At 45.6% G+C, this 144,179-nt stretch overlaps 1 protein-coding gene, 1 long non-coding RNA gene and 1 pseudogene across 8 annotated transcripts; 2 read left to right on the top strand and 1 right to left on the bottom strand.

The window, feature by feature from the left end:
* Positions 1-24,742: 24,742 nt before the first annotated feature.
* Positions 24,743-26,407, bottom strand: LOC122432469. Its single transcript, XR_006266834.1, has 3 exons — positions 26,320-26,407; positions 25,740-25,878; positions 24,743-24,834 (listed from the first exon to the last, which is right to left on the bottom strand). It is a non-coding gene; the product is annotated as an uncharacterized LOC122432469 (long non-coding RNA).
* Positions 26,408-51,511: 25,104 nt separating this feature from the next.
* Positions 51,512-80,103, top strand: LOC122432297 (annotated as a pseudogene).
* ACSL1 (acyl-CoA synthetase long chain family member 1) lies at positions 79,640-143,836 on the top strand. Of its 7 annotated transcripts, none has more exons than XM_043454117.1 (21): positions 79,640-79,774; positions 104,745-104,971; positions 116,630-116,744; positions 117,453-117,517; positions 120,932-121,033; positions 123,234-123,333; positions 123,545-123,723; positions 126,117-126,149; positions 126,306-126,357; positions 126,967-127,040; positions 129,722-129,799; positions 131,873-132,007; positions 133,950-134,084; positions 134,953-135,048; positions 135,885-135,957; positions 137,452-137,540; positions 138,493-138,609; positions 140,110-140,253; positions 141,525-141,626; positions 141,758-141,829; positions 142,193-143,836. In XM_043454117.1, the coding sequence occupies exons 2-21, from the start codon at positions 104,777-104,779 to the stop codon at positions 142,331-142,333; spliced, it is 2,097 nt and encodes a 698-aa protein (XP_043310052.1). In that variant the 5' UTR covers positions 79,640-79,774; positions 104,745-104,776; the 3' UTR covers positions 142,334-143,836. The 7 variants fall into 7 exon arrangements, with proteins under 7 accessions (XP_043310052.1, XP_043310048.1, XP_043310055.1 ...); XM_043454113.1 differs by lacking the exon at positions 129,722-129,799 and adding an exon at positions 129,575-129,652; XM_043454120.1 differs by lacking the exons at positions 79,640-79,774; positions 129,722-129,799 and adding exons at positions 80,189-80,518; positions 129,575-129,652.
* Positions 143,837-144,179: the final 343 nt, after the last annotated feature.

Below are 144,179 nucleotides of genomic sequence, written 5' to 3'. Positions count from 1 at the left end.
TCAGCATAGGAAAAATGCATGGTATTTAAAGCTATTGATTGATGAAATCACCAAGGAAATGAGAATTTAGAGAAGAAAGGAGAACAAAGACCCTTGGGCAGTCAGGCATTGAGAAATTGGGGAAAGGAGGAGGAAACTTGAATTCAGGGTCCCAAATGACCTCACCACACTTGTCAGGAAAAGTATACATGAGAACATTACATACTAAGTGACCATAATCTTTAAAAAATCTTGCTTTTTCATTCTATATCCAATGAACTGCTCTGACTCTTTTGACTTATTTGTATTTCTCAAGTTGGATTCAAGTAGGTTAGTGTTAGTAGTCTTACTATGTAGGGTTTTTTTTTTTTTTTTTCCTAAGTAAAGAAAATAGTTTGCTTGAGGTTTTTTTCAGACCACATTATAGATTCACCTAATTCAAGATTATTTAAGCAGTCTGCTTTGCACATATGCCTCCCTCTCTTTGTGCTGTGTCCATTGTCTACAGTTGTTTACTAGTTTACTCTTTGCAAAATACAGTCTAATCCAGCCTCTACCTAGTAAGTAAACCTCAGGTACTTAATTCCTATGAATCAATCCCTGCATTTTAGTTCCTGATTCTGACATTCAGAGAATGGTAGGTTGTTCAAGATCTAAGAGAATCTCCACCATTTTGTGCTTGGCTTAAGTTGCAAAAATAACTCTGGGAGTTTCTTATTTTGTATTTTACTTGAAAAATTTGGTTAACATCATTTTTTTTGTTTTGTTTTTTCATTTATTTTTATTAGTTGGAGGCTAATTACTTTACAATATTGTAGTGGTTTTTGTCATACATTGACATGAATCAGCCATGGATTTACAGGTTAACATCATTTTTAAAGTGAACAATCTTAAAGGTTTGTTTTCTTAAAAAAAAAAAAATCTGTAGAATGCATCCAATATCACAAAGGACTCGTGAAGCTTGTAACAATTCCCATCTTATTGTTGATGGATCTGAGCTTCAGATGAGAATGTCAAGCAGTAAGAAGAGGCCTGGTCTCATCCTTAGCTCAGTGCTCTTATCACAATGATACACCTTTTTCTAGAAGCATCATGACAGATTAAGGGCTCAGGCTAACATGCTAGCCAGATTGCTGTCTTAGCAAAGCCTATGTCCTGACTCTTCCAGTTGTTTGCTTTCTTTGACCCCATTTCCAGTAGGACTAATACCCAGAACATTAATTGGACCACCCTATGGTTGGTATAGGGCTTCCCAGATAGCACTATATGGTAAAGAAACTGCCTTCCAATGCAGAGACGCAGGAGACTTGGGTCTGATCCTTGGATCAGGAAGATCCCCTGGAGAAGGAAATGGCAACCCACTCCAGTATTCTTGCCTGGAAAATTCCATGGGCAGAGGACTCTAGTGGGCTACAGTCCATGGGGCCACAGAGTCTGACACAACTGAGTGACTGAGCGCACCATGGTTGGTATAGTTGAAGAAACACCCAAATTAAACAGTCCTTTCACAGATATGGGTCTTTGGGCAAGTCAGATGCAAAATGTGATACAGCCTGGGCTCTCTTGAAAACCAGAGCTATTAATCACTTTTAGGGTGCGTAAGCGTGGGCTCTGCCATCCCTCTGTGCCCTATTTATTGACCTAGCCTCTAGGCTATTACTTAGTTTGCAAGGTGGAAATTATCTCTTCAACCTACACCTACTGTGGGCTTATGTAAAAAGACAGATAATAAGCTACAGACACAAATTCAGTATTCACGGGAAAGGCTGGGAACATTTCACAGAGGACTGCTGGTTGCCTTGGCAACCTGACAGCCCCCTAGGACAAGGCTCCAAATAGGAGGCGTGGACACCAAGGCCAAGGTCTGTAGGAAGATGGCTTTGTGTGCTTACGGTCTCTGACAGCGTTTATCTCTGAAACACGAAAGCCCCAAGGCCTGTGCTTAGGAAGGCAGCCTGACAGTCAATAGGAGGTCAAGACTGATCTGATGTGATCTGCCTGAGTAGAAGAACACATCTTGTTTTCCCTTACACGGCTCCACAATTTGGATGACTCCGGAATAAAAAAAGCAAATGGAGGCATAGCTCTTGTCCAGTTAGTTTACTACCATCCTGAAAAGTATGATTTAGAAAATGGAAGGTGATCCTTTTTTAACATTTAAAGAAGTATTTAATTCATTTATTTATTTGACTGTGCTGGGGTTTGGCTGGGGCATGCGGGATCTTCAGTTGTGGCATGTGAACTCTTAATTGCAGCATGTGGGATGTAGTTCCTCGACCAGGGATGGAACCCAGGTCCCCCGCATTGGGAACACAGTCTTAGCCCCTGAACCACCAGGGATGTCCCAGGAGATGACCTTTTTAACAAACACATAAGAATTTACCTATCCATATGATGACTTTCCTTCAATAGGGGAGAGCAAGGACACGACTGTTGCCTAAAATATTAGTGGTGCTGAATATGTTCCTTTTTAGAAAGTACCTTTGTGGACATTTGCTAAATATACAAGACAAGATCAATGTGATTAGCTTTGGGGAGGGGTCACACTTCAAGTCTGTTAGTTCTTGACTGGGAAATGAACTGTATATTGATATGTCACTCCCTATGAAAGGTTGTTGCTGAACAATAAAACGCCGGGGTTCTTGGCCTCCGGAGGAGACGAATTCAATCCGGGGCCAGAGACGAGGCTGCATCGCTCAGAGCTTTTGTGTAATAAAGTTTTATTAAAGTATAGAGGAGATAGAGAAAGCTTCTGACATCGGCATCAGAAGGGGGCAGAAAGAGTGCCCCCTGCTAGTCTTCAGCTGGATGTTATATAGTCACTAGTAGTCTGTTAGTGAAAAGAAAGGAATGTCTTAAAACTCAGAATGGCACCAGGGCCCTCATCCATAAATTGCATTTTGTGATAATCTTGGCACCAGATGATTCATCCCAGGCCATAAAACGATTGACTTGAATCTTGTAGAAGGGAGGATTATCATACAAATAGTTTTGTTTACATAGATTAGGGAAACAATATCCAAGTATAACATACTGGTTTGTTAAGTAGGTTCTGAGCCATTTGGTGGAACTTGAAGACAGAGTCTGGGGTACATTAATGTAGACAAATATTTCCATAAGAAAAAATATATTGGTTAACTCACGGTTTGAGAATAGTTAGCTTCAGGTGAAACCAGGTGTCATGGCAACACAGCATTTTAAGAGAAACCTCCTTTTAAATTTGTATAGAAAAGGAAAAAATATCGCCAGTTTGTTTCCTCCTGCCACTTAAGAAAGAGAAAAATGTCTGGCACTTGCAACCTAGTTCCTCCATTTGGAGACCCCTGGCCTTCCTGCCTGTTACCCTCTCCCCTATTGCCCAACACATACTGGTGGTGCATGAAATCTTTAATGAGTGTTGTTAATAATCCACCTCCATCACTGGATTGCCCCCAGATCAAATCCATCTTTAAAGACTCACCAGCACCAGTAAGTCAAAAGGACGTTCAGCAGAGTCTAGCTGGGTTTCCAAAAAGGCGCTCCCAGAAAGCTGGGAACTTTGGATTTCCCAGGTGGGTAAAGAATCAGTGGTAAAGAATCCACCTGCCAGTGCAGGAGATATGGGTTCGATCCCTGATCTGGGAAGCTCCCCTGGAGAAGGAAATGGCAACCCAGCCCAGTATTCTTGCCTGAAAAATCCCAAAGGACAGAGGAGCCTGGAGGGCTACAGTCCATGGGGTCACAAAGAGTTGGACGTGACTGAGTGACTAAGAAACAACGACAGAAATCTGTGAGCGAGGATGATAGCCCTGGAGCGTGTAGATGGTATCCTCGTGAGACTCCTTTGAAGGAGGCAGTAATCAGTTGGTGTTCACTTGAACGGGGGCAATAGTCACTGGGTGCAGTGATTTACAATGACGTATTAATTTTGGGTGAACAGCAAAGTGATTCAGTTATACATGTGTGTATGTGTGTGTGTGTGTGTGTGTGTGTGTATACATACACACACATTCTTTTTTATATTTTTTGCATTATGATTTATCATAGCTCCCTGTGCTATACAGTACGACCTTGTTGTTTATCCATTCTATATATGCTAGTTTGCATTGGTGCAGTGGTTTTAAATCATGGCCACATATCCTTTGACACTTTGCCCATGAAAGATGGGGTTTGTGTTCTCTTGAAAGTGAGCAGTTTTATGACTTCTTTGACTAATAGGATTCAAGAAAGTGACACTGTGTGTGTGTGTGTGTGTCTTAATTGCCCAGTCATGTCTAGCTCTTTGCAACCCTATGGAATGTAGTTTTCCAGGCTCCTTTGCCCATGGAATTCTCCAGGCAAGAATACTGGAGTGGATGGCCATTCCCTTCTCCATGGAATCTTCCCAACCCTGGGGTTGAGCCTGGGTCTCCCACATTGAGGGCAGATTCTTTACCATCTGAGCCACCAGGGAAGCCCCAAAAGTGATACTATATGACTGCTAAGGCCAGGTCATAAAAGCTCATGCTGCTTCTGCCTTGTTAGCTGGGTATTCATTTTTAGAGCCTTGAGATGCCGCCTAAGAAAGCATGACTACCTTGATTCCACCCTGTTGTGGGTAAGCTCAATATCCATGGAGAGGTCAAATGTAGATGCACTAGTCAAGAGCCCAGGCTTTGAGGCATTCCAGCTCAGGCGTCAGACATATGAATGAAGACATCTGCAGATGATTCTAGTGCCCAGCTGTTCAAGCTGCTCCCGGCTATTTGAGTCTCCCCAGCTGAGGCCTGAGACATTGTGGAGCAGAGACAGGCAGTCCCCACCACACTCTGTCTAAATTCCAGACCCAGAGAATTTGTGAGCATAACAAAATAGTGTGCTAACTTTAGGATGGCTTGTGTAAAACAGTAGGGAGCTAGAGCACTTGGCTTGACAAAACACTGAACAGCTATAAGTAAGTCATATTATTTTATTTTTTTTTCACATATGATAATTCACATGTTTCAATGCCTTTCTCCCATATCATCCCGCCCTCGCCTACCTTTTAAAATATTATTTTAAAAGCCTACCTCTGCTATCTGTTCTAGATAAACTGAACAAAGATTATAAGAATAGTTTGCTCGCTTTTACCATGATTGTACCAGATCGTGAATCTAAGTTTTAGATCTCATGGTATCGGTGTCTCCTGTTATGCCTGCCACGATTGAGGGGTGGGTCTTTCTGGGCCTTTGTTTCTTCATGTGCAAGGTGAGCAATGGGTAATCTCCAGCGATTTTATGGTTCTGAGGTTTCAGGCATGAACTGAGTGCAAAAAGTATTATTCCCACACCAGTGTTGATAGGAGCATTATTCACACTAACCAAACAAAATAAGAGAAAATGTGATGCAGACATACAACAGAACAGTATTTGGCCTGAAAAAGGAGTCAAGTACTGACATAAGCTACAACGTGGACGAATCTTGAAAACATTACCTTTAGTGAAATAAGCTAGACACAGAAGGAAAACATTATATGACTCCACTTCAATGAGATACCTAGAACAGGCAAATTCACAGACACAGAAAGTATTGGGTTGGTCAAAAGTTGTGTTCAAGGTTTTCATATGATATTACGGAAAAACCTGAACAGACTCTTTGGGCAGCCCAATAGAGTGGAGGTTATTAGGGGCTGAGAGGAGAGGGGACAGGGGAGTTAGTGTTTATTGGGTACGGAGTTTCAACATGGGAGGATGAAACAGTCCTGGACACGGGGAATAGTGGTGGTTGAGCAATACTGAACATGGACTTAACGCCACTGAATCATACATCGAAAAGTGGTTCAAATGCGAATTTCTATGTTGTGTGTATTTCACGACAGTAAAAACATTAAAAAAAAAAATTTATTCCCGTAACCTTTGGTGCTGAAGCCCTAAACCTCTCATCTCTATGAAGAATGAAGATGTGTGCTCCTGCTCACCTTCATATAGTTATCTCGGTGGGTTGGAAATAGTCTCAGCCTTCTTTGTGGTCCCAGGATGCAACCCAGTCCTTCATGTCATCAACAGAGATTTCTGAATGCTAAAAGGAGCCTCCACAATTCGGTGGCCCATCACCCTCATTTGACAAGTGAGGAAGAGGAACTAAACCTCAAGGAACCACCTTCTGTGGGAATAAAAGTAATCCAGCTAGATATCTTCAGTTCAGTTCAGTTCAGTTCAGTGGCTTAGTCGTGTCCGACTCTTTGCGACCCCATGAATCACAGCACGCCAGGCCTCCCTGTCCATAGAGTCATAAATAAACTACATCTGGCCTTCTTCTGTCTAGGATAATAACTCTGCTTTTCTCTAAAAGTCCTATTTTTAACTTGTTTGTCGTTTTTGTATTCATCTCTAGGCCAAGGAGGTTATAGAGCCCAGAACAGGACTCTAGTGAGATTATTCTCTTGAAGCTCTAATTTGAAATCTCCTTCTCAACCTAGTCATCCAAGCAGTCACCACGAATCCACTAGAGTTGCCTTGAAAGATGAAATCTATTTGCTGTTCCTGTTACAATGTGCTTTATGGTGACATGGTGGCAGGGGCACTGAACTTGAAGTCCGATGACCTGAATTTAAATCTAGATTCTGCCGTGACCTAGGGCAGTCATTAAACCTCTCTGTTCTTCAATTTGCTTCATCCATAAACAAAGCAATTGGAGGAGGTAAATGCTAAAATGCCCGTTAGTGTCTGTGACTCTGTAATTACCTGGTTATTCATTTGTTTTTGTTTGTGCTTTGAAAATTAGGAAGTGACCCAAATACTTGAAAGTTATGCATCGATCACTTCTACTATGTTTTCCATGTGAAGATGGAAACTTGCGTGGGTTGGTGGGTAGTCTCACTGTAGTGGATGTTTTACTGCATTCCCCAGTCTTCACTCCAGACGGAAGGGCTTGTTCCACCAGCAGCAGGACTGGTGCCTGCAGACCGCTCTCTGGTGTCAGCCCCTCTCAGGCTCTTGCTCTTGACTGAACCCCACATTGCCTGACGCATCCTGCCTTCCTGGGTGCAGCCTGTACCCAGTGCCTGACTCATGTGCATTACAAAGGCCTCTACCCCAACTCGGGACAACCCGGGAAAGGTTTGACAAGGTTCAGAACTCCTTGCAGGGTTGGCTGAGGCCTTTGAAGAAACTAAATCACAACATGGCATTTCCCTCTGTCCAGACTTTCTTCCTCGTCTTCCCTCACCTGAGTCGAATATATATACAACCGAATCGCTTTGCTGTACACCCAAAACTAACCCAATATAGTAAATCAACTATATATCAATTAAAAATAAATTAATTTTAAAAGCAAAATAAGTTACCCCAGAGTTAGGAACCTAGGGAACAACAGAGCAGTCCTACCTCTGGTGGTGGTGGTTTAGTTGCTCAGTCATGTCTGACTGTTGCAACCCCATGGACTGTAGCCCATCAGAAGGTTGCCATTTCCTTCTCCAGGGGATCTTCCTGACCCAGGAATCAAACCCTGGTCTCCTGCATTGCAGGCAGATTCTTTACCAACTGAGCTAGAAGTGCTACCTCTAGCCCCTGCCCAATTCTGAAGACAGAAACGGGGACAAGACAGGAATCCCGGTGGCCTCCTGCAGGGGGAGAGAACAGGGCAACACCTGTGGCACGAGGCAGACGGGAGAGTTCTCTCTCCACACGCCTGGATTGTCATTTGCATTTCCTTCCTGGGTCAGGAAGATCCTCTGGAGAACAGCATGGCAACCCATTCCAGCATTCTTGCCTGGAGAATTCTGTGGACAAAATAGCCTGGTGGGCTGCAGTCCATGGAGTCGCAAAGAGTCAGACACGACTGAGCAACTAACGCGTGCACGCACACACACACACACACACACACACACACACACCCCAGTGTTGGGGCAGTGCCAAGCCTGGGACCGTGAGCGTTCCCAGTTGAGTCCTGTGCTGCCTGGACACTCTCTCCCACCCTGTCTACCCGTACTGTTGTTCTCTGCCACTCTCAGAGGCCATCAGCTGCAGAGAGGTTTTCTGTTCTGAGAGGGGATACACCTGACGATCCCCACATCCCAGGGGAGCCCATCAGAGTGGCTGTGTGGCCTGACGTCTGGGGTAATGACAGTAGACAAGGTTGTAGCTTCAGCCCCACTCCCGCCACACTCAGCCTCTTAGGGAAACTGCAGACCTCATTTTTTGCCTCCGTTTTCTCATCAGTCTGTTGAGAATGATAACATTTGTCCTTCCTTCATAGAAAGCAGTTGTGAAAAACAAATGTGATCATCATTATAATAGTATTACTTGGAGGTTACAAGTGTACTATCCAAAACCTATTTTTACATCTTCTGGAAGCAGAAATCGAGAATTGAGATTGCTGCTTGTTAGTTCTAAAATTAATTTAAAAAAATTTTTTAATATCTCATATCCTTTCATTTCTTATCACAGATGACTCAGAACTTACCCGTTTTGCTAAATGGCTTCATGTTTTTCTTCCTTGTGTGAGGTTTTGTTGTGGATCTGTATCAGCTTCATAGTTATCTAATCCCCAGTACAAAGATCTCAGATTAAAGGTCAATCAAATATGTTCAGCTTGCAAATAGAATGAATTTTGACTCCCATAATGTTGTGGTTGTTTTTTAAACATGAATTAGCTGACAACACAAATCCAGGTTTCCAGCTTTGTTAAAAAAAAATATCAGAAGATCTGCCTTCTTTTCCACGTTGCAATGATGGCTGGTGCAGAATAGCAGCTGCTCCTTAGACAGGTCATGTGAGCTCTGGTTTGCCACAGTCTCCACCACTCCCTATTGCCAGTCCTGACCAATGCCCCCAAATGCACACTTTATTAGGTGATGTGGATTGGTGGAGACCTTGGTGCTCTTAACTGTTCAGGTTGGTTGAGGAACTGGGATTAGTGAGTCTAGAGGATTGATAGGCTATTTGCAGCTTTTACAGCTCAGATCTTAGACATCCTCAGATACACCTGGATGCATTGGTTGTTTCTGTTGGTTAATGGTGCCCTAACACATTCTTTACAGCCTTCCCCTGAATGTCTCTGAGACCAATTCCATCTTGGGATAATCTTTAAAGTCTTGTTCTGTTTCCTCCTTCCTACTGCTATAATTAACACCTTCATCTCATATTTATATTATAATTATATCACTATAATAATATTTACAGTGATATAAGGTATCTCAGCTTGTAAAGAATCCACCTGCAATGCAGGAGACCCTGGTTCAATTCCTGGGTTGGGAAGATCCCCTGGAGAAGGGATAGACTACCCACTCCAGTATTTTGGGCTTCCCTGGTGGTTCAGACAGTCAAGACTCCACCTGCAGTGCGGGAGACCTGGGTTCAATCCCTGGGTCAGAAAGGTCCCCTGGAGGAGGGCGTGGCATCCCACTCCAGTATTCTGGCCTGGAGAATCCTCATGGATGGAGGAGCCTGCTGGGCTACAGTCCATGGGGTCACAAAGAGTTGGACATGACTGAGCGACTAAGCACAGCATGTCTCACATTTACAATTATATCACCGATCTTTTTGTCTCTTTCTTTCTTCTACAGTCTATTTGCTTTACTGGAACAGTTAATCTTCCAACACAACATATATAATCAGCTCTCTCCTTCGCTTATAAATCCTTACTGGTTCCTGCTTCCTGAAGGATAAAGTCCAAGCTCCTTCAGAAAGACCCTCCCCCGTTGAACCCTAAACCACTGCTCTGCTCCACCCCCCCCCAACACACACTGCACTCCTCCCGTTCTCCGCATGCACCCTGACCTGTCCCCGCAGAACAGCCTCTGCATTATCCGTCTCCTCAACTGGCACTTCGTTACCCGCTCATCTCACATCTTAAAATTTCAAAGACCAGTACACTTTTTTAAAAGTGTGGGTAATGTGTGTTATTTTTATTTGGGTCAAATAAGAGATGCTTGAAGTCATAATGGTACCCTTTGTTACCATCTTGATTTCATAAGAAAAAGAAAAACTGTCATATTTCAAAGATAGAAACAAACCAAAATTTCTTCAAATTGAGTATACCTAGCTTTTGGAAACACTTACCCTTATTTTTCTTATTTTCCTCAGACTGGTGATAAAATGTATCACCAGCATCTGTCCAGGGCTTGCTTTTGCAACCCACTTCCCTACCCATCTTTTTCTTTCTAGAAAATTCCCACCCACCCTTCAAGATCAAGTCTGCAGGCTGCTTCTTAAGTCTTTCCTGACTCCCCAGGTCAGAGGTAGGCCCCGTCCTCTTGTTTATATTCTTTTACGGTGTAAAATACATGGATTTTTAATGGCCACTTCTTTGGCCTGTGGAAGAGGGCTTTAACACCACAAATCACTAACACCCCTTAAAAACCTTCTGAAACATAAACCCCTTCTCCCAAATTTCCATATCCTATGGCAGCTATGCCCCCTCAGTCTCTCTTCCTCTTTTCATAATTTACTAAAAATAATTGTTAATCGCAGTAAATTTGACATCTTACGTTAATTTTAGGTATACAACATAATGACAATATTTATATATATTGTGAAATAACCACCACAATGTTTAATTAACATCCATCGCCATGCACAGGTATACTTTTTTTCCTGTGATGAGAAATTTTAAGATTTACTCTTAGCAGCTTTCAAATGTGCACTGTATATTATTAACTATCATTATCATGCTGCACTTTATATTCCTGTTTTTTATTTTATAACTAGAAGTTTATACTTCTGATCATCTTCATCCCATTTCCCCGCCCCTGCCTCTGGCAACCATCAGTCTGTCTTCTATGAGCTGTTGTTTTTTTCCATAGATATCACATGTAAGTGATATCATATGGATTTGTCCCCTCAAATTCCACTTCACAAAAGCCCTTAAGGTCCATCCTCTGTCCATATTGCTGCAAATGGCAGGATTTCATCCTTTTTCTAATGGGTGACCTCAATCTCTCTTTTAAAACTTCTCCTCCAGCCTCTCTAGGTCCACTCCTCCATCTCTATTACCTAAAGCAGCACTGGAACAGACTTCAGTAAAACCTAAATCTGTCTTCAGCCCAGAGATAAACCACTGTGCCTTAAGCATTCCTTTAATCCAGCTTGCCACTCATCCATGTACTTAAAGTCTTGTGGCCTCAAGTAAACTGGTAAACAGCGCAGAAAGAAGTCACCTTTGCATGCGGTGCCTCATGAGTGCACACACACACGTGCGCACATACATGCACACACATATACACAATTTGAAAAAATAAATCAATGAAAGAATGAGCGAATAAAAGTGCTATAGCCAGTATTGATACAGTAGATGCCACTATTCAGTTCTTAGGGATATCCCTGCCACCTTCTCCCATTTAACACAACATTTTCTGTTCCTATGAATCGTCTCCTTCTCTAGAATGAGGAATAAAGCATTTTAAGACACCAGGACACCAACATCTAGCAATCCAGGTATGATGGGAAGCATGCTGCAATATGGATAAATGCCATGCTGTCTCCTTTGTGCACTCAGTCACTCGGGGTGTCCGACTCTGCGACCCCATGGACTCTTTGCTAGCCCACCAGGCTCCTCTGTCCATGGGATTCTCCAGGCAAGAATACTGGAGTGGATTGCCATTTCCTCCTCCAGGAGATCTTCCTCACCCAGGGATTGAACCCGTATCTCCTGTACTGACAGGCAGATTCTTTACCACTGAGCCACCAGGGAAGCCCTACTCTCGCCCAAGCCCCCTTCAAAGGCAGGGATTTGTAATGGTGGAACAGAATGGATATGAATGTGCTTGTAAATGTGTTCCCCACGCACCAGCTGAAATCAGCTGCATTCAGTACTTGTTCCTGTGACCCCTTTGGCCAACTTCCCGGCCCTGGCTGTCAGTTCAGTTTGAGAAGTCAGAGAGCAGAGGCTCCATGCTGGCATTGGTATGGGGACAAATTAACACAATAACTGTACCCTGGAGTTCTTAGAAACTGCCCGTGGCTCAGCCAGGCCTGTGGGAAGGGTCTCATGCCAGCTACACAGATTGGCTAACAAGCAATGAAATTCTGGGACGAAATCACACCCTCTGTGCTCTTTCTGCTCTTGCAAAACGTGGGTATTGTTGGTTCCCTGGAGGCTCCTTTACTACGTCCCTTATCTGTCTGGGGAGAGGGCTGCCCAAGCCATGCTGGTGGCCCGGTGGCTAGATCAGCTGGGAGAAGAATACGTGTGGCATATCCAAAGGTTTCTGTTCATTTGGTCCTTCCTTGGGTGTCTTGCTGCTTATTGGCAATTCTTACACAGAAGGCAGTCTGTTTTCAAGGTGCTTGAGAAAGGAAGTACATGTGCCCCCTTTTAAGGAATACATTATTTCTCCCCTCGGGCTGTTTGTTCAAATCCATATCATGTCATCATTCAAAAGAAATGACATGATAACCTGATGATGAAAACATGGAGGGCAAATGATGTCTTGTGAAGGTAGCACTCAGGTGGCAGCAACCTGGGTGACAGAAATGAGTATGTTAAAAGAGGCCTTTCTCCCTGCAGCAGAGTCTAGATCAGACCTTTCACGTACCTTATTGCTATTGTTGTGTTTTGCTTTTATTTGTATGTATAAGGGGGCATCCACAGAGCAGAAGGATGTTTATTTAGTTTTTTATCAAGATCACCCAGTTCAAAATTTAGCCCCTGAAAGATGCAGTATCCTTTTTCTAGCTTCTCTGAGAGTAAGAGAAAGGGCTTTACCATCTGGTGGCTCAGACGGTAAAGAATCCACCTGCAATCCCTGGGTTGGGAAGATCTAGAGGAGGGCGTAAGAACCCGCTCCAGTATTCTAGCCTGGAGAATCCCCAGGTGGGCTACAGTCCATGGGGTTGCAAAGGGTAGGTCATGACTGAGCTGCTAAGCATGCACACGCTGAAGATAAGGCAAAGTGTGGTGATAAAGACAGACACAGGCCTTTCACAAATAACCGTGCTGTCCCCCTGTGGCCCTGGTTATCTCGCAGCCCTGAGGTCCCTGGTGAGGCCTGCTTCCTCCTGACTCCTGAGCTGCTCACGTGGTCCAGCCACCCATGACTTCTGGTGACCCTGCGTGTCCGTTCTCCTGTAACCTGCCCTGACTCTGCTGACTTGCTGCTGCTTCAGCCTGTGGGAGGGTCCCTTCCACCTCTCCAGTCTAGCCTTTTTAGCAGGTTCCTTATCCCAGTGACTTGAACTTCCAGGAAAATCGTCCTTTGGTTGTTAATTCTTTACAAGTACTCTCCTTCCTGGGGTGCCTGGGCCCCACTTTCGGGGTGAATCAGGGCACATCACCCACAACCCTGAGAGACTCAGAGCTCCGGGCCCATCCTGCTGCTGACTCTGGCTCTCTCACCCCTCCTTCCTCAGCGGTGGGGGGTTAGTCTTCTGGGGACTCGGTGCTCAAACCTCAGGTCTGTCAAGCCCCATGGAGCCCATCCAACTTTTCTGCACATGCGCTGGGATCCCAGCTTTGGCCAGGATAAAAGTTCCTTCCCATGGAGCTTCTGACAGATCAAGACTGGGGCTGGATGGTCTCTCAAGTGCCCTTTGACATCCCTTGATTTTAAGGAGCTTGGCCTGGCCCCGGCAACTGGACTGTCTCTGCACCTCCCCCATGTCAGGGTATCTGAGTCTTTGCCACAATCAAAACTCTGTTGCCAGAGTTTCTGTGTTCATGTGACAGAAGAAACTGCCACCCTCTCCTTTTACATGAAATGGCTCTGGAGTCCTGAGACCCTCCTAGGGGAGGAGAAAGCAGACGTTACAGGGGAATAAGGTCTTTTGTGATTCCAACAAGAGATTCCTCAGAAGAACATCAGAAACCCAGCTCTTTTCCATTAAGGGATGGAGACCACCAGCTTCAAGAGCAGAGTGAGGGGTTTGTTAATTGAGGAGCTCCTCAGAACGGGTTCAGCTCTGCTGTGTCCAGGAAGAAGAATCACTTGTCTCTGAGAGGTGTATTTGTCTGACTAGATCAGCTAGAAGAACCCCTCCAGGCCTGCGGCCCTCCGGGCGCCCTGAGTGTGGAGAAGCACCCACCAGCGAGGGCGCACCCTGTGGGCAGGAGCGGAGCTGTTCAGAGGATGGGATGAATTTTTTAAACCGAGACAACACAGCAGACACTGGGGGCTGTGTTGGAATGAAGGGAGCATGGGGGTGCAAACTGAGGATGAGACGGCCAGGTTTGCAGGGGAAGGAAGGGCCCTGGGCATCCCCCAGGGGAGACTAGGTCGCTGGGTGGGGCCAGGAGGAGGACTGTCTGTAGGTGGAACCTGAGCCCTCACTCTCTTACATTGTAATTCCTCTTTTTTTTTTTCCCCAAAACTTTTTTTTTGGTAATAAAATATATGTAACATAAAATTTGCCATGTTAACCCTTTTTAAGTATAGGATTCGGTGGCATTAAGTATATTCACGATGCTCTGCAGCCATCACTGCTACCTACTGTCTTTCCAAAGCATTTCATGATCCCAAAGAGAAATTTTGCACCCATTAGACAGCAACTCCCCTTCCCCCAACCCCTGGGAACCACTGTTCTACTGTCTGTCCGTATGAATTTGCCTATTTCAGGGATCTCACACAAACAGAATCATGCAGTATTTCTCCTTTTGTGTCTGGCTTCTTTCTCTTGGGGCTTCCCTAGTAGCTCAATTGGTAAAGAATCTGCCTGCAATACAAGAGACCCGGTTTCAATCCCTGGGTCAGGAAGATCCCCTGTAGAAGGGAATGGCCAACTGCCTCCAGTACTATTGCCTGGAGAATTCCATGGACAGAGGACCTGGTGGGCTACATTCCATGGGGTCGCAAAGAGTCAGACATGACTGTGTGACTAACTTTCCCTTCTCTTCCTTCCCTTAGCGTAATGTCTTCAAGGTTCATGTAGGTTGTAGCCTGTATCAGAACTTCCAATCCTTTCGAAGGCTGAATAATATTCCATTGTGTGTATATGCCACTTTTGTTTACCCATTCATCTGTTGATGGACATCTGTGTTGTTTGCACCTTTGGCTGTTATAAACAGTGCTGCTATGAACATCGGTAAGTCCTTGTAATTCCTTTTTACACTTGCCCCCACCTTGCAGTCTGGCGTGCTACTCTGGGGGAGATGAAAAGGGTCAGGTGGCAAAGGGGAGGCCATAGCCCTCTATCTTCCCCTAGAACTTCTGCCCAGTTTCCTGCAGGAGGGACCACAGCCCGAGTCCCCACTCAGCAACACGGGCAATGGCGGAAGCCGGCGGTGGCAGAGGAGCATCCAGCGGGGACACGTGTGGGACAGAAAGTGTGGCCGATTTCCAATTACTTCTTTATGTAAAGAACACTGCAGAAATAGGCTACACTTTATCTCCCACAAAAGTCCCTGCTAGATGCCACCCGGGGAGGGGATGGCGGCCCATCCCACATCTATTTGGTGACTGCGTTTATAGTACATAATCTGGAAGGATATGAACCAAAATGTTTGCAGTGCTTATTTTGGAGGATGGAGTTATTGGTGATATTTACTTTCATACTAGACAAAAATAGAGCTATGTCTATTTTTAAAAAATGAATGTCACGTTGACTTACTCGGATTAAAAAAAATATCAAAATATTCTATTTTAGGGCTCACTTTCAAAATGCATTGTCAACAGTCCAGTTCAACTGTCACTTCTAGCTCTGTTTAGCAGGAGGTGTTTCTACATTAGAATTGTCACCAATTTTATTGTTTCTTTTAAATGTCTATCTTAAAGACTCAATTTGTGGCATCAGCTGAGCATCCATTGCATGCATAGTGTGCTGTGTTAGGAAACTAAAAATAAGACAGATAAATATTTATACTCTTGAATTGTAATAAATCTGTGTAACATACATAAAAATATAAGATCTAAAATCAAATTTCTACCAGCCTCAATGCATGCATGCATGCTAAGCCACTTCAGTCATGTCCAACTCTATGCGACCCTATGGGCTGTAGCCTGCTAGGCTCCCCTGTCCATGGGATTCTCCAGGCAAGAATACTGGAGTGGGTTGCCATGCCCTCCTCGAGGGGATCTTCCCGACCCAGGGATTGAACTCTTGTCTCTTATGTCTCCTGCTTTGACAGGCGGGTTCTTTGCCACTAGCACTACTTGGGAAGCCCAGTAGAACTGCTTTTATCATATGCTGTATGTATTTGGAAGGTAGAAAGCTTTATGTGCATCCACAGGGCCAGTGTGCTTAGGGTGTAGTTTTAGGGAATCCAGATGGCCCAGCTACTCCTTCTAATCCCTGCAGCCTTGGGGACCACTGCCCCAAAGAGGACAGGAACATGTTGTCACCTCAGATGCTTCCGTGGCAGGAACTTGGGTGGGTAAAGCAGGCGGGGTATAGGTGGTGACGGTGTCATTGATCTTCCAGATACAAACACTCTGAAAGGTGAAGAAGAGAGCTATTAGTAACTGTGCAGAGATGATCGGCATCATCTGGACCATGCAGGCAAATCAGGATATTATGCTCCCCAATGGATAGAAGGCACATGGAATGAGGGACCTCCTGCTCCAGCTAGAGCTGGTCCTTATCTGGAGGCAGGGAGGTACAGCAGTCTTTAAAACAGGCTCAGACCAAACACGCAGTCACTGATTTATGACATCTGAGAGCAGATCCATCCTTAGCAGTCCCCTCGAGGAGCTCAGAGCAGGGGGTCCAGGCACACACCTCCTTTGAGATACGCCACAGCAGCTCAACCAGTGACACACATGCACACCATGCTCCCTTCTGTCACACTCCACCCTGAACACAACTGAAGTGTTCAATAATGTGAACTGATTGGAGAAATCATGGTCCATTCGTATGAGCCTTTACTGATACTGTCCTTAAAGATTTTTTTCAGTAAGATGGACAAAAACCTCATGATTATAATGTTGAATCCAAAAAAGACTACAGGACAACATATATAATATGAGCCCAATTATGTGAGATATATATATGCACATACACACATATATATGTATGTGTATTCGTATATATAACAAAGCAGGAAAGAGATATATAAAAGTGCAATTTGCCCCTGGGAGGTAGGTGAGGTATGATTTTTGTTTTCTAAATTTTCCATGAGTTCTTTTTTCTTTTTTTTAAACAGTAAGTATATATTGCAAAGAACTTCCCAGGTGGCTCAGATAATAAAAAATCTGCCTACAATGCAGAAGACCCAGGTTTGATCCCTAGGTTGGGAAAATCCCCTGAAGAAAAGAATGGCTACTCAGTCCAGTATTCTTGCCTGGAGAATCCCCATGGACGGAGGAACCTGGCGGGCTACAATCCATGGGGTCACAAAAAGTCAGACATGACTGAGAGACTTACATGTCCACATCATATATTGCAAAATTGGGAAAAAGCACTTTATATGTGTGTGTTAAAGCTGAATATATATGTAGGCGGGTGTCTACCGATACTGTTTTCTCATGTGGTCTGTCCAGCACCAGTCCATCTGGCCAGAGAATCCCACATCATCTTCTTACACCCGCCCCTTGATGGTACCCTATGTCAGGATCATGCAGGGCCCATGGGAGAGCCGAAAAGGATCCTCAGAAAATATCTGCTCCCTGAATTTTCTGCCCAACCTGGTGCCAGGAAGGTGGAAGGTAGAATCTTGTTAAATATTAGCAGGAGTGACTGTGTACATATTTGTGGTGAAAATTTTAACCTGTTCTTACACAATCTTTAAAAATGGGCTTTCCTGTGTGCAATCTGTTTTATCAATATCTCCTCTCTGCCCCACACCACCCCACAGAAAGGAAGGTTGTTGTTTGTTGGTGAAGCTGGATTCTACTGCCCGGCCATGAAAGTAGACCTAATCAAGACCCCTGTTCCTTATGTTTCACAGGCAAGGAGGTAGGTCAGAGGGTTGTCAACACACAGTCTAGGAACAGAACCCTACTTTCTCTGTTTTGCTACCAATTCTTCAGATTAAAAAATATCACAGAAGCTGGCAAAGTTGCCGTGTTTTCCTCTTTGGATTCAATAGCAGGATATTGTATCTTCATGTGCAGTTTGTACTTCATTAGAAAGGCTTGGAGATAGCATAACAGCATTTATATTCTTAGGTTAGATTTCATTTATGAGTCTGTATTTATAATTTAGAGTTTATACTTCAATAAAAATTTTCAAATGAAGGAAAGAAATCAGTGAAGTGAAGTGAAAGTAGCTAAGTCATGTCCAACTCTTTGCAAACCCATGGACTATACAGTCCATGGAATTCTCCAGGCCAGAATACTGGAGTGGGTAGCCTTTCCCTTCTCCAGGGGATCTTCCCAACCCAGGAATCAAATCCAGGTCTCCCACATTGCAGGCAGATTCTTTACCAGCTGAGCCACAAGGGAAGCCCAAGAATACTGGGGTGGGTAGCCTATCTCTTCTCCAGGGGATCTTCCTGACCCAGGAATTGAACTGGGGTCTCCTGCATTGCAGATGGATTCTTTACCAACTGAGCTATCAGGGAAGCCCAAGAAATCAGAGCAAAGGGGAAGTAAAAGTAGAGGAGCAGGAGACTGTATGGGAAATTTGTGCGCAGGACACCTATGATGTGGTCATGCTGAATTACAGAGGTTGCGGGGGAGGCTTGTCTGTCAGTCCAGTGGTTAAGACTCAGCCTTCCAATGCAGGGGGCATGGGTTGGATTCCTGGTCAGGGAACTGAGGTCCCACATGCTGCAGAGTGTGGCCAAAAATTAAAAAAAAAAAAAGTTTGGGTGGGACACTCAGCCACTGAGGCCCTAATGGTTAAAAGAGAATCTCAACCCAAGAGTTGCCTTGTAACTGATTCAGTGAAGAGAGGACTGTGGAGCAGTCTTCTTCATGGTTCTGATCGTTTTATAGCACTATCAGCAGGGAGCTGTTACTGTGTGAAATAAGGTGGGAAGGATGGCAGAGCTAAAAGATGGAAAAGAGACTTAAGACCTGAGTCACCTCCTGCAGAAAAGACGTCCACCTACCAGGAATTTATAGTCAACATTTGGGAGTTTGTGTGTTACAACAGTTAACCTGCCCTAACACACCCAAGAGGAGAAAATGTTATCGATTCATGTCATTGCCTTTTTATATGTTTGAGTCCCTTCTCTTAAGCCTTAAGTTCCTTTGGAACCTGCCTGTATTTTTTTTAATTAAAAAAATTTTTTATATTCCCTGAGAGTCTAGCATAGAGCTGTGCACACAATGAGTCTTCAGTACCTGCCGAATGATAGATTCAACAAGCTCCTAATGGGCTGAAACTGAGCCTTTGCGTGTGTTTCCTGTAGTACTTGGGACAGGATTATGTGCTCTTTGTATTCATGCTCAGTTGCTCAGCCCTGTCTGACTCTTTGAAACCCCGTGGACTGTAGCTGCCAGGCTCCTCTGTGCATGGAATTTTCTAGGCAAAAATAGTGGAGCAGGTTGCCATTTCCTCCTCCAGAGGATCTTTCCAACTTAGCGATCGAATCCACGTCTCTTGCATTTCCTGCATTGGTCTTACTGTTAAGAGACTTGAGACCCAATATTCTCATAAAGACTAGAGATCTAGAGGAAAGAGATAAAATGGATATGCCCCAAAATCCATTTGGAATTTCTCTGAGATGTTTATCTTTTTAAACCCTGCAGTTATTGAATGTAATGGAAGCTTCAATAGGACTTTAACAGGCCTGTGAGTCAGGCTTGAAGTCTCTTGGCTCAGCTCCACTACAAACTGTAACCTTCAGTTTCCTTGCCTGTAAGAGGAAAAGTGGTCCCCAAGGGAAATTCTATAGATTAAAGGAACACTGGCTGCCATTCAGTTATACATTTGTGTCTATATGACTATATATTCTCCACAGGATATTGATGCACCATCAGGTGTGTGAACCACTGGACAAGGTGATTTTAACCTATGAGTCTGTCTTTTATAACATGGCAACACAAATTCACATTCCTGACCTAAGGTTGTAGAAGTTAGAACTGCCAAGAGATAAAGGACTGAATTAATCCATCTCTTTGGGGGAAAAGAAATGAACAGTAATAACTGAAATGCACCTTTAGCTAGTCCAAAGATGAAATGGAAAAATAAACATGTTTTAAGATGATATGATAGAAGAAATATTTTCTTTGACAGGATATTAGAGAATTCGTCAAGAATTATTAAACAAGAAAGTCAAAGGTTCCATTGTAGGAACTTAATAAATATTTGTTGATTGACCAGTTGATGTGCTAATTCAAGCAGAGAAGGAATTTTGTTGCTGTTACAAAGCCAGAGTTTCTAATTGCCCATTCAGGGGGAAGATAAAAACCAAAACTCTGTGTTGCCCTTAGCAACCTAAGGGCTTTCCAGGTAGCTCAGAGGTCAAGAATCAGCCTACCAGCGCAGGAGACTCAGGCAACTCTGGTTCGATCTCTGGGTGGAAAAGATCCCCTGGAGGAGGAAATGGCAACCCACTCCAGTATTCTTGCCTGGAGAATCCCATGGACAGAGGAGCCTGGGGGCCTGCAGTCCATGGGGTGGCAAAGAGTCAGACAGGACTGAGCACACAGGCAAGCAATTTAAACTGTCCATGCCATTCATTCCAACAAGCACCAAAGAGGATTTAATGTATCCTTTAGCACAGGAAGCTAGAACTTCCACTCAAGCTTCTCTAAGGTAGATATTCTTAGTTACTTTTAGTTATGAAGAAATGTTAACATGACCTATACCCTGTACTTGCTTCCGTGGTGGCTCAGACAGTAAGGTAAGGAATCCGCCTGCAATGCAGGTAACCTGGGTTCAATCCCTGGGTTGGGAAGATCCCCTGGAGAAGGAAACGGCTACCCACTTCATTATTCTGGCCTGGAGAATTCCATGGGCAGAGGAGCCTGGTGGGCTACAGTCCATGGGATCTTAAAGAGGTGGACATGACTGAGTGACTTTCACACACCCTGTACTTGACAAAGTAGGTTTAAATGCTGAGTTCCCTCCAAGAATCTGAGGCAGAACACCTTACCCTTTAGGGGTAGCTTCATTCCCTGGCCCAGAAGAGAAGCCCAGATGATGAAGGCAGAGCTTTTCAAAACAGAAAGGATCCAAGGTCCTTTCAAAAGTGCAGCAATCAGAAGAACTATTGATTCTGAAATTGAGCAATTTCCAGTGGAACCAAAGAATTGGCATATTATAGTAATTAGAGTATGTCTTCTATTCAACACATTCCAAATTATTTTCCATTCAAATATATTCAAAATGTACTTCATATTCAGCATGTTCCTTCTTCAAACAGTATCCCCCAATTAGCCTGCATCTCCTTTCCCCTCACTAGTTGTTCCCACCTTTATTCTATTTGGAGGGCTTAGCAGTCACTTGAATGCTCTTTGCTCCAAGTTGCTCTCCTTGAAACAATGCACTCAAATTTCATATAAATTTGAATTATGCAAATTTAAAACCATGCTGTGTAAAATAGTACTAAAATATCATGGAATGGGTGCCACTTGAAATCGTGAAAATTCTTTCCAGTTCTTATGACCGATCCAGAATGCCATAACAGATCCAGAGCACCAACTTAGGGAAGTTCACACCAGTCTGGTGGCCACCTCATGATACCAGTAAACAGAAACCCCCATGACCCTTGTCTTTGTGAATCAAGCACAGAGGGTTTTTGTGTGTGATTTTGGTGACTGTAGTGATGTTATTCTATCATTCATTGTTTTGATAGCCTGACATCTTTTCTACCCTGTGATAATGCCATCTAAATTCATATAAAGTACTCTCGGTGAACATGTGCTGTAAATTACTATGTTCAGTTCAATTGCTCAGTTGTGTCCGACTCTTTGCGACCACATGAACTGCAGCACGCCAGGCCTCCCCATCCATCACCAACTCCCGGAGTCCACCCAAACCCATTTCCATTGAGTCAGTGATGCCATCCAACCATCCCATCCTCTGATGTCCCCTTCTCCTCCTGCCTTCAATCTTTCCCAGCATCAGGGTCTTTTCATATGAGTCAGCTCTTCACATCAGGTGGCCAAAGTATTGGAGTTTCAGCTTCAACATCAGTCCTTCCAATGAACACCCAGGACTGATCTCCTTTAGATGGACTATGAAATGAAGTTAAATGCAAGAATTAGGGAAGACATTGGCCATGATCCACAGAGCTGCTAATTTGGGAGAAAGGCTGCAAAATAAAAATGATACTGCCAAAACTTTTTTAAAAGCATCATTAAAGCAAAAATATGTTACTATTTATGTATCTGAGACCATACTCTCCACACCAATTTTGTGATTATAACTATAAGAAAATTATGCTTAAATTAGGCAAGTTTTGAATGATATAGTTCTTCAGGAATGCAGTTGTCTTTAAAACATTTTCCTGTGAATATAGATTATACTCCTCCTAGATTACAACCCTTTAAGAGGAAGCAAAAACCATCTGCTATTTGCATAGTCCATACTCCAACAACATAACAGTAATCATGGTAATGTTGTTTTAGAAGCTGTCTGTTTATAAAGCAAATTGTCTCCATTTGCTCTCATTCAAGGTGAGTTTTCTTATTCTCCCCATTTTACCAGAACCCAGGGGTATAGATTCCTTGATTTGCTCACTCAGCAAGGGATGGTAGGTAAAGGAACTGTCACTTTGGAATGGGACCTTAGGGGCATCCGGATGGACTTCTAACTTTGGCCTCACCTGATTCCTCCCTCTGAACATAGGTGTGTTCTAGCAACATGGAGGGTGAGAACACTCTCTCTGTTGGTTCATAAACTAGACACTGTCCTCAAAGGAGAAGGAGAGGCTGAAGAAAGAGGCAGACACTCCAGACTGGGGGGTGACAGGTTTAACAGGCAAGGGAACTGACATAGGGTTGTCGTGGGCCCCATAAAACAGTAGGTCTCCACACCCACCGCCAGATCTTTGGAGTTTATAGAGAGGCCTTCACTGGGTTCAGCACATATGTCATCCAGGTGGTCTCAACCACATCATCATCTCAAGGCTGTGTCCCTGGGAGCAGGGACGCAAGCTGAATGCTCGTTCTAAGGATGGGGACCTGGTGAGGAGCCTCCAGTCGCCCAGGGCCAGCTCTCGGGTCCACTGGCAGTCATTTTCCGTCTGAGACCTCCTCCCACAGGCCCCTGCGTCCTTCCTGCGTCAGCTGTGACTGTGGGCCTGTTTCCATCCCCTGGAGAACCTCTTTTCAGGCAGTAGTTTTCTCTGGGGTCGGCTTGCCATGTGCATTGCTGTTCAATGTCTGAAGTGTGTCTCTAGGAGGGTGAGGAGGGCTGGGGCTCAAGCACGTCGGAGCAGGACTGTCAGAGCTTCGGGTTCCAGCGAGGGCCATGGAGAGTGACAGGGGACTGTGCTGTTTCCAATCAGAGCTAGTCAGGAGATCTCAGGACGGGCGCTCTCTGGGCCTTGATTTCCTCACATGCGAAATAAGAGTAACACTTGTCCAAACTACTTTCAAGACTGCCGTGGACGAGGTGGGTGTTTTCCTTCTTACATAAGCCACCTAGAGCGTGACAGACCCACGGGCATGTGTCCCCGCAGGTGGGAAGCCTTCCCAATGAGGCAACATGTCCACCTTCTAGCCCTCCACCTGCTCCCTACTGGGCACGGGCCAGATTTTGCTATTTGATTGTTTACTTTGAAAAAATAAACTCAGCTTCTCAAATTCAGAGAACAAGTAGCAGATATGATAGCTGGCCAAAGGAACAGAAATACATGTGTATAAGCAAACCTACATTGTTCATTTATACGGATTCGAAATTATGTCATCTTCTTCTGTCTATAAATGAAAATCTGTAAAATTATTCAGGTGTTCAGAAGTAAAATCAGTTCAAAGTGTTTTATTGTGAAAATGCCCAGAATAGATCACTTCGATGAATTCTTGATGAATCCTCTCTCCTAGAGCTTGGCCACACCAAGGACCTGGGAGAGGACTTGTCTTGATAGATAGAAAGTGTCTTGTGGAGGTCACATGGGGGGCAGGAGGGGCCGGAAAACGCCTGAAGTTCCCAGGTGCACAGCCCAGGGGAGGGCCCTGGACAGAAGAGTCTCTTCTTCCATACCTCCACTGAAAGGTTGCTGCTGAACAATAAGACCCCGGGGTTCTTGGCCTCCGGAGGAGACGAATCCAATCCGGGGCCAGAGACGAGGCTGGATCGCTCAGAGCTTTTGTGTAATAAAGTTTTATTAAAGTATAGAGGAGATAGAGAAAGCTTCTGACATAGGCATCAGAAGGGGGCAGAAAGAGTGCCCCCTGCTAGTCTTCAGCTGGATGTTATATAGTCAGTAGTAGTCTGTTAATGAAAAGAAAGGAATGTCTTAAAACTCAGAATGGCACCAGGGCCCTCATCCATAAATTGCATTTTGTGATAATCTTGGCACCAGATGATTCATCCCAGGCCATAAAACTATTGACTTGAATCTTGTAGAAGGGCAGATTATCATACAAATAGTTTTGTTTACATAGATTAGGGGAACAATATCTGAGTATAACATACTGGTTTGTCAAGTAGGTTCTGAGCCATTTGGTGGAACTTGAAGACAGAGTCTGGGGTACATTAATGTAGCTTAAGACACACATTTCCATAAGAAGAAATGTATTGGTTAACTCAAGGTTTGAGAATAGTTAGCTTCAGGTGAAACCAGGTGTCATGGCAACACAGCATTTTAAGATAAACCTCCTTTTAAATTTGTATAGAGAAGGAAAAAATATCGCCAGTTTGTTTCCTCCTGCCACTTAAGAGAGAGAAAAATGTCTGGCACTTGCAGCCTATTTCCTCCATTTGGAGACCCCTGGCCTTCCTGCCTGTTACCCTCTCACCACCACGCAGGATCTTGCCCTTGGAGGCCAGCCTCTCTTTCCCCAGGCTGTCTCTAGCGTGCACAGATTTTACCTGAGTTCACAGATTTGTGGGGAGTGGTTGCACAGTGGGACTTGCTCCAGGGAAGGAGACCAGTGGGTTCTACTGTGAGAACACTGCATTCTGCCTTGTGACTGACTGATCCAGCTACCTGGAGGGCCAAGTTAAAGATCAACCTTAGTATCATTTTTCTAGATTCCATGTATATATATGCTTATAACTGTTTCATGTTGCACAGAAGAAACCAACACAACATTATAAGCAATTATCCTCCAATTAAAAATAAAAATTAAAAAAAATGAGTCTCAGTCAAGACCTGGGTAGGGCAGAGAGTAATGAGCACCCATCCCTGTAGCTATATCACTTCTCCTGGGCCTCATGCTCCCTTAAGGATGGTCATGGCTGGCAGCCTATGGCAACTGAGCTTCTCTGTTTTATTTTAAACATACCAGAATTGGGCATAAAGCAAGGGTGTTATGTTAGAGTTCTTCATAGAAAAAGAATATATGCATATAGATAGATAAAGAAATTTGTTCAAGAAATTGACTTGTGTGGTTATGGAGGCTGAGAATTACGGGTCAGCTGGTCCAAAGGTCCAAGAATTAGGAGCACCAGTGTCCAAGGGCGGGCAATGATGCCCCTGCTCAATCAGAGACAGCAAATATGCCCTTCCTGGTTTTGGTGGTGGTTGTTCTACTCAGGCCCTCAACAGAGTGGTTAATGCCCGTTAGTGAGGGAAATCATCTTTACTCAGACTACCTAGTCAAATGCTAGTCTTCCCTGGAGACACACTTGCAGAAGACACACACTTCTGTCACACCCAGAAATAGTGTTTTGCCAGCCATCTGGGCATCCCTAAGCCCAGTCAGACTGACGCACAAATTTAACCATCACAGTGTGCATTTGCCCATTGAGAACAAAGGCCTTTCATCTTATTCGTGGTATAAATTAATTGTGCAAATGAGGAATTAGCAAAATCCTCAAATTGCAGAGGATCCAGGGGAGTTCTAAACACTCCCCCCCATGCCTCCCCTATTTTGGCACTTTAATCTTTACCATTCTGAGTTTGAGGAGGGAGCTCTGGGAGACCATGTGATTTGCCTGGGGCTACTTAGCCAATTAGCAGAAGAGCCTGGACTAGAACCCTTTCTCTGAACTCTCCAGTCTTGGGGCACGGCTTGCAGGACCTGGTTACCTGTCGAGGGGGAAAAAGATCAGGATCAGAACCTGGAACTAGTTGTCCCGACCCGAATGGGACAGGCACCTGGAACACACACATGGAGAGGCCTTGGCTAAGAGCAGGGACAGTCTGGGAAACAGAATGAGGTCTCTAAAGGCTGTGGCTACAGAAAGAGGTAGTATAACTAACGGACAGCTGTTGGCGCCCAAGAAGCTGGGAGCAGGTGCTCTTGGGAGACCTTGCAGGCAGGTGGTATTTGGTGCCCTAGTGGCAGGCAGCAGGACCTAGGCATGTTGCCCATTTCCAAGAACAGTTTTCCTGTCCCTGGGAGGGTCTCTGACACTTAGAAACTCAGTCCCATAAGGACTGAAGTGCTTGGCAAGACTCGTACATGGATATTTATACAGCCACTTGGTGCATGGATATTCAAGTTTAAGAAATAGGGTAGGAACCCACCAATCAAGTCCAAAATGGAGTCCACTTTGGGGGGTAAAGTGGGAGCACAGCAGACAGGGGCCAGGAGAAGGTGTTCGGGCCCCTAAACTCTGGACAGGATCGGCCCCGGAGGCCAGACTGAGGCTGAGTCTGCAGATTTAGGACATTTAAAGGGGGTGGTGCAAAGATAAGTTCTGCTGATCAGACAGAACTTGGCACTGACCTTCAGCCCAGTGCCCCTTTGTACTGATTATTTATCTGTTAGGAGTTCTGCAGAGCTGGAGACTTCACCCTTTACCTAAAAAACAAATGAAAGGAAGGGTAAAGGAATATGAAGTTCCAATTAGCTCCTGCCAGTCTGGGGAAAGCAGCTGTATTTATGAAGATTTGGCAGTTGCATATTGGAGAACTCGAGCAAAGGAAAGCCACAGCCCCCCAAGAGTCTCCCATGGCTAGGCTTTGAGTTCTTCATGCTGACAGCTGACAAGTACTCAGTTGTGCCCATCTCTTTGCGACCCCATGGACTGTAACCCTCCAGGCTTCTTTGTCCATGGAATTCTCCAGGGCAAGAATACTGAACTGGATTGCCATTTCCTTCTTCAGGGGATCTTCCCAACCCAGGGGTCGAACCTGGGTGTCTGCTGCATTGGCAGGCAGATTCTTTACCACTAGCACCACAGAAAATGGGCACTTCACCAGTGTAATGTGTCATCCTTTGTAAAAAGCAGGGCATAAAATATGGGATCTGTCAATGAGGTGGGTGGTCACTGATGCTTGTCATGTGGGAAGAAGGGTTGAGGAGGATATCTGTGGCAGGATAGAGGTGCGGCAAGAACACTGGTCTTGGAGTTGGAAAACGTGGGTTCTGAGCAGAGCTCTGCCCTGGCGATTGCTCTGGGCTGTGTCCTCATCTCCAACTCGAGGACTGGATGCCTCGGAGATGGATGAGGAGCACATGCCATCAAGTGCCCTGAAGGAAGTTGCAGAGAATCCTTCTCCTGGAATTTCAGTTCATAGTCCCTTCCGTCTTTCTCCGCCATTCCGATACTCCAGGCTGGGTGAGAATAGAGGACTCCACTTGACGTGGCCTCTGTAGACTGACCTCGGAACTACACCAGTATTCCACAGGAGCTTGGTGGCTGGTCCTCCTAGCAATGACTCCCCTTGTGTGTGATTGCACTCTCTCTGAGAGTAGGAGGGAGAGAGGCTCGAGTCCTCTCACTCTCCACACATCTGAGATGACTGGCATCACGCTCTTTCAAACTCCCGGGGGAACAGGAGGCTGAGGTTCCCAGGGAGGCCACATAACTCCTTCGTGACTCTCCTGTACCAAGCTCCCTTATCCCTCGTTTTCCCGGGGACACATCCATTGTCCATGTCTGTGGGGCAGGTAACTCGTGCTGGACCCACTCCTGAGAGTCTTCCAGACCTTGCCCTCTGGAACTGGCCAAAGTCAGGAGGCAAGGGACTGAACATCCTAGAACTGGCATGGTCAGCCCAGGAATCAGAGAAGGGCCCCATGGGCCCTATCACGGCATATGGCATTCATTTCCTGGGCACACTATGTCTGGCACTGTGCTATCTGTGATCTATACATACCGAAGAGGTTGTCACTGTAGAGGTAAGATGAGGATGATAAAAGTTAAGCGGTTGCTCGCTGTTGAAGCTAGCAGGGGGCAAAGCAGAATCCAAGCCCAGTTGGCTAGAGAGCAAAGCCCTGCTATCTATATAATACCGCAAAAGCTCCTCCTCAGAGAGGTGCGAATTACCTGGGCTCAGGCAGTAGGACTGGGCATGAGCCAGAGAATCAAAGGCTCACAGCGCACAAGAGCAAGCCCAGGGTCCAACAGTGACCACTGAGACCCTTCCCTCCCCTTTGCTTTACCCCTTCCCCTCCTCCCTCCTGTGCCTTTACTGGTGGCAGAGACCCCCAGAGAGGTGGAGGGAGCTTCAGCTGGGTCTAGAGGTACTCCCGGAGACCAAGGCTCTGCAAACCAAACCAGGGAACCAGAGCTGTGAATTCAGTCCCACAAGGACACGTCGAACATGTACCATGGGTGCTGGATACGGACAGCTAGCATCTTCATCAGGGAGCAGGACAGTCAGCCCCGCATTGTTCTTGACGGTCAGGGCTGTGTCTGACTGGAGGCCAGGAGGGTGCCAGGCAGCGAGGGCTCAGTTGGCAGCTGAAAGCAGAGGTGAGCAGTGAGGATGCAGGGAAAGGCTCTCGAGAGACACAGGGCCCCCACCGCAGCCTGTGCAGCGACTGGCTTAGAGGGGTGCTTGTTGAATGAATAAATGAAATGTGAAGGGTGGTTTGAATTCAGACAGGAAGGAATGAATTGATGGCTCAGATGGTAAAGCGTCTGCCTGCAATGTGGGAGACCCAGGTTCGATCCCTGGGTCAGGAAGATTCCCCTGGAGAAGGAAATGGCAACCCACTCCTGTACCCTTGCTTGGAAATTCCCATGGACGGAGGAGCCTGGTGGGCTACAGTCCATGGGGTTGCAAAGAGTCGGACACGACTGAGCGACTTCACTTCTTCACTTCCAAAAATGAGGGAAAACACCGAAGAAGTCTTAGGGGCAGGGATAAGCAGGAAGAGGGAGGAATGAGTGGGGATGAAATTGGGTAGAGGTGTGCGACCGAGGAACTCAGGGCTTCGAAGGCCTCAGAAGAGTCTGTCCCTGCCACAGTCATGGCACACTGGCTACTCATGGGCTACTCATGGGCACACTGGCGTCCCCTCTGGATGGCTCATGGCCTCTCAGACTTTACTTGCTTCAAGCCAAGCTTTTGGTCTTTCTCAGCTACATCTCAGTTTTCACATCTTAGACCTACCCTTCCACTCCCTCAGGCCAAAAATCTCGGAGTCATTCCGGGCCTCTCCCTTGCTCTCACAAATGACAGCTGGTCCACCAGGGAAGCAGACAGGCTCCACCTTCACCATCTTTAGATTCTAGAATGCAGCCCCGTCTCACCGTCCGCTCAGCGCCTCCTGCCGAAGGTCACCACAGTGGCTTCTGGGCTGATCCTCTTCCACCCACCCCTGCTGCCCTAATCTGTCCTCGGTGCAGCTGCCAAAGGCATTCTTTTAAAACTGCAGGTTAGATCATGTCACTCCCTTACCCAAAACCCGTCCCTGGCTGCCATCTGTCTCAGGGTGAAAGGCCAGCATACTTACCGAGTCCGATGAAGCCGATGATCCCATGCACTTCCCGCCACCCTCCACAGCCTCACTTCCTCCTGCCCGGGCCCCCTCACTCACTCTGTTCTGGCCGTGCTGGCTCCTTGCTGGTCCTCCGATGCTCCAACCTCAGGGCCATCATAACTGCTGTTTCTTCTGCCTCTGATGTTCTTCCCCCAGGCATCACCATGGCCTATTTGTACCTTTTCTATGTCTTTTTCCAGTGTCACCTCCTCAGGAAGCTCTTCCCTCATTATCTAACCAAAAATCACATTACTCCTCTGCTTTGGCACTCTTTCTGTAATCTGACATATTTACTTCTATCTACGGCAACTAGAACGAAACTGTGTTACTGAACCCAAGCTTGCTCTGCTCGCCGCAGGATAGTGAATCTGAGAGACGGGGTGTTGAGGCAAGGGAGACACTTTAATGAGGGAGCCAGCAGACGGAGAAGATGGTAGGCTAGTGCCTCAAAATAACCATCGTGTTGGGGGTCTGGATGCCAGGTTCTTTTATAGATTAGAAATGGAGGGAGGTGAGAAAGCAAAGTAAAAAGGCCATTAATCTTGCAAATATCCCCTAGAATGGCAAGCCTCAGGCAGGGGATGTGTTAATTTCTTCCTTCCTGCCATCCACAGGTGGACGTGGTTCTGAACAAAGACACTTTAACAGTCAGGCAGAGGGGCAGGATTCTCTGAGGCAGGCCATTCTGTATGATTATAATAACAAAAGCCAACAGAAAGCAAGTCAAAGAAACAGTTTTAACATGGAGTCAGAATTGGCTTCCTCCCTGCAACCTGAGGATCAGAGTTATTGTCTGTTTTATTTATTGCTATGTAGCCCCTAGAACAGCACCAAGCACATGGTGGAAATTCAATAAATCTATGATGATTCAGTGACTGAGTGATAGAAAACTTGGTCAGGGAGGGTGTTGGAAGCAGATAATAAGAACAACTAATAATAACAGCAAGGCTTTTCAGTTTCAGCTAGTATCTGCTTCTTTGTTTGAGCTCCATCTGGGTTGGTTTCTCTTCCTCCCTTCCCCTACTCTGCACTGCTTGCAGGATCTTAGTTCCCCGACCAGGGATTGGACCCGGCACCCCTGCAGTGGAAGCGCGGAGTCCTAACCACTGGACCACCAGGGAAGTCCTTCCATCTGGGTTTGGAAAGACTCTTTAGGTATCGTTACCTGTCTTCTCCCTGTTCAATCCCATTAGATGGTAGTTTTGTTGCAGGAAGGGGGACCCCTTCCAGGGCCCGAAACTGGGCTCTTGTCTAACACTCGGAAATGAATTGTCCGAGGAGACACATGCTGACAAAGCAAGAGATTTTATTGGGAAAGGGCACCCGGGTGGAGAGCAGTAGATAAAGGAACCCAGGAGAACTGCTCTGCTGAGTGGCTCGCAGTCTTGGGTTTTATGGTGATGGGATTAGTTTCCGGGTGGTCTTTGGCCAATCATTCTAATTCAGAGTCTTTCCTGGTGGCGCACGCATCGCTCAGCCAAGATGGATGCTAGCAAGAGGGATTCTGGGAAGTGGACGGACAGGTAGTGTCTCCTCTCGATCTTTCCCGATCTTTCCCGAACTCTTCCGGCTGGTGGTGGCCTATTAGTTCCGTATTCCTTATCAGGATCTCCTGCCATAAAACAACTCATGCAAATGGTTACTATGGTGCCTGGCCAGGGTGGGCGGTTTCAATCAGTGTGCTTCCCCTAACAGTTTCATAGTTCCGTTGACAGAGAAGAGGGATTAGATGGTATTGTGAGTTAAACTGTATTCCCCTCAAAAGAGATAGAATGTCCTAACCCCCAGGACCTCAGAATGTGACCTTATTTGAAAATAGGTCCTCTACAGAGGCAATCAAGTTAAAATAAGGCATTAGGATGGATCCTATTCCAGTATAACTGATGTCTTTATAGATGTGGCAATTTGGACATGAGACAGACAGGCAGGGAGGGAAGATGACAGGAAGACACACAGTGGGAAGAGGCCTTGTGAAGATGGCAGCCGCTGGAAGCTGGGAGAGCGGCATGGAACAGATTCTCATTGCAGACCCCAGAGGGAAGCAACCCACCACAACGGATCTGTCTTGGACTTCAGCCTCCAGAATTCTGAGACAACACATCTCCGTGGTTTGAAGCTGCCCCATTGGAAGTGCTGGAAAACAAGACGGATGGGATGCTTCCTCTTCACCAGGCAGTCAGCCTGATTTGGGCAGAAAACCCAGGCCTCGTCTCACCCTCATGCTGACAGCTGGGTGTGAAGATGAATGGGGATAATTGCAGACGGCATTGGCCTGAGGGGCTGAAGAACCTCGTAAAGATAGGCTGGGGCACCACAATCCAGGGTTTCGGTTCCCACCTTGGCCATGCCAGGTGCTACCGCAAACCACTCCACCTTCTGGGCCTCCACACCATTACCTGTAAAGTGAGCTTCGGGGAATGAATTCTGTCTACAGCTCCAGCCAGCTCTCCATATTCCACTGTTCTACAGCATTCTCAGGGAAACATCCATGGAAGGCAAAAGGAAGAGAACATTTGATGAAATGGTGACCTTGAAAACATTTTCAAAGTAACTCTTAATTTTCAGCGCATAGTTGAGCAGTTTTAAAAACTTTGTCCATTTCCAGTAGCTGGTTTTTCCTCAGCGTTTATTTCCAGCCTGGCCTGATGTCATTGATAAAATGAACAGGCGAGTCAGTGCCATCATGGTAACTCCTAAATTAAGCTAGCTGTACCTTCTAAAGTTCCATTTCAAAGCAGAAGTGAAAAAAAATCACGGAAAGGAAGAGGCCCAAAGGAAGATCATTTTTGGTCTGTGAGAGAATAGATTTGTACCAAGGGGCCTGAAATACTACATAATTGGCAAGCTTCTTGTCAACTCTGCTACTTTGGTCCCGACAGAATTATATGTCTGTTGTGTATACTGCTATAAATAATTATCAGTTTTGCAAAAATTACATCCAGGCAGAAGAGCGAATGTCATGTGGATCTACATCTCAGAAATATCCAGATTCGGAAACAGGATTAACTGCCTCCGAAACCTGCCACCGCAGCCTGCAATCACTTGAGTATTCCAGCAACACAAGTGCAAGCACTCCCCTCCCCTCTGAAAATGGGTGTTGGGGAGGGGAGACTGTGCCAAGTTGGTCTGGACCAGACACAGCTGCTGTCTAGCCAGAAATGGGGACTTTAAGAGGTTATCTAGGCCACCTCCAATTAAACTCAAACAATTAGAATCCAGTGGGATGAAAAGACTTTTCACTGACTCATTCAACATATCCTTATCCCAGGGGCTAGACCCTAGAGATACAAAACAGACATTGTTTGTGCTTTACAAAACTTATAATTTCACATAAAATATCTGGAAATTATAATAAGATCTGGGAAGGAAACAGAAACTAACAAGGACATTTAACTTCGATAAGTGATCATTGAAAAGGTGAAATTGAGACCTGGCAGAAGGGGAAGAGCTTTTCAGGTGAAGATTGAGAGCAAGGCCACTCGAAGCAGAGGGAACAGTGTGCTCTAAGATCCTGAGATGGGAAAGTTCAGTTCAGTTCAGTTCAGTCGCTCAGTTGTGTCCGACTCTTTGTGACCCCATGAACCGCAGCACGCCAGGCCTCCCTGTCCATCACCAACTCCCAGAGTTTACTCAAACTCATGCCCATCAAGTCGGTGATGCCATCCAGCCATCTCATCCTCTGTCGTCCCCTTCTCCTCCTGCCCCCAATCCCTCCCAGCATCAGGGTCTTTTCCAATGAGTCAACTCTTCACGTGAGTTGGCCAAAGTATTGGAGTTTCAGCTTCAGCATCAGTCCTTCCAATGAACACCCAGGACTGATCTCCTTTAGGATGGACTGGTTGGATCTCCTTGCAGTCCAAGAGACTCTCAAGAGTCTTCTCCAACACCACAGTTCAAAAGCATCAATTTTTCGGTGCTCAGCTTTCTTCACAGTCCAACTCTCACATCCATACATGACCACTGGAAAAACCATAGCCTTGACTAGATGGACTTTGTTGCAAAGTAATGCTCTGCTTTTTAATATGCTATCTAGGTTGGTCATAACTTTCCTTCCAAGGAGTAAGCGTCTTTTAATTTCATGGCTGCAATCACCATCTGCAGTGATTTTGGAGCCCCAAAAAATAAAGTCAGTCACTGTTTCCACTGTTTCCCCATCTATTTCCCATGAAGTGATAGGACCAGATGCCATGATCTTAGTTTTCTGAATGTTAAGCTTTAAGCCAACTTTTTCACTCTCCTCTTTCACTTTCATCAAGAGGCTTTTTAGTTCCTCCACGACCCAGATAATCATGATGCTGTGATCACTCACCTAGAGCCAGACAGCCTGGAATGTGAAGTCAAGTGGGCCTTAGAAAGCATCACTACAAACAAAGCTAGTGGAGGTGATGGAATTCCAATTGAGCTATTTCAAATCCTAAAAGATGATGCTATGAAAGTGTTACACTCAATATGCCAGCAAATTTGGAAAACTCAGCAGTGGCCACAGGAGTGGAAAAGGTCAGTTTTCATTCCAATCCCAAAGAAAGGAAATCCCAAAGAATGCTCAAACTACCGCACAATTGTACTCATCTCACACGCTAATAAAGTAATGCTCAAAATTCTCCAAGCTAGGCTTCAGCAATACCTGAACCGTGAAGTTCCAGATGTTCAAGCTGGTTTTAGAAAAGGCAGAGGAACCAGAGATCAAATTGCCAACATCCGCTGGATCATCAAAAAAGCAAGAGAGTTCCAGAAAAACATCTATTTCTGCTTTATTAACTATGCCAAAGCCTTTGACTGTATGGATCACAATAAACTGTGGGAAATTCTGAAAGAGATGGAAATACCAGACCACCTGAACTGCCTCTTGAGAAACCTATATTCAGGTCGGGAAGCAACAGTTAGAACTGGACATGGAACAACAGACTGGTTCCAAATAGGTAAAGGAGTACGTCAAGGCTGTATATTGTCACCCTGCTTATTTAACTTATATGCAGAGTACATCATGAAAAACGCTGGTCTGGATGAAGCAGAAGCTGAAATCAAGATTGCTGGGAGAAATATCAATAACCTCAGATATGCAGATGACACCACCCTTATGGCAGAAAGTGAAGAAGAACTAAAAAGCCTCTTGATGAAAGTGAAAGAGGAGAGTGAAATGTCTGCTATAGAACTAAAAGGAAATACCGAGATAAAAATCTGCATGTTGGACAGAGAATTATGGATCTAGAAGAACCATAGAGAAAAATTGCCAAACACCATTATTTTATGTTTTCTAAAGTTTAGACCTTCCCTAAAATCTCAGAGGCCAGTGGAAGAGGGGAAGTAAGATCCAGAATTCTGGACTATTCTGTTACCAATTTCTCGTTAGCAAAGTTGAGCAACTGAGTTTGTTTCATTCTCATTCTTCCAAAAATAGCAGTAGCCCAGTATGTCATACAGCAAGTGAATCGCACATATGAACGTGATAGAAGAGGTCATTTTATGTGATTGCATTCATTTATCTGTTCTTTCTTTTTTTTGCCACTCCACACAGCGTGTGGGATCTTGGTTCTCTGACCAGGAATCGAACCCAAATCCCCTGCACTGGAAGTTCAGAGTCAACCCCTGGACCACCAGAGGAATCTCCATTCATCCATTCTTTCTTTCACTCACTTTTAACTGCTCAGTGATGTTCTCAGGGAAACCCATGAACCCACAGCATAGCTACTTTTCTGGCAAGTGTACTTCACCATGCAGTTCTCATCTCCTATGTAATTGTCTAGAGGTCAATGAGAAGGTCAGGATCTATCCCAAGCACCAGAGGCTCCCCATGCTCACTTAGGCCAGCACGTAAAAGTACTCAAGACGATCTGCTGACAGCTGAATGAGTGACTGACTGAATAGATGAACTACTCTCTCTTCTGGAGATTTCACCTGTGAGAACATAGTGCTGTATCCATTCATGCTTCTGTCTTATCTTCAAACACTGCCAATAAGGAGCTGATAGATTATTAAATGCTCATCCATCATTCAGTTCAATTCAGTCACTCAGTCCTGTCTGACTCTTTGAGACCCCCATGAACCGCAGCACGGCAAGCCTCCCTGTCCATCACCAACTCCCAGAATCTACCCAAACGCATGTCCATTGAGTCGGTGATGCCATCCAACCATCTCATCTTCTGTTGTCCCCTTCTCCTCCTGCCCCCAATCCCTCCCAGCATCAGGGTCTTTTCCAATGAGTCAACTCTTTGCATGAGGTGGCCAAAGTACTAGAGTTTCAGCTTCAACATCAGTTCTTCCAATGAACACCCAGGACTGATCTCTTTTAGGATGGACTGGCTGGATCTCCTTGTAGTCCAAGGGACTCTCAAGAGTCTTCTCCAACACCACAGTTCAAAGGCATCAATTCTTTGGTGCTCAGCTTTTTTTATAGTCCAACTCTCACATCCATACATGACCACTGGAAAAACCATAGCCTTGACTAGACGGACCTTTGTTGACAAAGTAATGTTTCTGCATTATAATATGCTGTATAGGTTGGTCATAACTTTCCTTCTAAGGAGTAAAGTCTTTTAATTTCATGGCTGCAATCACCATCTGCAATGATTTTGGAGCCCAAAACGTAGTCAGCCACTGTTTCCACTGTTTCCCCATCTATTTGCCATGAAGTGATGGGACCAGATGCCATGATCTTAGTTTTCTGAATGTTGAGCTTTAAGCCAACTTTTTCACTCTCCTCTTTCACTTTCATCAAGAAACTCTTTAGTTCTTCTTCACTTTCTGCCTTAAGGGTGGTGACATCTGCATATCTGAGGTTATTGATATTTATCCTGGCAATATTGATTCCAGCTTGTGCTTCATCCAGCCCGGCATTTCTCAAGATGTACTCTGCATATAAGTTAAATAAGCAGGGTGACAATATACAGCCTTGACGTACTCATTTTCCTGTTTGGAACCAGTCTGTTGCTCCATGTCCAGTTCTAACTGTTTCTTCCTGATCTGCATACAGGTTTCTCAAGAGGCAGGTCAGGCAGTCTGGTATTTCCATCTCTTTCAGAATTTTCCACAGTATATTGTGATCCACAGAAAGGCTTTGGCATAGTCAATAAAGCAGAAATAGATGTTTTTCTGGAACTCTCTTGCTTTTTTGATGATCCAGCGGATGTTGGCAATTTGATCTCTGGTTCCTCTGCCTTTTCTAAAACCAGCTTGAACATCTGGAACTTCACGGTTCATGTATTGCTGAAGCCTGGCTTGGAGAATTTTGAGCATTACTTTACTAGTGTGTGCTGCTGCTGCTGCTGCTGCTAAATTGCTTCAGTCGTGTCCAACTCTGTGCGACCCCATAGATGGCAGCCCATCAGGCTCCGCCATCCCTGGGATTCTCCAGGCAAGAACAATGGAGTGGGTTGCCATTTCCTTCTCCAGTGAGTGAAAGTGAAGTCGCTCAGTCATGTCCGACTCTTTGCGACCCCATGGACTGCAGCCTACCAGGCTCCTCTGCCCATGGGATTTTCCAGGCAAGAGTACTGGAGTGGATTGCCATTGCCTTCTCCCCCTACTAGCGTGTGAGATGAGTGCAATTGTGTGGTATTTGAGCATTCTTTGGCATTGCCTTTCTTTAGGATTGGAATGAAAACTGACCTTTTCCAGTCCTGTGACCACTGCTGAGTTTTCCAAATTTGCTGGCCTATTGAGTGCAGCACTTTCACAGCATCATCTTTCAGGATTTGAAATAACTCAACTGGAATTTCATCGCCTCCACTAGCTTTGTTCGTAGTGATGCTTCTTAAGTCTCACTTGACTTCACATTCCAGGATGTCTGGCTCTAGGTGAGTGATCACAGCATCATGATTATCTGGGTCATGAAGATCTTTTTGTACAGTTCTTCTGTGTATTCTTGCCACCTCTTCTTAATATCTTATGCATCTGTTAGGTCCATGCCATTTCTGTCCTTTATTGAGCCCATCTTTGTATGATATATTCCCTTGGTATCTCTAATTTTCTTGAAGAGATCTCCAGTCTCTCCCATTCTATTGTTTTCCTCTTTTTCTTTGCACTGATCACTGAGGAAGACTTTCTTATCTCTGTTTGCTTTTCTTTGAAACTCTGCATTCAAATGGGTATATCTTTCCTTTTCTCCTTTGCTTTTCGCTTCTCATCACAGCTATTTGTATGGCTTCCTCAGACAGCCATTTTGCTTTTTGGCATTTCTTTTTCTCGGAGATGGTCTTGATTCCTGTCTCCTGTACAATGTCGTGAACCTCCGTCCATAGTTCATCAGGCACTCTATCAGATCTAGTCCCTTAAATCTATTTCTCACTTCCACTCTATAATCATAAGGGATTTGATTTAGGTCATACCTGAATGGTCTAGTGGTTTTCCCCACTTTCTTCAATTTAAGTCTGAATTTGGCAATAAGGAGTTCATGATCTGAGCCACAGTCAGCTCCTAGTCTTGTTTTTTCTGACTGTATAGAGCTTCTCCATCTTTGGCTGCGAAGAATATAATCAATCTGATTTTGGTGTTGACCATCTGGTGATGTACATGTGTAGAGTCTTCTCTTGTGTTGTTGGAAAAGGGTGTTTGCTATGACCAGTGCGTTCTCTCGGCAGAACTCTATTAGCCTTTGCCCTGCTTCATTCTGTACTCCAAGACCAAATTTGCCTGTTACTCCAGGCATTTCTTGACTTCTTATTTTTGTATTCCAGTCTGCTGTAATGAAAAGAACATCATTTTTGGGAGTTATTTCTAGAAGGTCTTGTAGGTCTTCATAGAACCGTTCAACTTCAGCTTCTTCAGCATTACTGGTTGGGGCATAGGCTTGGATTGCCATGATATTGAATGGTTTGCCTTGGAAACGAACAGAGATCATGCTGTCGTTTTTGAAATTGCATCCAAGTACTGCATTTTGGACTCTTTTGTTGACTATTATGGCTACTCCGTTTCTTCCTCTAAGAGATTCCTGCACACAGTAGTAGATGTAATGGTCATCTGAGTTAAATTCATCCATTCCAGTTCATCTTAGTTCGCTGATTGCTAGAATGTTGATGTTCACTCTTGCCATCTCCTGTTTGACCACTTCCAATTTGCCTTGATTCATGGACCTAACATTCCAGGTTCCTATGCAATATTGCTCTTTCCAGCATCAGGCCTTGCTTCTATCACCAGTCCCAACCACAACTGGGTGTTGTTTTTTCTTCGGCTCCATCCCTTCATTCTTTCTGGAGTTATTTCTCCAATGATCTCCAGTAGCATATTGGGTACCTAGTGACCCGGGGAGTTCACCTCTCAGTGTCCTATCTTTTTGCCTTTTCATACTGTTCATGGGGTTCACAAGGCAAGAATACTGAAGTGGTTTGCCATTCCCTTCTCCAGAGGACCACATTCTGTCAGACCTCTCCACCATGACCCATCAGTCTTGGGTGGCCCCACACAGCATGGCTTGGTTTCATTGAGTTAGACAAGGCTGTGGTCCATGTGATCAGATTGGCTAGTTGTCTGTACTTGTGGTTTCAGTCTGTCTGCCCTCTGATGCCCTCTCTCAGTTCCTACTATCTTGCTTGAGTTTCTCTTACCTTGGACGTGGGGTATCTCTTCACAGCTGCTCCAGCAAAGCGCAGCCGCTGCTCCTTACCTTGGACGTGGGGTAGCTCCTCTCGGCCGCTCCTGTGCCGTCTCAGCCACCATAAAAGATCACTAAAATCCAGTAGCAAAGTTTACCATGATATTCATAAATATTTTCTCAATTACATTTCTTGTTGTTTCTAATAGGTATAATACATGCATGATTTCAAAGTCAAAGCAGTGTAACAAGGTGACTTTGTGAAGTGTCATTCCCACCTGCCCCCAGTTCCCCTGTCCCCCAAGCCCCATTTCCACCCTCTAGGTAGAGACTGATTTGTCTCGGACAGTCCCAAGCTGTACCTATTATCTTGGTGTAAGTGTTCATAGTGACCTCTTTCACCCTCAAAAATATCCCATTTAGGCAGAAAAAATAATTTGGTTACCCTAGCTGTTGTTAATCACTTTCACTACTTCCTTCAAGCTTTTCTTAATGCAAAATCAAACAAATAAGAAATATATGACTTATTTAACCATTCTGCTACTGATGGGCAGGTGACTTATTTCCTGTTGTTTGGTATTACAATCCATGTGGTAAGGCCATATCATTTACATATGTGGAGTTGTGTCTACAGGAAAGTACTTCAAGGCAGGATTGCTGGGTCAAATGGCACATGAATTTGTAATTTTGACAGAAATTGCCAAATTTCCCTCCATTGGGGTTGTGACCATCTGCAATCCTAAAACAAGGTATGAGAAATCCTTTATAGCCTTGCTCTCAAAATCACAGATTATATGACTTGATCCAAAATTAGCAGCTGTGACCTAGAGGGGAACATTATTGGTTAATCCCTTCCCCAGAACCCTGGACCTGCCAAAGAAATACTCAGGTCAGTTCAGTTCAGTCGCTAAGGCGTATCTGACTTTTTGTGACCCCATGGACTGCAGCAGGCCAGGCTTCCCTGTCCATCACCAACTCCCGGAGTTTACTCAAACTCATGTCCATTGAGTCAATGATGCCATCCAACCATCTCATCTTCTGTTGTCCCCTTCTCCTCCTGCCTTCAATCTTTCCCAGTATCAGGGTCTTTTCCAATGAATCAGTTCTTCACATCAGGTGCCCAAAGTATTGGACTTTCAGCTTCAACATCAGTCCTTCCAATGAATATTCAGAACTAATCTCCTTTAGGATGGACTGGTTTGATCTCATTGCAGTCCAAGGGATTCTCAAGAGTCTTCTCTAACACCACAGTTCAAAAGCATCAATTCTTCAGCGCTCAGCCTTCTTTATAGTCCAACTCTCACATCCATACATTACTATTGGAAAAACCAAAGCTTTGATTAGACAGAACTTTGTTGGCAAAGTAATGTCTCTGCTTTTTAATATGTTGTCTAGGTATGTCATAGCTTTTCTTCCAAGGAGCAAGCATCTTTTAATTTCATGGCTGCAGTCACCATCTGCAGTGAATTTGGAACCCCCAAAAATAAAGTCTGTCACATTTCCATTGTTTCCTCATCTATTTGCCATGAAGTGATGGGACCAGATGCCATGATCTTAGTTTTCTGAATGTTGAGTTTTAAGCCAACTTTTTCACTCTCCTCTTTCACTTTCATCAAGAGGCTCTTTAGTTTCTTCATCACTTTCTGCCATAAGGGTGGTGTCATATGCGTATCTGAGGTTATTGATATTTCTCCTGGCAATCTTGATTCCAGCTTGTGCTTCACCCAGCCTGGCATTTCGCATGATACACTCTGCATAGAAATTGAACAAGCAGGATGACAATATGCAGCCTTGACGTACTCCTTTCCTAATTTAGAATCAGTCTGTTGTTCCATGTCCAGTTCTAACTTGCTTCTTGACCTGCATACAGGTTTCTCAAGAGGCAGGTAAGGTGATCTGGTATTCCCATCTCTTAAAGAATTTTTCACAGTTTGTTGTGATCCACACAGTCAAAGGCTTTGGTATAGTCAATAAAGCAGAAGTAGATGTTTTCCTGGAACTCTCTTGCTTTTTCAGTGATCCAAAGAAATGCTAGGATAAATATTTTGTTCCAATAAAGTGATGTAAGTTAAAAAAAAAATCTTTATTTTTTTTAGCCGATGAAAGCCGATCAAAGGCTTTCATCAATACTAGGAACTTTTGGTATTTTCCTATCTTTTATTCCTAATGATTAATAGTTTTTCTCTTAAATCTCCTAACAATATGATTCAAACTGGTGGTTTTCTTAGTCAGATGCATACTGATTTCTAAGAACTATGAAGATTGTCCTGTCAATAAATAGGAATATATTGAGGGTGCATAGTGATTTGGTGCATAGCACTTACACATCATCACAGATTTCAAACCTTTGGACCAATGCAGAAAGTTGAATTAACTGCCTATATCCTACTGTTAGAGTGGCCTTGCTAGAATAAGGAAAATGAACCCAATTGGAAGCTGAAAATCAGGCTCATCAGTGAAGAGTTCCTCAAACTGTGGCCCTTGGGCCACCTACTTCCGAGTCATCTGGAGTGCTTATTCAAAGGGTAGATTCCTAGACTGGCTTTCTCTACTGAGTTTCTCTGTTAGAGGCTTTTCACATCATTGTTCTAATCATTTACACTATTGTTTATAATTATCAACCAAAAGCCGTGTACAGGACACCAGGTCAGTGCTCTGTAGAAATCTCCTAGCTCCCTTCACCCTGATTTTTATCTTATTTATTTATTTTGGCTGCACCACCCAGCTTGCAGGATCTTAGTTCCCTGACTAGGGATCAAATCTGTGGCCCCTGCGGTGGAAACATTGTATTTTAACCACTCCACACTCTGATTTTTAGAGAAACTTTGACTTCTGTTTTTTCCATTGTCTCATGATTTTTAAAAAGTATTTTGTTATGGAAAAATTTCAAATAAGGTGAAAGGTTAGTACACTGACCTTCATGTATCCCTGATCATTTTTAGCAATTATCAACTCATAGCTGATTCTGTTTCATCTCTATCCCTACCAGTGCCCCCCCACCCCCATCTCTAGAAGTCTTTATTGTTGTTCAGTTGCTCAGTCATGTCTGACTCTTTGTGACCCCATGGACTGCAGCACTCGAGGCTTTCCTGTCCTCCACCATCCTGGAGCTGCTCAACTTCATGTCCACTGAGTCACTGATGCCATCCAATCATCTCATCCTCTGTTGTCCCCTTCTCCTCCTGCCTTCAATCTTTCCCAGAATCAGGTCTTTCCCAATGAGTTGACTCTTCGCATCAGATGGCCAAAGTATTGGAGCTTCAGCATCAGTCCTTCCAATGACTATTCAGGGTTGATTTCCTTTAGGATTGACTGGCTGGGTCTCCTTGCAGTACAAGGGACTCTCAAGAGTCTTCTCCAACACCATAGTTCAAAAACATCAGTCTAGTCAAAACTATGATTTTTCCAGTAGTCCTGTACAGATGTGAGAGTTGGACCATAAAGAAGGCTGAGTGCCGAAGAATTGAGTCAAAATCATAGTTTTGACTAGACAGACCTTTGTTGACAAAGTAATGTCTCTGCTTTTTAATACACTGTCTAAGTTTGTCATAGCTTTCTTCCAAGGAGCAAGCATCTTTTAATTTCATGGCTGCAGTCACCATTTGCAGTGATTTTGGAGCCCAGGAAAATAAAATCTGTCACTGTTTCCATTGCTTCCCTATTCATTTGCCAGGAGGTGATGGGACCGGATGCCATGATCTTAGTTTTTTTAATGTTGAGTTTTAAGGCAGCTTTTTCACTCTCCTCTTTCACCTTCATCAAGAGGTTCTTTAGTTCCTCTTTGCTCTCTGCCAGAAGATGCCTAAGATCTGCATATCTTAGGTTATTGATATTTCTCCTGGCATATTTCATCTATGAATATATTTTTGTACATAACAAGAGTTCCTCCTGCTCCCATAGAGGAGCAGCCAATTGGAGAAGGGGCCAGAGAGGCGCCGGGTGTGGGGAGGAAGTGCCCTGGAGAGAGAGTGACCGAGCAGGGTGTCTGGTGGAGTGCCTCTGGGCTGGCTGGTAGCCTGCTATGAGGAGTCTGTCTGAGGTACATTCTGAGGTCCCCAGGCTCTAAAAGGCAGTCCTGTCCTGTCTGCTGAAGGGGCTGTTCCTGCTGGGCTGGTAGGGGTCAGACATGCCGGCACTCACTGAGGCCACGCGCTGGGCTGGGGAGAAGCCATCCTGACATAGACACCACTGAGCATTGATGGCTAAGTGCGTCTTTGCTGTAAGCGAAGTGCTTTGGTGTGGCCTGAATAATATGCCACACCTCTCCCACACTTCAGTAGGCTTGCTTTCTGTATTTCATCAGCATTTTGTCTTCACTCCGTTACCTTGCATTCACTTTCCTGCAGTCCTCAATATCCTATCTGAATTGGAAGTGAATTTTTCTCCCCTTTTAAAGAAAAAAAAATGGCCCTAGGCAATATAATAATTTCTGTTCCTTTAGAGAAAACCCAAGCACTTCATTGACTGTGTGATAGAATGCCATTTTCTGCTTTTGGAGCCATGATCGACTCTCACTTGTAGTCCTCTAAAACCCCAAAGCCTTCATCCCACTGTGCTACTGACCGAGGCAGGGAACCCATAGCCTGCACCTCTCCGGTCAGTAACACAAGCAGCAAAAATGAACCACAAACCCAGACTGCAGGTGCTGCAAAAGAGATCTTTTTATCAATCTCGGAGTCATAACATTTCCTATGAAATCCTGAGAGTGGACATATGAAGACAAGGCTCTTGATTGACCTTTGTCCCCTAAACCAAAGAGCTTCTTGCTGTTGGAACTGCTTTTCACATCCTGCTTTCTACAGGGTTGTTTTTGTAATCCAACACATTCCCAACAGCAAAAACCTTTCATCATTAGATAAACTCTGTTTAAAAGAGAGATATTTCTTCATTCTTAAGACACCATTCTGTAATCTTGTGAAAGGCCGTGATTTTGATGCAAGATGAACACTTGGGACAGTCTCAGGTTTCTCAGCCAAGTCAGCACTTTGCTATGTGAGCACTTCACTGCTCGGGGCACTTAGTAGAAGCTTGGAAGCCTGTTGGGCAGAATCAGCTTCTGTACAAGGCACCCTGGAACAAAGAAAAGGCACTTTATTCCGTTTTCCTTCTTGCATCTTTAATAGCTTGGTAAATAGCACCTTAATAAAAGTCTGAAAAATGTAAGCTAAGAAATGTAGAAATAGAATAGTTAGCTACCTTTCCACCCATATAATTGAAAAATATTTCAAAAAATCATAATGCCCTAAGTTAGGAATAATGTGGAAAAGGAGGTCACTGGTAATGGGAATTTAAGCTGGAATAACTCTTCTGAAGAGTCATTTGGCAATATCTATCAAAACCCCTTTCAGACACATGTCCTTTAAACTACTAATCTCCTTCCCAAGAAAATAATCAAACTGAGTTTGAAACTGTCTGCAACAGATGTTTATGATTGGAGAAAATTTAGTGTCTAAGAACGAGGATTGGGTTGAATTGTTATAAATTTGTAAAATGGAAATCTCTGAATTCCTAAAAACGAGGTAGAGCTGTATTTTTTGGCATGGAACTTTTCCACAGTACATTTTTTCTTTTGCGTATATTTCTGGTGTGTTTTATCCCCTCTCTTTGCAATGGTGGCTGCTACATCAGCAATGTGTGTGTGTGTCTGTGTTAGTTGCTCAGTCGTGTCCAACTCTTTGCAACCCCATGGACTATAGCTCACCAGGTTCCCCTGTCCATGGGATTCTCCAGGCAAGAGTACTGGATTGGGTAGCCACTCCCTTCTCCAGGGGATCTTCCCAACCCTGGGACTGAATCTGGGTCTCCTGCATTGCAGGCAGATTCTTTTCAGTCTGAACCACCAGAGAACCCCACCATCAGCAATAACTAACATCAATAAACAATCAAGTACTCTTCCATTGAAATCTAAATAGACATTAGAATTCTGGAGGGATGTGAGTATTGTTACAGTTTCATTAAAATAGTACAAGGAAACCTGCTGGTTCCTTTAATGAAATCAAGCTCAGAGGTCATCCGAGAGGTCAGACCTTTTGGGAGAAAGTAGCTGAACCGTGTAGTCACAAGTCTTCTCAGATAATCACCTTCCATCATCATCCTTGGAGGAGACCATAGATGGAATATTTTCTTATCCCATACTTTCCTCAAAAAGATCTTGATGGAAAAGTGAAATTAGTGCAGCTGGAAAATTAGACATAAAGTGACAAAATGCTAATTTAATACTGAGGTAGCTAAAAATGAGGCAGGCTTTTATTATTTAAAAGCCTTTAAATCTAAAAGGTATGTTTCTAGACATTAATTTCAAAGGGACCAAAATGGAGAGCAACATCGAGGTGGGTAGAGAAAAATGCTTAACAACAATTAGAAATTTGGTATGAATTCTCCCCAAACAATGCAAAGTTTATTTACAAGTTTACAGATTTATTCATTAAACATTTATCAAGTGCCTATTGTGTGGAAGCTCAGATATACAAAGATGAGCAGGCTCTCTCTTCTCCTCAGATAGCTCCCAGTCAGGCTGCCCTGGATTTGCTAGGGAATTAGACTATGTTCTAGTTCTGTTCTACATGGGCGAGCCCCCTTCTGCATAACCATCAGTGACCCATGCCATTCATGTTTCCCATAGTTAAATAACTAACGGGTTGTTTCAGTGTCACACATATCCCCATACTTTTGGGTGTCCTGGGGTTCAGTCTTGGTCCCTCTTCTTTGTACACATTCTTCTCCTGGGTGATCCCATCTAGTCTCATGGCTTTCAGTGGGTAAAAATCCACCTGCAATGCAGGAGACACAGAAGATGCAGGTTTGATCCTTGGGTCAGGAGGAAATGACAACCAACTCCAGCATCCTTGTCTGGGAAACCCCATGGACAGAGGAGCTCAGTGGGCTACCATCCATGGGGTCACAAATAATCGGACACGACTGAGCATGAGCACAGACAGATATGCTGACTTCAGATTGTCTCTTCAGCCCCTGCCTTTCCTGAGTTCCACAGTCAGATTTGCAGTAGCCTATATGACATCACACTTGGACATCTAACACACATCTCAGATCTCTCTGGGGACAGTGGCTCAGATCCTGTGCGCCCGTTGACCAGCCCAGCTGTAAGCAGGTGCGAAACTCTGCTGATGCTTTTGCTCCTCACAAGAGGAGAAAGGATGAGGGACCCATCTCTCTCTGTTGTTCACTTGCTTCTTTCCTCAGTTACTTCTGTTCCTTGATCCCTTGACTCTGAGTTTGGAATTCTGCCAGGAGCTCTCCTGACCCCAAAGCTACCTTCTGTTTGTGTTCTGGATTAGGGTTTCCTCAGTTAATATGATCCCATCTGCTTTTTTATCATTCATGAATTTCTCAAAGTTTTAAGGTTTCTGGTTGTGCTTATTTTATGTGTCTTTTTAATTCATTCTTTTAATGTTTTAAGGTATTTAAACCTTAAATGTGGGTGATTCGCACAAGGGTAAAACGTACACTCGGTTTTCCATCTCAATCCAATCAGTATCTGTTCTCTCTTTCTTGTAGATTCAGTGTTGTACTGAAGATAAGTCAGTTATTTTTTGAATTATTGTCCTGTGCTCCAGGACTAAAATGCCTTCATGTGTGGTATGTGTGGCATGTGTGTGGCATGTGTGAGGCATGTGTGGCACTACTTTACCCACACACTAAGTGATACTCAGATGTTTGCTGATGACTTGGAGGGCAATCAGAGGTCTGGTGGATATTGTTTGCTTCGGCTATGAATTCTCACTTCCGTCTGTGTCTCTCTATTGTAACCAGTGGTCTTGTGTTTCATACAGTTGCCTCTCCTTTAGACAAAAAAAAAAATATGCATGTGCTTTATAGAAGCTTTTGCTTCTCAATACTGCCATCCCAGGGGGAAGATTTTTGTTTTTGCAATTACATTACATAAGAGAAAGTTCCCCAGATTATTCCTTTATAAATGTGTGATATTCTACTATAATTTTTTAAGCCTTGAAACAAAGTAAAATCAAGTTTAAGCTGAGAGCCTGTGTTTGAAGATAGCAATATATAATTTACTTCTCAAATTGTTCTCTTATCTTCAGAGTATGGGGAGAAAGAAAAATTATGTTAATATCCTCTGATCTTAAAATGTAATATCCTGTACCTCGGTAGTTAGGCAAGAAGGTTGTGATTGTTAATTTCATATGGCAGCTTGACTGGGCCATGATGCCCAAATATTTGGCAGACATTAGTCTGGATGTTTCTGTGAAGATGTTTTTTTGTTTAGATTTACATCTGAATTTGTGGACTTTGTGTAAAGCAAACAGCTCTCCATAAGGCGGGTGTGTCTTATCCAACCAGTTGAAGGTCTTAATTGAACAAATACTAATCTCCCTCAAGTAGGAAGGAATTCTGCTAGCAGATGGATGGCCTTTTGAATTGAACTGCAGTATCAGCTCTTCCAGTGTCTCCAAGTTGCTGACCCATCCTGCAAATTTTGGACTTCCAGTCTCCATAATAGTCTTAACTGATTCTTTAAAGTAAATCTTTTTATACATATATACATGTATATGTATATATATTTTTATATCTTTATACATGTAAATCTTTTTATATGTGTGTACACACACACAGACACACACACACACTTTGAACCCCCTAAATTGACTTGAAGCTGTTATATATCCTCTCACTGGGGGGGGCAGATGGTACAGAAATAAGAGTGAACACTACATATATTCATGTATCTCCTTTGAGACTAGGGGTCAAAATTCCTTCTCCAGAGACCTTTTGGGATCCACTTGCTTATTACTGCCTTTGTATACCCTCCTGGACTATGAACTCTGTTCGTCTACCAAAAAGCATGATGGCAACCTTGCTTCTAATCCACTGAGCATTTTCTGGATGTTGGATTCAGCTCGGTTACCAGAATCACTATACATACCTTCATTCCTTCATTCTTATCTAGAATTTGCACTGCTTCTATCTCCCAGTCTTCTGGACTTCCCAGTCACTAAATTATGCCTTTGTGTTCAGATAAATAACATTTGCTCATCTCATCATCGACTGGACTCTGGGTCCCAGCCAGGCCAGGTATTTGCCCTGCTTCCCAGACAGTAACCACACTGAGCACCACAGAACTTAGACTCTCTTTTCCTGATTGTCATGACAACCTTACAAATTTATATTTATGTGTCCTTTGTTATAATTTCTAATTTAGTTCATGTATTTTAATGTTAGAGTCTATGATATAAAGTTCACCTTGATAAGAAGGTCAAAATTTTACAAATAGGAAAAGAAAGCCACTTTTCAAAAATTCAATGCTAACTATATCATCACAAACTAATGTTGAACTTGGAAAATTGAGACCTGAGAATGCCGATTAAAAAACTAATTGAGCAGTTCTAAGTCCTTTAACAGTACAGAACTAGATGTGCAGATTCTACTTGAATCAGTCCAGTCAAGTCAGGGGTTGACTTGACAGCAGTTATTTTAACAGACAAGTTAATATAAAGCATTATTAACTAGGTAACTACAATAGCTTCCTATTGCTACTGTTAACAAATTACCACAAGTTGAATGGCTTAGGACAACACATTTATTACCTTATAGTTTTGGAGGTCAGAGGTCCAAAATCAGTTTCACTGGACTAAAATCAAGGTGTCAGCAGAATTCTGTTTCTTCTGGAGGCTCTAGGGGACAATGTGTTTCTTTGTCTTTTCCAGCTTTGAGAGATCACCTGCATTTCTTGTCTCACTGGCCTTACATCAATCCAACCTCTGCTTTCTTTGTCATGACTCCTTCTCTGACTCTGACCTTCCTGCCTCTTTCTCGGATCAACCCTTGTGATTATATTACAGATGATAGTCCAGGATAATCTTCCCATCTCAAGGTCCTTAAATTAACTACAAAGTTCTTTTTGTTGAGTAAGGTAACATATTCACAGGTGTTGGGGACTAGGATGTGAATATCTTTGGGGGATCATTATTCTACCCATCAAAGTAACCAACAAGGCAAAAATAGAAGAATAAGGTTTCACACTTCCCAAGACTGAATCAGCAAGTACAGGAAGCAGCAATTCCCCTAGGGCTCCAATGAAGGGACGATTTTAGAATGTTTAAAACTTGGATGCTTAGAAAAGGGGCTACAGAGCAGACATCTGGGCTCTGAGGCCAGATACCTGGCGCCTAGTACTGGTGTGCCTGAAGGGGACCATGAGGCAGGTTCTTGAAATGTTAGGAGAGCTGCAAACTGTTGCATCTGAACAAAACACAGCTGCAGTGGAGAAGCAAGGCTTCTGATGCAGACCAGAACCGGAAGCAAACAGGAAGCCCACCGGAAGCTCCAGAAGGAGTAGATCCTTCTTCCCTCCCACCTGGCTTCCTCTAGGGCTCCTTACTGGCACCAAGAGGGAGCCAGCTGGGAAAAGAAAAATGTGTATGGAGTCCCAGCCCCACTATTATAACACCAAATACAGAAAGTAAGCTGAAACTTGAGAGACAATAGCTTTAACAACTGGCAGAGGACTCAACTTAATGAAGAGCAAAGAGCATAAATCAACCAACTGTTTATATTACTTATCCTGGAATTATGACTTTCCCCCTCAGTTCGTTGGGGTTTTTTGATATGTTACAGCTTCAGACGACCTTGAGACATATGTAAGGAAACTAGTGTTTTTAGATATACTTGAGATAATGCAAAGATTTCCAAAGTTTTTAGAAAGAATACACTCTTGGATTGTTTAGTTTTACAGCATCCCACGGGATCTCCATTAATCCCTTCTGGTATATATTTAGTTTTTGATTAAACAAATCACAAGTGGTAATTCATTTGTTTGGGGATTTCATACCTTTCTTCAAGCCAACTCAAGATAGCTCAACACAAGGAGAGGGTTTCTGGATCAAATCAGTGGATGATTTCATCAAACTGTAGCATCATAATTCACGAAAAGAAACCCATAGAGGAGACACTGAGTCAGAAAGTGAGATTAAGAGAAATATATCCTATTTTGAGAGCGAAGTCTATGCATTTTCACTTACATTTTGGCTTCATATTTTAATGGCTTGTATGAACATTGAAGAGCCTCTTGATGAAAGTGAAAGAGGAGAGTGAAAAAGTTGGCTTAAAACTCAACATTCAGAAAACTAAGATCATGGCATCCGGTCCCATCACTTCATGGCAAATAGATGGGGAAACAATGGAAACCGTGACAGACTTTATTTTCTTGGGCTCCAAAATCCCTGCAAATGGTGACTGCAGCCATGAAATTAAAAGATGCTTGCTCCTTGGAAGAAATCTATGACCAACCTAGACAGCATATTAAAAAGCAGAGACATAACTTTGTCAACAAAGATCTGTCTAGTCAAAGCTATGGTTTTTCCAGTAGTCGTGTATGGATGTGAGAGTTGGACTATAAAGAAAGCTGAGCACTGAAGAATTGATGTTTTTGAACCATGGTGTTGGAGAAGACTCTTGAGAGTCCCTTGGACTGCAAGGAGATCCAACCAGTCAATCCTAAAGGAAATCAGTCCTGAATATTCATTGGAAGGACTGACGCTGAAGCTGAAACTCCAATACTTTAGCCACCTGACATGAAGAACTGACTCATTTGAAAAGACCCTGATGCTGGGAAAGATTGAAGGCAGGAGGAGAAGGGGACGACAGAGGATGAGATGATTGGATGGCATCATTGACTGATGGACATGAGTTTGAGTAAGCTCCGGGAGTTGGTGATGGACAGGAAAGCCTGGCATGCTGCAGTCCATGGGGTTGCAGAGTCAGACACAGTTGAGTGACTGAACTGATGAACACAGTCTTTCTAGACCTGGTTTTCAGTTTTCATATACCAGATTTGTGTTCTGCAGTACTATGTACTTAAAAACTTTGCATGCATTTAGTAACTTAGCCTTAAAATGTATGAGGCAAAAATTAACCTAACTGCTGGAAGAAATAGATAAATCTACAGCCATAGTGTGAAATTTTAACATACCTTTCTCATTAAGGAGAAGAAAAATATAGATTTGAACTGGAAATTAGCAAATTTGACCTAACTGATATGCAAAGGATATTTCCTCTAACACTGCAAATTTAATTTTTTGAAGTGTACTTGAAATATTTATAAAAATTACCAGATGTTGGGTTTTAATAAAGATCTCAACCCATATCAAAGGACCGAAATTACATAAAGTTTCCTGTCTGGCAGAAGTGGAATTACATTAGAAATAAATGCTAAAAAAGAGCATTTGAAGATCCCTCCATGTATAAAAGTTAAGAATTATCCTTTAAATAACATTTTCCATCTTGTTTTCTGAGGCCAGTGTTATATTGATACCAAAACCTGTCAAGAACATTATAAGAAAGGAAAATTACAGGGAATACGACATAATGTTTTATAGAATTGTAAAAAAACAAAATCAACTATTAGCAAAACAAATCTAGTAATGTCTAGTGAATGCAGTATGACTATATTGGACTACTTCAAGAATGCAAGAGTGGTTTAACATTCAGGATGCCCCCGCAGAATGGAGACAGGCCCTCTGGCTGGAACTATATATTACACCCTGATTTACTGTGACCCAGGAAAAGCTGCCAAGGATGGATGTCTTCATCAGAGGATATGGGTTTGCTATAGTTGGATAGATCTGAGAGACAAGTTTTGTAGTGGAGGGGACTTTTATACTTCTGGTCATGCTTACACTGATGCAGGAAAAGCACCAGGAAAGCTAGAAACCAAATATAAGATCAGCAACTATGGGCTTGTGTATGTGTGTGTGCTCAGTCGTGTCTGACTCTTGGCCATCTCGTGTACTATAGCCCACCATGCTCCTTTGTGCGTGGGGTTTTCCCAGCAAGAATTCTGGACTAGGGCTTCCTGAGTGGCTCAGTGCTAAAGAATCCACCTGCCAATGCAAGAGACATGGATTCAATCCCTGATCTGGGAAGATCCCACATGTTGAGGAGCAACTGTGCTCTAGAATGCAGGAGCCACAACTATTGAGTCCATGTGCTGCAGCTACTGAAATCCAGGCACCCTAGAGCCCAGACTCTGCAACAAGGGGAGCTGCTACAATGAGAAGCCCACACACCACGACTAGAGAAAAAGCCCACATAGCAACGAAGACCCAGACAGCCTAAATAAATAAATAAAGTTATGTTTAAAATGTTTGTTAAGAATATTGGAGTGGGGTGCCATTTCCTTCACTAGGGGATCTTTCCAGCCCAGGGGTTGACTGACCCCTCATCTCCTGCATCTCCTGCATTGGCAGGCGCATTCTTTACCACTGAACCACCTGGAAAGCCTACCCATGGGCTTACTGACACTCTAAAATGAAAAATTTCTTGGGACAGAAACTTCTTTATAGAATAAGTTGGCTGAAGGGTTGAAACTGACTCTTGATACTATATTGTTATTGAACACAGGAAAGAAGAGTGAGAATTTGAAGGTCTCCTATCAATGGGATTGTTCTAGTTTTGGCAGTAATGTTGACACAGATTTTTCTGAACCATTTGTAACTTGGCTGTGTTAGTCTTTGAGGGCAGGCTTTCTGACCATTAGATAAATTTCAACACAGTTTTGTCCAAACTGTTGCAGAATACTTTTGCCCTGGATTACAGGCTTCCAGTTACATGAACCATGGCATTGAATTTGGAGATTCTATCCCCCAGAAGGTTAGAGGAAGATTGAAATGTCCCCGAACATCGCTTGGGTGACTGGTGGTTAACAATACCCATTTTGACTGACAAATACAAAGTGATAAATACACTTTATCATCACTGATCAATACAAAGTGACTTATATAAGTTTTTTTATCTGCTAAAATAAGTGTTCCAGGCTGACTGGAATGGGTCATACTCAGACACTTTGCCCAGGAGTCAAATTGACCCGATCTGTTTGAATTGATGGGAGGAACTTCAAGATAGGAAGTCACAAGTTTGGGGTGGGATTTGAATTAAGAAGCTTAATGTGGTTTTGAGTAATGTACCAGCTTTGTCCCTGGGAGTTAAGAGAAATGAACCCCACTGTGTCTTGGCCTTAAAATTCTTTTAGGAGCTTTGAAAAGTGTAAACTTTTTATTCTTCCAAAGAATTGTAATCTTGCCCATACCAAAGTGTAGAGATGGTAAGTCCATCCTAAGGGAGGTGCTTGAAGGCGTACCTGGAAGCTGTCACATTGGTGCCACGTTTTAGTTCTGAAGTCTTATTTTGGGTGTGTTCCTCAGCATCAGTGTAGTGTCAGTGGTCCTCCAGTTTGGATATCACATGCTGCCCATCTCACACTTCTTCGTGACCTTTTAATACATTGGTCTCTGTGCTGTAGTGGAATCTTTGGTTTTGCATCAGAGGCAAATAAGTAAATCCACCACATTTGCCACCAAAAATAGAAAGAATGGTTTAACGCCTGAAAAAAATGTATAAAATAGATAACTGATGAGAACCTACTGTATGGCACAGTGAACTCTGAATGGGAAGGAAATCCCAAAAAGAGGGGATATGTGTATACATACAGCTGATTCACTTTGTTCTTCAGTAGAAACTAACACAACATTATAAAGCAACTATATCCCAATAAAATTTTTTTCTAAACAAAGCAAATGTTAGTGACTTTGGATCACTGAGATGAATTATCAGGCAATTATTATCAGAATGATTTCATTATTCTGATTAACTGTAGAGAGAAAATTAACTGTGGAGAGAAAATGTTTTCTTCCTAAGCAGAGATTTCTTTTCTTTTTTTAAGACTTTGTGTGTGAACCATTTTTAAAGACTTTATTGAGTTTGTTGCAACATTGCTTCTGATTTATGTTTCCGTTCAGTTGGCTGTGGTGCCTCGAGGATCTTAGCTTCCTGACCAAAGATTAAACCCACAACCCCTGCGTTGGAAGGTGACGTCTTAACCACTGGATCGTCCTCTCTCCACTTCCAAATAATTGACCCTAAGTTTGTTCTTTCTCGTCTGATATGGCTGGGATTAGGGGATGGAGCTTGACTTGAATGAATAGAATTTACTTGATTTTCTTGATGATAATGTCAAGAACCTCCCCGCTCTTGCCTCCACCACCTTCTGCAATTCTTCTGTAACCTTTGGCCTAGGGATCTATTTTAGGCAGCACTTTCCACACTCTGTCGGAAATCTCTCTTCTTGTTGAACTAGATTTTGGAGATGTATGAACATCTGGTTTTTAGGCTATGAATTCCCTAAATGCTGATATCATGTTTAATTCTAGCTATTCAGTGAATGTTTAATTTATAAGTCTGTGATACATGAATAAAACCAGCTTTGATGGCTTCATTTTCATCTTTTTCTCAAGACAGATTTTGCTCTCTGTATTTTCCAAAAAAAAAAAAACCTGATTTTTTTCTTCTCCATTTCAATTCTTTTCATTTCTTTCCCCAAATCTCTAGTTATCAGTTGTTACCATTGAAAATTCCTTTTCTACTCTCTGTTCCTACTTGTTCATGTTCTAGCCACCCTGTCTAGGAAAAACTAGTGGTTTGGTGGTTAAAAAGCACAGGCTGTCTCAGTTCAAATTCTTTGTTGTTGTTGTTTTTTAAAATTAATTTAAATTAATTTATTTCTTTTTAATTGGAGGATTACTGATTCACAATATTGTGTTGGTTTCTGCCATACATGAACATGAATCGACCATCGGGATACATATGTCCCCTCCCTCTTGAAACTCCTTGCCACCTCCCACCCCATCCCACCCTGTAGATTGTCACAGAGCCCTGGATTTGAGCTCCCTGCATCATACAGCAAATTCCCACTGGCTATGTTTCATATGGTAATATATATTCTTTTTTTTAAGTTTATTTATTTTAATTGGAGGCTAATTACTTTACAGTGACTTCCCTGGTGGCTCAGACGGTAAAGCATCTGCCTACAATTCAGGAGACCTGGGTTCAGTCCCTGGGTTGGGAAGATCTCCTGGAGAAGGAAATGGCAACCCACTCTAGTATTCTTGCCTGGAAAATCCCATGGACGGAGGAGCCTGATAGCTATAGTCCATGGGGTCACAAAGAGTCGGACACGACTGAGAGACTTCACTTTCACTTTTTACTTTACAATATTGTAGTGGCTTTTGCTATATCTCTCGATTCATCCCACCCTCTCCTTCCCCAGCGGTGTCCACAGAATTCTGATCCCACCACTGGTTTGTAACTTCTGTGGGCCTCCGTGACTTCATCTATAAACTGTGGCTGCTGAGAGAAACTATGCTATAGAGTTGTTGGGGGAGGGGTCGGGAATGCAAAGCAGCTAGTGTGGAATCTCGTAACTGAAGAAGGGTTCAAGGACTGTTGACTGGTAGTGGTGTTGCCTGAATGGGTATAGGCAGTAACGCTATTTAGGTAGACAGTCCTTCCTTCATGGCCTTTGTCCAACTCTGGACTTGATCCTATGAGGAGAGAATGGATCACTGGCAAGTGAGAGAAAACCTGGAAGAATGGGTTAGGGGCCCCAGGGAAGCAGTGACTGAGAAGGGCGACGGCTGCCACTTGCCCAGCGCCTTCCAGTTCTGGGAGCACTTCCTGCGCCCAGACCCTTGATGCCCCAGCATCTCCACCATCTGCACAGACTCATGAGATTCGGTGCCTCTGCTTATCAGCTGTATTAGTTCCTCCCTTAAAAGGAAGAAGCCGCAACCTAGAGACACAAATCATTTGCCAGGGGCGCACAACCAGTGAGTGATAAAGCTGAGCTGAGGTTCCAGGTCTTCAGAGGACCAGCCTAGGACCTTTGGGAGACCCAGGCTGCTGGGCCTGTTATTCGTGTTCTCCTGATCCACTACATTTCCACATAATCTACCCTGCTTCCAGGAGCCTTGCCTTCTAATCTGCCCCAGTTACATCTTCTCATCCCCACCAGCCCTCGAGTCAGTCCTGGATGCCACAGATGCAAAATATGAGTGTCTCCACCCCTCCTCACATACCTAGGAGGCTTGAGGGTAAGCCACTAGTCCAGACTGGGTCCTGCAGCCTGGCCACAACTTCTTGGCTCAAGTGTCTCCCAGAAGGACCTTATATAAGACCTGGCAGCTTCCAGAAGCATCCAGAGTACTCACCTGTCTGAAGGCCTCTCTCCCTGCGCCCATCTCTAGCTAAGCATTCCCTCCTTGCATCTGATCTGTTGCTGTCTAGTCTCTAGGCCGTGGGGAGGCCAGCCTCACTCAGAATCCCAGTTCAGTTGTCAGGGACCTTGGCACCCAGCCCGGCCCCATCTCTGGGTTTGAACTGACCCATAGTGCCATTTCCTGCCACAAACAGATGTCAGGGAACAGTGCTTTATCCTCTTGGCTCCTGAGCATGTGAAGGCTGCCTCATCCCCCAGTCCCAAGGCTTGCCCACCTGAATATAGATGCTTTCTTTACCCCTGATTCAGAAACCAGGACCCCCCCACCAATTCCTCTGTTCTTACTTCCTACCACCCATTTTGTCAAAGCACTCATGATATTTTGCATCAAGTAGCCTCAATTTCAACACAACCATAGGATTGCTAATACCGCTTCATGGAGTAGAATTAGACTGTGACGTTGAACAAATCATTTTACTGCTTCAAGACTTTACTTTCTTTTAGTTTTCTAATGGGCATTAAATTAGATGGCCTTTCTAATATAACCTTTCTAATATAAAATTCTGTGTATTTGGAGCTGAAACATCTTTTCTGTTACATGAGGACTCTAAGAGAGAAAACATGGTTATTGGTCTGATGACTTTAAGTAAATCCGTCTGCCTTCCAGGAGATTCTGTAATTTTCTCTGCCATAGACAAAGAGCTCTAGCTTTATTTCTAACTCATATCCTGCATGCTATTGCTTAAAAATGACCTTTTCTCTTTATATAACCAACATCATATTGGTCATTATTTTAACTTTCAAATCTACCTTTGACACTTGTGTAAAATATTCTCAACTTTCTGCATTGTTACTTGCATAAAAGCAGTAGTATCAGTTCATAAAGTTGGAAGGCTTAAATGAGGTGTATTTAAACCTTCTACTAAAGTACTTGACATAATTAGTAGTATATAGTACTACTTCCATTGCTACTCAAACAGTGTTTAAGGCAGATAATGAAGGGGAAAACAGCTACCAATCTATTCCCTGGAGAGATGTAATGAGACAGCTTGGACTTCTTGGGATAAACTGAGACAGATATGAATTTATAAACATAGCAGAGATGAACCTACAGAACTTGGTGACTGATGTAAGGGACAAAGGAAAACAAAAGCCCCAAAGCACAAATTTAGGAGAATGTGAGTGTGCTAACATGGCCCGAAATTAGGAAGTGTCAGAGGGAGTTAGTATGGTAGATAGAGGAGAAGGCAAATTTTGGCTGTTTTGAATTTAAAGTGATGATAATACATCAAAGAGTGTGTAATACAAGCTTTGGTTAAAAGGTTGACTCTGGAAAGGTAGATTTGGAGATTATCGCAATAAGTGCATTTATTTGAAAAGTAAAAATGAACAAGAGTTCAGTATAAAGACAGCAGACCAGAGGACTAGGATTGACACCTGGGGATCCCCACAGTTGACATGATATGGGAAAGGAGTCACTGAAAGATTTAAGGAGGGCTTCCCTGATGGCTCAGCAGTTAGGAATCTGCCTGCCACGCAGGAGACTAGCATTCAGTCCTGTGTCAGAAAGATCCCCTGGATGAGGAAATGGCAACCCACTCCAGTATTCCTGCTGGCAAATCCCATGGACAGAGGAGCCTGGCTGGTTACAGTCCTTGGGGTCACAAAAAAGTTGGACACTACTTAACAACTAAACAACAACAGAAACATTAACTAAACCAACGCTACAAAATGAACAAGAGACCAAAAAGACTCCTGCAGAGACATCATGACTTGAGGACAAAGGCACCAAAATAAACAGGAGCTGAAAGGGAGAAAAGGGCAGAGCTGTCACTGATCCCTAAAACAAACAAAAAAGAAAGATGAAAGGAAGGAGCAGAGACTCGAATGTAGGTCACGGAAGTCATGAATCAGGGAAGGGATTTTCCGAAAGGAAAGCAGGGTCCACTGTGCCCAGGGTTCCTGTGGGGAGAAAAGATTGAGGAGATTAGGAAAAGAATTCTGCAGTTGGTGCAGTGACAGCAAGGAACCCAGACTGGGAGGAACCAGGTGGGAATAGCACCTGCCCATTGATCTTAGACATAAATATACAGAGAGAACTAGGTTGTGGCTAGGGGTAGCAGGGCAAACAGAGGAGGTTATCATTTGTTCTTGGAGAGGCCAGTGCCACCAGTAATCCTCAGAGTGAGCTTCCATTCATCTCCAGCCCTTGCCACCGCTCATCTCTTCATGGACGTGCTGCCTTGTCCCATTGCCACCACCACCACCCTAGTCTGACCTCTATTAACTCTCATCTTCTTCTTTAGATCTGGCTATGGCTACCATGCTCATCAACCTCATCCACTGGAGCCCAACCTCACCATTTCTGATGATGCCCTGGATCCTGTGACCATTAACAAACACATCTAAAGATCACTTCTCATTCAAAGGCATCATCAGGAATGAATGTTATTTTAGCTGATTTGTTTTCTTCTGCTTTGACACAAGTATCTAAGAAATGATAACAATTGTTATTCAGATCACTCCTCTCAAGCACACTCAGAGTGCCCTTACCTTTTACACCGTAATCGCATCAAGAGCTGTATCCAACTGTTTTTTGGAGCATGCATTGGGGAATAACCTCCCTGCCTAGCCCATTTCGTCAGTGATTCTTAGAATCCTATTTCCTCCACAAAGTCTCTGCGGTTGGATTTCTCTAATTCCTGTCATGTTAAGCATAAGACTTCCACAATGATTTCCCATTTTTCCTCTTCCCAAACATGCTACCTATATCCCATTTAAGTAACAAAAGTGTGTGCCAATGAATAATGAAGATACAGAGTAACTGAATCATATAAGTAATGTTTTATTTCCCTTCTGTTGTTGGTTTTACCCAATAAGCTAGCCTGCTGCTGCTGCTGCCTGAGTTAGCAGCATTTTGCACTACCCTACATCATACAGGTCAGAAGCCATGTCTAATCCAGCATGTGTAACTAAAGGCCATCCTCTATACTCCAGGATCCTTATAAAATGAGAAATGGTACTTTACTGGTGTTTTTTGTTGATGAGTTGATAATCACTGTGACCCTATTCCTATTCTCTGTGAGTTCATCTTTCATGGTGACAACCAGAGAGCCTCATTTTTCTTCAAGTTCTTTCGAACCCACAGTGTGTATATGTGCTCAGTTGCTCAGTTGTATCCAACTCTTTGAGACCTCATGGACTTTAGCCTGCCAGTTCGTGGAATTTTCCCGGCAAGAATACTGGAGTGGGTTGCCTTTTACTACTCCAGGGGACCTTCCTGACCCAGGGATTGAACCTGCATCTCCTACATTGGCAGGCAGATTCTTTACCACTGAGCCACTTGGGAAGCCCCCAGAAGCCACTATAGGCATCGTTAACGTTCTTGGTCGTCAGCAGCTCTGAGTCCCAGTCCTCCTCTCAGAGAGTTTGTCTCTTAATACTTTGTATCATAGTGTTTTTCTGCTTTCCTTGCATTCTGTTCTACCTTTGGGCAAGGACAATTATTTTCTGATTGGAAGAGTTCTCCACAGTCTAGCTTCTAGTTATATATGTTTCAAACTTTTTTTTTCCTCCACCACACATATGTTTTCATTCTAATTCTAGATGCCATAGGGCACAGTCATATCACAGTATGACCTCTGGCCCTGGACTTAGGAGTATTCCTGGAAGTCATATCTGCTTTGGGAAGCCCAGTAGTAACTATATGTTGAAGTTACTGAAAGCCACATCTATAAATCCCATTCCACCAAAACTAAGTGTATTCATAATTCACTTTTCCCTTAACAGAATCTCCAAAATGCTCATAATCATTCCAATGACACCTGACAAGTAGAAATATGATGGAGAGGAGGTCGAAGTGGAAAAGTACAGTACATTTAACCAATTGCAGTTAAGCTATCTTCTCTCTGAAAATTTACAAAACCCTGTGAACACAGTTCTGGGACCCTTAAGGGCCTTGGGAGACGGTGTCAGTGCCAGTGAGGGGCTCTGAAATTAAAACTGTTAAATCATGGCAAATCCACCTTTCTGCTCTTTCAGTTTTGCTTCCTCATCGGCAAAACAAGAACAGTAATAGCTTTGCCTATTTGAAAGTCTGTCATGATATATATAATAAAATCATCTGTGTTTTTTAAAAGTGCTTTTTATTACTATTTAATGCATCATTAGAGATTGTTCTCACATGTATTTTCTAAAATTGGCTATAACATCTCCCATCCAACATTCCCTTCTTATAAAAATTGCTGACACTCCTCTCATGGAGAGATGAATACTCTGTTCCCTCTCTTTTATTTTGCACTTATGCTCACAACAGAAGTGATATTATGTCATAAAAGGTCGTATGCCTTGCACCTGGCTCTGTGGGGACATTTACTCTTGCAACACAATAGCTGTGAGGAAGCCCAAGCTATAGCGAAGTCCACACGAAGAAGAGACACCACCTCCCACCCTCCAGCCGCATGAGGGGTCCTCATGAAAGCGGACCCCCCAGCCGCAGTGAAGCTGATATTGAGTAGAACAAAGACAAGCTATAGATTCATGAGCAAAATAAATGGTGGTGGTTGTTTTAAGCCTTTAGGTTTCAGAGTGGTCTGACGTGAGGGAACTATCCATCTTGCCAATGAAATCCAGTGAAACCCATCTCCACTCACTCCAGACTGAACTTCTCTCCGTTCTATGGCTGCATTTCGCAGTGCTCTGCCCCATGCGTCTCTCACACCATTACTTTCACGGGAATGTCTTCTTCCCTTTGAAATCTTACCTCTCCTTGATGGGTTCACTCAGCTGCTTTATGTTCTGTGAAGCTCCCCTCATTGCCCTAGTTGGTTGTGACATCTTTCTCCTCTCAAAGCTTGGAGAACTTTATTTCTACCACTTACATTTATTGCCACAATTAATATTCAGCACATTTCAGTCCTGCCCAGGCCAAGTACTGACCGCTCAGAAGAGGGCTTCTTGTGTTATTTCTCCTGTGATCGGGTGACCCTCCACCTTGCCGCAAAGTTGATTGCGCATAGTCTTAGCTCCTGTATACACCTTCAGGGCAGAGTGCCTCATATATTTTTGTCAGTGTTTCCATCCCCCATGCAAAACACAGGGTCTTGCCTATAATATACTATACATATATATGTTACTTTATGAATGTTTTGTTGAGACTTAAAAAATAGATCCCTGACTCATAAAAGAGGAAGTCCAGAGAGTATACCTTGGGGGAAAAGAGCTTAAAACTTTAAAATTTTAAATAACTTGAAAAATAAGATAAATTCTCTCAAATCAGGATCATGAAGCCATAGGATTTTTGATCTGAGAGCTTAGTGATCATCTAATGGGATCTCATACTCTGGTGTGTAAAAGAATGGCTTGGGGAGAACTAGTGGGTGTTGGTGGGGAAAGAATGCAGATTCTGCATTCCACTCCCAGACGTTCTGAATAAGTAGGTCTGGGTGTGGCTGATGAAATCTCCTCCTTGGTGAGCTCTGCAGGTCTCTCTGATGCTGGTGGTCCTTGAACCACACTGGCAGAAACCCTGGTTTAGTCAGCCCCCCTCTGTTGGTGTCGGGTTTATTTCTGTGCCCTTTGAGCTGCTCAAAGGCTGTTGGTTGCTACAGACTAGAAGAGGTAGCGTGGCTAGGGGAGAGACGTTGGGAAAGCCATCACTTCAGGGCTGTGTTTGAAGGAGAAATCACTGCCTTTGATCTTTGGGTGGTGGCAAAACCCTTCATGGAGATTAGCAGAGAAGCAAGTAGCCTGGTTGGGGAATCTTCTGTCTGGAGGTGTCCTCCGGTGGGGTCACCCATTTCCTCATAGTTAAATAAATTGTTAATGATGCGAATCACTTGGTGCAGTTCAGTCTCCACTTTTGGCTACCTGATTGCTACCAGTCCAATGTCTAATTTCATTTACAGAGATAACATTAGAAGCCTGGATTCCAATATCAGATTATCTACTTCTCTGCCTTTTTTCTCAGAATAAAATCTATGCAGTTCTGAATCCTTCAACTATTTGGAGATAAACCCACAGAATATTTTCAGCTTTTTCTTCCAGTTTCACTCTCCCCATCTTCTAGAATCCTTCACACAGTAAACAAGTCTGCCCTGGAATCTGAGTCTCCAGAGGAGGCCTCTGAGCCACCACTTATGCCTGTGCTCTCACCCTGGGGGCTCTAAGAGATAGCGCTCAGCCTTTCATGTATCTATATTGCCCTAGGATAAAAATGCCAAATGACCTTTCACTCAAACAGCTTTTTTGTCCCCAGCATCTTCCTCATCTTAGATGGCAGAGAGGAAAGGAGGCAAGGAAGCAGTAGGCAGCTACTAGTGACTCACGGGGAGTTAGCCTCCACTGAGAATTACTCAGGAGCTGCAGAAAAGCCACCTTCTGTAAAATGCTAGGCCTTTCTGAGAACACTCATCATCTTCCCCAATCTTTGTGCATTTTAAATTTTTCATAAATATCTGCCTAGAACATAGTCTAGAGACGGGCATCCATTAAGTGACGGAGACTCTGTTGAGCCTCCATACTGGGCTAGTGAGCTACGCTCCACAAACGTAACCACAAAGATGGGCAAGTCTCTCTCATTGCCACAGATTTTCCTTAGAGCAAAATTCCAGACTTCCTATTATTAGTCTTTAATGATTACGTGTTGTTGATTTTGCTATAACATGGACATTCAGCATTTGTATCAACATACAAAGCACTCTCTCCCACGTGTGCTCATTTCATTTACCACAACCCTGCGAGACAGGTATTGGTTTAAATTAAGAAGCCCAGGCTCAGAGAGGCCCAGTGACTCCTCTAAGATCACAGAGCTAATAAGTGATGGTTGGGAACTTGACCTGGGACCTCAGCGCCAGTTCCAGGGACAGCTGCCCATGTCGTGTGGCGCTTGCTCCATGTATGAACCAACCAGGGCCCACACAGCTTGTTCATGACAGAAACTGGACCTGGGCCTGGAAGCAGTCACAAGGGTGCACCTCCCAGACCTCCAGTGACCGGGGGCATCGCTGGTCCAGGGTACCAGCTACTGCTCTGAAATTCTCTGCCTTGGCTGAGGCCAACCACTCCACAGGCAGCTCCCCGCCAATGACTGAGGGTGGCGGTGGCCCTAGGAACAGGCCCTTCCTTGGAGACGTGGAGCTCCTCTGGCTGGCTGATGACTCTGTCTCAGGCTCCCTTTGACCTTGCCCAACGTTTCTTCATTGGAAGAATTCATCCCATCTTCCTTCTTCTCTTTTACTCAAGACTGATGGCAGGCCCACTTTCTCCAGCTCCTTGATCAGTCCCTGGCGGCCACTTCTCCAAGGACTGGGCTTATCACAGCCTGCCTCATTCCTTTGCGCTGGTGGCCCCTCGAGCCACATCTTCAGGTTTAGGAAGCTGGCAGGAGGGTGGTGGTGGTGGGGATGGTGCGGAACTAGTGTTCAGATTCTAGTGAAACAGCAGATGAACCAAAAAGACAAAAAAAAAAAACAAAAACAAAACAAGCCTGGGTAATTTTCAACATGCTTGCCCACACTGGGCTGAATCTGTCCTGAGACATGGAATGTTCAGGGGAAAACTTAAGCAGGGAAATGGCCACTGCCTCCGGCATGTCTGCATGGGCAGCCTTCGGTCAGGAGAAGTGCTTTTCCTAAGCAGCAGTCCTCCCCATGAAGCCTGTCTCACTGTTCGAGCTTCAGCACCTCTCCTGGGTTTCAGAAGCTGCGATCCCGGAGAGTTGTTTCTATTGACCTTTGAACTGCATGTGATAGGGAAGAGGCAACCAGATATGAGGCGTACTTATTAAAGAAATAGCTGTGTTGATACCTCCTGAGAGGAAGATGTCAGAGAAGGCATTAGTCTTTGCCTGTATCCGTCATTTGAAGAAAGACCGATTTCGAAACCATAATCCCACATGCTTTCATCGCCTGAGTCACAGAACAAGCTTACGGTTCCCGAGTTCACCTGCTGAACACACACTTTGCCCTGCCATGGCCACGTGCTGGGGTTCAGAGGAGAAATACCACCTAATGGAGTCACCACTGAGTGTCAGGGACACATGCCAAGGGAGATGGTCCACAGAGACTCTGGGGTTGAGATAGCTTGATTTACTGAAAACCAACTTTTTTTTACCTTGCCAGGAAACATATTTACCATAAACTCAATGTTGCCATTTTTTTTTTGCATTTTTTAAAATTTATTTTTAATTGGAGGATAATTGCTTTATAATGTTGTGTTGGGTTGACTTCTGCTATACAACAATGTGAATCAGCAATAAGTATACATATGTCCCCTCCCTCTTGAACCGTCGTCCTCCCCAGCTCATCCACCCTCTAGATTGTCACAGAGTACCCCGTTGACCTCCCTGTGTTACACAACAACTTCCCATTAGCTATCTATTTTACATATGATAATGTGTATGTTTCAATGCAACTCTCTCAATTCACTGTGTCCATGTCTGTGTCTCCATTCCTGACCCGCAAATAGGTTCATCAGTACCATTTTTCTATATTCCATATACACACATTAATACATGATATTTGTTTTTTTTTTTCTGATTTACTTCACACGCTGCCATTTTAAAAGCACACAGCAATTATCCTCCAGTGGGTTACTAATTAATCTAGGTGTGGCTGGGGACAGCTGGATTCCAGTATGTGGAATGATAGTACCAGTGTTATCAGACCGCCACTGCTGGCCCTTTGTTGTTTAGTTGCTCAGTCATGTCCAACTCTTTTGTGACCCTGTGGACCGTGGCCCACCAGGCTCCTCGGTCCCTGGGATTTTCCAGGCAATAATACTGGAGTGGGTTGCCATTTCCTTCTCTAGGGGATCTTCCCAAGGATTGAATCTGTGCCTCCAGCAAGTCTCCTGCATTGCAGGCGAATTCCTTACTTTAGGCAGCATGAACTGATGGCTTTATTCAGGGGCCATGATCCTAAGAGGTTCCACTTTTTTTTTTTTTTTTGCTATTTTACAGCATCCTGGAGCTCCAGATGGTCCCAATGTCCTGAAATGATCAGTAGGCAGAAGGATGGGGTTTGCATGTCAATGAGCAAAGGTGTACAACACCCTCTAGATCTGAGCTGTCCGACAGCCACACGTGACTACTGAGTGCTTGAAACATGATTAGTCTGAACTGAGATGAGCCGAATCTGTAAAATACACAATGGATTTTGAACACCTTAGTAAAATATCTCATTAATAATTCTGATATTGATTACGTGTTGAAATGATAAGGCATGCTCAGCCACTCGGTCATGTCCAACTTTTTACAACCCCACGGACTGTAGCCTGCCAGGCTACAGTCTGTCCATGGGATCTTCCAAGCAAGCATACTGGAGTGGGTTGCCATTTCCTTGGGGACATATTGGATTAAATAACGTATATTATTAAAATCAATTTCTTCTATTTCTTTTCACATCTTTAAAGTGGCTACTAGAAAATGTACGCTTATGTAAGAAACTCAGATTACGTTGCACAGCGCTGCTCTAGGTGTCATGTTCAGTGAAGGCAGTGATTCTGTCTATTTTTGCTCATCTAATTACCACTGTAACCACAGAGTTCAGCACACTCTGTAGCATTGAAAAGGACTCAGATATTCAAGGAACAAATGAAAATATAAATTCACAAATAGACACTAGTTACTCATTTCTCTGAAGCCAAGAAGGATTTCCTCCCGCTCCTTACCTTAACCTAACACCTAAGGAAATCGGATATTTGCAAACTTTATTTTTCAGCTTTGAATCTCCTGCCCTGAACTCCCCTGAGTGTACATCTGACTGCCATAAAAGGGTAATAGACCTCTTAAACTTAACATCTCCAAAGTGGAATTCTTCTTCTTCTTCTTTATAACTTCTGGCTGCGCCGCTTAGCACAGGAGGATCTTTGTTCCCAGACCAGGGATTGAACCCTTGCCCCTGCGTTGGAAGTGTGGAGCCCTAACCACTGGACCGCCAGGGAAGTCCCCAAAGGATAATTCTTTCTTCCTTTATTTTTTCTGTCAAACTCATGTCTGCCAAAGTCCTTCCAGTCTCAATAAATGGAACCACAATCCCCCAGTTTTTTAGGGTGAAAAACCTCATCAATTTAAGTACTCTTATTTCCCCCATTAATAATAGCCCAACCCTGTCCAACCAAGAAACAAGTTTTTATTGGTTCTACTGCAAAACATATTCCAGAAGCATCCACTTTCTCCACCACTGCTACCACCCTGGTGCAAGCCACCTTGGTCTCTCACTGGTTCTACTGTTCCTACTTGGACCACGTGTTGCTGCCCCTGCTCCCAGAAACTCTATGAACCATTGGTATCCTCCTGACAAAGACGAGGGAATGCTTGCCCAACAAACTTGAATGTAAGAACATTTTAAAGGGCTTCCTAGGTGGCTCACTAGTAAAGAATCTGCCTGCCAATGCAGGAGACACAGGAGACAAGAATTCGATCCCTGGATAAGGAATATCCCCGGAAGGAGAAAATGGCAACCCATTCCAGTATTCTTTCAGGGGGGAGGGGGCCGGTGGTGGGGAGAAACACCATGGACAGAGGAGCCTGAAGGGCTACGGGCCGTGGGGTCGTGAAGGGCTGGACAAGACTGAGCACACGCACGAGAACAATTGAATATGTATTTAACAAACGTGCTTCAATCTAGCAGACAAATGGGTGGATGGAAACAGGAGGGGCAGTCATCTAAATATGTACTTGCCTTCAGTTAGGCTAGTCCAGACAGAAACTGGCTCTATTTTATAAATAGATGTGGGATCCAGAGACAGGCAGGCCAAGGCTTTGCCCCCGTTTCCCATTTTTCCCCAGCCTTCTCCCAGTGGTGGTACAATAGCCCTACAGCATCACTCTCCATCCCCGTGGTATTGGGCTCACTTCACCATCCATACTTCCCCGCTCAGAAGCAAGCAAAGCAGAACCCTCCCTTCCCACTTAGAACATCCAAGACATACAAATAACCTTCCATTGCTGGATCACAGATAAAATGAAGGGGAAATCAAACACTTGTGGAACTTAAGTGAAAGTGTTAGTCGCTCAGTCAGAGTCATGTCTGAATCTTTGCGACCGCATGGACTGTAGCCCACCAGGCTCCTCTGTCCATGGGATTCTCCAGGCACGAATACTGAATGGATACATTCCCTTCTCCAGGGGATCTTTCTGACCCAGGGATCGAACTCAGATCTCCTGCACGGCAGGCTGATTCTTTATACCTTCTGAGCCGCCAGGGAAGCCCTATGGAACTAAATCATAGGTTATTCATTGAGTTTGCACTGCTGCAGAATTGCAGAGAAAATTAGCTTAAGGGAAGAGGGACATGCCTAGCAGGAATCTTTAACAGGAATTTGGCTGTTCTCTTCCACAACAGGAGAACAGGAGCCTTCTGTGTTCATCTCTGCAATTAGACTAAGGCTCTCCATCTCCATGGCTTCCCTCCCCCAGACCCCAAATTTCACCTTCTCCTGTGGTGTGCGTGCTGTGTGCTAAGTCGATTCAGTTGCGTCCGACTCTGTGCATCTGGCTCTCTGCTCTAACTCGCTTTCACTTCCTCTCGGGGCCTTCCTTCCCAGCCTTTGTAGAGACCACCTTGCTCCTTCTGTCATTCTCAATCCCCAATTTTTAGTTTTCTATTGTTTTAATTTTAATGGTCCATATTGCCACCTTACATTGCTATAACTGTTTCTTTCTTGTCGGCCCCTCCCTGTTAGGAATACAAGCTCTCAGACAGTAAACAAGACTTCTCTATTCACTGCTATTTCCCTGAAATCTACCTGGAGCAGCCAGTGCCCGACACAGAAAGCATTCAATAAATACCTGTCGAATAAATCAGTAAGTAGTTTAAATACCTTTTCCTAAAACCGAAGGCCTTTTATATGCATGCTCCAATGTACCTTTAGAGTAACTAAGTCCTAGAACGTTAAAGGTAGAGTGGACCACATTAGACTTATCTTACCCACTCCAGTATTCTTGCCTGGAAAATCCCATGGACAGAGGAGCCTGGCTGGCCACAGTCCATGGGGTGGCAAATAGTCCGACTGACTGAGCGACTAAGCGCAGCACAGCAGAATCATCTTATACGTCCAGAGTATCTTTAAAGTAAGTGTATTCATTTACTTTTGACTGTGCTGGGTGTTTGTTGCTCTGCAGGCTTTTCTCTAGCTGCAGCAAGCGGGGGCTACTGTGGGTTGCATCGCGCAGGCTTCTCCTTGCTGTGGCTTCTCTTGTTGGGAGCACAGCCTCTCAGGCACAAGGTCTCAGCAGCTGCAGCGCACAGGCTTAGTTGCTCCACAGGCATGTGACATCTTCCCAGATCAGGGATCAAACTCGTGTCTCCTGAATTGACAGGTGGATTCTATACTACTGAGCCACCAAGGAAGCCCCATCCAAAGCATTTTAAACTTGACACCAGTGAAGCCCAGACAGGTAAAGCCCAATCTGGAGGTCAAATCACACAGTTAATTGGTGAAAAAGCCAGAATTGAAAAGTTGGTCTCCCCAGGCCTATTCCAGGCTTACCTAACCCAAGCCAATTCCTGCCATCTGCCTTCCTCTTATACTTTCTGAGTCTAAGAGGAATGGACATTTGAAACTCTGTTATTATACATTTAACACATGCATTTAACAGGTATTTGTAGATAACTCACCTGTTACCACCAGGCATACCATAGGGGCTTCATGTCATATAAAGTTGAATAAGACACAGTCTGTATGTGTGCATATTACACAGACATGTGATCACAACTGTGACAAGACCTATACCAGAAACATCATGAAGACCTGTGGGAGCACCTCCAGAGGAAGGAAAGATTACTCCTAAGGGAACGAGAAGCAGTTCTACCAGAGGTGACTTATCAGTTCAATTATATAAACATGTATCAAGTGCCAGGCATGGGGTGGGAAGGTGTCTAGACACTGCATATTTGCTGTCAAGGAGCTCCAAGCCAGGCCACAGGGCCAAAGGCATAGACAAACCTGCTACAGCAAAGGCCTGGAGTCTGAACCACAGGTAGTCTAGGAACAACAAATACTCTTGAACAATAAATGTGTTTGTGTGTGGGGGTGATTGTGTGTGGGTGGGTGGGGGTGTGTGTGCACATGTGCACATATGTCCTGAAGAAAGTGATGCCTCAGTTAGGTTTTTGGAGGATAAATAAGAATGTAAAGGTTGCAAGTGGAAAGAATAGATGCAAAGGTTTTTCCAAAGAAGCAAAAATACTAATAATTATAGAGGAGTATTCACTGGTGTCAAGCAGTATACTAAGTGCTTTGTAGACATTATGTCATAGACATAATGGTCCTTTTTTTAAACAACATAATTGTCCTTACTTGGATGCTTCCCTGATGGCTCAGAGGTAAAGAACCCAACTGCCAGTGTGGAAGATACAGGTTCAATCCCTGGATTAGGAAGATTCCCTGGAAAACAAAATGGCAACCCACTTCAGTATTCTTGCCTGGGAAATCCCATGGACAGAGGAGCCCAGTGGGCTACTGTCCACAGGATCGCAAAGAGTCAGACACAACTTAGCATAGGGCCTACCATACTCCAAACACACCTATTCCATCTGTCCATCCATCCATATCTATTTATGTCTCATCATCTATATATCTATCCATCTCTCCAAGTGCTTATTCAAAAATCAGATATAGAATTTTCTTTTTTTCAGAAATTAAAGTTTTCTTCTAATAAGCAGAAAACACACTTTCAGAAGTATTGTTTTAAGTATTTCTCTATTAGGTTGACTGAGTGATCACTGAGAAAAGAGGGAGCACCATGTTGGGAAGACAGGGCTGTGATTCATATTTAAATACTTTGAAAGGAGCTCTCTTGGGGACACATTTCATTTTGTCACCCTACACTGACAGCGACGCTTACAGTGACATTCCAGGAGTTCGTGGTTTGTCCGAGCAGTAGTGGTTGTGCATGGGAGCTTTAGTTATTTAAACCCCGTGGACTCTTAAGTAAAGTTTATGTACGGCTGGAAGGCTCAAATGGTGAACCTGCCAGGAATGCGCCAGAGCAGAAACCCCTTAGGGAAAGCAGTGTATACCACTGTTGTCCATTGAACTGGACAGTCCTACATGTTTTCAGGTTGATCAAGGAACTGTTTCCTTGGCCAAACCCCACAGAAACATTATGTCTACTGTAAAAGCATTATTTCTCCTGTAAAAACAAAAGGACTGCAGGATTCATAATCTCCGAAGGAAATGGGCGATGAGGGGGAAGGCTTTATGAGTATCTACTGTTTAGAATGAAGACTATGTGACTTGCTTCAGTCATTAGAGTGAAGAGTGGAATTCCTTTCTCTTTCAATTGTAATATTTTCCAACTTTATCTGTTTGCTCTTGTACCTCTTTCCCTCCAGACCCAGAAAAAAAAAAGTGTTTTCCTCTGCTAGAAGCTCTGTTTTCAAAAACATTTGCCTCCCATCTCTCTTCCAACATTGAGATCTAACTCTACCAGTAAACCCTGTTCCCTATTTTATTTTCAATCTCTTCCATTTTGCTGGCTTCTGACTTGAAGTTTATAGGTTTGTACGTGCTCAAATCTCTTCCATCTTTATAAATGAAAGCCATAAACAAAATAAATATTCCTAAACTCTATGTTCCCTTTCGTGAATGTTTCTTTTCTCCTTTAGGTTCTTAAATTGAGATATAATTGACATAAAACATTAGTTTCAGATGTACAACATAATTATTTGATATGTGTGTATTGTGAAATGGCCATCATGGTTCCCCTCCCTGTATCCATGCCCTTGGGTATTTTTTTCTCACGTGGATTTTTGACATGGTTATGCTTTGGCCAATGGAACAGCAGCAAACATGATGTGAACAGAGGTTTGAAAAGCAACTGTCCCCTTTGTTGAGCTTAGAGAGCTTAGAACCTTGAGACCTCCAGTTGAACATGCTTGAATGACCTTACTGAGGCGGCCATGTGGAAGAGAACTAAGGCGCCCCCGTAAATAGCCTGATGATCATCAAACCTGTGAGCAAGACCATCCTCAGACCATCCAGCCCCAGTTTATCCACCAGCTGACCAGTTGCAGGAGAGAACCCAAGAGAAACCAACAGAGGAACTGCCCAGCTAAACCCAGCCCAAGTGACAACCCACAGAATCATAAGCTAACAAATGATTGTAGTTTAAGCCACTTTAAGGTGATGTGCTATAAAAGCTAATCAATATAGAATGCATCTTCCAATTGATAATGTCTTGCAGATAATGGGCAGCAATTTTTTTTTTCAGGGATACATAAAGTAATGGCACATCTTAACAACTGATTGTGATTTAGGTTGAACATAATACAGTGTGTGAGTGCATGCTTAGTCGCTCAGTTGTGTCCGACTTTTTGCGACCCTTTGGACTGTAGCCTGCCAGGCTCCTCTGTCCATGGGATTCTCCAGGCAAGAATAAGGGAGTGGGTTGCCACGCCCTCCTTCAGGGGATCTTCCCCACCCAAGGATTGAAGCCGTATATCCTGTGTCTCTTACCTTGCAGGTGGATTCTTTACCACTAGCATTACCTGGGAAGCCCACAAAATACAGCACCATACTCATTTGGCAGATAAGAAAGCCAGGGACAAGAGGGGTTTTTTGGCCCTTGATCTATAACCAGGAAATTGTGGAATTTGAATTTTAGCAGTCTGACTCCAAAACCTTTGCTCTTAACCTGCAAATAGTTCCATGCAGCTGGAGAGGGGAGTGGTCAGAGAGCTGGTTGGTGAGAAAACCAACCAGCATCTTATGAAAGGCATCTTAAAAGTTCTGATTAAAAAAAAGAGTTTGAATTTTACTAGCAGACAATGAGAAGCTAGTTGAATTGGAAGATTGGGATAGTTTTAATCTCTATCTGATGGACTAACAAAAACCTTCATCCCACCTCAGGAAACAAATTGTACTGTTGCGGGCAGTCTGGAACGGGCAGCACTGCAAAGCCAGGAGAAGGCCTGGAGACCAAGTCTAGGAGAGCTGGTGGGCCCTCACCCGGTAGGAAAGGGGGCACGCCCAGAGAGGTCCCTGCCTGCGCAGCTGTGGGCTAGCTCTTCCTCACAAAATTCACCAAGTTGGTGCTTCAAGTACATTTAAAAAATAAAAGGGATGTGGGAGAAGCGAGGGCTGGGGCTTATTTAGGGCCATCAAAGACCATGTGATAATCATCAGTAGCTGCAGAACAGTGTCCGTTTGGAGAGAGTATGCTCACTCCCTGTTGACGGAAGCCGGGGAGAGCTGCTCCAGCAAATCTGAGCAGCAGCACAGCAACGGTCCTACAAAAGTCCTGCCAAGAGTGAAGCCAACGGGGCTGAATTTCAGGGCCCCTCCCTTACAGGAGCCCCCTGAAAGACCTGGGAAAGTGCACACAGTCCAGTATTTCTGCAGAATTTGCAAAACTAAGATAATTTAGCTGCAATCAGTTATCAACTGTTGCCACTCTCTAAGACCCCTCCCTTGGCAGTGCTAAAGTGGTCAAGTCGGTTTTAGCACCCAGCTAAGGGGAACTGGTGGTGCAGTTAGTAAAGGGTCCGCCCGCCAACGTAGGAGTCGCAAGAGATGCGGAGTCAAACCCTGGGTCAGGAAGATTCCCCTAAAGTAGGAAGTAGCAACCCACCCCAATATTCTTGCCTAGAGAATCCCATGGACAGAGGAGCCTGACAGGCTACAGTCCATGGGGTCGCAGAGAATCGGACACGACTGAGTATACCAATATACACAAGGGGAAATGGAGTTTGGCATGTATTACTGTGGGTTTAGGGAGATATATAGGGATGTTCAGTCAGTTGCAAGTATAATACATTTATAATGCCCAAGTATAATAAAGCCTTAAGCACTATTCTCTCTGTCAACTCACCCAGCATCTTGGCAGAAAAGTTCAGGGTCAGCAGTCATATCTCCTTTTCAACCAGTCCTAAGGTTATGTAGCCAGAAGCTATGCTGCTGAAAATTCCTCAGATGTGTGCTCGTTTGAAATGGAAAGCATTGGATTTGGTTCTCACCAACATCTAATCAGAACTATCACTTAAAAAAATTCTATCAACCACATAGAAGGAAAGAATGAACTTTCCTTCTATTATTTTAATAGAAAATTATATTATAAAACTGTTTTATGTGGCCTTCCTCCCCAAAATCTTACCCAAAATCCCAGGCTTACCATGACAAAAAGTTCAGACAAATTCCAATAGAAGGATATATTACAAAATAAAAAAAGACCAGTATTTCTCAAAATTGTCAAGGTCAAAAACAAGGATTATCTGAGAAGCTGTCACAACCAAGAGGAGTCTAAGGAGTTGTAACTACAAAATGTAATATAGCGTCTGGTTGGGAACAGAAAAAGGACATTAAGTAAAAACATAAGGAGATGTTAATGAAGTGCAAACTTTAGTTATAAAAAAAAATCTATCAATGCTTGCTCATTAAAGTTAACAAATGTGCCAGATTAATGTTGCTGCTAAGTCGCTTCTGTCCTGTCCGACTCTTTGCGACCCCATGGACTGTAGTCCTTCAGACTCCTCTGTCCATGGGATTCTCCAGGCAAGAATACTGGAGTGGGTTGCCATTTCCTTTTCCAAGACTAATGTTAGATGTTAATAATAGCAGAAATTGGGTGTGGGGTTTATGGAAATTCTGTAATTTTTTTGTAAATATAAAACTGTTCTGAAAAATAAATTGTAGGGAATTCCCTGGTGGTCCACTGGTTAGGACTCCATACTCTCATTGCAAAGGGACCAGGTTCGATACCTAATTGTGAAATGAAAACCCCACAAGCAGGGCATCAAGGCCAAACAAACAAACTCATATAAAGAAACAATTAATGAGCATGAAGCTAAAATGTTAAGGGGAGAAACTTATTATAGAGGTAAGAAAAAATTACTAAAATGTTTAGATTTTCCCTAGTTTTTGTGAAAGGTATAATAATACATTTAAATTTCTAAATCTTGTGGCTAATTCCAGCTAGATCCAAATCTCAATCTGTCTAGAGCTGATCTGTCCATTTTTCAGAGAAGCTAAAGAGAGTAATAAAATTTTAATTTTGAAATTTACTCTAGTTTTCATTTTCCGTCTAAAGAAACATTCTCTTTTGTATCCAACTTAGTAATTTTCTTAAGGAGGCCCTCTAAATTACATAAACTTCCAGCTCCACAAAACCTGGATCCACGCTTGGTTGATCACATATGAAGAGTTAGAAAAACATGTCCAATTTAACAACTGAGTACATACCGTGTGTAAATACTATGCTAGGACTTGCAGAGGCGTGTCGGAGATGATGGTTTATGAAGATTAATAGGATATGGAACTGGCTCTCCAGACACCTACAGTTTCAGGGGAAGACAGTTACATGCCTAACGAAGGTGTAGCCTCCAAACAGACGGAGTGAGAAACACCCAGCCACTGATGCCAACCCTTCCTGTAACCATCTCCCTCCCAAGGTCTGGAAGTAAAAGCACGTTGGCTATTGTTAATTGACGTGGCTTAGTTCAGAGAACCATGCTCAGAAGCAATAAATGTAGACGATTAATAATCACCACAACTTCACAGGTGGCAACCATGAGAGTTCTGGAGACAAGGCCACTGTCACCCTGCCCCTCAGCTGGTCCCCAGAGGAGGACTTCGACTCTCTTTAGCTTCTCTAGAAAATGGATGGATCAGTTCTAGACAGATGAAGATTTGGATCTAGTCTGAATTAGCCACAAAATTCTAATCAAGCCAAAATGCAGTAGGGGTGAGAACAACTGAAAAGACTCAAGCTTGTATTGGGAAATTTGTTCCACTGCTACATCCCGTTGGCTCTTGGTCACTTGACTAGAGCTATGTTTGGAAGAAAGTAGTAGAAAAGAAGTTTGAGATGGGAGTCCTACTTCTCCTTGAGTCACAAAATGGAGCTCCCAACCATGGAGTCCAGAACCTTCATTTAATGAAAAAAGACTGAAGCCACAGTCAGTCAGCCCTAGTGACATCCTTCTATGTAAGGTACCTGCTTTTGATCTTGTTTAACAGAGGTGGAATGGGGCTTCATGCAGGTTGGCCCAGCTCCAAAGCCTGTGTTCTCAACCTCTGTGCGATACTTCTGCCCATGGAGTCTCTAGCTGATGGTCACAGGACAACACCACAAACTGTTACACTTTTTGAAATGATTAGGGAGCAAAGGTTTTTAAAAGTGTTAGTGCTGAAATGGGCCTGCAAACTTATTTCCTCTAGCCCCCTTAATTCCAGAGGGAAAATCTGAACTTCTAAGGAATGAAGTTGCCTGCCAGCAGGCTAGGAATCGAGATGTAGTCCCCAGTTTTGTGAGGTCCTGATCTAGAGCTGTAAGTCACCTGCATGAAGGGCAAGAACTGAGGAACACACATGATGATTAGGAAAAAAGTGTTTGGGAGAGGAAAGGATAAGAGGAGAGTCCCAGTGACAACTGTGACATGTTATGGGTGGAAGTGAGAACCTCCCCCGCCCCATTATATGTTAATGTCTTAACCCCCAGGACCTCAGAATGTGACCTTACCTGGAGACAAAGTCTTTACAGAGGTTGTCATGTTAGAATGAAGTCATTATCATGGACCTTAATCCAGTTTGTGCATGTGTGCATGCTCAGTTGTGTATGACTCTTTGCAACTCCATGGACTGTAGCTTGCCAGGCTCCTCTGTCCATGGGATTCTCCAGGCAAGAGTACTGGAGTGGATTGCCATTTGCTCCTCCAGGGACCGTCCTGAGCCAGGGATCGAACCCATGTCTCCTGCTCTGCAGGTGAATTCTTCACTGCTGAGCCATCAGAGAAGCCCGTAATCCAGTTTGATTGATATCCTTCTTAGGAGAAATCTGAACACGGGCATTTACGGAGGGAAAACCATACAAGGAGACACAGGGAGAAGACAGCTATTCCCAAGGCAAAGAGAGAGGGCTGGAACAGATTCTCCCCACACAGCCTGCAGAGAGAACCAACCCAGCTAACACCTTGATCTTGAACATCTAGCCTCCAGAACTGTTGTTGTTATTCAGTTGCTCAGTCGTGTCCAACTCTTTGCGACCTCATAGACTGCAGGATGCCAGGCTTCCCTGTCCTTCACCATCTTCCAGAGTTTGCTCAAACTCATGTCCATTGAGTCAGTGATGCCATCCAACCATCTTGTCCTGCCTTCAATCTTTCCCAGCATCAGGGTCTTTTTCAATGAGTTGGCTCTTTGCATCAGGCACCAAAGTATTGGAGCTTCAGCTTCAGCATCAGTCCTTCCAATGAATATTCAGGGTTGATTTCCTTTAGAATTGACTGGTTTGATCTTCTTGCAGTCCAAGGGACTCTCAGGAGTCTTCTCCAACACCACATCAATTCTTTGTTGCTCAGCTCTCTTTATAGTCCAACTCATACCCAAACTTCACTACTGGAAAAACCATAGCTTTGACTCAGTTCAGTTCAGTCGATCAGTCATGTCTGACTCTTTGCCACCCCTATGGACTGCAGCACGCCAGGCCTACCTGTCCATCACCAACTCTCAGAGTTTACTCAAACTCATGTCCATTGAGTCGGTGATGTCATCCAACCATCTCATCCTCTGTTGTCCCCTTCTCCTCCTGCCTTCAATCTTTCTGGGCATCAAAGGTCTTTTTCAGTGAGTTGGCTTTTTGCATCAGGTGGCCAAAGTGTTGGAGTTTCAGCTTCAGCATCAGTCCTTCCAGTGAATATTCAGGACTGATTTCCTTTAGGATGGACTGGTTGGATCTCCTTGCAGTCCAAGAGACTCTCAAGAGTCTTCTCCAACAACACAGTTCAAAAGCATCAATTCTTCAGTGCTCAGCTTTCTTTATAGTCCAGCTCTCGCACCCATACATGACTACTGGAAAAACCATAGCTTTGACTAGATGGACTTTTGTTGGCAAAGTAATGTCTCTGCTTTTTAATATGTTGTCTAGGTTTGTCATAGCTTTTCTTCCAAGGAGCAAGCATCTTCTAATTTCATAGCTGCAGGCACCATCTGCAGTGATTTTGGAGCCCAAGAAAATAAACTCTCACTGTTTCCATTGTTTCCCCATCTATTTGCCATGAAGTGATGGGACCGCACGCCAGCATCTTCACTTTTTGAATGTTGAGTTTTAAGCCAGCTTTTTCACTGTCCTCTTTCATCTTCATCAAGAGGCTCTTTAGTTCCTCTTTGCTTTCTGCCATAAGGGTGGTGTCATCTGCATATCTGAGGTTATTGATATTCTCCCAGCAATCTTGATTCCAGCTTGTGATTCTTCCAGCCTGGCATTTCACATGATGTACTCTGCATAGAAGTTAAATAAGCAGAGTGACAGTATACAGTATCCTCCTTTCCCAATTTGGAACCAGTCCATTGTTCCATGTCCGTTTCTAACTGTTATGTCTTGATCTGCATACAGGTTTCTCACGAGGCAGGTAAGATGGCCTGGTAGTCCCATTTCTTTAACAATTTCCCACAGTTTGTTGTGATCCACACAGTCAAAGGCTTTGGCATAGTCAATGATGCAGAAGCAGGTGTTTTTCTGGAATTCTCTTGCTTTTTCGATGATCCATTGGATGTTGACAATTTGATCTCTGGTTCCTCTGCCTTTTCTAAATCCAGCTTGAACATCTGGAAGTTCTCAGTTCACTTACTGTTGAAGCCTAGCTTGAAGGATTTTTGAGCATTACCGTGCTTGCCTGTGAGATGAGTGCAGTTGTGTGGTAGTTTGAGCATTCTTTGGCATTGCCTTTCTTTGGGATTAGAATGAAAACTGACCTTTTCCAGTCCTGTGGCTGCTGCTGAGTTTCCCAAATTTGCTGGCATATCAAGTGCAGCACTTTAACAGCATCATCTTTTAGGATTTGAAATAGCTCAGCTGGAATTTCATCACCTCCACTAACTTTGTTCACAGTGATACTTCTTAAGGCCCACTTGACTTTGCACTCAAGGATGTCTGGCTCTAGGTGAGTGATCACACCATTGTGGTTATCCTTGTCTTTAAGATCTTTTTTGTATAGTTCTTCTCCAGAGCTATAAGATAGTACATTTCTGTTGTTTAAGTCACCCAGTTTGTGGCACTTGGTTGTGGCTGCCCCGGCAAACTAGTACACCACAGACCTTGGGAAGCATCTGAAGAGGCACTGGGCCTGGAGGACTGGCTGGAGACATCGGGGAGAAGAGAGGGACTGAAATGATGAAATCACAGGTAAGCAGAAGGAGACCTGGACAGAGATCTAAATCCAGAATTAGCCAGGTGGAAAAAAAGAAAAATGAAAGTAGAGTCCACTGTTTGTTTTAAGTGGAGAGTCTAGAGCTAGCAGATCTAACAGGAGAAGAGAGCCTAGGAGAAGCAAGCTGTTGCCAAGGCCACTGGAGTGTGGGCTGCCTCACCATCACTGTACCACGTGCAGGAGATGAGTGCTGCTGCCACAGCAGGTGCTCTGAGCCGGTGAGAGGGGCCCGGGAGAAGTCCTTAGGGTATCATCATGGCCTCGACCTGAGTGCTTGAGGCCTCAGCCAGCACAGGTTCACCTGGGCAGAAGTACCTGTACACTTTCCCTGACTATTACGGATGCACTCTGGAAGCAGACTGCCTAAGTTCCCACATAATTTTGCCTTCCCTAGCATTCACCCTCTCTGGGCCTCATCTGTGAAAAAGGAATAGAGACTGCACCCACTTCATAAGGTTATGATGAAGATTCAATAAGATAATGCGTGTGAAATGTTTCAGTAGAGGTTATCTGTCATTATCAGAGGCGTTTATTCTAATTCTTCTCATGCCTCCAATTCAAAGCAGTACTAGACGAGAGTCCTCCATCCACCACTGGGCACAAGAGCCACTGTAACTAGGACCCTGGTATTAGAGGATAAGGCTACTGGCAGGCCGTAGGAGCTAAGAGGAAAAATACCATTTGGACCAGAAGCCTGAAAAAAACTGCGCTGGGCTCTGGAAGACCCCAATGGACATCGCATGCACGCAGACAGAAGCCCTCAAAACCGCAGGGCCAGGGCTGAGCCGCGAACGGGCCCTAGAACTTGGCAGGTGGACATTGTCCTTGAATGGTGTCGAGCCTGCGCTCTGATCCAACTATCCTGGGGCCCATCTGTCCTGTTGGTCTCATGTCCAGCGCTCTGCAGAAGTCCAGAGCAGGGCCTTTCCAGGCCAGGGACTGTGGCGAAACCGCGTGGGGGGGTGGGGGGTGGGGGGGTGAAATCAGGTTAAAAGGATCACGCAAGTTCTCTGCCAAAGCCAATAGGAAAGGAGAGCCTCAGGACCCCCAGGGCTCCTCCCTGCAGATGCCCCAGCCCCAAGGAGTCAGACGGCAAGTGGTTGAAGGCGGAATACGCGAAAGGGCGTGTCCCGCCCCCCTTGGCACTGCAGACTTCTGGGCTGAGCCACCACAATTTACTCTTTGCCCTTCCTCGGACTCCTTGTGAAATCCAGGGCATTCCGGACTCCTGGAGTTGAGCGTTCGTCCCCCGCGGTGCCCCAAGCTTCTACCAGCCGGCGGGCACGCGCTCGACCGGATCGCAGGGCGGGCGCGCGGCGGCAGGGCCGCTGTGGGGGCGGGGCCCGAGTGGGGCCGGGGCGGGGCCGGGGGCGGGGCCCGAGGCGGGGCGGGCGGGGCCCGCGCTCTGGCCTCAGCCCGGCTCCTAGGCTGCAGCGAGCTGCTGGGGCGCAGCCAGCTCTCGGAAGCGGCGGCGGCGCCCTTAAATAGCATCGGGACCCGGCCGGGGCCGGCAGTGGGCTGCAGTGACAGCCGGCGGCCGACGGCCGACGGCCGGGCCTGCGGAGGAGGTGAGTGCTCCTTCTGGCTGGGGGGAGCCGCATCCGTACCCGCTGCGGCGCCGCCCGGGTCTCGGCTGGGGCTCGGGTCTAAGGCTGCCCCGCCACCCGGAGCCCGGGAGGTGGCGGCCGCAGCGGAGACGCGAGAATCCGCCCTCGGATCGCAGCGACGTTCCGCTTTTCCGGCCTCTGTCTGGCGGCTCCCTGAGTTCCCTCCGCCGCGGAGGCCTCCAAGCCACCCGATCCACCGCCGCTTCCTGTGCAAGAGAGCCGGCGATGCCCGCCCGCCTCTCCCCCCGGCGGCGCGGGCGCGGGGCTGGTGCACGGCGGGGTGCGGGTGACGCGCGCCGCGGACCTGCGTCCTTGTTTGTGTGGCGGCGAGGACCGCCCAGCGGGAAGCCGGACCCGGAGCTGCAGATTCGGGGCGATGATCGCCGCGGGGCCGTGTCGATGCTCTCTGGGTTGCGGCCTCCCTCTTGCCCCTCCGAGGCGGGTTGGGGGCATGCTCGAATCGCGCGTGGAAGCATCAGAGCCTCGGCGTGAAGGGTGGTCCCTGCGTACCGCGCCCGCGGGAGGGTCAAAGGCAGCACCCGAAGCCGGTGGCCACATGTGGAAATTCTCGCGGTGCCTGCAGAGGAGTGCCACAGCTGCTGTACATGGCCGTGATGGAGTCATTTTAAAGAGCCTGGCATGTTTTGAAATTAGGAAGTAAAAATCACGATATCTATCGCCTTGCAGCCTAGACGGAGCGTGGTGGTAGGTAACTTGAATGAACACGTGGACGAGAACACAGAGACAGGTGCTCCTCTTAATCAGTGTGTAGGCTAGAATTTGCAAACCCCTTCCCCACCCTACCCACTTTCAAGGTTATGGCACTTAATTAATACCGTTATAATAGTGCCCTTGCCTTTGAAAGTTCAAACATTTAAGCTTCTTGTTGGTGCAGGTGTATGTAAAGTGCCCCAACTTTAATATCCGTTTATTTTTTTCCTTTGCTTAGCATGAGGGAAATTGGTTAATTTCATAATTCTGACAAATAATTCATAATTCTGACAAATTTCACCTGTGATTATTATCTCCTAAACAATTATTTGCTTAACACTTACAAACTAAAAGCTAGTCGGTACCTCCAGCTTGATTCAGCTTTTTCAGACTGAGGTGGCAGGTTGAATTGGCTTAAAACTTAAGATTTGAGTTGATTGTCTGGTTGGATGGGCTTGAGAAGGTGGGACCTTTAAAGTAACCTTCCTTTCCCATCTGTGTGGAGCCAAGTCCTGGGTAATGTTCATTCTTGTTCTGATTCAACTGGGGGAATCCCTTCTCAGGCTGAAACTTGACTCCTCATGTGGGAAAAGGTGCATGAGACTAAAGTCTTTCAGAAACTAAAATTCTGTGACTGAAAAAAGCAAACCCTGAAGAGTAACCCAATTCATATCTCCCTCCCTCACTTCAGATAGACACATCATAGACCTTGTGTTATAGACCTGTTTTCAGCATTTGCTGTAAATTGAAAAGACTTTTTAAATCACCCTTCTCTCACAGTTATTAGCATGTTGACCTATTTCCTTCCTGTCTCTGTTAAGCATAGTTCGGCAGTATTTTTTATTATTGTGGGCAACCTGACTAAAAAGAATCTCTGGGCTTTTAAATTTGGGGCATTTAAGAGAGCGATACTTGTGACAAATGCAGGTAAAGAAAGGTCTCTATTTATATCATACAGGTCAAGGTCTCATAACTATCATAGCTTTTGGTTGAGCTTGGGTATAGCTGACCATGTGCCCGCATGCCACTGTGTCCTGCTTGATGTCCAGGGCAGGCTGCGTCTTTGGTTTTGATGTAGCTGTCTTGTGGAAGTTTGGAGGAGGGGATGGGGAAAGATTATGTTGTTTTGTCATTACAGCTGGGGATGTCTCCTTTCTCCCTTCAAGTTTCCCTTTTCTGGAAAGAGCAAGACTATAGGAATAAGTAGTCATTTCTAGCCTTGGAAGGATAGAATAACTTTTTAAGGTCAGTTTATGAATTTATTGTGCAAATTTGCCACCTATGTCCTTTTGCATTTACTCTCATAACCAAATTCTGTCAACGGTGACAGATTTAATCATGTTTTGTGAACAGATCTATTTGGATGATGCAATGGTTTAGGCTCCTGTGTTCGAAAATACAAAGGAATATCCCTTAAGGCAGCTCAGAGCTGTAGGTACCCAAAATCTGCTTCAAGCTCTGCTCTTTGACAGGCCACGGCCAGTAAGGAGGGAGATCAGAGGTGCCCGTTTTTGTTGAAGGTTAACTATCCAACTTGGTGTTCAGACAAACACATTAGAGTCATTTTGCTTTGACACTCATTTCTGGAGATCAAGTCTCAGTGAACAGAGCTAATCTGAAGCTGCCAGTGGTTGAGTTTGAGTTTCAGTATTCTAGTCCTAACAGGAGCTTTGGGGAGCTTTTAAACAAATTCATAGCTGGATTTGATGAACTGGAAAGTGGAGGCAGGCTCACCAGTGCTTGTGTCCCCAGCTTGATGTCATTTCCTCTCCCATTCGTCACCTAAAATGCTGAATGCAAACCCTTTTAAGAATTCCTAGTTTGTGAAGCTTGAGGTGATACATAATTTGTACCACGTGACAGGAGAAACTGGTCACGTAATCTGCGTCATCTTCATCTGTCTGCTTTTTCACACGCTAACATTTAGAAGTTCTTTACTGTGGGCTTCCCTGATAGCTCAGTTGGTAAAGAATGCGCCTGCAATGCAGGAGACCCCAGTTCGATTCCTGGGTGGAGAAGAGGCTGGAGAAGGGAAAAGCTACCCACGCCAGTATTCCGGCCTGGGTCACAAAGATTTGGATACAACGGAGTGACTTTCACTTTTCACTTTCACTGTGTTGGAGAGGACAGTTATTAGTGGTCACTTTTATAGAATCAAGAGGGGAGGGTGAAATCGGAAGAATCCTTTCCAGAAATTTGGCTAGCTTGGAGGGATGGCACATTCTTTGGCCAAAAACTTAGCTGGAGGTGAGGACTTTGCTCCCATGTGCTTCCTCCTGCCAAAGAATACATTCAGTTGGAGGCCAATTCTGTCCCCAGTATCTAAGATTTCCGGACTGGTAGCTCCATATAGTTGTCGAGATGTAAATAAAAATTTGAAAGCTGTCTAATATCTTATAACTCAAAAACCATTTGCCTCAGAAAACCTATATAAGTAAAATTGTGTGTTTATATAAATACAGTATGTAATTATGTGGTGTATAATTTATATAGCATATCCATTTAATATTAGAAATCTATACTTGTTGTGGAAAATTTAAAACTATATAAAATAAATCTAGGAGTTCCCTGGTGGTTTAGTGGTTTAGGATTCTGGCTTTCACTGCCATGGCCTGGGTTCAATCCCTGGTTGAGGAACTAGATCCTGCAGGCTGCTTTTGCTTTTGCATTGAAGATAATATTTTCGATCATTTGACTTTAATGACCTAAGTTATATTGTGGACACTTTCTTCATGTTGTTACATACTCTTGAAAAAAATGAGTTTTGAAGATGACTGTCTTATATAGTTTATGCAATATGCCATAAATTATTTATATTTCCCCTATTATTGGACATTTAGAACAGTTCACTAAATATCTTATATATTTCAGTAGGTCTTTTGTTTTTTTTTAAGTTAGGGAATATTCTGCTTTAAAGGGGCTTCCCTGGTGGCTCAGATGGTGAAGAATCTGCCTGCTAATGCAAGAGACCTGGGTTTGATCCCTGGGTTGGGAAGATCCCCTGGAGAAGGGAAAGGCTACCCACTCCAGTATTCTGGCCTGGGAAATCCCATGGACAGAGGAGCCTGATGGGCTACAGTCCATGGGGTTGCAAACAGTTGGTCATGACTGAACAACTAACACTTTCACTTTCGCTGCTTTAAAACTGTTGAAATTGACCATGATTTGGAAATTATTTTTTATTACTAGATGGTTTTAATGAACCATGGGTTCATGTGTTTCAGTAAAAAACTGTTGAAATAAGGATTCATGCTTTGGAAAGATAAGTGGAAAGAAGTTAGGGCATCACAGGGGGAAGTGTGGGCTGCCTTTTAGACCATTTCCTCATTTGGAAGGGACTTCTGATAAATGTGTTATCTGTCCATTGGCACACTTTCTTGGCTGCTATAGAAATTGGCACTTTCCCCACAGGTTTGTTGTGGGGAAAATGTCCATATACATAAGGCCAAAATGCCCTGAGTACTATTTATTCTTTTGTTAACCAGAGTAAATTGAAAGTTGCTACAGGAGCTCCCTTCCCACCAGGCTCAGCTGTCAACTACGAAGCAGGGCAGTGTTAGCTGAGCGAACAGGATGAGGGGTCATACAGCCAGTAGCACCAGGCACTGCTCTTGGCGCTTCAGAGCTGTTAACCCAGTTCATCGTCCCAGCTACCCTGTAAAGTAGTCCTACGTATATCCATATCTGATGAAAGGTGGAAAGGAACAGACACAGAGGTTAAGTCTCCCAGACCAGGGTTTGAACCTTGGCAGTCTGGTTTCAGGGCCAGAGCACCTACTGACTTGGCTCTTCTTCTTGAACTTGAAGGGATCTTAGTCTAGCGGGGGGCTCCCTGGAAAGTTCCAGGTTATCAGCTGGTGGCAAGACTGAGGACAGAGCTGGTTCTTCCCTGGCCTTGCTCCTTGGCTGTCCCCTGTCCTGTTCACACATTGTCTTCACCATCAGCAGGCTGAAACAGCGACAGATTTTGATTCCGTTCCGTTCGGCCAGTGATAAGCTCACCTGCTACACAGCTGTGACTTTTTTAGAGAATTAGAGAGCAAAAGGCTTTGCCTGCCCTAGAAGTTGGTCCTGTTCTAGATTGTGCTGGAAACCTTTAAATATTTTGCGGAGTTTGAAGGCACAGAGATATTGTCTATCAGTTATGGCCTCCTTTCCCCAAGACAGTTTTAGGCAGGACCCCAGTATATGAAATAAATAAAAGCAGGGCTGCTGTGGTTGAAAGAGGGCAGGGTGGGAGTCCCAGGTCACATAAACTGGAGATACAGTTGCTTCCTGGCCTCGGAGACACTCCAGCACCCCCCTGGCTCCCCAGGTCCCTGAGGGAGCCTAACTCACTCATCACCTGACATAGTACCTGATGCCCAGGGGCAGAGCGACTTAGCAAGGTTACGTAAGCTGTGTCCCCCTCAGGCCATGACAGTGGAGGTTGTTCCTGGGCCCTGTGCCTATTGGAGGAATGGCCGAACCTTGGTGTCATCCTTGACTTGTGCCCTGAGACCCAGCCAGTCGGTGTTTTCTGTTATCCGTACCATACTGCCCAGCACTCGTGCGTTCCCTCCTTTCCTTGTCCAGGTCGCCACCCTCATCCACAGTCTAGTGGATGATGTTTTCTAGTTTAGAAAACAAGGGTGCTTAGTTTAAAAAAAAAAAAAATGATGGTGACACTTCCTAACACAGAGTTCTGATCAGATCCCTCCTCTGCCCAGAAGCCTTCCAGGGTCCCTCTGGAAGGCCCCAAGTCTTCAGGTAGCTTGGCTCTTGGGGGCTTCTGGAGTCCAGTTCAAACCTGCTGTCTCCCGTGAATCTGCCAAACGGCCACATGCTGGGACTTTTGGAAAGAGACTCTGGTGGCACAGGGTTGAACCAAGGCCTCTGCACCCATGACTCTGTAGGTGAGCTCTGTCTGCACCTGACCCACCTTCCTGTGTCCTGGGTGAGCCTCCCTGGCATGCCCCCTCTGCCCCCTGGCTGCAGTGACATCCTGGTCCTGGCCTCGTTGCTCATGGCCCTGCTTTTCAGAGGCCCTTTTCCTGGAGTGACCCTCACCGTCCTCAGACTCCACATCACTCACTGGAACCCTCAGCCGACAAGAGCTGGTGCTTAAAATGTTGAGACACTCGCATTCTGGTTAGAAAAGAGCTGCTACCCTGAGCACCCACCCCTCATTCAGACACTGAAGGGTTAATGCCTGGCCAGGGGAGGCTCTCCTGAATCCGGTTCTGATGGTTGGCCTACTTCTGTTCCAGTTGTTTGGTGCCTAGGTGCACTGGTTCTTCAGTTTCTGAGTGGCACAGCCCCGCCCTCCCCCCACCCTTCCTTTGCCTCTTCATATGTGCTTAGCTCAGTCCCCCCAGATAGGCCCCCAGCCACATACTCAGCTCTGCATTTAGCAGACCTGGTCACTGTCATTTCTGTGTCTTCAGCAGCATTTAACACAGGACCCGACTGCTTGTAAGTACTTAATATCATCTGATGACTGACTGAGGCCAGGAGACATTCAGATGGACCATTTTCCCATAGATGCTGTCACTGATAAGAATGTACCTTTCATTGTTCAAGGTTTGTATATTATAATCCCTGCAAGGCTCAGATCTTGCAGCTGACATCAAGCCGTTGAAAATCCCCAGACCAAAGCCTGTGCTTTCCCGGGGTTGAACTTGGCAAGCCAGAGGGCGTCTGAGGTCTCTCTGAGGGTAGTTTGTTATATTTGAGCAACAGGTGGCTATGGGCTTCACAGGAAGGAGATCAATGTCAAGTTCTAGACAACGTTACGTAACTGTACTGTAGCCTTCGTTTACCTGGTATTCCTACCAAAAATCCTGCCTTATTTATGTGTGACTGGTGAAATCATCAGATAGCTGTTTGTTCCTCCTCTAGGACAGTTAGCCACGTTGTGCTTCGGGCAAGCCTTGGAGGTGCCCCAGATGGAGCAGGGACCTTGCTGTCAGGCAGTCCAGCCAACCACCTCACGGGGGAGGGACCCGCGATCAGAGGGTGCGCCAGGCAGTTTGAGCAGCCTCGATGCCAGAGGCGGTGCTAGGCTGAGTATTCCCTCCTGACGTGAGTCAGAGACCAATGCCTCAGACTCCAGGGCCTCTTGGGAGGGCACGTAGGGACTCCAGCTGTGGGTCTGGGACAGACCACCTCTGATGAGCCAGCCCCTTGGCCTGCCGGGGGCCTTGCCTGGAACGCTTGGCCTCCTCACTGACCTGGGTGCCCGTGACCCTCACTGTCCTGCCCTCCCCGACATTCTTCTTTCCATCACGGGGCCTCACAGGGTATTTTTGTCTCCTTCCTGAATGGCAAGTCCATGGGCAGCCTGGGTGGGCACCATTAGCCCACATCCTGGGTGCGGCGGGCTTCTTTCCGCAGGTGCTCCAGTGAGCAGTTGCATTTATTGCCGCCCATAATCAGGAACTGACTGAGACTCTCGGCAGGCAGGTGACACAGAGGAGGAACACTGGTCTCCAAGATCGGGAGTACTGCCCACCTTCTGTTGTGGGGTAGACCATCTATTAGGGTGCAGGTGGATGTGTTACAGCTTACGTAGATGTTTATTTTTTAGCTTTCTTTTCAAATTCATAATTTTGTTTCATAACATCCAGAAAATATTTGTATAGTTTATAAATAAGTGCATCTACGTGTTAGGGGTACATTTATGTATGATTTTTGATGCATTATCAAAAGTTTCGAAAGCCAGAAAAGTAACTGCTTCTCTGCCAGCAGTGCGGCAAGATCCTTCCAAGTGCCATTTTTAAAATGAGAGAATTTGTTAGTGAAGGGAGACTAGGCAGTGCTTTGTGACACTGGGTTGTGATTCATGTCAAATTGGTCTCTGACTTTAGGAGAGCCAGGTTAAGTCTGGAAGATGTTTTGCCCATGGATCCAGGACTTGACAGGGTAGAAAGAAGTGTCCTTAGGACAAGGATTTCATTTTGTTCACTCCTGTACCCCCTGCATCTGTGCTAAGTTGCTCAGTCGTGTCCGACTCTGTGCGACCCCGTGGACTGTAGCCCACTGGGCTCCTCTGTCCATGGGGATTCTCCAGGCAAGAATACAGGAGTGGGTTTCCAGGCCCTTCTCCAGGGGATCTTCCTGACCCAGGGGTGGAGACATCTCTTACATCTCCTGCATTGGCAGGCAGGTTCTTTCCCACTCCAGCTGCTGCTAAGTCGCTTCAGTTGCGTCCGACTCTGTGCGACCCCATAGGCGGCAGCCCACCAGGCTCCTCTGTTCCTGGGATTCTCCAGGCAAAAATCCTGGAGTGGGTTGCCATTTCCTTCTCCAATGCATGCATGCATGCTAAGTCGCTTCAGTCATGTCTGACTCTGTGTGACCCTATGGACAGCAGCCCACCAGGCTCCTCTATCCACAGGATTCTCTAGGCAAGAATACTGGAGTGGGTTTCCATTTCCTTCTCCTCCAGCTCCCTAAATATTCTCAGTGTGTATATATATATGTACTTTTTTTTGCATGTCAGTTAAATATCATGCTGGATTGGCCACTTCAAGTCAGTATTTGTGTTGGCTTTCTTTGTTTAAACCTTTGGTCAGTGGCAGGTGGCCGTGTATGTGCCAGTCTTAGTCCTCTTAGAACCAAGTCCCCGAAGCTGTAGGATCATAGAGCTAACATGGGGCTCAGAAGTGTCACCTGAATGATAGGATGTTTGGGATTTGCTTTTGTTTTTTAAGAAACAGATACAGAATGAAACAACACTGACAAGGTATTGGTCGTTATTGAAACCAAAGCTGGGATTATTATGGGTACGTGGTGGCTTCTTGTACTACCCTATATACTTTTGAATAGATTTGGAAGTTTTCATAATAAAAATGTAAACAAAGCATAAGGGGGAAATAGAGACCCAAAAATAGCATTGCTTGTTCCAAGGAGGCCAGATTGGACAATCTCTTCCCCCCCACCCCACCCCTTCCTTCTGTTAAACACTGGGGCATTATTCTATAACTCTCTGCAACTGGTTGCATCTGTTTTGTCTTTAGCTTCCCCGGGGTTAATTACCTTTTCTTATAGTTACCTGAACTCTGGGTGTAACCCTAGCTGCCAAGGCCTCCCTCATCTCTCCACCCACAATGAGCCAGATCCTGCTTGACTTTTTCTCTTGTCTTTCCCACTCCAGTACCACAGAGGGCATCGCCAGGGCTTAAATCTCTAAACACTCAAAAGTGGATTTCTTCCAAGCTTGAGAGTAACTGGCCTCGCTCTGTCTCTGGGTCAAAATCTGACTTTTATTCAGTTTTCCACTCACCCCTGCTCTGTTAGCCTTTTTTTGCGTTTATCCATCCCTCTGAAACCCTGCTCTATTTTGAGAGGTGTAAGTAACTCTACCCAACCATGTGTCCCCTTAGCCTTCTTCTCCAGGTCACTGCTATTTGATCCCCGCGACCTCTGGGGGCAGCAAGGACTGGGCTGCTTCCTCTGTGGCTCTTGCAGCTAGCCGATGCCCAGCCTGCGGCCTGCCTGGGGTACTGTCCCGAGAGAGGAGTGTCCGGGCCTCTGGTGTATGTCCCCAGCGTCTTTAACCCACACGCCGCCCCGGTGACTCCCAGCACAGGCAGGGCCTCGGGGTTTGCTCGCCCCGCCTGCCTTTACCTGTTCCTGCCTGGCTCCTGGCTCTCTGGACTGACGTTGCTCTGCGCTCCAGCCCATACACAGTGCTTTCTTGCCCGTCTGGCTCCTGGAGCCAGGACCCTGGATAATTTGGTTCACTCCTGCAGATGCGTTAACTCTTAAAGGTTAGGACAGATAGCGGGAGCTTAGACATGTCTTTCCTGGGAGGGGCTTTCACCCCATCTGTCACTCTGTGGGAAGGACAGTTTACCACCTGGGACCCTTTCTAGAGCAGGTGAGAAATGCATAAATAAAGGAAGAAAGGAACTGACCTGACCTAGTTATAGCTTCTTTATCTTGAGAAATTTAAAAAAAAAAAAAAAAAACACAGTACAAACAAAGTACAAAGAATAATAAAACCATAAAACATAGAATTGATGGTTTTTAACAGCGGGTTGTTTCCTTTATATATTTTCTTTATATATGTCCCGCTGTCACCCAGAGTTTCTGGGTGGGTGGGATCCTGTTATTTGGTACTGAATGCCAGGACTGTGTGGCCAGCTTGGGCCTCTTCTAGCATCGTCTTGGAGATGCGCTGTGGTATGTTGGTGACAGAAGGGGTGAATCTTTCCTTGTTCCCCCTTTCTCATTGCACCAACCCCTGCCTGTCGCCCCAGCCCACTCTGGCAGCAGGGGGCGTCGGCTCAGGGTTTTGCAGCTCACGGGACATGGCCAGTCCCTGGACAGAGAGCTCTGTGCATGTGGGTCTAGCATTCTTTCCCGACTCTCTTCTGCCTCCTCGCGTAGCCACTACCGGAAGTTATGTACTAGCTTTGGACGAGTGTCTGAGGGGACCCCAGGACTTTGGTGCCTTCTCTGTGTGCAGTGCCTCAAACAAATGGACCTCCTCCTCGCGGTCCTGAGGCCTTCAGAGGAGGACCCCTGCCAGCTGGGTCCAGCCCTGGCCGTTGTGAAAGGACTTTGGTCCTGTTTCCTGTTCGATTGTTCTCCCCTTCTCTTGGGAGCCTCCTGCTTCGGGGTTTACTTGGTGGTTTCTTGCTGGCCAGGGAAGTGGAGAGGCTTTTCTTCTGGGTCATTTCAATGGCCGGAGGAATTTTCCTTCTTCTCCCGCTGTGATCATAACAAGCTCTCCTTGTGTTGCCTGACCGCCCCAGACCACGGCATCACGGTCTGTGACATGTGGGGCCGCAGACATGATGAGTGCCCTCCCCGTGCGCAGATCAGCTGAAACCACACGCCTGTCAGACCCGCTCGCGAGCAGGGAACTTGGCCCGTGGGAGCCTCTTCTGCCGTGGTTCTTTCAGAAGCCTTGGGTCAGCCTAACAGAGAGCCTCCCGGTCTCCAGCCGCTGAAGCAGAGCCGACTGGCCGCAGGGCTGCGCTGTCCAGGGCTGCTCCCTTCTCTGACTCGTATCAGGAAACGCCCCTGGGCCCTGACGTGACACGTATCCAGATACTGCCTGACGGTCGTGAATCGCTGTTTAAACACCAGGGGAAACATCTTGCTTCTCTGCGGACTTTTGTTTTGAATGGAAACGTTTCCTCTTAGATCCATGCCAGCCTGGCTCCTACCCGGAGGCTCTGGGGTGACCTGGATGTCTTCCCAGGGCAGGGCCTGACTGTAATTACCACTTTCCCGAGGGTGTGCCTGACAGGTCTCTGTCTCGGTGTTGAAGAGAGGACGGAGGAGAGCTGTGGGCCTGGTGCTTTTTTCTCTCTGGGGAATGCTGAGCAGGCAGGTCCTGCTGTGAGCACTCCTTATGGCCCAGATGGCCACTCTGGGCGTTTCTGAGGGCTCCTCATGCCAGTCCCTGGGTGGCTTCTCCGGTTTGGAAGATTTGCTTTTCTGTCAGGGGAAACACACTTTCAGAAATTGTTGGCCAGCCCTGGGGTCAGGCTCTGAACTCAGACTTTCCTCTGGCATTGGCTGTTCTACTTAAGAGAGAGGCCTTTGTGTTCTTGCCTTCCCCATGGGCAGCCTTGATTTGTTTTACACTAACATACAAAGCAAGAGAATTCCACAAAAACATCTGCTTCATTGACTATGCCAAAGTCTTTGGCAGTGTGGATCACAACAAACTATGGAAAATTCTTCAAGAGATGGAAATATGAGACCACCTTTCCTACCTCCCGAACCGGTATGCAGGTCAAGAAGCAACAGTTAAAACCAGATGTGGAACAACAGACTGGTTCCTAATAGGGAAAGAAGTACGTCAAGGCTGTGTATTGTCACCCAGCTTATTTAACTTCTATGCAGAGTACATCATGCAAAATGCTGAGCTAGATGAAGCGCAAGCTGGAATCAAGATTGCTGGGAGAAATATCAATAACCTCAGATACACAGATGATGCCACTCTTATGGCAGAAAGCGAAGAGGAACTAAAAGGCCTCTTGATGAAGGTGAAAGAGGAGAGTGAAAAATCTAGCTTAAAACTTAGCATTCAAAAAATGAAGATCCTGGCATCCAGTCCCATCACTTCATGGCAAATAGATGGGGAAACAATGGAAACAGTGACAGATTTTATTTTACTGGGCTCCAGAATCACTGCAGATGGTGACTACAGCCATGAAATTAGAAGATGCTTGCTCCTTGGAAGAAAAGCTATGACAAACCTAGACAGCATATTAAAAAGCAGAGACATTACTTTGCTGACCAAGGTCCATCTAGTCAGAACTATGGTTTTTCCAGTAGCCATGTATGTATGTGAGAGTTGAACCATAAAGAAGGCTGAATGCTGAAGAACTGATGCTTTTGAACTGTGTTGTTGGAGAAGACTCTTGAGAGTTCCTTGGACTGCAAGGAGATCAAACCAGTTAATCCTAAAGGAAATCAACCCTGAATATTCATTGGAAGGACCGATGCTGAAGCTGCAATACTTTGGCCACCTGATTTGAAGAGCCAACTCACTGGAAAAGACCCTGATGTTGGGCAAGATTGAAGGCTGGAGGAGAAAGGGACAACCAAGGACGAGATGGTTGGATGGCATCACCGACTCAACGGACATGAGTTTGAGCAAACTCTAGGAGATGGTGGAGGACAGGGAAACCTGGCGTGCTATAGTCCATGGGGTTGCCAAAAGTCCGACACGACTGAGCGACTGAACAATAATAGGACAATCACACTATTGTGTGAATGGATGTCTAAATTTCTGCGAAGGAGAAGTGAAAATGGTTGCCTTAGATACCCATGGGGTGACATCATGCGTAAGTTTGAGTTGGGAAGGAGAATGCATTAAGGCCGCGTGTCAGGGGTGGCTTGCGCTCTTGTCTGTCTCTTTGTCTCCACGTTCTCTGGAAGGTGCTGCTTCCTCCCAGGGCCCCCACTCACACAAGCAGCGCGGGTGCTGAGAGAGGAGGCTGAAGTTTGAAAATACCCTGAATACCCCCTTTCTCTTTGGAGAATCACAGCTCTGTGTATATGATACATCTTCTGGGGCTTGCAGCAGAGAACCAGGCAGAATCACAGAGTTGTTCGTGACTCAGGAAGTGTGTAGGAAGCGCCTGTCCTAGACAGGGCACCGTGCGAGGGCATCTCGAGACAGGTGGGCTGGGGCGCCGCCCCACCAGGAGGGGAGCATCTCCCCCCAAGGAGAGTGTACACCCACCAGAAGCACAAACCAGGTGCCCAGGACCACGCGAGGGCTGGAACTAAAGCATGCCGGGAGTTCAGAGGAAGGACTCACTGCTTCTGAGTGAGCGGGTTCTGTAAGAATTTTCTCAGGGAAGCAGCCTCTGGCCTATTTGTGTAGGAACTGGGCATCTTACAGCAGGACCAGGGAGCAGAGCTGTAGGTGAGGGGGGCCTTTGGAGGGGTTTCGAACCTTGGGTTTTGAGGTGCTGGGAGGGGAGGAGCTCAGAGGAGGAATAGAAGTGATGAGCACCATGACCCGTGCCTCTGTGTTGACCCTGAGGCTGGCAATCAGCAGGAGAGCCCAGGGGAGCATGCGGAAAGGATGGACCGTCCATGGGGGGCCTGCAGACCCCCACAGCCGCCTCTCCACTTCATGGTTCTACTATCATCCTCCAGGCTCAAAAACTCAGCCTTCTAATTCCTTCCCCCTCCCCCCCCCTCTTTTTTTTCCTGTTTATATCCACTTAGTTACTAAATCCTGGTCAGTATTTTTGTAAGTGATTAAGATTTTTAAAAATTTCTGATAAAATATATACCATTTTAAACCCCCGTCAAGTATGCAATGGAGAAGGCAATGGCACCCCACTCCAGTACTCTTGCCTGGAAAATCCCATGGACGGAGGAGCCTGGTAGGCTGCAGTCAATGGGGTCGCTAAGGGTCGGACACGACTGAGCGACTTCACTTTCACTTTTCACTTTCATGCATTGGAGAAGGAAATGGCAACCCACTCCAGTGTTCTTGCCTGGAGAAGCCCAGGGACGGGGGAGCCTGGTGGGCTGCTGTCTATGGGGTCGCACAGAGTCGGACATGACTGAAGCGACTGAAGTGACTTAGCAGCAGCAGCAAGTATGCAATTCGGCGGCATTAAGTAGATTCCCAGTGTTGTGTAACCATTACCACGTTCTAGTTCCAGAATTTCTCATTGTCTGAAACAGACATTGTACCTGTGGAGCAGTTAACTCCCACCCACCCCACCCTGGGGTAGCCTCTATTTCTGTCTCTCTGAATTTGCCTATTTTCAGTCCCTTGTATAAGCAGGATCATACATCGTTTGTCCTTCTGTGTCGGACTTCTTTTACGTGACACAACATTTTCAGGGTTCGCTCACGTCTTGGTGTGTATCAGAATCTCCTCCTTTTGTGAAGGCTGAAGAGTATTCTACTGTGCGCAAGCCCCGTGTATCCCTTCGCACTGGGAGTCACATCCCAGCTTTTTAAGGCCCCGTGTGTCCCTTCACACTGGGAGTCACACCCCAGCTTTTTCAGGCCCCGTGTGTTGCTTCACACTGGGAGGCACACCCCAGCTTTTTAAGGCCCCGTGTGTCCCTTCACACTTCGCACCCGAGCTTTTTAAGGCCCCGTGTGTCCCTTCACACTGGGAGTCACACCCCAGCTTTTTACCCCAGCCTTAAGGCCCCGTGTGTCCCTTCACACTGGGAGTCACACCCCAGCTTTTTCAGGCCACGTGTGTCCCTTCACACTGGGAGGCGCACCCGAGCTTTTTAAGGCCCCGTGTGTCCCTTCACACTGGGAGTCGCACCCCAGCTTTTTCAGGCCCCGTGTGCTTTTTCAGGCCCCGTGTAGTAAGGCCCCGTGCTTCACACTGGGAGTCGCACCCGAGGTTTTTCAGGCCCCGTGTGTCCCTTCACACTGGGAGGCGCACCCGAGCTTTTTAAGGCCCGTGTGTCCCTTCGCACTGGGAGTCACACCCCAGCTTTTTAAGGCCCCGTGTGTCCCTTCACACTGGGAGTCGCACCCGAGGCCCCGTGTGTTTTTCAGGCCCCGTGTGTCCCTTCACACTGGGAGGCGCACCCGAGCTTTTTAAGGCCCGTGTGTCCCTTCGCACTGGGAGTCACACCCCAGCTTTTTAAGGCCCCGTGTGTCCCTTCGCACTGGGAGTCACACCCCAGCTTTTTAAGGCCCCGTGTGTCCCTTCACACTGGGAGTCGCACCCCAGCTTTTTCAGGCCCCGTGTGTCCCTTCACACTGGGAGTCGCACCCCAGCTTTTTCAGGCCCCGTGTGTTGCTTCACACTGGGAGGCACACCCCAGCTTTTTCAGGCCTCGTGTGTTGCTTCACACTGGGAGGCACACCCCAGCTTTTTCAGGCCCCGTGTGTTGCTTCACACTGGGAGGCACACCCCAGCTTTTTAAGGCCCCGTGTGTCCCTTCGCACTGGGAGTCACACCCCAGCTTTTTAAGGCCCCGTGTGTCCCTTCACACTGGGAGTCGCACCCCAGCTTTTTCAGGCCCCGTGTGTCCCTTCACACTGGGAGTCGCACCCCAGCTTTTTCAGGCCCCGTGTGTTGCTTCACACTGGGAGGCACACCCCAGTCCCTTCACACTGGGAGGCACACCCCAGCTTTTTCAGGCCCCGTGTGTTGCTTCACACTGGGAGGCACACCCCAGCTTTTTAAGGCCCCGTGTGTCCCTTCACACTGGAGGCGCACCCCGAGCTTGTCCTTCGCACTGGGAGTCGCACCCCAGCTTTTTAAGGCCCCGTGTGTCCCTTCACATGGGAGTCGCACCCGAGCTTTTTAAGGCCCCGTGTGTCCCTTCACACTGGGAGTCACACCCGAGCTTTTTAAGGCCCCGTGTGTCCCTTCACACTGGGAGTCGCACCCCAGCTTTTTCAGGCCCCGTGTGTTGCTTCACACTGGGAGTCGCACCCAGGTTTTTCAGGCCCCGTGTGTCCCTTCACACTGGGAGGCGCACCCGAGCTTTTTAAGGCCCCGTGTGTCCCTTCGCACTGGGAGTCACACCCTAGCTTTTTAAGGCCCCGTGTGTCCCTTCGCACTGGGAGTCACACCCGACAGGCCCCGTGTGTCCCTTCCCTAGCTTTTTAAGGCCCCGTGTGTCCCTTCGCACTGGGAGTCGCACCCCAGCTTTTTAAGGCCCCGTGTGTCCCTTCACACTGGGAGTCACACCCCAGCTTTTTAAGGCCCCGTGTGTCCCTTCGCACTGGGAGTCACACCCTAGCTTTTTAAGGCCCCGTGTGTCCCTTCGCACTGGGAGTCACACCCTAGCTTTTTAAGGCCCCGTGTGTCCCTTCGCACTGGGAGTCGCACCCCAGCTTTTTCAGGCCCCGTGTGTCCCTTCACACTGGGAGTCGCACCCCAGCTTTTTAAGGCCCCGTGTGTCCCTTCGCCCTGGGAGTCACACCCCAGCTTTTTAAGGCCCCGTGTGTCCCTTCGCACTGGGAGTCGCACCCCAGCTTTTTAAGGCCCCGTGTGTCCCTTCACACTGGGAGTCGCACCCCAGCTTTTTAAGGCCCCGTGTGTCCCTCACACTGGGAGTCGCACCCAGCTTTTTAAGGCCCGTGTGTCCCTTCGCACTGGAGTGCTTTTTAAGGCCCCGTCCCTTCACACTGGGAGTCGCACCCCAGCTTTTAAGCCCCGGTGTCCCTTCACATGGGAGTCCACCCCAGCTTTTCAGGCCCCGTGTGTCCCTTCACACTGGGAGTCACACCCCAGCTTTTTAAGGCCCCGTGTGTCCCTTCACACTGGGAGTCGCACCCGAGGTTTTTCAGGCCCCGTGTGTCCCTTCACACTGGGAGTCGCACCCCAGCTTTTTAAGGCCCCGTGTGTCCCTTCACACTGGGAGGCGCACCCGAGCTTTTTAAGGCCCGTGTGTCCCTTCGCACTGGGAGTCACACCCCAGCTTTTTAAGGCCCCATGTGTCCCTTCGCACTGGGAGTCACACCCCAGCTTTTTAAGGCCCCGTGTGTCCCTTCACACTGGGAGTCGCACCCCAGCTTTTTCAGGCCCCGTGTGTCCCTTCACACTGGGAGGCGCACCCCAGCTTTTTCAGGCCCCGTGTGTCCCTTCACACTGGGAGGCGCACCCCAGCTTTTTAAGGCCACGTTTGTCCCTTCACACTGGGAGTCACACCCCAGCTTTTTAAGGCCCGTGTGTCCCTTCGCACTGGGAGTCGCACCCCAGCTTTTTCAGGCCCCATGTGTCCCTTCGCACTGGGAGTCACACCCCAGTTTTTTCAGGCCCCGTTTGTCCTGGCTGTTTATTGTCCTCTGTGTTGTGTCCCACCTTCGTCTGGCTTTGAATCTCGCCGCGTACACTTGCCTCTCCAGGTGCAGCGGCCTTGCCCTTGGCCCCAGCGCTAGTCCTGTTCTTGTGTGGAGCTGGGCGGGGACTTGAACGTCCCTGCACTGTCTTCTGATCTTTGCATTGATGGCAATGACTCTGTGCAGTGAGGACTGTTAGGAGCCTTAAGCATGCTCTCACGGGTAACTGTTCAGCACCAGCCTGACACATGGCGCGTGCTTAGCTAACAGTGACCTCACAGACGTCGTAACCTCATGCTGATTTCCCCAAAGGTGTACCTTCCCTTCTCCTGTGTGACTCACCCCTGTCATTTGTTCCAGATTAACTTCCCCAAATCCTAGAGGTGAGGTGGGGAGGCACCTCTCATCGTCATGTTTCTGCCTGATTAGACCACACTCACCTCTTGCCTCCGCACGCAGCTCCCCCAGAACCTGTGATCAAGTCTACCTTTTTTTTTTTTTGCTCTTACTTAAGCCACCTCATTATTCTCTATTTGGTATCTATACTGTTGTTATGGAGTTTACTTCAAGCTTTGTGAATGGGATTGCAAGATTTTGCAGTCTATACCCCCACGTGGATATTAAATCAGATCCCTGCCCAAAAGAAGGCGAGGTTTCCCCAAACTCTCTTTCAGTCCTCTTTTAGAATCTTACTAAGGCTTTCCCATTCCGGAGTGCTCTCTTGGATGCTGTTTTGAAAAATGTTAGTTGTGGAGGGGGACACCCAATCTTGAAGCCAGCCCTGCCAATCCAAGTCTTCAGTTAGTCAGTTCAGTCGCTCAGTGGTGTCCAACTCTTTGCAACCCCATGGACTGCAGCAATCCAAGTTTTGGGTTCTCATAGAAGTCTAAGGCAAAGAAATTGAACGCTGGCTAGGTAATTACTTCTGGGAGCTGGGCTTTACAAAGGCAAGTGTTGGATATTTTTGTAAAAAGCAGTGACGTGTGTGGTCTAGTTATATGAATATGGACCCGTAGGACAAAATTTTTTTTTTAACTGTCCTAACATAATACAAATTATATTCCTGTAACTTAGGAGAATTTTTGCAGTGGTAGCTGAAGATAGAACTTCAGGAAATGCTTCCATGTAACCAGCTTAAATGGAAGAGAAAACTCTGAAGATATGCTATAGAAAACTTTAATCCTCAAAAAATGGCTTTGGGGTTTCCAGAGACCCTAATGGAAGAAGCATGTTCAAAGACTTTGAATAAAATATTCATGAAATGTGAATAGGAAAACAACAGATATTTATAAAGTAATGTATATTGTTGGATGACTTAAAAATATGTGTAATAGAGAGACTGTTATAAGTAGGCATTTGACCATTTCATCTAATCCCCCCAAAATATATCCGTTCCAGTTTGGCACGTTATATTTGGAATTTCTTCACTTGGGGGCATATGTGGTAGTGGTGGCCTGTGGCCAATGTGAATGGGTGAGGCCTGGCCCTAATCTTATGGGTTAAATAAAATCAGTCTAGCCCTATACTTGCCTGGGAAAGCTATGTGTCCCACTCTTGGACAACTTTAAGGAGCTGAACAGAGAAAAGTTGAGTATAGAATTATTCAACTTGCCTCAGCTATTTCATTAAATCAGCTTTCAAAACACAGAGCATCTCTGTTCCCTTTCTCCTTTTAAAATCTTTTTGGAAATTGACCTGGGAAGCCACGGAATCACTGTAGTGAGAATTCAGCTGGTTTAAAGTGTTCTTTGCTTCCTCGGGAGGGAAAGCCCCAAGGCAGCGGATGGGGATAAATTCCCGTGGAACTACTTGTTCCGTGTGCCCGGGGTCCCGCAGTGACCCGGGTGGTTTTTCTGTTGCTCATACTCAGGATGAGGAGATGGTCCAAGGGCAGTGACCATGGTCAGGAATTCCCGTGTGGAATGGGCCCATGGACTTTGGCACCACTGTGGACCTTCTGTAGCTCCTCTCTCTATGGAGAGCCCGACTGCTCATTTAGTTCCAGAGGGGATGGTTTAAGCAAATCTAGCTTTAGGTACTTTGCCAGCCAGGGTTAAGGAGCAAGAATCCAGTGGGTTTGGAGAGGCCTGTTGAAAGAACAGCACACGGCCTGGCCGCTGCTCTCTTGTTGCTCCCAAGGCCCAGCTCTGCCCAGCTAGTGCCGGACAAAGAGGGTGCTTTCAGGGCTCTGTAAATAGCCTATTGTGCAGGGGAGGAGGTGGAGCAAGGACTGGCAGTGTCTTGCCAGCTCGGCCTGCTGCTTTAAGGCGAGATGTCAGGACTTCCTCGTTTGCTGCGGCCGGGGCAGGGTGCTATTTATGTGGGTTTGTTGGAGGGCTGCATTCCTGGTGAAGTAGTCCGTCAAACCGGTGTTACTCAGCTGGATGAAAGCTTGAGGACCTTTAGAAGGAGAGAAACATCCAACTCACCCATTTTGGGGGTTTATAAATGACACAAAGAAAATAAAATGCTAATGTAAGTATCTGTTTGCAGAATCACTGGAGCTGTGTGTGTGTGTGTGTGTGTCCTTAGAAAATGATGCTCTTGTGAGTCACACAGAAAGTGACCCTGAGCCACTCTTTTCCTGGTGCAAATAGAATGGTAAGAGGTGAACCTTTGTGTACAGTGGGTCTTGAACCCACATGCTCCAAGGCTGGGGTGAAGGGGGGAGATGTTAGCAGCTCTGTAGGACAGGGAGGGTGAGATGGATTTCAGATGCCGAGCTCTCCTGTTAATAATACCGTGGCGTGTGTGTGCTGGAGGGATCTGTAGAGGCTGCCTGCTGTCATGATTCCTAACCTGGGGTGTGGACTGCAGGGACCTTGTGAGCCCCAGGTGCACAGAAAGAGTATGCATGTCCTTAGTGGAGAGAGTCAGCTTCCCAGAAGAGGGTAAGAATGAATCTTGTCGAGGAAAAAGTGTGAATGTAGTTGGGTTGGTGTCCATGTCTTGGGAGATAACTTTGGGAAGCCTTGGAAATGTCCAGCCTCAGTTTCTTCATCAGATTTTATATTGTGATGTTTAGATAAGACACGCGAGGTGAAAACCTTTCCAAAACACAAAACTGATACTGTATTGTTTATCTCTTCTTCCCAAAGTTCAGGCAGGTGGATACTAGGACTTGTGTTTTCTGACAGTCATGCAGTGGGTTTTGATTCCCCTGCCTCGACATCTGTTTCCATCAATTTAAAGGCGTCCTTCACTCTGGTTCTTTGTGTTGAGCTCCTGCCAGGTTTTTCCCACCCTTGGGATGCTCCCTGTCGCCCGTAGTTTTAGACTCCAGCTCTATAGGAGATTCGGAAGACTCAGCTGAGTGAGCTCACATTCTGTAGGTGTGGGAGTAGCTTTAGAGAAGGAGAGGCAGGCTGTCACTAGTCCTGTATTGTCAAGATATGCTGGCTGCTTAAGCCTTTAAGCCGATTGAAGCATGTTCTTAGCAAGCAGTACCGTGATTATGTGCCTTGGCTATAAAAACTTCCTGAAATGATGATGTAGAAATTTGCCTTTGAAAAAAATTAGGGAAACTATTCCAGCTAAAGCACCATCAGAACGGTAATAAAATCTGGGTTTTATTTGTTTTATTACCACATGTTGGCTAGTATGTGCGTCTTGTGATACTTCTAGAAGACCTGATGCAACTGTTTTAAAGCGTGGTGTTTGTGTTCACCTTGAGCATTTAAAGGCTGTTTGTTGCGGGGAATTTTCTTTGCTTGTAGGTCTGCCTCCATTTCTAAATAGCCCAAGAGCCTTTTCCTTAAAAGCAGTTAATCAGAAGGGAAATGATTTATAATGCCCCCCCCATTCACATTTAAGAGTTGTTCCTTATGTGGTCCTGTATGAGATATTGCCTTTGTTCTTCATTGTGTGGACTTTAGTTTTCCCATGTACGACGTTAACCAGTTTGTTCAGCAGAGTTGATGTGCAGCTTTTTACCTGGCTGCCATCTAAGAAGTGTGAATTAAACTGATACTGAAGCTCCAATACTTTGGCCACCTGATGTGAAGAGCCAGCTCATTGGAAGAAGACCCGGATGCTGGGAAAGACTGAGGGCAAGAGAAGGGGGCGACAGAGAATGAGATGGTTGGATGACATCCCAACTCAATGGACATGAGTTTGAGCAAGCTCCGGGAGATGGTGAGGACAATGAAGCCTGGTGTGATTCAGTTCATGGGGTTGCAAAGAGTCGGACATGACTTAAGTGATTGAACAGCAGTGATAAATTTGTTGTCGTCCCCCAGTAAAGATAAGAGTTTAGCTGAATTTAACTCCTTAGCTTTACAGATTAGTACCTAATAAAATGTGTTTGCAGGGATGCTACTGAATCAGCAATTTTCTGTTGTTTTTTTTTTAAGTTTTCTTTCCTAGACTTATTTCTAGAAATAGACTTATTTCTTTTTTAGTATAATGCTGTCTGCTTGTAGCTTGGCTATTACCTATGCTTAAGATAAAAAACAGTGGAAACAGTGGCTGACTTTATTTTTCTGGATCACTGCAGATGGTGACTGCAGCCATGAAATTAAAATACACTTACTCCTTGGAAGGAAAGTTATGACCAACCTAGACAGCATATTAAAAAGCAGAGATATTACTTTGCCAACAAAGGTCCATCTAGTCAAGGCTATGGTTTTTCCAGTGATCATGTGTGGATGTGAGAGTTGGACTGTGAGGAAAGCTGAGCACACCAAAGAATTAATGCTTTTGAACTGTGGTGTTGGAGAAGACTCTTGAGAGTCCCTTGGCCTGCAAGGAGATCCAACCAGGCCATCCTAAAGGAGATCAGCCCTGGGTGTTCATTGGTAGGAATGATGTTGAAGCTGCAACTCCAGTACTTTGGCCACCTGATGCGAAGAGCTGACTCATTTGAAAAGACCCTGATGCTGGGAGGGATTGGGGGCAGGAGGAGAAGGGGATGACAGAGGATGAGATGGTTGGATGTCATCACTGACTCGATGAACATGGATTTGGGTGAACTCTGGGAATTGTTGATGGATAGGGGGGCCTGGCGTGCTGTGGTTCATGGGGTCGCAAAGAGTCGGACACGACTGATGAATGAACTGAAGATAAAAAAGTTAATCACTTGTTTATGACAGTGTCTGTTTATGGGGGGATGATTTAATATTCTCACACAAGGCTGTGAGTCTGTTGAACAACTCCTGTAAATTCACATGATCTAGGTTTTATGAAAATGATTTCAAGGACTTTGGGGAGACAGGAGGGAAGGGCAGGGATGTGTGTACTAAACTTGAAGTGCCATGGGTGATGAAGACAGCCAGAATGATTGGAGGGAAAAGGAAGTATGCACATTTTATGCATGTTTCTGTGCATCCATGGAATTGCAATATTGTTTATGAAATCTAACCACTTGGGGCTACTAGGACCTGGACTCTGTCTGCCTATCCTTAAAGTCTCGGTGTCAACACCCTCTCCTCAGAGGAGTCTTCCCTGATCACTGGATCTTAACAGTGCTAACACTTACCCCACCTGCAAACAGATAACTGCTTTTTTAAAGTTTGTATCTCCCTCACTTGAACGTGGGCAAACCTTGGGAGAAGGTGAGGGACAGGGAAGCCTGGCATGCTGCAGTCCATGGGGTCATGAAGAGTTGGACCCGACTTGGTGAGTGAACAACAGCAGTCTCCCCCAGTAGCTGGTTAACCCGTTGAGAGCCCTGACCAAGTCATGGGCACCGTCTTCCAGCCCTCAGCCTACACTAGATGCTCACATTTGGTGAATGGCTGGGGTAGGTCAGTTCGAGCTATGAATTCATCTAGAAGAAATCTGCTGTCAGCGTACGGCTGACAATCAGTTCCTTTCTTGATCTGTCTCATGTCTGTTTGACATGACCAGCCAGCATCTGATCATTCATTCCAGTGTTTTGTTTTGTTTTTTAAATATGCCCATTGTCTCTCTTTACCGGGGAGGCAAGCAGAAAGAAACCAGTGTCTGTCTTCAGAACTGGCACCAGCAGTGACACTAACCGATGCCTGTCCCTGCCCATGGGTGGAGCAGTGGGGTGACTGCTCCCAGCTCCTCATTGGCCCACTCTCCACCGTCTGTTCTCCTGAGAAGTCACGTATGGATTTTGTCTGCTAGTTACCTTTAGCCCAGTGGGCAGCAGCGCAGGACCGGGCATGTGACGAATGCCCGGAGAGACCTTGGCAGGCTGTGCAGGCAGCGGCTGAGCGCGGACACCCCCGGCCCCACCCCCGGCCCCGGCCCCACCCTTGTGTCCTGGTCCCTTTTTGGGGCTGGTGTGTCACCCAGCAGTCAGCTGTCGGTGGCACAGATGGTGAGTGGCTCTGTGAGTGCTTTCTCTCCACAGCTGTGACCTGAAGAAATGCACTTCACCCGCTTCTTCTCTGTTGTCGTGCTAGAGCTGGAAATTGTCTGTGTCTGTGTATGTGTGTGTGTGTTTTCTGTACGCCTGCCCTGGGCTGTGGGAACACAAGGCTGGATGTGACCTTGCCTTCTAGAAGTCCTGATGGCCAGTGAAAGCTCTTGATATTCTGCAACTCTGTAAAGCTATTTATACAATAATATAGATTTAAATTTGAAGAGGATATCTGTATCTGGGGGGGGGGGAAGGAAACTATTTTCAGTCTTGGGACCTAGCTATTTAAAAGCACATGTAGTAAGGAGCTCAAACATACTATCTGAATTTATGATAAAGGTTACCACTTACTACATTACGGGGGAGTTTTTTGAGAAAAGTCTTTCAGATAGTTTACTAGGATTTCTTGCCATATGTATGCCAAACATACTTGAGAGTAGTTACTCATCAATCATTTTTTAATTAGAATTATTATTTCTTCTCTGTACTGCACATTAATTTTTTTATATCATTATATGTTTATAAATTGTCTATAATATTCAATTAGAGGCTTTTCTATATATATGTGTGTGTGTGTGTGTGTGGCTGTTCATTTGATTTTCTTCTGTGTGTTTTGGCTTCTTAATTTTGCATGTAAACTCCTTGTAGATAAGTGTCAATTTTTATTACTGTATCTCTTATTGTTCCTCATGCAGGACAAATATACAATATTAGTAGAGGAAATAATAATAATGCCCAGCTTAATTGAACACATTGTGGTGCCTTGCACCATTCTAAGTTCTTTATGTGAATCATTTAGTACTTATAAAAGCCCTATGAGATAGGTGCTGTTTTTACCGATGAAGAGACTGAGGACAGAGAGGGGAGTGATTTGTCCCCAGTTATTCAGCGAATGAACCGGGGAGGCAGGATTTGGCTCTAGAATCTGGGATCTTAAATACTGTTTTACACTTTCTTTCAAAGACTATTGTGTAATCTCTCTAGATATTTGCTGAATGAATATCTCTAGATACTTATGCACACCCTTTTATTATTTAGCTGTAATAGCTTGAGGAATATAAAAGACACTGTCTTATCAGGATAGCTGACTCCAGGTTCCCCTGCATCCACATGGCTGCTTTTATGCTACAAAGAGTGTGGGGAAGGTGAGAGACACTCCACACATGCCCCAAAACCCAGAGTGACCTGTTTCACCAGCTGGGGAGCTTGTGCTGCGTTTTGTGAGAAAACTGATGGCCCTCGGGTGGTTTGGGCTTGTGTCTGCCTCTCTGTCCTTCTCCCCATCTGCCTTGATATTGAGAGTTGAGTGTGTTTGATCAGGTGGAAGAGAACAGGGAGAGAATGTAAGATAAGAAAATGGTAACTCATGCCCCTTATATTAACATTTTACAGCAAGAATTCTGAGTGGCTAAATCTTTTGAATGTGGATAATGAGAACTTTACGCAAGCCGACAGAAGTAAAATGAATTCCTAAAGTGCTTTTAGAAAAGTGAGATTTGACAGCCAGGAGAAGGAGGCCTGAGCCATCAGCCCATGGCTCTACTGCCCCCATCGATGCACCAACTATCCAGTTGATGGTCATCGGCCTTGGGGACTTTGGAACAGCATCCCTCCTCCCTGGAATGAACATGACCTTTTTCTCTCCCACAGACTGTGGCTTAGGACGCTGCCAACCCAGGACGATGCAAGCCCACGAGCTGTTCCGATACTTTCGGCTGCCAGAGCTGGTTGACTTCCGGCAGTACGTGCGCACCCTTCCAACCAACACGCTCATGGGCTTCGGCGCGTTCGCGGCGCTCACCACCTTCTGGTACGCCACGCGGCCACGGGCCCTGAAGCCGCCATGCGACCTGGCCATGCAGTCAGTGGAGGTGCCGGTGAGTGGGACCTGGCCGCCCCCAGCTTTCCTGCCTCCCTCCCCTGTTTCTAGACCCCATCATGGTGACATCCAGCAGGATCACAATTCCAAGCAAATATTTGTTCACCAGGGCACTTTGTAAACTGAAATGTGCTCCCCAGACAGAACTTCAGCTGCGATGAGAGGAAGAGGTCAAAATACAGGACAGAGGGTGCTGGTTAGGTGTCTGCCCACGTCACGCAGAGCAGAGGCTCATCCCAAGCTGCACGGGGCTCCTGCCCAGCGCTAGGCGGTGTGCTTTGCCCAGAGGGCCCTGAGACGGGAGAAGGCAGGCACAGAGTCCCCTCCCTCAGCCAAGAAGAGGGTTGCCAGTCGTTAGAGAAAGAAGGATTTCACCTGTGGTTGTCTGATACTTGGAGAACATCATGCAGAGGTTGAAAGGGACTCGGGCATTCCTACTAGTGATAGAATGAGGCCAGTCTAGGAGCCTTGAGGAATAATGGAGCCACAGAATTTAGGATGGGTGAGAAAAAACAAGGACATTCAAGAGGTTGAGTTCAGTACCGTGCTTGCTGTTTAACTTGGGCGAACGAAAGGTCATGTTCTCATTGTTATAAAAATCTAGGTGGTGAGTGATGTTCCATAATTAGGGCTTCCTGGGTGGGATGAGTGGGCAGTCTAAAGGTCCTTCCAGAAGGATTCTTTTCTACGTGTGACCGCTCTACCTTCCCCTCCTTGCACATCTCTTAAAAGCTCAGCAGCAAAGATGAAGCAGCCTGCTGGTCACAGATGCTTTGACTCTTCACCTGCTCTCTGCTTTGACGTTTCCTGCTTTCTTCTCCCCAAGTCAGATTTCATTTTCATGACTTATGACTTGCAAAAGAAGAACATTGTGAAAGACAGAATCACCTCATTTACTTTTAGCTATGTGGTGAAAGGTCACCCCCCACCCCCCAACCCAGGCTGTTGGCCATGAGGGGGAGAGTGTGTCCTTCCAAATAAACCTGTGCCTGACTAATACCTTTCTGCTATTTAAAGGGTTTCACTTCTTTGTTTAATTTCAGACTGTCTCTTGGATTCATTAACGTGAAACTCTTAAAATATATAGACGATATCAGTCTAATTCATGCCAAAATGTAAAAATAGAGTGAACTACTGCTGAGGCAAGTTGACTTTGTACTTCATTTCTAGTTAGAAGATGAACTTGGTATTTCACAACAGCTAGTCGTATACCAATCGTGAGAAGAATTTAATTTTTCCTACTATGTGTGAAGTTTCTGGCATCTCTTCTCTTCTGGCAGAGGACCTGGTGTCTCATAGAAGCATTGCCATCGCTATGAAAACAGTCCTTGGCAAGTGCAACTTTAAGATATTTATAATTTAGCAGTAACTGTAAAGAGTGAAAAAAGCCAAATTCTTATTGTATGAGAAATTGGAGAGGCAATGTGTTTTTTTAAGTTCCAGCTTAGTGTAACGTCAATGAGCCTTTTTAAAATAATCATACATCTTCTTTATAGAACAATTTAAAACTTCAGATGAACAGAAAGAAAATTAAAATCTTTAATTCTGCTACTTGGTATATGGTCTTCCTGATTTTTCTCTTTATAGGAATAGTAGATTTAGCTCTGATTTTCAGAACTTGTAGGTCTTGGGAAGAGGTACAAAATTTGCTTTGCATTTCTAAAAAAGAACTTAAAATATTGAACTTAAGATTAGCTTGGGAGTTATGATACTTAATAATTATAGATGCTTTTACATTGCTAGCATTGTCTTATGGGCTTCCATGGCAGCAATAGGAGCTTAATTCATTAAGTATTAGTCCAGAGCCTGTCTATCTTAGACTGTCATAGGGGCTGATCACCAGATTAAAGTCTCCTTGCTTTGTTCCTACATTGAAGTCAAGTAAGCACCATTTGCACAGCCCCACTCTCAGACCCCCTCCCATTTCACATGAACAGTTTTCTCACCCTCCTCTTTCTGTAAACTTCACGTGGCTATTAACATGAGAAGAATCTGCCTTTTTGAGTTTGGCTGCATCTTATCATTATCCACACTGGCTGTTTCCCAGTTACACTTTTTTTTTTTTTTTTAAGCAGCAGCACAGGAGTTCTGGATAAGTTAAAATTTCTAAAATTTCCTTTTACAAATCAGGATAATAAAGCAGATGTTAGCACCCATGCTACAGACCTGTGCCAGAAAGAGGATGCAGATACGAGCTGCAGAATGGGGCAGAGAAGCTGGAGTTGGCCACAGAATCCCAAAAGTCTCTCTTAAATTTTGGAGCCTGGTTTGATCAGGACCCTGTTTAGAGAGCTGTTTCCTGTCTGGGGAGCAGCCCCCAGCTGCAACAGTGTGAGTCCAGGAAGAACTCTTCCACAGGTTTCTGTGCTGTTCCCCATAACTTTGAACAGAGCATAGAAGCACATTTTTCTGTGTATATCTGTTTTATTATTATTATTATTATTTTTTAATCACACTCAAGTGATGAGCGAGTTTTCTGGTTTTAACTGGTTTCAACCTGTTCTCTGGGCTTCCCAGGTGGCTCAGTGGTAAAGAATCTGCCTGCCAATGCAGGAGACTTGGGTTCGATCCCTGGGTGGGAAAGATACGCTGGAGGAGGAAATGGCAAACCCACTCCAGTGTTCTTGCCTGGGAAATCCCACAGACAGAGGTGCCTGGGTGGCTATAGTCCCTGGGGTTGCAAAAGCCAGACACAACTTAGTGACTAAAACAACAGCCACAAACGTCTTCTCTTAAATTGAGGTCTCCGTGTCCCCCTCGTGAAAACAGTATTTTCTCGAGTGACCAGAAACCCAGGGGGACTGGTCAGGGCCCAGGCTGTGGTGGTTGCCGTTCCAGGGCACAGGAGAGTGTGTCGGAGCCGGAAAGGACCAGAGAAGCAGGGGGATGTGGCTGAGGCTCACCCAGTCTGCTCTGCTGGGGCCAGGTAGTCTTGGGCACGCTCACCCAGCCTGACCTTCAGATTCCCCATCTGGAGAATAGAAATGACCAGGCCTTCCCTCCCACCATGCTGAGAGGCTGCGTAGATACAGGCGGCATCCAACTGAGCCCAAGAGAAGTGTTCAGGAAATGTTGAGTTTCTTTTTTCCCTAAAGCTCTTCTCTTTGAACCCTCGCATTCTAGAGATGAGAGAACAACAGGATCCCACCCAGGTGAAATTATACCACATAGTAAGAGGAAGGTCTGAAACTCTGTTATGCTGCCTCCTAACAGTGGTTGAAAGTTATGTATTTGAACTAGGATTCTTTGTTCGGGGGTGGGAGGGTGGGTGCAGAGAGGATAAAGCTGGGTAAATAAGGAAGCTTTGGGTTCGTGTAGATAAATCTGATGAGCCAGTGGCTAGACCTTCTGAACCCGGGAGCAGACTCTTCTGAAAATGGATTTGCAGGCAAAGGTAGTGGCAGAAATGGAAGGTGGAAAAGGGGCAGGTCAGGTAAGAAATGGAGTCCAGGGTCCCCCACCCAAGTTGGATGTAGGATCAGAAACTATCAAGGACAGGGTGGAGGTGAGGACTGGGGGAGGGACAGAAGACTGGCAGAACCTGGACAGCAGCAGTCCAAGTGGGTCCTGGTAACTTCTGCCTTCCCTGAGCCAGGTCAGAGCAGAACTTGTTGCTGACGGGGTTGTGGGCCAACGTTTAAGGGGGTTAGGCAACAAACCCATTGCAAAGTATTGATGAGAACCATTGCCATTGCGGGAGGAGGTAGCAGAACCAGTCTGTGAATTCCTGCAATGTCCTATAGGCATTGAGATGGCTATCTTCTTAAATGAAGTCAGGAAGTTTTTTGAGGCCTGCCAGGAGATTGTAATACAGTGAAACGAAAGCCCAACTTACCTGTTTTGTTTTGTCCTTAGATATTAGAGAAGGGAATAAATCGTAGCAAGTAAAAACTTTTTTATACCTTCCAGTCCTTAGCCTTTTAAAGGCTTCATTTGAAGAATATCAGAGCTTGTTTTAAAAATGTACCTCAAGGGAGACTTCCCTAGCAGTCCAGTGGTTAGGACTCCATGTTTCCACTGCAGGGGCCTTGGGTTCAGTCCCTGGATGGGGAACTAAGATCCAGCAAGCCACAGAATGTGGCCAAAAATAGATATGTACCTCTGGTAATAACTTAAGAGCCACTGTTTAAACTTGTTACAAGGCCTTGGCTTAGTGTGGGTTCATCTCTTCTAATAGGCAGAACAAGTTCACTGGGCATAACTCATCTTGTCTCCCTGTTGGATGACGTCACTCCAGATGACCTCATGATATCCAGGTCACTCGTTGGCTGGGTGACCCTTTCACGTGAAAGGTTGAGATTTAAGCATTCACATGTTGGGGTTTGCATGGTGAGGAACTTGCCTTAGCATTTGAACCCTGTGCTGCTGAAAGTCGAGTATGGAGGCTGTGATCCTCTGGATTCGGTTCTCCCTGCTCACAGAGAGTAGGCATGAGGCTGGCATTCACTGGCATTCATTCAGCAAGTGCATGGGGCGTGCAGGACACAGGAGGTAGAGGCTGCTGCCCTTGCGGACTGGGCAGCCCAGCAGGGAGGACCGCCGTGGAGAGGACCGCCGTGGAGAGGTCCTTCCCAAGAGTCACACAAGTGACTTATTTTCATGCCATAAACCTAGAACCACAGTTCTTCGTTGGAGAAGAACTTGAAGGAAGCCACCTAAATGGAACACACCAGCTCCCCTGGAAGCCACACTCAGTAAATCACAAGGCTTTAAAATTCAAAAGTTCCCATCCACTGAGGCCTTCTGGATGCCGTGGGTTATCCAGACAAACCTCAGGCCGGGGCCGCTGTGACCGGGGATGGCACTCCAAGTCTGTGTGTACAGGTACCTGTGAGACTGTCGCCGAGTAGGATTTCCCCCGTGGCCCGTAGAATCACACTGTTGACACACAGGCATGGGTGAAAAGACCCACTTGCGAACTGGCGAAGCAGTTTCTGCACAAGAAGACAGCACTGTTTAAAAGTTTTTATGAAGTTCTCACTCTGGACTTACGGAGACAAAGGGGTGATGCCAGTGCCAAAAAAAGAAGGAAAGAGTTGAACTCCTAGAACCAGGGAGGAGAATGTGGTTGTCGGGGCTTGAGGGTGGTGGTGGAGGACACAGGGAGAGGTGGGGGAAAGGGTACCCGCTGTCAGCTGTCAGAGGAGTAAGGTCTGAGGATCTAACGTATGACGACGTGAAGCTGATAACACTGCATCCCATAATTGAAATTTGCTGAGAGAGTAGAACTGAGGTGTCCCTACATTTAAAAGATTTTTAAATGGTAAATGTGTCAATTACTGAACTCCCTGGTGCCTCAATTGGTAAAGAATCTGCCTGCAACGATGCAGGTTCGATCCCTGGGTCGGGAAGATCACCTGGAGAAGGAGCTTCTCCAGTAATGGCAAACCACTCCAGTATTCTTGCCCGGAGAGTTCCATGGACAGAGGAGCCTGGTGGGCTATAATCCCTGGGGTTGCAAAGAGCTGGATACAAGTAGTGAATAAACCACCACCATGTCATTTATACCTTAACAAAGCTGAAAAAAAGCACATCAAGAATGGCGATGCCTTCTGGACCGGAGCGGAGGGGGCTTGAGCAGTTGTTGAGTTGGACAGGATGGGAGGCGGCCGAGTCGGGGCCAGCCTTCGGGGAAGCTGCAGGGGGAAGGCTGTCCAGGAAGGGCAGGTGCGGCCAGATGGTGGGATCACTCACTCCACTGACACCAGCCCCGTGGGCTCGTGGAGGACTGGCAGGGCCATCTGCGAGGGGCATTATTAGCCTGACGAGTGTGAGCCAGGTCCTCGCCTGGGAGGGAGGGAGGGAGAACTGGGGCAGTCTCGTCCCTGCGGTCATTTGTTCAGTAAATATGAACATGAATGTGAGCATCGTTCTCACCTCCGGGAAGCCGGCTAGCAGGGTGTGTGAGACTTTGGAAGAATCTCTTGGTTTGAGGCTCTGGCTTTGTATCTGTCAGGAGTCATTGGGTCAACCTGTGTCCTTGCCTTCTGTGACTGCAGGCTCTAGTCCTTTTACCCCTCAGCTGGTTCTTGCCTTCTGCTGTGTGGCTGTGCGCGTGGTCAGGTGAAGAGCGGACAGAGATATAGCCTTCAGCTTCATCCCTCGCGACTTTGCTGCTGTGGTTTTCAGAGAATTTTCATGCAAGTTTTCAGGAAACATCACAACATCTGAGTGTATTTTCCGCCAGCTGTCCTAGCAGTTGGGGCACAGAGAGTGGGATGAAGAGACGGCTGGGAGGGAGTGGATTTGATGAGAAATGTTTTTCTGGGAGTGTTTTTATATAAACTGTAGTTAATCTCAGCATCGTTTCTAAAACTTAGTGGGCTTCTTACTAACAACTATGAAAAACCTTGCTAACTAGCACTTCTTAACTAAACTATTTAGTGGAAACCTAACTAGTTTCTAGTGTGGTTAGACTTGTGTGCTCGCTGGAGAGTGGCCTGTGATTTGAAGGAGGCATGGAAGCACCTGAGTTGGTCAGGGGGCCGCAGTGTCTGGATGGGATGAGCTGTGAGGGGGAGGGGCGGAGGTCCCACAGAACTGAAGGCAGAGGGGCTCATCTTTGTACCAACAATAGGCCTCTGGAGTATTAAGGAGCTGCCTTTAGGAATTCAAAGAAAGAAAGGTGATTACATCAGAAAAAATTTTTTTCTTTTTAATTTCCAGCTTCCCTTCAGCCAGGAAGAAAGGCTCAAGTTATTGTCTGGAAATACATATGATAAAACAAGCCCAAAGACACAATTTGATTTTGTACAGACGATGCTCACGGGCTTCGTGAAGCAGGAATCACGTGTACACATACATGATGGAAATGTGTGCTGTAATGTTTATTGAAGTTTAAAAATAGCCTCCCCCATAAGCGGGGTCCACTCCCGTTGAGTGAAAAAAAAATGGCAGAGATAGGCCTTTGTGAGGCTCTTGGCAAAAACCCTGCCTTGATGGCAGCATCTAAAAGGCCAAGCAAGTAAGGGAACAGACGTGTTTCCTTCAGACTGTGAGCTAGTGCCTTGAACATTCCAAGTGGCAGGCACTCGGAGATGCTACAGGCAGGGAATTTGAATTTGTGACTCAACTCTATCCCCATCCACAGAGGTGGGAGGTAGCTATTTTTCCCTTGAGGGATTGGCTGGTTTGCCCTGGTGAGGAGCTTGCCCTGCGTTTGGTGGCACAGAACTGGTTTGCTCAGTAACCCAGCCAGCCTCTCTCACCCCCCGGGCAGGTCCTCCCATGGGGACGGGGGGGGGTGGACTCAGGAAGCTAGAAACTGGAGAGCGAGCTTGGGAGGGAGGGTGGACAAGGAAGCGCCTTCTGAGGGTTAGAGGAGAGTGATGGAGAACCAGACCCCCAGTCGGCCCCCCGGGCTCCGGCCCTGATTCCTCCAAGATGGAGGCGGACTGTGTGTGGGCAACTCCCTCAGCCTGGTCTGAAGCTTGCTCCACTGCATTTTAGACGTGGGGCTGAGACAGGGAGGCCTCCGCACCGTCTGTCTGTCTGTTTTCTCATCTGCAAAGTGAATACTCCCTTGCTTCCATCTCTCCTGTGCTCACATGTCAATACCTAGCCCCCTTTGTAATTGGTGCTTCTGCCCCTTCTTCACTCACTGGGTGTGGAGGACCTCGGGAAGATGGCTGGTTCAGTGGTGGAGCTGGTTCATCGGTAGTGAACCTGAGGGTTCGTAGTTACGTGGTTGCATTTATGTTAGCATAGTGGAGGAGTCTAGCTATTAATACTTTTAAAACTCCCTGTTCATTGTCCTGAAAGATCTGGTTGGGAGCATCACCCGTTGGCTGGTCTTGAATAAAGACCTAGTTTGTTCTGTCAGAGATCCCATGTTACTAGAGGGGAGAACCGACGGCCAGAGGGCGTCTAGGTCCCTGGATTGGAAAAGCCCCTTTGTGCCTGTTCATCAAAGGTAGTAGGTGATGGCGGCCTGGGTAGGTAAGATGCATGGGAAACTACATGGTTGGGGCGGGGGCGGGGGAGAAAAAAGTCATTTTCCCCCCCAGGACCATGGTTCCACCTGCTGCTTTTCTCCCTAGAGATGAATGAGACATTTAAGCTCAGCTGTCTCTTTAGCAGTTATCGGCTCTCCCTGCCCCCTCTCTGCTGTCTCTTCCTTTCCCTCCCCCCCACCCCCACTGTCAACCCTCCCCCATCCCTCTCCTTAGAGGGGATAAACGATAGTAGTAACATAGTGGGTGGTTGACTCTTAGCGTCTGTAGTTGTCTGTTTTCTAGATCGAGATAAATGGGACCACAATTTATAAAGCTGAGGCCTTTCTATCCTGGAGAAATTCTCAAGGATGTAATCATCTGCTTTTGCATTTAAATAAGGAAGTGACACAAAATGACTCTCCCTATCAAGGTGTTCCTTTTCCTCAAATACTGGCCAGAGTTCTAGTCCTGGGAACCAGTGATTCACAGATGGTTCACTGTGGTCCTGTCCTTACTGCCCTCGAGGGGAACTTGAACTTTTATTTCCTAACCCAGCCACGTGGGGAGACTGACCTCTAGAGGAACCTTTGCTTGTATAGCCAAATAGCCTCATGACCGCTGATTTCACAGTAGTGTGGTCACTACACACTGACTCACACGGTCCTGGTTTTTTTTTTTTAAACTGGGAAAACTGTAGAACCACATTAAAGAGGAAATAAAAGACCAATAGTCCTCCATGACTCAGTCTTACTGGTGATTTCCTGCACATCACATATGTCTGCATCCCTCTCCCTATTTCTTGAGCACAGCTAAAACCCACACCTCCACACCAGACCTGTAGGATATGTCAGAAGTCCAAAAGGGCCGGATTTGAAGTATTTCTTCATTTAAGTAGGAGTTCCTAGAAATAGCTGCGTGTACTTGGATAACCCAGTAGTTAAATGCCCTGCCCTTGAAATGGCTCAATTTTGTAGCACACACAGACGTTTGAGCCCCCGCTGTTGTAGCTCTGCAAGCCCACACCTTTGCAGGCGTCACCAAGGTTGCCAGTGCTCAGTGTTTATGGACAGGACTTTAATTCAAGAAGAATGGTGGCATACGCGCATCAAAAATTATTTCTTATGGGCACGTGTGATCATCATCACCACCAGTCCATCCTAAAGGAGATCAGTCCTGAGTGTTCATTGGAAGGATTGATGTTGAAGCTGAAACTCCAATACTTTGGCCACCTGATGTGAAGAACTGACTCATCTGAAAATACCCTGATGCTGGGAAAGATTGAAGGCAGGAGGAGAAGGGGACGATAGAGGATGAGATGGTTGGATGGCATCTCTGACTCAATGGACATGGGTTTGGGTAAACTCCGGGAGTTGGTGATGAACAGGGAAGCCTGGCATCTTGCAGTCCATGGGGTCGCAAAGAGTCTGATTCAACTGAGCGACTGAACTGAACTGATCATCACAGAGCAACAGTTTTCAAAACACAGACTTTATTGCTTGGTCTCCCCCACTCCCATTTCATTCACCCCTTTTCCTGAAATTACAGAGTATGCCTTACAGTTAATTGATAATGTGACCTGTCACCCAGTGTTTCACCAATACCTTTTTGGCATAGAATTCATTTACTGCTTCATCTCCAAACTTTTGCTACTTATTCTAATTTCTAATTAGAATAGTAGTAAATATCTTGTCCTCGGGTTGCTTTGTGAAGAGGATGGCTGTACTTGGGATGTGATTAACTTCTTTAACTTTGATTTGACTGTTTTACCAAACAGTCCTGAAGACTTTACCTTCAAAGTCCTGAAGTTCTTGTGTCACCAGAATGGTAGTGTAACCAGAGTTATTTAGCAAAAGTTGTTATAAAATGATACTCAAGAGCAGTGATTCTCCAAGTAGGAACTGGAGAATTGACCTGCTGTCTTGAAGAGATAGGATCTGCATATATTCAAAGCTAAACTTAATCTGTTTTGGGTTTTCTGAATGGCTCAGCGGGTAAAGAATCCTCCTCCAGTGCAGAAGACACAGGAGACACAGGTTCAACCCCTGGGTTGGAAAGATTCCCTGGAGGAGGAGAAGGAAATGGCAACCCATTCCAGTATTCTTGCCTGAAAAATCCCACGGACAGAGGAGCCTGGTGGGCCGCAGTCCAAAGGGTCGCAAGGAGTGAGACACAAACAACTGAACGACTAAGCACGCAAACTTAATCTCCTCTCTCAAACCTACCCCGAAGTCCTCGTGTGTGATTTTGGATAGAATGGAACTGCTGTTCTTGCAGGCCTCTGACTCGCTCCTCTTGTGCTTCTAGTAACCTGCCAAATCCCAGTCATCAGCGCTTCCTGCCTCCAGCATCAGACTTGCCCTGCCCTCGTCAGGCCCACGTCAGCTGGTCTGTCTCCATCCCCTTCTGCATGCTGCTCGGCCTCCTTGTAGATTTCCTTCTAGGAATTACCCTGATCTCCACCACTTCCCTACTGGGAAGTGGTTGTTATTCAGTCACTCAGCCGTATCCAACTCTTTGCCACCCCTGTGGGCAGTATAGCACGCCAAGGCTCCTCTGTCCATGGGATTTCCCAGGCAGGAATATTGGAGTGGGTTGCCATTTCCTTCTCCAGGGAATCTTTCCAACCCAGGGATTGAACCTGGGTCCCCCACGTCTCCTGCATTAGCAGGCAGATTCTTTACCACGGAGTCACCAGGGAAGGCTTAATTGGGGACCATAATGCATCCAAGTGGTACACCGGATCCCTGAAGGGCTGGCTGAAAGGTGGACTGCTGGATCACACCCCCAGAGCTTCCAACTCAGTAGATCTGGTGAAGAGCTTGCTAACTGCTTTCTCCACGAGGCCCAGGTGTTCCCCTGACCATCCTCCGAGGACTTCGGCTCTGGGGCCAGCCAGTGCCCTGTAGATTCCAAGCTTCTCCTTTCTCTCCATTCCAGCTTCCTCGGTGCTCCTCTGCTCAGCCTGTACTCTGTGAGTCCCTCCGGTCATGTAGGGATGAGGAGTCTGTGCACATCCGTACATTTTATAGCTGATGATGGTAACTAGTAGATGCTACATGGGAAACTGAAGTTCATAACAGATTATAGGGTAGTTGGCAAAGAGGAAAAACAGTAGACATGATCTCCAAAAGAATATAGATAAGGTGATGGAAGTAAAACTGAACGGTGTGTCATTTCCCCAAGACCGGACAGAATCAGTCCTTTATCTGCCAGTGGCTGTGGTTTGAGAATCATCACAGTTGTGTCCAGGGGTTTGGTTTCCAGTCCTCAGACTCCTCAGCCTCATCTGACAAGACCATTGCTTATATGTCTGTGAGCCCCTTTGAGCCCCTTTTCCTTTCCCTCCGTCACTTCCTTTTCCCAGGGGTCCTGGATGGGCTTCCTGTGTAGCTTAGTCAGTAAAGCATCTGCCTGCAATGTGGGAGACCTCGGTTCAATTCCTGGGTCAGGAAGATTCCCCTGGAGAAGGGAATGGCAACCCACTCCAGTATTCTTGCCTGGAGAATCCCATGGACAGAGGAGCCTGGCAGGCTACAGTTCCGACAAGAGTCGGACACGACTTAGCACTATCTTTCTTTCTTCCTGGATGGACATGGGCCTGGCCTTGCTTCTCTGAAGCCGGCTCACCCCTACCAGGCTATGGAGGGGACTGAGGGCACGCATGGTAGACATTTTCTTTGTAATGCTTTCTTCTGACTTTCTGTCTGTCTGTCTTTTCCCAGGGCAGTGATGGTGCCCGGAGATCCACGCTCCTGGACAGTGACGAGCCCCTGGTGTATTTCTATGATGACGTCAGAACGTTATACGAAGGTTTCCAGAGGGGCATACAGGTGTCCAGTAAGCATCGGCCTGAACCTGTGCAACTAGTGCTTCAGGTTTTCCTTTCGACAGAGGGGTCTTTCTTCAAGAAGCCATATTTGCTCACAACTCTCTCCCAAGCAGTCTGGCTCCCAGCTCCCTGTCTCCTCCTGTAACTTCTGCAGAGCGAGTCCCCCAGCACACAGGTCCCATCAGGTGTGGTCCATGGTCAAGGCCCTTCTGAAGTCACATACGGCGTGTTTCATGGAGAGTCACACATCCATTAGCTCCGTACAGGCTCTGACATTTCCTGCATAAAGAGACCTATCTAACTGGGCCTGATCCAACATTTCTCAAGCTTGCTTAACCTGGAGACCTGTATTTTGAGAAATAAACATTGATACCCAAGGAAGCGGGGTTCTATCAGAGACACTTGGGGGAGATCAGCTCACGAGAGTGCCATCACTGATGGTGATGGCACCATCTCTGACGGTGGCACCAGAGACCCCGGGTACCTGGCAGCTGCCCACCCTCCAGCCCATCTCCCTCCTGCCCCATGTGAGAAACAAAATAGAAATAAAGAAGCAAAACTCAGACCCAAACCCAGGGGGAAAATGCGTCCGATCTGAATTCATTGTTTCACACCTGAGGACCAGTTTGTGGAATGAAGGATACAAAGGAGAACCTAGGAATAATTTAGGCACGTTTAGCCCATCGTTTATTCTTTCATTTGTTTTCTTCATTTAGATAATGGCCCATGTTTAGGCTCTCGGAAACCAGACCAACCCTATGAATGGCTTTCATACAAACAGGTGAGTTTTCCAGCTCTGTGGCCGCCTCATGTGAGCCATAGGGCGGGAACACGGCAGTTCTTGGAGCCTCTGAAGGTTGAGGTGTTAGGTTTCTACGGAGTGTGGATGCCGACCTGGCTCAGGGCTTTAGAACAGATGTGCAGCATCCCGAGATGTTAAACACACAGATTTGGGGAACACTAGATCAGTAACTGAACAGGTGATTCAAAGTAGTTTATCTTAGAACTACTGTGGGTGTGTTGTGGAGTACAGTATAAATTTTAAAATAAAATGCTAGAGGATTCTCTGGCAGTCCAGAGGTTAGGGCTCCAAGCTCTTACTGCCAAGGGCCCAGGTTCAATCCCTGGTCAAGAAACTAAGATCACAGAAGCCGTGCAGTGCAGCCAAACAAATAAATAAAGTGCTAGAAATGTGCTTGAAGCAGATGACTCTTCTCCCAGACCCCACGGGAGGATAAGATTACTCCTTTCTGTCTTGAGCGATGCTGGACAAATTTAGATGCCTCAGTGTAGAGGAGCCCTCTCGTTTTATAGATGAGAGAAGATGGGCCCCAGGCAGGGCTTGGACTCACCCCCGGTCACAGCTGAACCAGGGCCAGGAGGGAGGCCCACGCCATCTGTTGTAAGGAGTCTCCAAAGCATCGTACTGATCCTGGGGTGACCTTTAACCCGAGGGCAGCATGGAGAGCAGCAGAGATGTTCAGAGATGACACCTGTGTAACCGAACAAGCACAGAGGTGGCTGGGATCTGGGCTGTTTCACTCCTGTTACTCTGGTCCCAGCAGATCCATGGCTTTTAACTGTGTACATAGTAGTTTGCAGGTAGCAGAGCAGGAAGGCTTGCTCCTTTTTTTTGTTTGTATCGTGATTACAAGTCTAGTTGCTCCTGACTCTCCCCAGTTCAAGGCAGCACCCCGAGACACACGGGAGCCAATAGGAGCATCCACTTTGTTGCCTTGTGCTTCCAGCACAGCTGTCTAGAGGGGTCCCTGGAGTAGGCGCAGGATGCAGAGGACCAATCCCCCTTCTGTGGCTGGGCTCCAGGTAGTTGATGTGTCCTGGGAAGGGGTGGGGGTGTGTGAAGTGGGTTGTTGTTAGGATCTGCAAAACTAGCCTGTGGGAAAATGCTTCCTGGTCCTCCCACATCTGAGGATCAATGAAATGCAAAAGGCAAGAGAGATAGAGGCAGAGATAAAGAGAGACAGACAAGACAGACAGCTTCGCGTTCCTTGCTTGTAGGAATCATGAGCTGTAGGTCTGGTGAGCAGAAAGACTGCTGTTTTTATTTTCCCGTAACAGAGCCAAATAGTAGTTTTCCATAGAAATAGTAGTTTTCAGATCCATCATTTTTGCAAGTGGTGTAAAAGCAGTTCATGTTTGCTGGAGATTTAACATTGCACAATGGTCTTCAGGCCCCACAGAATCTGCCTTTGCTTCTGGATTACATCATCTTCTTGTCATGTTACTGTTTGTGCGGGTCTCAGCCTGTCAATAATCAGTATTGTGGCTGGGCCAGCCCTTGTAGTTCATAAGATGATTGCAAGACACCCTTCAGCAATAAGTATAAGAAACTTGGAAAAAATAAAACTTTCTTACTACAAGACTTGGAAATTACACAGCACACCTGGACCTCACAAGTGAGGTCCCCGGTAGTGGGGGAGAGTGTTCACGGCCCCCGGGGTTTTGCTTTATCGGGGTCAATATTCTCCTGTGGGGCCTGGGCTCACTCATTGATGAATTTAAAGCACAAGAGCAGTAACTTAAAGCACAGGAAAAAGAAAAAACAAGTGGCCCAAATGGGCAGTTATCTGCATCAACCACGATCTCTAAAACAAAGGAAGCTCGTTCAGGAGGGGACCTGGCTCCTTATCTTTTTTGTGGCTGGTGCTGTATCAGCCTTAGAAGTGGATGCCATCAGCTGTCAAAGCTTAAGGCAGGTGCTTGGACTACCAAAAAAGAGAAAACCGAACCCCTGGGCTTTGCACTACCCTTACTTACAGTAATATGTTCCTATATAGCTTCTGTTATATGTTGACTGCCAGAGGGAAAACAGGTCCGCTGCCAGCAGGATGTTTGAGGCAGGTTGAAAATCCCTGGGGTTTCAGAAGGTGTTTTGTACATTTCAGACAAAGACCAGTGAAGATAAAAAAGTAGACTGAAGCTGACTTTGGATTTGTGTATTTAAATGATTTTCCCCCCTAGCCCAATGATTCTGAGCTTTGGGGGTTAGGAATCCCTGTAAAGCTTTTCAAAGAAAGGTCTGGGTCGCCTTTCTAGAGACCCCAAGTGTGTGCATGGAACCCAGTAAGCTCTGCAGACCATCCAAACACTCACAGGTTCCCAGCCCTTACAAACAAGCAGGAGTTGTGAAGCAGCCCCTGGGGTATGGGAGAATAAGCATGTTAATGTCATCCTTGCTGTCACTGTTACTGCCATTGGCAGAGCAGGGGTGGCACCATGTGCCCAAACCAACAGGCTTCTGGAGCAGCATCAGGCGTGGTTCTGTTCTCTGCAGGCGTGGGTGTGGGTTTAAAGTGCTCATGATAATTTACCGACCGAGAATAAAGAATTCCAAATTAACATTAAAGAAAAAAAAAATTTTTTTTAAGTACACTTGGAATAGGAATGAGGAGAGGATGGGAAATTGGGGTAGGTAGATAGTCTTGCCTGTTTTTACTTAGTTGTAATTAATAGTGTACATTTTCTGTTCATTTATCTTAAAATTGTAACAGACACTCTTAAGTTTGATATGGTTTTCATAATTGTAGTGTTTACTAGCTGTAGAGCATTTTGTTAGATTTACCATCATCTACTTGATCATCCAGCCATTGGTCTTTTTTTCCCTTAAACTTTTATGACTTTACATAATTTTGCAATATATGTATTTGTACCTAAAGTCTTTTCAAACCTCCCTTTAGGACTGGATTATTTCCTAAGAACTAATTCTCTCAAGAATAGAGTTGTGGAGCCTAATGGTTAGAGCTCGTCCTTATTTTTCAAAGGCCTCCCCCAAATTTGTCGTTTCTTTGTTTATAACAAAGGACAAGCTTCAGCTTCTTCGTTGCTCTTTATAAACACAGGCACAAAATTCTGTGTCCCTGGATCGCTTTTATAAAACTAAAGTATAAAATAGGAACTCTGACATGGGTCGTGTGTGACCTGGCAGCTATTGGCGTGAGATTCATTTGCTTCGCAGAGGGAACTCTTTGATCATTCCCCTCACCACGAGTTCTGGGAAGTCAAACCCTGAACTTTACAAAAATTTGTAACTAAAGGGATACCTGTCTACCCCTGTTCTTTCTCTCTGGGCAGAACTGCTTCTTGGCAAAGATATTAGGCTCAGCTGTCACGGAAAGCTGTATTCCTTGAGTTGGACCTGATGCTGTTCCTGATTTTTTTTCCTCCTCCGTTGTAGGTTGAAGACATGTCAGAGTGTGTGGGCTCAGCACTGCTCCACAAGGGCTTCAAGGCAGCCCCAGACCAGTTCATCGGCATCTTCGCTCAGAACAGACCTGAGGTATTAACCGTTAGGCGCGGAGCCAGCAGAGCTCAGAGAATCCCCGATACAAGAGTCAGTTAGGGTTCACACCTGCCTTTGCTTCAGACCAGATTCTGTGGTCTGATCGCCACTAACATACCTCTGTGTTGTACCTTAGAGAGTTACATGTATGAAAACCCAAACCAGGTCCTTCTTAGCCTTTAGGTAGGGGGGAAAAATTTTTTTTTTTAAGAAAACCAGGTCCCCACACAGAAACTGCCAAAGAAAGTCTTTGCTATACAAAGACAAACAAATAAAAACAAATAACTAACAAAAATGTCTTCCCGCTTTAAGGACTGCCTCTGTGGTTAGAATAATAGCATTAATCAATGACAGAGAAACTTGAGTACGTTTTTGTCAGTAGCAAACTCACACCTTTTCTTTCTGAAAGGTCTAGGCTTTCCCCCTGCTCAGGTTGCAAAGTTTAGAATCTCAGGGGGCATGGGGAAGGAGCTTCAGCAGTAGCTGGGTGTGATTTAGACAGGCGGACTGTTGTTTGGCCGTCCAAGCCTGTGCGTGGTCTTCTGTAAACCACTGTATTAAAGTACATTGAAATGAGAAGCCCCCTGGAGTTATTGCCTGCACTGTGAATAAACAAATTAGTGGCAGAGGTGGCACAGAAAAATTCAAGCACTGGACCTGAAGAAGCTACACTGACTCTTAGACCTGCTTGGATCCAAAGACATGCTGGTTTAACGTGCAACTCTTTTATAGTTTACAATGGTTTCTCAGCGTTTTGTGTACAGTTAAAGGAGGAACAGCATGTTCCACAGCTGGGCCACAATTAGGCTCATGGAATTTCATTTCTTTCATTTAAAGTGAAGCCCATTTGAATGAACACATCCAAAATTTTTGTTTCAGTGGAATATCATTAGTCATGAATCTATGACTAGGACATATATTCCTTACTTCATGGACAGAGTGGGCTTCTTCTTATATTTATCAGTTAGTTCACCAGATGTTTATTGAGAACCTACTATATTGCCAGACACTGCCAGGCACCAAAATACCACAGTGGATCTTCTTCATGAGGTACCTTGAAGACAGCCCCATAAACCCACATTTTCTCTTAATGTGTTGTGTGGACACAAAGTAGAAGGATTATGGGAGCTCAGTCAAGGAGGACTTCCTGGAGGTGGCATCCCAAGTGGAATCTTGATGGCTGTAAGGGTGGGGAGGCCAAGGGAATGTCAGGAACATGTTTGCCTGGAGCAGTGTGTCTGTTGGGAGATGAATCATTTCATTGTGGTGACGGGTGGAGTGGCAGGAAGAGAGAGAAAACAGCTCCAGGCCAAGTGAGCGTGAGTAGGTTGTGCTTCCCATGGCCCTGCGCCCTTATCCATGCTGTGTGTTCTGCAGGTGATGGGCACCACTGAGGTTATAAGGGAGAGAGTGACTTTGCTGCGTCTGCCTTGTAGGTGGGTCAGTTGCTGTGTGACTGATGGGTTTAGAGGAAGATAACCAGAGACCCGTGTCACTTCTTTCCTTCCTCACTTTCCTGGAGAGACTTCCATGGACAGTTCTCCTGGTAGATGGCATGTCCCTCTTCCCACAGTCCCGGGCCTTACTGCACACCGTGGCCAGATTGCTCTTCCTCGGACCTCCAGTCTCTGTTTGATGGAGGAGCCCCAGAGGCAGTGTCTTGCCTAGTTCATAGATCCAGGCTCCTCTGTGACCTCAGGCTGGCTCCAGCCCTCTGTCGAGCCTAGCCAGTCCCCACAGCCCTACTGGGCCATCTCTGCCAGCCTCAGGGCTCACTGACATCCCTCCTCCCTGCTTGGACCTCACAGTCCCTTTCCTGGAGTCCCTTGCCTTTCTCTCCCACTGTCAAAATCATGCTGTTCTTGCCAAGGGCAAGCCTGGTTACCTCTGCCACCAAGGAGGCCCACTGTGGGCTCTCTCACCTCTGAGCTCATCACCTTATTGTGTTGTTCATTCTCCTTTTACCTATTTGCCCCAAATCTTTAAGCAGATTGCACTTTTTTTTTTTTAGTAAGAACTGGGCAAGTGTTTTGCTCATTAGGAATCCCTCCAGTGCCTGACGCATGGTAGTAGATACACAGATGTTAGTTTTGGTACATCCAGTGTTTCCACGTTGAGTCTCTAGAGTCTTGTTTTTCCTGGAGGGCTTCCATGGTGACCTCTTATATTCTTACCCTGACATCTACTTTTTCTTCAGTGGGTGATCATTGAACAGGGATGCTTTGCTTACTCGATGGTGATCGTTCCCCTCTACGACACCCTTGGAACTGAAGCCATCACCTACATCATCAACAAAGGTATGTCTGCGGCCTTTGGGAGTATGTTCCCCTAGTTATTGGGTAGATACAGCAGCTACATTTAATGATGACGTGATGGGATATGGATTTTTCATTTAAATATACACTTACCCTCCTATTCAAAGAAGGTAGTTCTTAAACCTGATCTCAGATGTTAGTCAAGCTTTTAATATCCCAGAGCTGGTTCCTCACTGTGTCTCTTTACTTCCAGCCGAACTCTCTCTGGTTTTTGTGGACAAGCCAGAGAAGGCCAACCTCCTACTAGAAGGTGTAGAAAATAAATTAATACCATGCCTTAAAACTGTTGTTCTCATGGACTCCTACGGCAGTGATCTGCTGGAACGAGGCAAGAAGTGTGGGGTGGAGATCATCAGCATGAAGGCCTTGGAGGTGAGTCACCCTGCCCTGCCCGCTTCCCCATACGGTTCCTCCGAGGTCATTTTGGCTCAAATGTGGTATCTCCCCAGTGTGACCACAAAGTCCCAACTCTCGCCGGTCCTGTAAAAGACAGAGAACAGATATCTGTCTCATTCCTGGAAAGAAGAATTCTGCACCCATTTCCAGTGTTAATCCATCACATTCTGCCCAAGTGCTGTCATCTCTGGCAAGTTGCAGTGCTCACAGAGTCATTCTAGAGCACTGAAAAGCCCTGCTAATAAATGCTGGAAATGAGAATTTCAGATTCAAGCGGAGATTTAAGCCTGTATGTCCTCTTTAAATGTTAATGCCTTTTACTTACTGATTTGTCTCTAAAACAGAGTCAGACATAGAAATCTGCCTTATTATTCTTTCTCCAAGTCTGCTTTTTTAGGCCTCTGGTGAATTTCCAGCATAGGTGCTTGATTTGATTTATTTTCATTTTAAGATTCAGATTAATCACAGTTGTAAAGGTAACCAGTCTAGGAAAATGAGTGGGTCCATGTTTAAAATGGTTGTTCAACATTAGATCGTATTGGGTTGGCCAAAAGGTTCATTTCGGTTTTTTGTAAGATCTTACAGAAAACCTTGAGTGAACTCTTTGGCCAAGCCAATACAAGAAGCTGATGAAGCTGGTTTCCCCGGTTGCTCTTGGGTTAAAGTTCCATCCACAACAGCAGGCAGGAGGAAGCTTCTGTTACATGCACATCGCGGGAAGTAATAGGTTCAATAGATAAGTCATTCTCTTTCTGAAAATGTTATAAATATTTTCCTGGAACTGTTATTAATAGGCTTTTGAATTTTATTTATAGTTGTCCTTCTACCGAGAATTTGAGCTCCAAGTAAGGATCTACAAAACCTTTTCTGGGGAACTTAGTAGTAGTCACAGGGAATCTGTCATTTGTTCTAGTAGAGCTTCTGCCACACATACACACAAACAATAGCATAGGACAGGAACCTGTAAGATCTAATAGGTGTGCTGAATTGTTAAATGGTGTTTTTAGCTAGTTTGTCAGCTAGTGTTTCCCTATTTTTTTCTTTTTACTTGTAATCCCATTTCAAGATAACGTTATTTCTTTTTCTCCCATTTTTCCTCATCCCCCTACCCCTCCCCAGACACATACACAGGCATTTTTTTTTTTGGGGGGGGTCTTTTTTTTGATTGCTATATGTGATAAAGAATTAGAGATCTTAAGTTATGTAGGAATTTTTTAAAGATGCATGGAAATTTGAATCTGATAAAAGATTATTTTGGGAAGAAATTGGTGGAATTATCATTACTTTAGCTCTTAGTTGACTTCTAGTTGAATATCAGTGTCCCTGTTTTTAATTAGTGGTCAATCATACACATAATTTAAAAGTGTGAATAGGGTGTAAAATTGTATACTGGGCCGCAACTCACTGAGCCCAGAGTGGAAGTGAAAGTGTTAGTTGCCCAGTAGTGTTTGATTCTTTGTGACCCCATGGACTATAGCCTGCCAGGGTCCTCTATGCATGGGGATTCTCCAGGCAAGAATACTGGAGTGGGTTGCCATTTCCTACTCAGGTGAGCCCAGAGCCCACCCATCTGATTTCCACTTAATTCTAGGCATGCTCGTTTCCTATGCTCACTCAAGCTGTTCAATAGGAAAATAACATAAATCGTTCATTCAAAAAATAAGAGGTATTAAGGTGGCCGTGGAGACACCTTCATGCAGTAACATGAGAATGAGCCCTGGGTGTTAACAGAATTCTCCTTGAGATGCCACACCTCAGAATTGAATCTGTCGTTCTTAACCCTCATGGCCATTTGACGGTGGTCCCGGAGCTTCTGTCGTGGCCTGATCAGAGATGCCTCAGTCCTTTCTCCCCTCCACGTGGGGAACTGCAGATGTTTGAACCTTTCCAGAATGGTCAGCATTTAAATCTGGCGGAGACTGGTTTCTCTCTCCAGACTGAAGATGTCAGTTTTGTAGAACCGGTGATCACGGCTCAGTGCCGAGTTGTGGTTCTGGGAGGGCGCAGAGGAGCTGCGGTTCTCTGACTACTGTGAAGAGCTGGGCTTTGTTAAAGGCCGTGATAGGAATGGCAGTGGAAACTGGAATAGCAGGTAAGAGACTCAGTCCTGTTTCCAAGGCCAGTCCTGAGGCCATCGATATACTATTATATATACTTTTATATAAGAGAGAAGACAACCAGAAAACAGATTCTTAAAACAATGGGTAAGTATTTGGGTTCAGGTCAAATTGCTGTCGTTTATGTAATTTGAAATTTGGGCTGTCGTTGTGTCGGCTGTGAGGGAATCAATCCCACAGAAAAGTCAGCTTGAACTGACTTGACGTGACTTAAATGTTTCCATTTCAATTTTTTTTTCTCTTCTTTTTAAGGACCTGGGAAGAGCCAACAGACGGAAGCCCAAGGTGAGCGCACCTGTCCAACCAGCCCAGCCTCTGTCCAGCTTCCATGTCTAATCAGTTCAGACACTGGTAGAAATATTGGGTGATAACGACTTAGAGTTTTCTATTCTATTCTGATTTGTACTGGCTTTTTTTTTTTGGTCTGTGTGTGTGTTGTAGCCTCCAGCACCTGAAGATCTTGCACTAATTTGCTTCACCAGTGGAACTACAGGTCAGTTTTGAAAAGAGATTGTTTCTAAGTGGTGCCTAGAAGTGTATATTTCCTGCTTCCTCTTGTGGATGACTTACTTGAATTGTAGATGGACTGGATGCAGAAGAGACAGAAGTGTTTAAGCCTGTCTTCCAGTAGCTTGATACAACGTCCCCAGAATCTGAGAGTATCCTCACACACTTACGTCACCCTTCTTTCTGGGATAAATTGTATCCATGGTTTCCAGAAATAAAATTCCTGAATTTTCGTCTCTTATTGCTACACACACCCTCTAAGACTTGCCCATATTAGTAAAGATGGTTTAACACATTATTGACCCAGGGGTTTTTCCAGAAACTAACGCCTGTGGCTAGTCACTAACGTTCAGGTAACAAAAGACGTATTAATGCGTTTTAGGTCAACAAGTTGTTAAGATAATAAGCTTCACTTAAAGGATTACAGGTTGCTCAGGAAATTCAGTGTGACTCAGCGTTTGGCTTTCACGGGTGTACCTCACATGAGAGGCATCAGGGGCCCTAATGATGTGGGGTTTCTGGGCTTCTCTCACATCCGCCATTCTTGGATGGAATTTCTGTCTTCTGACTTTATTTCGCTCATATGTGTCCCCAGGCAACCCCAAAGGAGCAATGATCACCCATCGAAATGTAGTGAGCGATTGTTCAGCGTTTGTGAAAATGACAGAGGTAAACTTTTGGGAGAGGGCCATCTTTCCGTGTTTCCAGTGGTTGGCATCAGGCCTCAAGAATGAAGGTGGTCACGGCCCCACCATCATGTTAGGCCTGGACTGTATTAGAAGCAGTACCTGAAATATAGACAAGGTCTGAGCTTTCACAGGGTCTGAGGTCACTTCCTCTCAAATAGTTTTTCACTATGGACCTGATCCCCAACTCCTACTGTGACCATTAACGTGAATTGACAGATCGAATTTATTACATCTTTTATATAGTAAAACTTCATTTGGATACTGCCTTATAAATGTTTTTGGAGAAGGAAATAGCAACCCACGCCAATATTCTTGCCTGGAGAATCCCATGGACGGAGGAGCCTGGTGGGCTACAGTCCACAGGGTCACAAAGAGTCGGACACGACTGAGCGACTTCACTTTCACTTTGTAAATGTTTTTAGGAAAGAACAGAGAAAACCTGACTCTCTTGTGATTTTATCTCCTATTTCAGTGTGTGGAAAAGAATTAATTTCTTTAGGTGGACAAGGAAATGTTAAATGTTACTGAACATTTTTTGAATTATTACTGTTTACTATGCTTAATTTGACTTCTACTTTATAAGAAGGATTAAATCCTTGAACTTTAGATCAAGTAACTTTATAGTTATTTCTAATACTTCTAAAATTTGCTGTATAAGTGTCTTAGTCTGTGTGGGCTGCCGTAACAAAATAGCACAGATTGGGTGGGTTGGCTTAAAGATAGACATGTATTTTCTTACAGTACTGGAGGCTAGAAGGCCATGATCAAGGTGTCAGCAAATTTGCTTGGTTCTGGTGAAGACTCTCTTCCTGGCTTGTAGCTGGCCAACTCCTCTCCATGCCCACCCCCCACCACCCCCCACCCCGCCTGCCCTGGCCTCTGTGTGCACGAGGAGAACTGGAGAGAGGTTTCTGGTGACTCTTCCTGTCCTTACAAGGACACCAGCCTGATTGGATCAGGGCCCCACCCTTATGACTTCATTGAACCCGAATGACCTTCCCTACCTCCAAATACAGTCATGTGGAGCGGGGTGGTTAGGGCTTTAAATACGACTTTGAGAGGGGTAGTTACAATCAGTCTATAGCACCAAAGATCTATTTCCAACTTGTCTTTTAAAAAAGTACGTATTGAATAATGTAATGAATACCTTTCCCTCGTATCCTTTGCACATTTCTTCATAATTTGCTTTTGCAAATTATGTGTCTCTGGAGGGGTTCTCTAGGGTCTGCTTTTTGTGGTAGGAGCCTGTGCTTAATGGTTTTGGGGAACGGGTATCTTCAGCGACTGCATAAGTGTGTTCTTACACCTTCCTAGTCCTTTTGGTATATACTTTCTAAACAGAGTTCAACATTTAGTACTTTACCAAAGTGAGATTTTAATTTCCTCATTGGCCTTCAAAGAAAACTTAAAATGCATGAATCATTAAGGCAAATGATTACAGTTAATGTGAACATCATCGGGGGCATTCTCAACTTTGTAAAACTTCTAATTATGCAAATGTACATTATTTGTTTGACCTAAATCAGAAAATTGAAGAGTATAGATGTTATTGAGTCTGATTTCTCATTGTGTAGCACTTTTCTACTGACAGGTACCAGTTGGGAAGCAGGAATAAAATTAATCTCAGATTATGGCATGATCAGGCTACGTCACGTGTGATTGCTTTATTATGAAGGATGGCCCAGCCTTGGGGAGGGGAGAGCCCAACTCTAAGCTGGGTGCATCATCCCTAGGCAACTTGACAAAGCCTTGGTTTCTTAGTTGGTGGGGCAGCAGCTGCTGTTGGCAGCCCCTGTTTGGGCCAGAATTCTCTATATTAATAGCAAGAACATTCCATGCACATCCCTCACTGTGCCTGACCATAAATTAAGCTCATTCTTAGCCATGAAATGGAAACCAGATGTTACTTGAGATGCAGACCTGTCATGATCAGCATTTTATGGGAGAACAAATTCCCTGGGGCCAGTTCAGAGCTTGCATTAAACACATTGGGATTTTTTTTTTTATGGGGTTGAGTAGGGCTTTAAGGTAAAAATGTTGATCAAACTAAAATGCTCAAAATACATTTGTACTGTAAATAAAAGGAACATGGAAATCTCCAAGTTTCTCTTCTTTTCTCCCCTATGCCCTTGACAACAAAAGATGCTGGTCTTTTTCTGGAGTGAAGCTTATATTTCTTAAGGTGGAGTGGAGCTTGCTGGGCAGTGAGGTCCTGTGGCTTTGAAAGTCTGGGTGCTTAGAGCACATGATATCTGACCATCCCATTGTGGGCCACATTTTCCTAATTGTGACTCAAGTTCTGCATGGATTTACTTTGTCATTAGGAATGACCTCCACTCTATTTGAATAACTTATTAAAGGATTGCTTAGCATTTCCTTTTTCAATGAGAAATAAGTGCAGAACGTAAACTAATGCTGTTACTTCTTAGCCTTGAGGTATTATGTGCTCTGAAATAAATGGAGAATTCCTGCAAATTCTAATGCTTTTCTGCCCGCTGGTGTCTTTGCTTGCAGAATGTATTCACTCCTACCTCAGATGACACTTTGATCTCTTTCTTGCCTCTGGCCCACATGTTTGAGAGAGTTGTAGAGGTAGGCACTGGGTTTTATTTTGCCTGCACGAGCGCATTTGTTTGTGTTCTAAGTTGTTGTGTTTTACAGAAAGCACTTGTGTTGAATGCCAGTGACATACACATTTCGTTTTTACCGCTTGCACACATGTATGAGCAGCTCCTGCTGGTAAGTTCAAGTGTGTATACCATCCTCCCCGTAGGCAGTTCTTTGCTCAGCCCCCGTTTTAGAAATTGAGCTAATTATTTAAGAGTATAATTTTTTCCTGGGTCCGTGTATTAAACTTTAATACTCATTTTAAAATTAGAAGCTCAAACTTTTGAAGGACAGAGATATGAATTCAGAAAGATGAGCTGTGAATGTAGAATTTTTATGAATAGCATCCTACAAAGCCTGGTGAGGCTTGAGTTCTGTAAGATGGCTCTGTCGCTCTCTCTCTCTCTCTTTTTTTTTTTTTTTTGGACGTGCTGAGCAGCTTGTGGGATCTTAGGTCCCTGACCAGGGGTCACACCTGTGGCCCCCTGCATTGGAAGCATGAAGTTCTAACTACTAGACTTCCAAGAAAGTTCCAGAAGTTTTATTTTTGAATGTGCTTATCTATAAGGCACAAGTTGACTTCAGATTCACTTTTTTTTCACCAGTATCCTGAGTGCCTTTGGCAAAGTGGATGACCTTAAGCCAAGTTCTCCTTGCGCTGCTCACACACAGCTGTGTGACTCATTTAAAAGCTGACCAAGAACCATCTGTTTTTCCTTCTTGGACAGTTTTGCTTTGTATGCTTATGGGAGAAACAGTGAGCACTGCTCATTCGTTTAATGACTATTCGTGAAGCACCAGCTGTGTTTCAGGCACTGGACAGGTACTGGGGGGTGAGGGGCTGATAAAGACTCTGCGCTTTGACTAGCTGTTGCCCTGGAGGATTTACTTCTCCCAAAGGACCAAGGATCTGCCAGCCGATACTTCTGTTTCCTGCACGCCTCGGGAGATGTTGCACGAGTACAGAGTGATCACAAATGTGTTGACAGTGGACTGTAGTTACCTCCCTAGTTTCCACAGTGCCCAGGAGTCAGTCCACACTGAACAAAGCCTCTGAGCTTTAATTTTTTAAACAATGAACCGTGGTGTACCGTTCTAAAGTGGTTTCTGCTTTCAAGCCTGAGGTCGTTTGTGCTTCCGTCGCATCATCCCTTGAATCTCTCTTTCTTTTTAAAATTTAAAACAGGCAGACTCGTTGTCAAGTGCCCATTACCTGCCAGCGCAGCTTGCATCAGACAGGAGGAAATTCAGGCACTAGGTCATAACGGAAGGCAGATTGCTCTGTGCAGTCTCAATGGCAGCGTATTCTGATGACTCAGATTTTTTTTAGTTAGATACAAACAGGAAAAACGAGACTTTAAAAGCTTGGACTGGGGCTTCTCTTGGTGGCTCAGTGGTAAGGAATTCGCCTGCCAATGCAGGAGACAGAGGTTCGATCCCTGATCTGGGAAGACCCCATGTGCTGTGGAGCAGCTAAGCCCGTGCCCTGCGACTACTGAGCCTGTGCTCCGCCAACAAGAGAAGCCACTGCAGTGAGAAACCCAAGCACCACAACTCGAGAAAAGCCCCCACTCACGACAGCTAGAGGAAAGCTGCATGGCAGCGAAGACCCAGCTCAGCCATAAATAAATAAACAAACATTATTTAAAAAACTTGAACTGTAGGCAAGTAGCTAAGTTTTTATTAGGGGATAAATTGGACCTAAATTTTCTGGAAGGCTAAAAATAATTTGGGTTATCTGATACCATGTCCTTCATTTGGCAAATACTGAAGCTAAAACAGCAGAACCTCTAAGATCATCACTAAAAACCACATTCCCTGGTTGCCGATTAGCTAGCTCTTCTATCTTCAGGATGACCAGGAGTAGTGCAACAGCCCCCTGTTGTGCAAGGACCCCTAAAACACGAGAATGCTGTTTCATTTTTTATTTTGTTTTATTTTTGGCCATGCCACATGGCATGTGGGATCTTAGTTCCCTGACCAGGGATCCAACCTGCAGCCCCTGCATTGGAAGCTCAGGGTCTTAACCACTGGACCTCCAGGAGAATCCCAAGAACGTTGTTTTGAAAGCTCCCTACATTTAGGAACTTTATGATTTCTGAAAACTGGCCTGAAATGCTAAAACCAAAGCCTTGTGTGTCTGTGTGTGTTGTGTAACCCCCACTGCAATGATGACACATTAGATATTTCTGTTTACCTCTCTAGTGTGTGATGCTCTGTCATGGAGCTAAAATAGGATTTTTCCAAGGAGATATCAGGCTGCTTATGGATGATCTCAAGGCCCTTCAACCCACCGTCTTCCCTGTGGTCCCCAGACTGCTGAACCGGATGTTTGACCGAGTAAGTGCCAGGGGCAGAGAGTGGGATCTTGAACCCCAAATTCTCCGTGAACACGGCAGCTGCTCTTAGACTCGTGGGACTGCAGTTTAGTCCGCTGTTAAACCAGAATCTGTTTACCTCCCAGAGCTGTGGGTGAGGATTATAAGAGAAAGCACTGTGAACGTGCCTTATAAATCAGAAGGCACAATACAGATGTGAGGTGGAGGTTGCTTTATTTTCACCATAAACTCTTTGAGCCTCCGTCTCCTCACTCTTACAATGGACTGTTACCTCCTCCTTCATCTCATAAAGTTGCTAATTACATCACATGAAAATAATAGCTATCAAATTATTTTATTGGGCTTCCCAGGTGGCTCAGACGGTAAAGAGTCTGCCTGCAACACTGGAGACCCAGATTTGATCCCTGGGTCAGGAAGATCCCCTGGAGGAGAAAATGGCAACCCACTCCAGTAATCTTGCCTGGAGAATCCCATGGAGAGAGGAGCCTGGCAGGCTACAGTCTATGGGGTCTCAAAAGAGTCAGACACGACTAAGAAACTAATGCTTCCACTTTCATACTATTGTCTAGCGTAATAAGAGAGTGGAAAAGCTGGCTTAACACTCAACAAACAAAAAATGAAAATAATGAAAATAATAACTACGAAATGATTTTATAAATTGTAAAGTTCCGCCTGTGTGTAAAAATGCTACCTACTCAGTAGCCACGTTGGGAGACGTGACTAAGCCAAGCCCGGGACCAAGAGAAGGTGGTGGGCTATTGGAGCACGGGCCCACAGCCAGGGCAGGACCCCGTGTGGTGGGAGCAGTCTCCACGATGGGTTTGCATGGGACAGTTTTAATGCTCTTCATGTTGAAGCATGGCTTTTGTCATCTGTGAGAACCTTCTCATTTTTTTACATTTTTGTTTTCCTGCCAGCTAATACTCCCCAGTTTCCCAGGGAGACCTTAAGGTTTTAGCTTCTGTTAATCTTTTGTGGTGGTGGTGGTTTAGTCACTCCGTTGTGTCAGACTCTTTGCGACCCCATGGACCGTAGCCCACCAGGCTCCTCCGTCCATGGGATTTCCCAGGTAAGAATACTGGAGTGGGTTGCCATGTCCTCCAGGGGATCTTCCCAACCCAGGTGTTGAACCCACGTCACCTGCATTGCAGGCATATTCTTCTTTCTCATTTTTTTTAAATGATTCTTTTTTTTTTTTAAGAAAGTCATAAGGCAGCCTTATTGAGATATAATTCACATTACATATGATTCACCCATTTAAGTGTTTTTAGTGCAATTCAAAGGTTTTTAGTATGTTCACAGAGTTCTGAAATTATCATTAAAGTTCATTTTAGAACATTTGTATCACTTCAGAAAGAATGTGGTATCATCCTCCACCCCACTACCTCCCTCTACCCCATAAAATGAATCTACTTCCTAAACCTATAAATTTCCCTATTCTGGATTTTGATATGAGTGGGATCACGGAATATTCTTTTGTGACTGGCTTCTTCCACTTAAGTATGCTTTCCAGGTGCATACATGTCATAGCCTACATCCATACTTTGTTCCTTTTAATGTCCAAATAATATTCCACTGCGTGGATACAACATGTTTTATTTGTCTGTCCAGCCACTGATGGTCAGCGGGGTTGTTTCTTCTTCTTGGCTGTTGTGAATAACACTGCTATGATGTTCACGCACAGGCAAGGGGTGCTATGGACGTGTGTTTTTATTATCTTAGGTGTGTGCCCAGGAGCAGAACTACTGGGTCATGACTAACTCTGTGTTTAATTGAGGAACTGCCAGTCTGTTTTCTAAAGCAGCTGAACCATTTTACATCCCTGCCAGCAAGGCGTGAAGGTTCCAGTTTCTCCATATCTTTGCCAACACTTGTTGTTACCTGACGTTTTAATTCCTGCCATTCTGCTCATCAGGAAACCTTCTCATCTCTTGACTCATTAGATTTTCGGACAAGCAAACACCACGCTGAAGCGATGGCTGTTGGACTTTGCCTCCAAGAGGAAAGAGGCTGAACTTCGCAGTGGAATCATTAGAAACAACAGCCTCTGGGATAAACTGATCTTCCACAAAATACAGGTAGCACATTGACTCTCAACTGTTGCTTGTCACCTAAGCTAATTTGGCTTGCAAACCTTCTGTGAGGGCTCCTTTTTTTAATTGAAGAATACTTGATGTACAATTTTATATAAGTGACAGGCATACAATATAGTGATTCACAATTTTTAAAGATGATGTTCCATTTATTGTTATAAAATATTGGCTATATTCCCCCAATATATCCTTGTGCAATAAATCCTTGTAGCTTATTTTATACCTAGTCATTTGTACCTCTTAATCCCCTACCCCTTTATTGTGTGAGAGCTCTTTTTAAAAGAGAAGGTCAGAGAGAAAGAGAATTTCTGACACATTTCTTAAAACTAAGGACAAAGCCATTAGCAAAACCTCAGTGTCCAAGAAAAATCTGAACAGTGTTTCGCTATCCGGGGCGGAAAAGGGATCAGGTAGCATAGCCTTTATGATTCTCCATCCTGTTTTACTTTTCTGGAACTCTTGAGGTTATTTTTTTAGACATAAGTGATAAAGAGTGGAGTAATATGGAATAATAATAATAATATGGAATAATAGTGTGTTCCCCAAAATGTGATGGTTGCCACAAACTCACGACACTCTTGTTCTAATTCCTTAAAACACCTGTGAGTGTCGAGGTGTTGCTTTGCTGTCCACAGCCGTTGAGAGCGAGTGGCATGTTTTTGGGTGGAACCAAAGTCATCGGGTACCCCTTTTGGAGCACCTGTGCATGCTCATGTGGAGTGAGTTCTGTGCAGCCTGCCGACCAGGAGCTGGTGGGCTAAGGCATCAGGGTTCCAAGGAGGAGGAATCTTGGAGAAGCCCACCGCTTTCCAGCCACTTACCCTCACCCTCTCCCCTCTTCCTGCCTTCCAAGTCGAGCCTAGGAGGAAAAGTGAGGCTGATGATCACAGGAGCGGCGCCCGTGTCCGCCACCGTGCTCACCTTCCTGAGGGCCGCGCTGGGCTGCCAGGTGAGGGGCTCCCTGCCACTCGGGGTCTCAGACTGACTCACGCCCATGTGGCTGCTTTCCAAAAGGCCGTCTTCTTCTCCTGCACGTGCCCCTTCTTTTCTTCGGACGTGTCATTCCTGGGTGGCTTGGAGAAAGAAGTACATGCACAGCTTGGAGATGCTGCAGTTCCAGAGTAGTGCAATAAAGCCAGTGTCACAGTAGAGCGAGTCTCCTGAACTCTTGGTCTCCCAGGAGATATAAAAGCCCTGTCTACACCAGACTGTTGTCTATTAAGTGTGCAGTAACATTATGTCCAAAAAACAAGGCATTGTATATACCTTAATTTAAAAATACTTCTTTGCTAAAAAACGCTAACCATCCTCTGACAACACAGCGTTGCCACCAACCTTCAATCTGTAAGACAGGCAGTCTCTGCAAAGCGCCATAAAACGAGGTGTGCGTGCATGTGTCTTTCACCTCTGGCAGAATATGTGTTGTGTCCACCACGGGTAATTTTCCCTGGGGTAAGGCACAAAAGATACCTTTAGATCAGGTGTGAGGGCATGGGGATGCGTCATAAACCACGCAGAGACCCCGGCTCACGTGGGGGGAGCACCAGAGACTGGGTGACAAGTGCCGTGAGCCCACAGAGCGAGTGCGTGCCTGGGTGGATCCTGCGAAGTCTGACCTGTGACGGCATTGTCTCCTGTGTGTGTGAAGATGCCCGAGCTGTAATAGAGCATGTCGCCACGTGTGGGCTGAGGCTCCCAATTGAGCTGGAGGAGCTTACTTACTGAGCACTTGCAGTGGGAGTGTGACTGTCCCCTCTCTTTCTGCCCCTTTGCCTGGGGACCCAGTTCTACGAAGGCTACGGACAGACCGAGTGCACCGCCGGCTGCTGCCTGACTATTGCTGGGGACTGGACCGCAGGTACAGGGGCGGGGCTATGCTCACGAGGGTCTTACTCTTCACATCGAAATTGGGTTAATTACCCAACTTAAACAAGTGCTGTGTCTCCGATGATTCGGCCTTGGGGCCAACCATCCTGTGAACCCGGGAGCCCTGTGGATGCTGTCTCCCGGGACGCAGTGGTGATTTGGAGGCTCTGACTTGTCAGGCTGGGTGGGTGGCGATACAGAGTTACATGGGCCCTGGAGCTCACATCTGAAGATGCTGCCCTTTATGCCAGGTTCAGCGTGCTTGGCCCACCAGAGCTTTCCGGGAATTGCTTGGGGCCTGATTACTTGCTGGTGAATTTTAAACACATTTCCACTGTGTGCTGCAGTTGGTGTTGAGACCCCAGGCAGATATAAACACAAGTCCTTTTTCCTGAAAGGAAAGAACAGTGGAGGATAAACACAAGTACCTGTTCTGGATGGGGTTCTGTGTTAGGTACTGAGGGATGCATATTCCGTGCATTTCATCCCAACAACATGCCTGTGAGGTCAGCCTCTGGGAGGAAATGGTTGATTGTTGACTAAGAAGCATAAAGTCTAAGAATTGATATAGCTTTATGCTTCGGAGCCAGGATTCCAGCCCAGGTCTGACCCCAAGACTTGTATGCCTCCTCTCTCCCATACCAGCAGTGTACTCTACACCATGATCAATAAATTCCCTGGTACATTTGCCGTTTTACATGTTTGAGTATCTAACGACACAGATTCTAACATCAGGCTCTCTCTGGGAACATCATTCTGTTGCACTTGGCACTGACGGTCTATAAACTTTTTTCACAGTACTTATTTTTTAATCCCTGGTGTCTTACCAGCTAGAGAATTTGGAATAGTGACCACTTTAAGCTAAAATGATCAAAACATCCGAAGAATGATTTGTGACACTCTTAAAACTTAATCTGATTTCTGTTATTTTTTGTTTTGGGAAAATAACCCAGTCCTAGCTCCCTTTTGCAGGAGAGTAAAGTAAGCTGTAAAAAGAAGTCTTGTCCTGTCTTAATGAATTTACATATAAGACATGTTCTTTCATAATCTAGGGGGAAGGGCCATATTGGTCAGAACCATCTGACCAATCAAGGTTTGTTCTCACAGAGAATGCAGTTATTAATTACATCTGTATGAGGGAGAGCAGGGCCATCAGATCGTAGGAACCACATAAAAGTTTTAGAAAACCCACTTCCAGGTGTTCAAAGAAACCCTAAAATCAGCAGCCAAATCATTTACACTTTGAAAAGTAATTCGGAGCGTCAAACTTAGGAAAGGTCCCTAAGAGACTTTTGAATATTTCTTTCTCTTTTCTGGGAATAAACTCTCTAATTTGCCAGGGGGAGACAGGCTGTGTTTGTCAAACCCAGAGGTTTGCACCAGCTGTTCTCAGCCTGAGAACAAGGCTTGTTTGGGATCAAAGCAATCTGGCCTAAGGATATTGGTCATCACATTAGGAGTAATCATTCTTTTATTTGATACACAGGCCATGTTGGTGCCCCAATGCCTTGCAGCATTATCAAGCTTGTTGATGTGGAAGAAATGAATTACCTGGCTGCCAAGGGTGAGGGCGAGGTGAGTAAAACCCCACAGTCACCCCCTCAGGGCAGTCGCCTCCAGTAACCAGCCACTTCTGTAACCAGCCACTTCTCAGCATCGTGGCAGGTGAAGCCACTAAGCTTGGTATTCCTGCTGATCCTGCAGTCACACAGACTTCTTTCTGAAGGTACATATGTCTAAGTCTCAGGGGGTGAGGGCGTGGGGGGCACCAGCACCGCCTTCTACCACTAGCACGATGGGGCCAGGGGCCCAGGAGGGCAGAAAGGCTTCAGGGCCCGGAGTCCCTGGCCCCGGCTTCCTGTCTGCTGACCACCCTCACTGCCTGTTAGTGACCACCGGCTAGTGGAAGGTGTGCCCGACTCCTGTGTGACGGCATCCCCTTTGGGGCTTTCTGGCAGCTTGGAGCCAGAACCTAGGGTGATCGTGAGCCCTATGATTTGCAGCCGAAGACATTCAGGAAGGAACTGGGGGCATTGGAGGTACCAGCACGACGTCAGTGGTGGCTCCCTCTGGATCCTGGCATTCAGAGTCTGGCTAAAGGTTGAGGGAGACACACACACAGACACAGACAAACAGACACACACACTCACAGACACAGTTTTCTCTGGAGAAGTCCCAGTCAGTGCTCTTAACAGATCATCTTTTCTTCCCCCTCCCGTCTTACTGAGATAGAATTGACTCACATATATTGTGAAATGATCACGGCCGTGGGTTTCGTAACCATCCATCATCTCATACCAGTAACAAAAAGAAGAAAAGTGATTTTTTTTTCCCCCTTGTGATGAGAACTCTTAAGATCTCCTTTCTTAACAACTTGAAAATACATCCCACGCAGCCACGCTAAGTGTAGCTGCCGCGCTGTACGTGACATCCCCGGTCCTTACTTATCTTGTAGCTGGATGTTTGTGCCTTTCACCCACTTCTTCCAATCCCCATGGCCAACTCCCTCGCCCTCTTTTTCCTTCAGGTGTGTGTGAAAGGGTCAAACGTTTTTCAAGGCTACTTGAAAGACCCAGTGAAGACAGCAGAAGCTCTGGATAAAGACGGCTGGTTGCACACAGGGGACATTGGCAAGTGGTTACCAGTAAGTGGTCCCCGCCCTTGTCGGGAAGACGAGCCCCCACATGGCCACGGCGCCCTGACTCTCCCCCCTCTTTCTCCCTCCCTTCCTCTCCCGCAGGAAACAGGCTTATGTTTAGCATCCTCCTGTAGCATTTTCACTGTAACTGCAGCACATAGGTTTTGTTTCCATCCCTGACATCCTTTCTGGTTGCTGCTTCTGGTTTGAAATCCAGAAACACTGTGACTGGCTTTTCCCATTTCAGCGCTGTGTCTTGAAGTTGAGGCCTTAGTTCATTTCGGGGTCGGGGGGAGGGCACTGTATAAAAGCTGCTGGGAACGGATGACAGGCCAGAATTTGTGAACACACACGTTTCTTAGCATTGTCATCTCAGTAAGAACAGGGTAAGTGTTTACAGGTTGAGGCCAAGCCCTTTGAGTGTAGCCTCAGAACTGTTTACTGTAGAGAAATTCAGAGTCCATCTCGGGAGTCAAGACGCTGTTGCAAGAAGCCCACCCATGGGTGTCACCACTTTTGCTGTTGCGGCGACAACCATTGGTTTTTAAAGTCATTACTGATTTTCACTGCAAGCACTCAAATGGCTAGTGTAATGATTATTATTGTGTATTGTTCAAGTCTTACCGATTTAAGGTGCTTAATTTTTATTTTGCCTGGGAAAATATCCCCACCCCAAATTAATTCAAATTTCAGAATACCCAGGCTATTTAGAAATAAATCAAGTCCCTCTTTTCAGACTCAGGAGGGATTAAGTATCCGTTCTAATTCTGACTCTGGCTCTGAGGAGCCCATCTCCTAATCTTCCTGGACCTTAGTCCGCTCCTTTTGGAAACGGAGGAGAACTGTTGCAGGCTGAGAGAACCCTGGGCGCTTTGCAGCAGATGACTCTGGGAAGTGAGAGAGTGACCCGGGGTGGGAATGGGGCTTCGGGTTACCAGAGGTGGGGAGGTAGGCACCACTGGCGTTTTTGAGTCTGGCCCAGAGATTCTCGCGTCCCCACAGTCATCACGGGGGTGGCCAGCAACCCCTACCCAGAGAGCCGAGAGCAGCCCCCTCCTGCCCCTGCCTGGAGCAGGGACAGAGGGCCGTGAGCTGTCCTCTGCAGCCCCCGCTGCACACCGAGCACCTTGGGGAGGATGAGCGCGCCTCTCCTCGCGAGGACCTTGACCCCACCTCGGGCCCCTGTTACACAGAGTAAAGCTCACCAAGCTGAAGGGAGCAAGCAGGACGCTCTAGCTGGCTGGGAATAGGAAGTGGAGTGAGAGGAACTCCCTCATCCCTTCTCTATCCCACTGCTCAGCCTGGGGAGGTTACATAATCGCTGTCAGCCTCAGTTTGTCTCTCTGTAAAATGAGTTAACAGCTGGCCCCTGCCAGACCTTATTAGGATTAAGTAATAGTGCACAGGAAATGCTCAGTACCCTGCGTGGCCACTGCTGGTGGGGGGGCGGAAACAGACCCTGGGACCTGCTCACAGCCCACACCTCCCTTCCACACCCCAAAACAGAATGGCACCTTGAAGATCATCGACAGGAAGAAGCACATCTTTAAACTGGCACAAGGGGAGTACATAGCTCCTGAGAAGATCGAAAACATCTACCAGCGAAGTGAACCTGTCGCTCAGGTGTTTGTCCATGGAGAAAGCCTGCAGGTATGTGCTGCCTGAGCCAGAAGCTCTGTGGCCGGTGGGACACTGGCCTATAGCTGGTTCATATTCATTGCAAAAAGCATCACAGTATTCTAAGACGTCCAGGTACTTTCAGTGTAATGGGAAGTTTGCCACGTGTGTGAATTGACTTTCTGACTCTCTGACTTTGATGCTGGACTTGCTAGAACATAATCGACACGTTATTGGATTTTGCTGCTTGGCATTTCTTTTCTTTTTTTCTGTTTTATCCCCCCATCTATTTTGTAACTAGAAATTTGTGCCTCTTACTCTTGGCAGTTCTTAGTCTGCTCTACCAAGGGAAGTGGTGTAAAAATACTGGGGGACAGGTAAAATAAGCTTCTAATTTAATTATGAGGAGAAATATTGATATATGGGTTATAAGAAAGCTTAGAATTTTCAGACATATTAAACCTAACTTATTTATGGTATACCTTCTGCATCATTCTTGGGCAAATGATGGTTTGGAAGCCAGTATTTCTTAAAATTGAAAACCAATGTCAGTATTGCAATGGAACCTCATTTGCCAAAATTCTGGACAGATGGTGGAAAGGAAGAGAATGAGTTCTAGTTTTCTGAGGTTAATATTTCTACAAATTAGAGGGGACACATGTATGCCTAGAGCTGGTTCATATTCATTGCAAAAAGCATCACAATATTATAAAGTAATTATCCTCCTATTTAAATAAATTTAAAAATATTTCTACAAATCTTGAAATTTTCAAATAATTGTGGCAGAATATTTTCTTATAAGAAAATACACCTATCTTTCTTCGAGAATGCACTGCATCTTCTTAGACCTGGAATCTTACTATGCCTTTGATTTTTATTTCATTTCATTGTCACTCAATTGTAAAGAATGAGGTGCTAGAGTTCTTTGTAAAGTGAATCTGTATATATTTTCTTTTTCTCTTTTTATAAAGCAGTTATCTGATATCTATCCCATTATTTGCTTATTTGACCCTATTTTATTTTTAAAAGTATATATAAAAATAAGTAAAAACTAGGGTTTTATTAGATTTTGATTTCCAGTGGTTCTTTTAAAACATTTATTGCAAAATTCCCGATGCTGTCTATATTTCAGAGGCAGGAGTTGTTAACCTGGGCCCTGTGGACACCAGGGCTGGTAACATGCTCTGAAGAGAGGGTCTCTAACTCCCAGATTCTCCCAGGGACCCACGAAGCAGATAATAGGGAACTACAATTTTAGAGCATCGGGACCAAACTGTGTAGTAACTCACTTGTCTCTGTTAAAGGCATTTCTCATAGCGATCGTGGTACCGGACGTTGAGACACTAGGTGCCTGGGCCCAGAAGAGAGGCATTGTGGGCTCCTTTGAAGAACTGTGCAGAAATAAGGTAGGTTCCAAAGTGTGCAGCTGTCCTCCTGAGCTTCTCTTTGCATTAAGTGCAAAGTACAGGGACCCCTGCCCCCTGCGGCCCCTGAACCCACCACGGGAATAAGGATCTTGTTTTTCTTACCTTATTAGGATGTCAAAAAAGCTATTCTAGAAGACATGGTGAGGCTCGGGAAGGAGTCTGGCCTAAAACCATTTGAACAGGTAAGACTCGCATCCAAGTGTATGAATTCCCAAAAAACGGGTTTTTGACTTGAGGGTATTTTTTGTGAACAAGTTCTAGAAGAGGATGAGGTGATGTAAAGACATCGTGTGGAAGAGACAGTGGTGTGGTTTGGCTGGGGAGGGATTTCTATAACCAGGAGGGTGTATCCGCTTCTGGGGGGGTTGGGGGGGAGGCGGCTGCGGTCCCCATTCTGTCCTGACATCGGGCTGCTGTCTGCCCTGTGTTGAGACGGCGCAGCTGGGCCTGGCCTGTGAAGCTGGCTGGAATGGCCCAGAAGGGTCTTCATCCCTTCAGAAGCATCTGTCCTCCTTGCCTCCTTTGACTTCCTGGTCTCTTTACAGGTCAAAGGCATCTATCTCCACCCTGAACTCTTCTCTATTGACAATGGCCTTCTGACCCCAACCATGAAGGCTAAAAGGCCAGAGCTTCGGAATTACTTCAGGTCACAGATCGATGAGCTTTACTCCACCATCAAAGTCTAACGCGAGGGAGGAAGTGGAGGGGAGTTTGACAACGGCAGGATGGGAAGGCGCATCCTCCTCGGGTGCCTCGCGCGTCCAGATTCTCGTCATAGGAGCCTGGAGGGAACGGAACACTGCCTTACAGCCCCCTCACATCGCAGACTGTGTCCACGGTGATCCACAATTTCCAAAACGAGCCTTAAAAAATCATAGAGGAGAAACTGCAAACGTGCTAAGTTCTTTACCAATTCCTCAGTTACAAAGGCGGGTGAACACTTTGTCTCCCTGATCTGCTAACCAAAGGGTTAGGACTTTGCTCTTTCTGAGATGTCTGCTCCTCGCTGCAAATTCTGCAGATTTCTGCTGCTCAGAGTCCCGTGCACTGGAGGGAACCACCGTCCCCGACAAGCAAGACCTGTCTCGCCTGCAGGAGGTCGCAAGAGGACCAGAGGTTTTGGTTTTTGTTTTTTAATCCCTGCCACCCTCCCTTCCGTGTGTCACACTCACCCTCACGAACCTTCTGATTAACCCCTGTCCTTCCTGTCGGAGCAGAGGTTCTCCGTGAAGCAAAGGGCAGACTCAGCTCAGAACAGCTCAGGTATCGAATCCTGGATGGACGGCCGCTCACCAGAGAGGATGGATTCTGGTGCCCACAGAGCAGAATATTCTCCGACCCTCTTCTCCAGACACAACTTCCTGATTTCCTCCATCTGTTGCCTCCCAGGGGTTATGAAAAAGAAAAAGGAAAATCTGCCTTAGACTCTGCAGTGAAAACAAGCATTTCAACAAGGAAACAGTTACCTGGATCAACCATGTTCAACTGTGACGCCTAACTGTCCACTTTACCTTTGACGAACCGGTCACTCTGTCTCTGATGGATTTTAATGTGGTTTTCATATCAAAAAGAGTATGTTGTGATCAAGTGGCTTTCCCCACCCCACCCCACCGCCCCCCCCCCAGAATATAAACTCTCAGGCCAGGCATGTCTTTGAAAATATTAAGGGAGTAGATACACTTGGGTACTTATTGAAATGGATGGTGATAAATAAATGCTCTTCTATCATAATGCTACTTGATTTCTATGAAATATATTTGACAAGCCAAAATTCTAGGACATAGGAATCTGGAGAACTCATTTCCTGGGATTAGATTCTCAAGGTTTTTTTTTTTTTTTTGAAGTTAATTTGGGAAATTAGCAGCATTTCACTTTACTGCAAGTCTTTGCCACATGTGACTGAACTTAGTTTTCATTTGTACACTGAAAGCAGTTGTTTTGGGATAGAGGAGTACCTGTATCATACAAGCACAACGGGGTTTGCCCTAAAGAGCTGTCGTTGTTATAACACTATTTGGTAGCCTAACTTCATACGAGTACTCTTAATTGCCCAAGAAGTCAGTAATTTGTCACATCGGGGTTTTGAATGTTTGCTTTAAGTGTCGGCTCTTTCTATGTTTTATAAACCAAAACAGAATTTCCAAAAACAATGAAGGAAACCAAAATAAATATTTCTGCATTTCAAGCGAGTTGAGTGACGCCTCCGTTTTTCATGTCAGCTGTCGCATTCGGGGCGGCCTCGGATGAGCATGCGCGATGCATGGGGCGCGCTCAGCCCCAGGCTCCTCCCTGCGTGTCCTCCCTGCCGGCTCCAACCCGTTCCCGGCAGCAGCGGTCCTGCTGTCTTTCAGAGAAGAAAGTCATGGTGTGAACGGCACAGGTGTTCTTGAAAACTCAAATTCTCACGGGGAAGCGACGTTGCAGGAGGCATCGCTGCGGTGGGTGGTTCTGGGGGTTTTCATTCGGTGTGTCTTTAGTCATCCTCTTCCCATAACGCTGTCGGGGGAGATGGCTCGTTCATAGCGGCGGACT

This window comes from Cervus canadensis, chromosome 31 (assembly GCF_019320065.1).
Source record: "Cervus canadensis isolate Bull #8, Minnesota chromosome 31, ASM1932006v1, whole genome shotgun sequence".
Classification (NCBI taxonomy): domain Eukaryota; kingdom Metazoa; phylum Chordata; class Mammalia; order Artiodactyla; family Cervidae; genus Cervus; species Cervus canadensis.
This window is presented reverse-complemented; position numbering and strand designations above follow the sequence as displayed.

What these genes read in the sequence shown, in the direction of transcription:
- ACSL1 (XM_043454117.1), top strand. Translation starts at nt 104,777, where the DNA reads ATGCAAGCCCACGAGCTGTTCCGATACTTTCGGCTGCCAGAGCTGGTT. An exon ending in AATGGCTTTCATACAAACAG is followed by an intron (nt 117,518 to 120,931) that starts GTGAGTTTTCCA and finishes CCTCCGTTGTAG; the next exon opens with GTTGAAGACATGTCAGAGTG. An exon ending in GCCTAAAACCATTTGAACAG is followed by an intron (nt 141,830 to 142,192) that starts GTAAGACTCGCA and finishes GTCTCTTTACAG; the next exon opens with GTCAAAGGCATCTATCTCCA.